Source organism: Amblyomma americanum, chromosome 6, assembly GCF_052857255.1.
Source record: "Amblyomma americanum isolate KBUSLIRL-KWMA chromosome 6, ASM5285725v1, whole genome shotgun sequence".
Classification (NCBI taxonomy): Eukaryota; Metazoa; Arthropoda; class Arachnida; order Ixodida; family Ixodidae; genus Amblyomma; species Amblyomma americanum.
Window position 1 is genome coordinate 53,307,074 of NC_135502.1, and position 144,179 is coordinate 53,451,252.

Consider the following 144,179-nt stretch of genomic DNA (forward strand, 5'->3'; position numbering starts at 1 on the left):
GCAGTTCAATGCCCCTGCGAGGTCCAGGAGCTGTGGCTTTAGCTGACCCACAGAAAAGAGAACGCAATTCTATTAGGGTGGGAGCGCCGCGTCGCTTGGCGAGCTATCTTATGGTTGTCGTACGATGCATACAACTCAGTACACAAGTAATTGCAGTAGCGCCACCTTTGGCGCCGGCGCCGCAGGCATAGATGGGAAAACACAAGAGCGAGTTGAGAATGTTCGAAGCCTTAGCTTTGGAAAGGACCTCCACATTATTATTTGTAGACTACATCAATCGTACGGGCGCGTTGGCATAAAAATGTGCACGGAACAGAGGCACGCTCTGAAACCTTATATTTAAACGCAGTGTTGACGTTATCTGGGTGGGAGCGGCGACAAAAGAAAAAAATCTTTCGCAGAACAGTAATGTGCATTGTTTCCTCTGGCTCCGGGACTACAGGGTACACAGCACACTTTACCTCATAATTGTGCCCTCCTGTTCATGTCAGCCTCGTGATTTGCCCAGTCAAGAAGTAATATTATTTTCTACCTATTGCAATCAAAAACATATTCATATAGATATCCGTTCACGTAACAAACTCTTCAGGTGCGAAAATTGAACATAAAACGATAATACGTTTTTTTTTCCAAAAGTGATACTTTTATACGAATTATGATTTTGGACACTTGGACGAAACCACAGTCAAAAGCTTTTTCACAAGTCATTGTTCGCTGCGAACTCAAAAACTTAATCTCTCAGAACTGCGGGAAAAGCGTGTATACGTGCTTTAAACGATGTGAAACGACGCTTTTCGTGCATCATTGTCTAGGATCTATGGGGAAATATGCAGCAAGTCTTCTAACGACAGGCTGAGCTTACGACCGCTGGGTCATCGACATTAAGGTCTCAAGCACAATGTTTAGAAAAGAAGCAAAGGATCGCACAGTCAATCCGAACTATTAAATAAACAACCAGAATTCCGTGCCTCTCTTCCTCCCGCCAACAGCTGAGTCGTCCGTCATTCGCAGCTCCAGTTCCACATATTGAGATTATGTCACACCCACTAACTCCAGAGAGCCCAAACGTAAGGGATAAAAAATAGGGTGAGCATATGACGTGCGAGGTGGGTGTAGACATGCACTCACGCGCACACGAATAGAAAAATTGCTTCGTACAGACGCCCGTGCGCCCGAGGGTCCGGGCGCAAGGTTGCTTTGTGTTTATATATATATATATATATATATATATATATATATATATATATATATATATATATATATATATATATATATATATATATATAATGTTGAAGAAGAAGAGGAGAGAGAGAGAGAGGAAGAACGGGCAGTGAGCGTTCTTCAAGCGGGTCGACACCCATAAGGTCATTGTGGGCGGCCAACGGAGCGAACCCTGCCACATCCGCCGCCAGCTCCGTGCGCACGTGGGTCGGGGTGCGGCAGAGGCACGGCGCCCGCGACCGTCGCGTGCGGAGTGGCCGATAAGGCAACCGCACCGCTTCTTGCGCTTGCAACACGGCGAGTTGCACAATGGCCATTCGTTTCGGGCGTAGTCAGGCTTAGGACGAGGGCATTATCCCTCGTCAACTCTCAGAAAAAAAAAAAGGAATCGAAGTCAAGGACATTAAAAGGACTACGAACTCACCTCCTAAGTGTTTCAATTTTTTTTTTCAGCGCAGCCCATGTCAGTTATTTTCTCGTCTGTGTGTTGTTCCCTTGGGCGCCAAATTGTGTCCAGCTTGCGTTTAAAAGTATAGCTAGACACAAGAGAATAGAGCGGAAAATTTTTGCGTTCCAGAGAACAGCTCAGACGCAAAATTGCGCCCAAGCTGTTCTCACGTTGGACACAAAATTTGCTGTATACTGAACGAATTCATATATACAGATGGAGGGGGGGGGGGGGGGTGAGGTGGGAAGGGGGAGTTGATGTTTTTAAAATTATGTCCTCTAGATGGAGATCGTGCTGAAAAGATGCCGCTAGCAGTCTTTTTCTGTAGACGCTGGGCCAGGACTGTTGTAGAATCTAGACAGCAGCCAAGACATGGATCTGCCCGACCTCTTTTCGCGCTGTGGTAATTTTTAATCGATGTCCCAGTAACGATGGAAGGAACTGGCACATTGCGCACCTCATTCGAGGTTGAGCCGAAAACCGGCAGCGCAAGTCGAGGTCTGGTCCTCCTTATGAAACATTAGACTTGTGGCAACCATGGGCTAGAAATGCCCGTGTTCAAACGATAGTCTTCTCTTGCGTATCGCTGCCTGTTATCTTAATGGAGACGCAGCTTAATCTGAGCCTGCGTGGCTATAAGTACTGCGACGGGTGAGGAGCTCATTGGTTCTTCCGATGTCACCACGTCCAAGCACCAGGCACCGTGTTACAGAGACATCGCGTACTTTTGAATGATGCGCATGCAGTTAGGAGATTACTCGGGCAGATCAGCAGCGTGAGCAAGCTAACTAATCAAAGAACAGAGTTGGAAATATAAGGAGTTGCTGCCGGAGTGAATTAAGATTCATATTAGGTAATAGGTTGGTTACCCCTGAAAATCCTTCGCTCCTCTACCACCGTGCCATAAGCCAGCCATCAGAGCTGAGCTAGTCGAGCTCATGAGGAACCTTTTTATGATACAATGAAGATCAAAAACGACCTCCACCAATTATTTTGTCTAAACTGAAGTCGTGGTCGTCGTTACAACGTTTTGTTTATACGTAGCTGGCATTTAATGAACGTAAGTACACTGTGCTGGTGATCAAAATACAGAATCAAGCTTAAACCAGGCGCTTCCTAAAACACGGCGCAGCGCAAACGGTAGTCCGAAAGCAAGAACCTCCCACAAGCGCGTCCAACTTGGCCTTTGACTCCACACGTCTGGGCTTCCCAGACATAAATCTCACAAACGGGCCGGCAGCACCTGCTGAACGTCAGCACACGCTATCGCGGAGGGTAAACTGCACTGCGTGCCGGCGCAACACTGCAGGTAGCGCTCGGCTCCTTCAGCGCGCTAACACATGCTCAGCGAAACCAAAAGGATCAACCTCTCCAGCCCGTTGGCGTGAAAGCCGAGGTCCGCCGCATTGGACACACGTGCACGCACGCGCAGTCCGTGAGCGTGCACGTATATACGTAAAGGGAAGCTCGGAAGACACCGATGGAGTGGAGGCACAGAAAAGGGAGGGGGGAGGCGCCTCCCAGCGTGCAGTCCCTGCCGCCGCGCAGCTTATGTACGTACGTACGCTTCTGTTGTGCCATGCATGTATATACATAAGCGAATGCACGCCTCGAAACAGTCAGGAGAGCGTTTTATCGCTGCGTGCTCCCCGGCAATTAGGGCGCGCTTCGCTCTTCGAGAATGCCCCCACTCACCCCCCCCCTCCCCTCCAGCTGTCCTGAAGCATCGGGAGTGCCCTCACTTTTGCCCTCCCCCCCCTCACTTTCATCTCTGCCCAACCCCCCTGTGCCCACCACCCGGGGAGGCACCTGTAGCTTGGCCGGGGCAGCCTAATCGCGGCTTCCTCTGGTGTAGAGGGGGCAGACGTGGGGGGATCCGATCCGCGACAGGTGCCCTAATTATGGCCTTGGACCCCCCTCCCCAACCTGACCCCTTCGCCCTCCCTTCGGGACCCCACCTTTTCGGACAGCGTGCAGCTTCCTTCCTGGCGCTTTAAGAAAACTGTCTGCTGACCTGAGTTCCTCGGAGCTCCGGCTGTCTGACAGCGGCACGACTGTTGATTTCGACGCTTCAGCTCTCCCTTCAGTCTTTGCGAAAATGTTATTTTGTTTTGGTAATTTTGTCACTCTTTTGTGTCGGGACGCAACACGAGAAGTGTGCCTCGTTTAAGCGGCTCATTTTGCCTGGTGTTACATTAAAAGGGATTGAGGGTCCTCCTTGCGTCATACAGCTTTGTGTAGTGGAGATCAGATCCACAGATTTCGACAGTGCAATTAAGTGCAGGCAGTATGCAAGCTCTCAAGGCCTTCTCTGCATTGTGACGTCACGACTGGAAGAGTCAACAGCCCAATTTTCGAAACCCTTTACTTGGTATCCCATTGGGCGACATTCAGATCACAATCTGCGGACATCACAAAAGTGCAGATCAAGAAGACGGGTTTCTTGTTTCAGAAGCCACAACGGAAGGAAGTTTCCTCAAATCAAAATTTCAGAAAATATGCCCCGCACTTTAGCAAGCCTTTTTTTTTACTTGCCGCCGCCTAATGATCAAAGTAAGTAAATAATTAGGTAAAGGCAACAAAGAAAGACAATGCGTCCAGTCGAGAACTGAACGAAGACAACACAACGGCTATCCCTGCGTCTTCTATGGCGTCTAGCGTTAAACTCGCAACTTTAAAACACGTACTTAAGAATCAAAGGCTATACCTAGCATGATTTATACGATGCCTTGCTTTAAACAGCACCTCCTTAAAAACATCTCCGACGGTCTGCTGCGCACAAGCACCCACGAGACTCGTTAGGAGTCCATCTTCTCTCTCTCTTTCTTTTTCTGCCCCCTTCCTGTTCTACAATGGAAATGAAGTCGTCGTAACCTCCGTGGCATCCTTAATTCCGACGCTTTTCCTTTCGTTGGTTGCTTCACTTCCTGCCCTGCTTCATCAACGACCCCTTCGTTTGCCTTGCATACAGAACCACAATTAGGAAGAAAAAAAAACACTTTCGTTCATACAGCTCTCAGGAACCATAAATAGCCAAACATCCGTGAACCGGCGGACGAAAAAAGAAGAGAGAACAACAGCAGCAGGAGTGTGGAAGTCTGGTCTTCGCTGGCCAGAGCCGACATGGAAACTCGCATACGAACTCCACGGCCTGAAGAGAGAGAGAGAGAGAAAAGAAAAAGGAAAACCAGATGGTGCTAATGAACAGATAGAAAGGGATTCTCGTAAAATGGTAGAAAGAAAAATGAGAAGGCGAGATTTCCTGGAGCAGACAGTCAGCAGCAACAGCAACACCAGCAGGTGTACGCAGCCACGCGAAGGACAGGCTGAGCGAGAAGGAAGGAGAGGAGGCGAGCAACAAAAGAGCGGCCGACGACGCGATGCGTGCGGGTGGCGCAGCGCCGAGGAGTGGACACGACGCCCCGCTGCTGCTGGCGTCGCCGCTGCCGCTGGCGCACCGTCATCATCCTCCGCCACCCCGAAGAAACAGAAGAGGACGGCTAGTAGCCGCGAGAGAGCGCGTCTTCCCCCTCTCCCGCTCCGGTACAGCCTCCTCTCTCCCCTTCCGATGAAGAGGAGAGGGGCGTCTCTTCGGGGGACGGCTCGTTGGCTGCCTGCCCCTCAAAGGAAGCGCCACGGGAATCACGTGCAAATCGTGAGAACGGCGGACCAGGACGACGGCCGCTGGTGTGCTCCGCCGGCAGCGCTTGGACGTCGCCCCGAGCAGCGCCGAAGACAGTGACCGATATAGACGCCGCCGACGCAGAACCACGGGGAGTGCGCCGGAGGACCTCTCCTGGGAAGAGGCACAGCGTGTCAGTGAGGACAGCGCTCGAATCGCTTGCAGTGTGACGTCGTGAGGACATCTTACTAGACATGTACAGGAGTGGGTGATTGTTATTTGCGTCGTGTTGTGCGTCCGCTTTAAGCATTGACTTTTTCTACGCTGCGCGTACCGAAGTGGACGGCAATGATTCTTTGAAAGCGGCTGCCATCAGTGGGGACCTATCCGACGGAAACCGGTAAAACTGACAGCATCTTAGCCTTCAAGTAGTCAGATCCAACGGTGCCATTGATCATCACTGACCTACTCACCTACAGTTTCATTCTGTGGTGGAGCTATTGAAATGTATGCCCGCCGGCTTTCTCACGCTGATACTCAAACCGCGAGCGAGGTGTGTGCTCTAAAGCTCAGTTTTTGTCGCCACTTCTCCCGCTATTTTTCCTCGCTCACTGCAGTGACGCATCGGTGCTTCTGACGTCGAGCACGGGAAAAAACGTCTTTCACCTGTTCACCGAAGCAATTTTGCGAGTGAAGGCAAACTCGCTTGCGGGGGCACAAAGAATAGAAGCTCATTGTCTTTGGTTCATTTCCTTAACCGAGGTTTTTGTCGAGACTAAATGCTCGAGCACAGCTACTTGTTTCTGCGAGATCACCGGTTGCGAGTTTGTCGCCTTGTGAACTGTGTACAGCTAGCCCTCTTTGAAGCCTAGGCTGAAGGACTGTGTCGGTCGTTTATTGTACCCTGAAGAAGGTCTCGGCGGCACCTGATTGACACACCGAGAGAAGCAAGTCGTGCCGCTTTTGTGCAGTGACGGCATGTGAAACAATGGGTCTCGACGTGCTTTCCGCCAATAAGGGTAAGTTCTTACTATTTTTCCTGGGTACAAACAATTTACGGATAAAGCGGAGGTTCTGCGTAGTCAGGCAGCGCGTCTTTTCATCTGTACACTGTTGAGTTATGCGTGAGATGTTCTTTGAAAAAAAAAAACACAACTAGCTTTGTTCCAGCAGAATTGTTACCTCGAATATTATTGAGTCTCCTCGTTTCATTCAACGGCTCCTGAGGTCTACGATATGCGGAGAACTATTTGTGCGACTTTTTCATGATTTATCGAGCGGCACCTTTTGCTTACCGGAAGGAGTAATAATCTCCACATCTGAAATGACACCTTACAACAGTGTTCAATCAGGCGCATGTAATTGATAACTCATCACAACTGCATATTGAAGGTCTGCGTTAATATGAAACTGCTTTGAGAGCAGCTGAAAATGAAAATAGCTATGCGCATTAAGATAGTTTCAAATTGGGCTAGTTGGTTATTATCGCGGTCTTGCAGTGTTGGGCTTTTCAAATACTTTTTCAAAAGTGCAATAATGCAAGGCCTTGAATATTTATGACGAACGCACTAACGACATATATCTGAAGCTAGTCTGTTGTTTGTCGTCCTTACTATAATTAAAAACACTGCCACGATCCTGATCAATGCGCAAGCACGCAAATGGCGTCTAATGAACAAAAGAATACCTTCACGTTTTGGGTGATCGCAGATGCCGAGACAAATCCGCCACATCCTGTCTTCCTTGCTGCGTCGAATCCATTCTTTTTATTCCTTAAAACAAGGAATGCTGGGTAGTCCCGAATGGAATTTTGACTTATCTGCTTTTCGTAAGTCATAGTCAACGGTACCATTGGTTTAGTATTGGTTGAAAAAGATGTCATTTGTTCTTTTTTGCTGAAGGCTGTAGGATGTTTTGGGGAACGGCCGCTAAACAACGTAGGCGATGCCACTACAGCACACAGACGACGCCTTGAGAAATATACGTACAAAACAAATAGTCGGCCCCGAACCGGGGTGCTTTACGACCTTCCTATCTATAAAAGAAACGACCACGGGAACTGTTTGTTCAAACTTGTTGTCCGTCATGGCTGGTAGCCAGATGACGCCATATCTTTGCCGAAACGTCTCCGTGGTATATCCCCCCAACCCCGCTTCAAATTCTTTTCTGTTCTTTGCTCCGGATGCCAGAGAGCACGCGTCATAGTAGTTTCACCTGGCGGTGCGCGTGAAACATCTGCCGCGCTGTGATGGTAACAGATGCCTCCGTCGCCCAGCAGGAGGGAAGAAGCCACGCACACACCGTTCGAGCAGTTGCGTCGGCGCGCGCACTCACCTCCAAGGAACTACGTTTTCCTGGACAAACGTTGAATCACAGCACACAGAAAGCGTATGTGTACACGTACTGCTTAAGTAGAGATTTGGCAGCAGTGACCTTAATGGATGGAAGTGTCTCCAGTCTTTCTTTTGCAATGACGGCCACCATCGTAGCAAAGCAAAAATAAATAAGGGCGTTCGGGCTTCTCACGCGGGGTGAGGGTAGTCAAAGTAAACGAGGAAATAATACGTATCCTCGCGCCAGCCAAGGATGTAATGAGAGCTAAGCGAGTTCTGAGGACAAAGAGGCAACTGCGCAGCGCGTTCAGTGCGGTCTCCTAGAGAACCGATCATTCACCTTCCTGCTTTTAAAAGATATATTTTATGCTTGCTCTTTTATAGTAGAAAAAAAGGTTGCTCAACCGCTGCTTGGTCACACTGCGAGCTGTTATGAAATCGTCGACGTCATCTCAGCGGAGTCAAACACGTAGTCTAACGCGATTTGAAGGCGACCACTTCAGGCTTAGCCTATACTCCATTAAAGTCGAAAAGGTAAGTTGTTGGGCGAGTTGGTGACGATATTCCATGACTACAGCGCGACGAACGGGACATAGAAGAAGGACACATGCAGGGACACAATACAGCGCTGCAACGCGGTTTATTTTCACAAGAACGCTTCAACTAATACCTGAGCTATAGTTAGCCGAAAGATTCTTGTATCTCGCACCGTCATATTAGTAGCGGACTAAGTGACCGTCACAACAAGAAAAATTTCTTCGTCCATTACAGCCGGAACGAAAGCGATAACCTTCACATCGCGTTAGATTAGTTTAGAGCTCGATCTCCTCAAATGAAAGGGAAGTGTCCCTGCCGCTCTACAAACATGACTGAGCTTTCCTTCATTGACTCGCGACTTCTGCGATGGACTGATCCGAGACGGCTTTATGGTCGTGGCTTAAGTCAGGGCCATCGTATTTTCAGTCATCCCATTCAAACAGCTGCTCTTTGTTCTTTCTGTTTGCACCAGGTACTCATCTTCTCCTTAGTTGTTTGCTACGAGCCTCATGCGCGGCAGGTTCCCAGGCAACAGACACTGCTTCATTGCACGCGGCAAGAAGATTCATTTACTCCGGTCGGTCAGGAGTACGGAGATAGGCCGGCACCCCACGGTGAGGCGGTAGCACTACGCGTGCGAGGCATGGGAACAGAAGAGCAACGTGCTCTGCTCGCCAATCGGGGAGTCCCCGCCAAACCTTGTGAGATCCTCGCACGGGGCGAGCTCACTAAAATGCAGTGCACTACGCGTGTGTGCGCCGGTCTTGCGCGAGGCGTATGAAACGTGCAGCGAGAACCAGGAGATGATTAACGTTCCTTGACGGTTTCTCTTTCCTGTTTCCACAGAAACTGTATGCACGTGAAAGTTTAGGAGAAACCGAGCAGCTTTTGAAGATGTGAAAGTAGAGAAGACTATCAAAAATTCTAGACTCGTTGAAGTGCCATCCTCAATGACGCTGCACGCAGTTTGTGCCAAATATAGCCACTTTGTTGTACGTGGAAAAAAAATGGCTGGCATAACTATGTTGCTTCCTGCGATCCTGCTGTTGTACTACTGTTTGATCCTGAATGCTCTACCGTAAGCCTGACATCACGAAGAAGCCACTGATGGTACCAAGAAACCACTCATCACCACCACCAACAACAGAATGTCCGGACAAATTTTGGCCTTTGAAAAAAAAGACTGAAAGTGAGAATCAAGCGCCATCGCCCTCTGATGAGTGGTAACATAATTATGATCGAGATGGATCGCGATTGTGATGTCCTAGATGAACACCTACGACATTTCTGGGGAGCGAAGCCAAACGTTCACAGATATCCAGCAGAGTTCGTTTGCTTGGCTCAAGCAATCACGCATTTCTGGAGCATATATCCCTGAGCGTCATAATCACTTCGTGGCGTTATTGTTCAACTGTTAATGAATTTTTACGTGTTAGTGCAACACAGTGGTAAGAAGCATGTCATACACTATCATGTAGGCCTCGCCATTTTTACCGACGACCGGGGGTTCTTCACCGTTAACCGAAATTTCAGTCAACGGGTCTCTTCGCATTTCGCTTCCATTGAAATGCGGATGCCGCGGCCATGATCGCTCCCTCTAACTCGTACCAAAATGCCGAACGCCATAACCCGCCGAGCCACTGCTGCGGGTCAGAGTCGTTCGGCTTGTCAAACCGGCAGGTTTCGCCGTTCGCTCGTGAAGTCGTTATACCTCGTTTCGCGGGGAAACAGCGGCGCGGAAGGCGCCGAATGGAGTCCACATAACGTGAGTCAGGAGCGGGACACCTGGCAACAGCGCGACCGTTTCCGCGCCGTTATTACGCGTCCAGGGCGCATGCAGCGCCGCGTCGCTTCCTTCCGCGAGGCGTTCGGTCACGACTCGCGGCGACGGCGGGCGCGTTATGGAAATCATTTCCCCCAGACGAGAGCGAAAACCCCTCGCGTTCTTTTTTTACCGCACGCAATCGAGTCGTGCGCGGAGCTGCTCGAGTGTCCAACGCCACATTGGGTGCGCCTCGAATTTATGCGTGTATACCGGGCGCGTCACAGCGCCTTAACATTGGGCCGCAGACCACGCAAAGAGATCGCACTTACATGCTGATATAACGTACCTGCTAACCGCACGGTCACGGTACCGTGCCCAGCGATATGTTAAGAATGTCAGTGTGCTAATGACGAGGTATTTATATTTGCCAGCCCACCCAGGCAGCACTCTCGCAACACAAGGCACTATGGCCACTACACCCTGCAGGAGCCGCAAACTCACCTCGCTACGAGAGCTGCATTAGTAAACGTTTGCCTCCCGTGAGCCAATAGATGTAAAGAACAGAAAAGGGCAAAAGGGAAAGGGCAGTGCGCCAATCACGTCACATATATGACCTCTACAATTATCCTGACGCCTTGGAAGTAAAGAAACTCAAACGATCACTAACAGGCAGGAAGAAGACACGGTAATCAATCGGCAGTCGTAAAGCCCTGAACAACGGTAATGAAACGCAATACGGATGGAATGGAAACCACGATGTTCCTGGCAAGATGCTTCCAAAATAGAGGTTAAACTATTTAGGGCTTGCGGGCCTCACGGATAGGAGTCACAGGTCGCAAGTGGCCCGGGCAAGGTTGCAACTTATGATATCGCCTACCCAGCAAAACGCCGCCGCGGTGACTGAATGGTTATGGCGCTCGGCTGCTGGCCCGAAAGACGCGGGTTCGATCCCGGCCGCGGCGGTCAATTTTCGATGGAGGCGAAATTGTAGAGGCCCGTGTACTGTGCGATGTCAGTGCACGTTAAAGAGCCCCAGGTGGTAGAAATTTCTGGAGCCCTTCACTACGGCGTCTCTCATAACCTGAGTCGCTTTCGGACGTTAAACCCCAATAAACCAAACCAAACCAAACCATCCAGCAAAACACCATGCACAACAGTGAGATCAGGCGGTCTGCTGGATTAATATTGTAGATATCTAGAGCCATCTGAGTCAAAAAGAACTAAACATGCCACAGAGTAAGTCTTTGGGAACTACCTGCGTTGCCGTAACCAATAGTTCTTCAAAAGACTAACCGTTACTGCCTTAGTGATCAACCCCCCAGTGTACATTTGCCCCAGTGAGCCTTCCTCTGTACTAATCGTTCGTCGAGAGGCGTGGTGGGTGCAGGTAGTGCCATTTTATAAGGTATAGGCTCGCAGGAAATTGTTATCGCGGCTGCTGCAAAACAAGAAATCTGCTGCAAAACGTGGCGCTGTCTGGACAAGAATTAGAAGTCAGTCACAGCCGCATTTGTCTTGCAGTGGGTTCACACTGCTGACAATAATGATGTTGTTGTTAGTGACGATGGTAATGATAATGACGAAGACGTTGTAAATATCAGCAGGCATGAGCACAACAGCTACGGTGGCACCTATGCTGGCGCGGAGCTTTCTCTCAGCAACTATTTCCGATGACCAGCTTTCACATTGTCCTTGCACATGTGGTTTTCAAAAGCGGTCCCGATACGATATCAGTAAAAAGCTACGTTTCGTCAATGCCTTTGGTCGCTTGTGTTAAAATTCTTTGCTTGAAAAATTATTTGGCCACAAGGAAAACGGTGGAATCCACATTTTGATAATTTCTGATAATTAACTTTTTAACTGTCACAGCTAGGCAACTCGTTGCAACTAGAGGTTTGTAGCAGGTCGTTAGTAATAGTCATATCAATTTTTAGAATTTCGAAAACGCGATTCCCCTTGGCTCTGTGGCTTGACAAAGTTTGGCTTTTTTGACTAGTTACATGCACTGGAAAGGTTGCTTTGCCAGCATGCTTTTCGAAAGCGCAAGTATTTTGGCATGATATAGCCAAATTTTCTCGTGTCGCAGCGCCGAGGATAATGGCGTGTTAGAAATTCTAAAAACTGATATGGCTATTATTAACGTCCGGCAACAAATATCTAATTGCAACTAGGCGCTCAACTCTATGAGTTAAAAAGTTAATTATTAAAAATTAGTTAACCAGCTTACTAGTTAAGACGATTCACAGTTTTTTCAGTGTCCGCACGAACTGGTGATACTATGCTGAAAAAGCAATAATTTTACCCAAAAACCAATTTTTGAAAATTTCTGAGTCTTCCCTGAAACACCTATTCCGGTGTATATGCGATTTTATTCGAATGGCGTTTATATTGGGTAAATTAAAATAATAATTTCTATTAAGCTTCCTCGTTACCGGTTGTAAATTTTTGTCGAAGTGTAGCTACCCCCAAAGCACAGCAGAAACTTTGCGAATAAACCTCATCACATGCAAAGTGCTGATTTGCATATACATCAAGCAACAATTTAACCGATAATAAAAGCAAAAAAAACGCTCTTTTTTTCCTAATAAGAGAGCCGTAAATTTCTAAAGAAAGAAAAAACAGTGCAGAAATAAAAAGCAGGGTTGCCCATTGGCAGCGTCCCTTACTTGAAAGACAATGATTGCACTTTATAAACATGATGGTGATGAGTGCAAGCTACTTATTTCTTTCTTAATGAATATAACAATCAGCTTAACTCTCACGATAATGCTATAAGGTTTCTCTCTTTTTTTTTTATTCGTGTGACAAAGTCATATCGATGATGATACCGAGATCACAGCTGCGATGTATGTCCTCTGCGCGCCCCACGCACGACCGTTCCGAAGTGCGAAAGCATCCCTGTACTCCCATTCCAGTGCGCGTTAAACAACCCGCCATGGTGGTCCAATATGGCCGTGCTAATGGCACCTCGACCAGCACGAGACGGCGTGGCCCATAGAAATGTAACTACCATTGTGGCATCAAAAACAGCCTTAGAACTAAGCCGCCGTATGTAACGCATAGCGGGATCAGGCCGAAACAAAATAAATAGATACAAAACGGGCCGTCCGGCGTGAGTCGCACATAAAAAGCAACCGGCGGCCACCGTTCAGGGCGGTGTGAACCCCATTGGCACCGGTCGTTGGCTCTGTCGGTCAATTTCTGTACCCAGCGACATGGTCCGCCCCTGCTCCGGACTATTAAGCTTGAAATCGATAATGGTACCACTCGCCCGGGAACCGTATACAGTCTGCCACGTGCTCGTTCTCAAAGCCATGCAGGTCCGATGCGTGCTCGCGCGTACTTAGACGCACACTGCGTCTTCTTAAAACGGTGCAGCGTTTTCGAAGCCGCAGCTAGCCACAGCCAGTCATGGGCCAGGTGCACAAATCTGCTGGAGAGAGAATGGGGTTGTGATTGGTCGGTGCATTTACTAATGTGTTACTGGTTATCTCGACAGTGGCCAGCTCACTATAGCGCGGGTTAACCACGACTAGCCGTCAAGTGTGAACGTCTCTCTGAATTCGACGCCTGGTTAGTGAGGCCGGCTGTGGCTTCAACACCGCTGCACGGATTTGTTGAGGTGGTGGGCACAACTGCACTGGCGGAGAGTGGCGTCTTAGTGTGGGTAACGATGTCGCGCCCATTTTTAGTCCACCTTGCGTCGTGAATTACCGGTACATATACGAAACAAAGGACAGGGTGTGGGGTGTGGCGAATGACGACATGCTTCAGGTCAGTTTCTCACGACCTCTGGGGATCGGCAGGGGTGACTTCCTGAGGAACCTGCGCGCCGGTGTCACTACTGCAGTGGAAGAGTAGAAAGATGGTCAGCGCATACGTGTGCTCCAGGAAGACCTCTGCTCGACCTTTCTTTGCTCGCAAACCCTACCACTTGCCCAGTTGTACATATTTCTTCATTGCGTTATGTAGTAAGCTGCCTTACACATGCCTAGATGTCTCTGTTTATCTTCCTTGACCGTCCAATTAGTCTTCATGTGATAATTCGTATACACATAAGAAACGCTGATCAGAGACTCCTCGCACCATAATGGTCTGTGAGAGCGAGGCATGCTTTAAAATTCAAAAATGACTTTCGAACTGCTTACCTGGTCCCGGGTGATAAAGCGACATCCTACAAGAAAAAAAGGAAAAGGACAACAGAGGCCAGTCCCTGGTCGCAACGTTGAATAAATCCGTTCAGTTCCTCAATGCGACTTCCCCAACTTACTATATCTTTAATCAGTTGCCTTGCAGAACTTGATATATATCCTTTTTCGAGTGTACTGCAGCATTGAACACGTAGTTTTTCGTGTTACGTTTTTCGATTTCTGGTCCCTTTTACTAATTTTGATCAATCAGCTGCTAAGAAATCACGTTTGATTCTCGTTCCGTTCCACTTGCACTCATACCGAATCGCGCGTTACTAACGGACACTGACGGCGGTTCCTCAGGAGCGGCTGTGTACATACCCACTCAGCGGCCAGCCAGCGAGATCTGAATTCCAAGATTGCAGCGAGCGAGCCGCCGCATGCGTGTCACCTCACGCTACATATATATCCAAGAAGGGGAGGACGTCAGCCCGGGCGCCGCGCACAACAATGGCATATCTCGTACGCACGCCGCGCCGCTGCCACCGCCCCGCCCAACGGCCCGCATCCATGCGAGGAGCAGGCCTGCCTTTTATTCCGTACGGTGGCAGCCCGCGCGACGTTCGCGTCCCTTTTATTTCCTATCTCGCTTTGTTTCTTTCGTCTAAGCCTTATCTCGGCGGGCGTTGATGATCCGCGCACGCTGCCCCGCGTCGCCGTTTATAGACGGACGAGGCGGCGGCGTTTTCTGGATGCACGTTGAAGATTGTGCTGCGCGTCGAGAGCATTGTGTACGCCCTTCGTTCGTTCCCCCAAGTACGGCTCCGTTATATAGTCGGGACGGTGCAAGAAACGATGGACAGAGAAAGGGGTCGGTGCCAAGGACCGCCTCGTTTTTATTCGCTGGATTTCATTAATGGTGAACTCGATACTATGAAAGATACTACTGCGATCTCGGTGGTCCCTGAGGACAACAGCTTCGAGAAGACACAATCGTAGAGGCGGTGTTTACAGATGCAAAATTCGCTTGGTTCATGCCCAGGATCTTCACAGGAAGGAGGTGGGAGCCGTATGTTACGTTTTGCAGAGATTAAGAATCTTTTTGCTCAGCACGAACAATTCAACGAAAAGCTGTCCCCGTGTTGGCGTCCCCGCTGCTGTTCGACGCCTGCATAACGGCAGCGGCTTGCAAGAGCTGGCCAAAACCGGCTACCTTCTTCGCACAAGAAGAAATTCGAAGAGGAACGACGAATGACAGTGACCCCTACTGCATTCAGTGCTCCTTGTTTAAACGATGATCACGAGTCTTCATTACACCGACGGAGAACGGCTGTAGCACTAAACACTGTCGCAAGATCTAGCACAGCGTTGCCATGGTAACAGCGATGTTTTGGTGCCCAAATTAACAGGCGCTTTTTGCGCAGTCAGCTGCTCTTCAGCCTCACCCCACATCTTCCTGGGCAGCAGGCTCTAGGAACGTCCTCTTTGAAGCCGGCCAGCAGCGGCGTCGGCCAGTCGACCGCAAATGAGTCAGTAGCAGCCGCAGAGCAACGCGCGATGTTTCCTCTTGCTCGCCCAGACTGCCTTTTCTTCCCGAATTCGCCCCTTCGGGGATGCTGGGCAAGGAAGTAAGGAGGAGTGCTCCGAAAGAAGACACCGAATCATTTCCCGCGGGGGAGGATGGAGAGCGTGGGAGGAGGGAGGGGGATGGGGGCACGCCTGAAACGCAGATACGGAGACACGCCGGCCTTGCCGATCCTACGAATGCGGCTTATTTATGCCGAAAGACTGTGTCGTAATGTCGGTTACTGCGACGTCCATCCCTTCTCTTTCGCAATTGGCAGCTCGCGCCTAAGACGCACGGAATGGCAGGGGGGTGTGCACGCCTGTGATGGAACCTAACTTCCGGCCTGAGTAAGCTCCCTAAAACAGCTTTCACTGCAAATAGGTGTAAATAGAGACATGGGAGAGGCATTAACCCTGCAGCGGGCTAGTCAGGCTGATGACGATGAGGTGCCGAAGAAGGTCGAGGACATACCGTTCTCGCGTAGGTCGTTAGCTGGGACATTCAAAATAGGACATCGTTCCGACTGTTACCAGAACGCAAAAATATTTATACACGATGATGTCGTGAATGAAGTTACAAATGGAACGAATATATCTGGTGTCTATTTCGCCCCCAAGCGTAGATGTGCGCACGAAATGCTTTGTAGTACCGGCATTGCACTGCAACTGTCACTTTATTTCTGAATATGTCTCGGCCAGGCCGAATACGTGTTTAACAGCGTTTGCTAGGTTTTCCTCTGTTCTTCTGCATTTGTGGCGTGTTCGCCCGCCTTGACTGCCTTCGCATGCAGCCGCTTAAATCTTCAGTTGCGAATCAGTTGAATGGCTTTCTGCTCCGGTACCGAACGCATGCAGCCTTATAACCACTACTAGCGGGGCGCCATCTGTTATCAGTGTACCCACTTAGTTCCTATCTAGTGGCCTGCAGCTATGCGTTTCTTGTCTATTTGAAAATGGGAACTTATTCGAAAATGGGAAGGCGGTGAGAACAACGAACTAGCTGGTCTGCATAAAGTGGCTTGAAATGCCGGCAACGACAACGTTCGCAAAGTCATCATCATAATCATCATGAGCCTGACTACGCCCACTGCAGGGCAAAGGACGTTCGCAAAAAGGTAATTTAAAGCGTTTCTGGGTAGTACGCAGAAATTCCTGGGGAAGTCATGCCTTATTTCTGCAATTAATGGGTATACTGCTTTGACCTGCCGTCGCACTGACGATGTGAATGTCACAACTTACGATTTAGTTCCGTCAAAAAATAAGTAAATAAGTGCGCATGAACGTGACAGCATTTGAGAGCCAAGATGTAATACTGGACGGCTCAAGAGGGGTTAGTGGGCTAGTTCTTCAGGAAGACCAAATATAAAGGCTTCATCGGTGTCATTTAAGTTGCTCATGCATACTGTACAAAGCACGCCCTTTCCGAGCATGCTTGTAGAAACGGAACCGCCGATGCGATCGATGCACGCGAGTGACAAAAGCCGCAGAAGGAAGAATCTTTGAACTCTGTTTTGGACCCGCCGCGGTGGCTCAGTGGTTAGGGCGCTCGACTACTGATCCGGAGTTCCCGGGTTCGAACCCGACCGCGGCGGCTGCGTTTTTATGGAGGAAAAACGCTAAGTCGCCCGTGTGCTGTGCGATGTCAGTGCACGTTAAAGATCCCCAGGTGGTCGAAATTATTCCGGAGCCCTCCACTACGGCACCTCTCTCTTCTTTTATTCTTTCACTCCCTCCTTTACCTTTCCCTTACGGCGCGGTTCAGGTGTCCAACGATATATAGACAGATACTGCGCCATTTCCTTTCCCCTCAAAACCAATTATTATTATTATTAAAGAACAATGCCACTTGTGCATACTTTGAAATGCCACGTAGGACCGGCAAACCCGATTGACAACCCCATGGATATCCGTCACACAAGAAAACGGTACTTCGTGTACATGCTTTATAGACATTCAAAGTTACTTTTGTAGACTTTACACAGTGCTCCTGACTTGCAGATACACCTAATAATGTAGCTTGTTTGAAGCGTAGGCAAACAAGGCAAAGAAAGGGACAGCCAGCGGGTAAAGGGAGGAGAGAACAAGGCGCGTAACAAAAGGTCCGAAAGGTGAGGAGGTATTCTAAAATGTGTCGATACTAAAAGCGATAACCGGAGCACGAATGTAACAACACGAAAAGCGCTAGGAAAGCTCGGAGAAAGAAAGGAGCGACAAAGGTTCCCAGACACAATAAAGCCTGGCGTGAAAGAGAGCAAGAGAGAGGCGTGGCGGAGGTGTCTTTCTTTGAGGACGAAGGAAGGAGTGTCCCGGCTGGTCATGCGGCAACGGCGGCTCGCTGGGCGCGTGGGAAAACCTCCTCCCTGATGAACCTCGGCCACCACCGACGGCGCCATTTTCGCTCTCTTCGCAAGCGTGCGTGAGTATGCAGGCAAGCAGCACGCTCGCGCTTGGCAGCAGCAGCAGCCCGTTTTCTTTTATGGGGCGCAAAATCCACTGAGGCGCGAGCGACGTGAGAACAGAAAGAGAGCATACACGCGGAGGAGGAGGAGGGCTACACTTGGAGCTGCCGGACAAGACGTCCCTGTGGGCGCATCCTTTGTTTTACCTTTCTCCAAGAGCTGACCATTCACGAAGTTCAGCGGACTCCTGCCGACTCCTTTTTCTTATTTGCAACATTTATTTATTTTTTTACGAAGCCTCGGGAGAGCCTCGCACGCAGTCAGTCAGCCAGGTCTCAGCGTGGACGTTAACCCACATGTCAGACGCGGCGTGGCTGCCTCGCACCTGCCGCATTCGCGGGGCCGCTCAAGTGTCGGAAAAAAAAGGCGCCGAACAGGGTCTGTCGTTCAAACTAGAGCGCGTCGCTGTTGCCGGGTGAAGAGCCGGGGTTTGTGAGCCGTAGTGCAGTCTGCACGGATCGATCACGACGAGCTGGCTTCGTTGGAGGTTCTCCGTTGGTCGAACACCGGGCTTTGCCTTCGCAATGGTGAGTCTCTGGTACGTCGTTGTCCTGTCCGCGTATACGTGCCAATGGGTCTTTGAGCAGTATGTACGCTTCGTTGTCTGCCGGTCATCTTCGGCGGCGCTCAGAGGATAACGTTGTGTGAATTATGGCTCCTTGTATATCTGTCAGGGTGTTAGGGGATCGGGTGATGGAGGTTTCCGGGTTCTGGGGATCTAGGACGTCCAGATGGGTCATCGCGGTTTCCGGAAGGCGTGCAGGTTCTCACAGGCTCTGCTTCGTTGGGGTATTCTTCACTCACTTTGCTGCTGTTATTGAACATGATATTTTCATAAGGGGGGGGGGGGGGGGGGGGCTCTTTCGGACCTCCCTCGGGGTACCGTCTCCACTGTCTCTTCTATGTGCGAACGACAGCAGAGCCTTATACGTTTGCGCAAGTCTGCATGTTTGTGTTAAGATGCGATGGCTATAGCGTACTGCTGCGTTGCGTTCAGACAGAATGCTGCATGACGTCACCAGGTGGCGCATCCTGTATCGCTTGAAGGAAATACACTGCCTAGATGATGGAGGCATTCTGATAGCAGCGGCGAGCCCCGGCATTGAGTTAGTTATCATCCGCCGTCTTAGCGGAAAGCAGTTCCCACGTCGCGTCTCTTGGGAATCTGGGTCGAATTGTGTTTTCCTACTGAAAGGACTGGCGTGTGCTTCCCAGCTTTTTTTTTACCAGCCTGGTAAGCGATCCCACGCTATTTATAAGGCTGCTTCTCGTTTCCTCACTTTACATGCAAGCGTACGCAACTTCTGGTTAACTTGCACAAATGAAGCAGTACGTGATTTATGCTTATGGGCTAACATTGTGTTATTTAGTGCCAATAAATGGTTAAGGACTGAACGTATACGGTGACAATGGCAGAGATAAGCTAATAATAACGTTTTTGGCACTTTATGCGACTAATTGACATTATAGACGTCAGGAAATGCGGAAGGACGTACAAAGAGCATAAGCTTTTGCCTACATTCATACGATGTACAGTGCTAGCCACATTTTCAGAGACGCCAATACGCCTGTGACCGATGCAAAGTGATTGACGATAGGTGCAAGGGAGAGCGGAAGTCACAACGGCATCCAGGCGCACCAGTGAAACATAGTATATGTATAATAACCGCCTTATCGAGCACTGCTGAATGCATATGCACTCACGTTTGCGGAAAGCATGCATGCTCAGTAGCCGGGTTCGAAGTGAGCTCTTTTTTCTGCGCAGCTCGTACATTTCTGTGCGGCTGCACTCGCGAGCAAACATTGCCCCCGAGACCCAACAGCTGGAGTCTAAGTTTCCTTTGTAACCAGGAAACCATTCGAGCGCTCTGGGACAGGTGTGATTGGGTCCGTCCGTCGCGTGTGATATGTTTTGACACTCAGAATGCGTGCTGCGACCGGCTTTTCGATTGACTATTAATGCTCCATTGAACAATCTCACTTTGGAAATCCCCAGGTGGTCGGAATTATTCCGGAGCCCTCCACTACGGCACCTCTTTCTTCCTTCTTTCACTCCCTCCTTTATCCTTTCCCTTACGGCGCAGTTCAGGTGTCCAACGATATATGAGACAGATACTGCGCCATTTCTTTTCCCCAAAAAACCAATTATATTATCTCGGAAGCAATGACATGTGCATCAGGAATACGGCTGGATGAGTGCGCGCGATCCACTCCAATGCAGTTAAGATCTAAACTTCGTGCTAATAATCTCGAGATCAGACTCTGTTCGGCATGTTCTTTATTTTTTTAACCACAGTGCACCCAGCTTCATCAACTTCTTGCTCGATCCACACAAGAGAGCTGTTTGCTAATAGTAACTGTGTTGTGATTCCACCAACTCCGCACCGAAATTGACCGCCGCGGTGGCTCAGTGGTTAGGGCGCTCGACTACTGATCCGGAGTTCCCGGGTTCGAACCCGACCGCGGCGGCTGCGTTTTTATGGAGGCTAAGGCGCCCGTGTGCTGTGCGATGTCAGTGCACGTTGAAGATCCCCAGGTGGTCGAAATTATTCCGGAGCCCTCCACTACGGTGCCTATTACTTCCTTTCTTCTTTCACTCCCTCCTTTATCCCTTTCCTTACGGCGCGGTTCAGGTGTCCAACGATATATGAGACAGATACTGCGCCATTTCCTTTCCCCCCAAAAAACCAATTGTTATTATTATTCACCGAAATTCTACCCCAAGGCCGCGAGTTGGCATTATGAAAAATGCTGATTTGACACCTCTTGGTAAACGTAAAAAACACCTGGCTTTTTCTGTGAAGATTATTGTGTTGTTGGCCTTGGCGAGAGCGCTGACACTAGGGCGTGTTTTTTTTAAATTGGTTTTGGGGGAAAGGAAATGGCGCAGTATCTGTCTCCCATATCGGCGGACAACTGAACCGCGTCATAAGGGAAGGGATAAAGGAGGGAGTGAAAGAGGAAAGGAAGAAAGAAGTGCCGTAGTGGAGGGCTCCGGAATAGTTTCGACCACCTGGGGATCTAACGTGCACTGACATCGCACAGCACACGGGCGCCTTAGCGTTTTGCCTCCATAAAAACGCAGCCGCCGCGGTCGAGTTCGAGTCCGGGAACTCCGGATCAGTAGCCCAGCGCCCTAACCACTGAGCCACCGCGGCGAATGGTGTTTTACAAACTTTTTTCAGTTAAATTGGTTGCCTCTTTGCCATTTGTTAACAACGCCTTTGATACCGGAGCCGACGAACACCACTGATTAGCTGTCAATCCCAACTTCACAGATAGGAGCTCCCATTAGTAGAAGCTGCGAACTGGGCGAGTTGGTATTGATTCATATTTGAACAGCGCAATAAAACAACGGGACACAGCGCTTGTGGTGTCCTTTCTTCGTTGTGTCCCGTTGTTTTATTGCGCTCTTCAAATATGAATCATTAGTAGAAGGGAAGGGCAAAAAAGAAAAAAAAATCGGGGAGTGAATCTTTGCAAATCGTTGCCCCTGCAGCTTTTGTGAAAATTAAAGATCCCTAAGGAGTTCGCCTCTGCGCCTAAGCTGTGTTGTTCATTATGCATCGTCACAGTTTCAAATATCAATTACAGGTAAAATGAGCTATTTTCTTAACCTATCAAGAAGTTAGGATTTGCACGAATACTGCTAGAGCGCCACTACACGGCTTCAAAGCAAACCCTTTGGACTCAAAATTCGGACTCAAATTTTTGACAAAGGCTGAGCATTGATTTCCATGTCCGAGATTCATTGAAGACGAAAACACGTTGAACAAAGACCAGTGACGACAGAGACAACTGTGGAGTTGCGGAATTTGTTGGCTATGCTGACGTTTGTCCGGCAGAAATTGGCGAATTTATCGCCCAGAAAATCGAGTTTAAAAATATTCCCAACATTCTATTCATTCTCATGACGTCATTACCGGAAAGGATGGTTTGCCACCGTTCTGAAGTGAATTGCGGTTTAGCGTAGCCTCTGAGATCCGCGACTAAAAAGGTTTCCGCAGGCTTTTTACTTGAGAAATGGGTCGGTGGTGGCGACACCCGTATTTCGTTTTTTGTTCCTTTTTAGCTTATAAAAGCTCCGTTTTTAGAGAGGGTAGCCTATTTCGAATTAGAAGGCGCTAACGTATTCACACAGCCCAACTTCTATTTGTCCTCGGTGGCCTTTAATACATTTAATATCAATTTTAGGCGAAATATGTAGTACGTATTGTACCCTGAGCAGAAAGAATATTTTTCTACGCTCTCTTCGTATCAGGGATTGTCCCGTTAAGGGCGTTTTGCTTTGTTTATTCTGCTTCGCCAAATGTTTTCACTGTACCTTGCCTTCGCAGGTCTAATAGAATGAAGTCCGTCAAGCAGTTCCTGAACTCCTTCGGAGCCAACGGGAAGGGTCCGGAACGGCTCAAGTTTCCCGGAGAAGATGGCCCTGTCACCACGTTGGACGTGCGGCCAGACATCTTGGTGTCGACCAAGAAGGACTTTTCCATCAAGTTAGAATATTTACCACCCTACTTTTTCTCAGCGCATCAAAAATCGCGTTTAGTTGTTTACATGTTTCTTCCCGATAAAGATTCTCTTTAATCCGAGTTGATCGTTCCAGTAATGGACTTATTTACAAACAAGGCACAGAACCAGCGTTGCTTTGGATTAAAGAAGGAATGAAACAGCGTTTCTGCTAATCAAGACATGTTTGTAGAAACATCCGTTGGGTTCTGTGCGTCACTGCGAGATTTGAAGTCTAACTGCTTTTTGTCATGTCTCAAAGCAGAGCTTCACGCTATAAGTGTTTTAGCCATCGTGGAGGGCTCCGGGTTAGAGTATCGTATCTAGAGGGCCAGCCAGTGCACGAAACCACTCAACCACTCCGGAAAAAATTTTCAGAAACTTCAACTTTGCTTTTCTTTTGTTGAAATGCTAATCTCTGCCAAGAAAAAAAAAAGGATTAAGCGTTTTCCACTGGAGAATGCAGTTCGACATATATGTCCTGCATGTTGACTTCAGTGATTAAGATAGAGATTGTTTTGAGAAAAAGAACCACTGTGAATCTTTTTCTTCCAGAAAATTGAGATGTTAGCGCTACTTTGAGCCCTGAATTATCAAATGAGCAATTAATGAATAAATCTGTGAGTGAAACTGCTTTTACAGCGCGGTCCGTACCGAATAACACAACAGAAATTTTTCTGTCATCAGAGAAGATATTTGTATGGTATTCTGGGATAGGTCCGTGTAGTAGCAAAATAAATTCTTGTAGCAACAAAACAATTTCCTGTAAAGTATTGCGAGGTCACCCATTGTCGCGAATCCGTTCTGTCGCGACTGCAGGCGGCCTCGTAATACTACACAATCCTACAGAAAAATCTGTCGTGACGACAGTACGACAAAAAGCTCTGTCGCTTTTTCGACCGACGTATCTTTTAACCGGAATAGACACTAAGATAGACCAACACCGATTTGTGACGTAAGCAAGATGCAGCGGGTCTGCTGTCGCCGGCTGGGGGTAACAGTCAGGATTGCACCCCGTAGAAATACATCCAAACAAAAGATTCCAAAGCAGTTTTCTGATTTCAAGTTGCACCTATGATGTCTGCCCTTCGTGAAGAAAAACCGTACATCTTAGAACAGAGTGGGACAATTTGTAAGACACTGCGCAACGTGCATGCGATAGCCACCCTCGGCTGTTGGTACTGGGTGGGAGCGCATCCCACTGAAATACTTGTAAACAAAACTTGCCAAAATATTTTTCTCGCTTCGCAATATGCCCATCGAGGCGGCAGTTCGTTACCACAACTACTTTGAAGAGTATCACAAAGCGCGAAAAAAACATTTCGAAGCTGATATCTATTACAGCGTCACAATAAGTGCTTGTTATGGCACAGGTTATTCCCCATCAGGCGTTCTATTAACTGTGTGTTTCTCCGAATCGCTCAAGAATCTCGTAGGACCTGACATGCTGTCGCGTGCGCTACATTTGTTCACAAATACAGTCGTTCAAACTGGACAGCCTAGACAGCTCTATATAAAAAGCAGTTCTCAAAATGGCGTGGTAAGCAAACGATATTGAACCGCGCTCCGTAGCAGGAGACGGCGCAGACGATACCCCCGGCCGCCTCCGGGATCGCGAACGCCCCCTATGTTGCAAACGCTGTGCTCGTAGGTAGATAGTGATTTTTTCTTATTCATGCCTAGTTCTAAGCACGGATAAAATGTTACATAACAGCCGCTAAAACCGTCTCTTTTTGTTTGCTTTCCCCACGCCCTCCCCCCTTCTCTTTAGGAACGGTTGCCGACCAGATGCTCCCGACATCAGGATGGCCACAAACGCCAGCGGCAAGCCTTTCCCCGTCATCTGCAATGTACGCACCAAGGACCACAAGACTTCGAAGCCTGGAACCAGGAATGAAACCTCTCCCCCTCGATCTGGCGGCGTCAGGACTTTCAGGAAGTGCCCTTCAACCACAGACGCCGGTGCCGTGCCGAGCGACAGTCAAGACAGAGCGTGTGGCCAAGCGGCAAAGCGTCCACCGCTTACCCTGCGCGTGTCCTCTGTGCCTTCGAGAGCGGACGAGTTGGGTCCCACTCGTTCCATGCTTCCACCACCAACGGTAACCGCAGCGCTTACAAAAAGGCGCTCCGACGAACCCAGGCCCGATTCCGAAAAGAGGGAGCGACAGGATGGCTGCGTTAAGAGCCAAACCTCCTCCTCTGGATTACGGACGATGAAGAGGTCCATCACTGAGCGCACACCCCTTAACGAGGGCGTAACACGGGGGGACCACAATGTTAATGGCCTGCCCCAGTTGGACGGGCATGCCCTGACGAGGATACCGCGGTTCACCGCTGCTCCAGTGCCAGCTGTACCACCTCGTGTGCAAAAGCCAGTGGCCCAAAAGCCAAGTACTCTGCGCCGTAGCACCAGCGACATCTCTCAAAACGGCTGCACCCCGAGCGGTGGCGCCCACGGCAGTGACCGAGTGAACGGGAGACCTCCAGCCCCCGGTGCAGCGGTTAAGGGTCTCCTGAAGCCAGCTGCAAGTTTCAGCGCTTCGCAGACAAATGAGAGAGCGGCGGCGGCATCTGCGGGGCAGACAGCGGTAACGTCCGAAGACGGAAGCGGTGAAGCAGCCAACTCTCATTCGGGGGCGGGGAACGCGGCAGAACTGGAAGAAGCGCCGGCGGCCGCGAAAACTGGAGGGAACAAGGGCAAGTCGAAAAGTCGCTGCCAACGGCGCATCTGGAGCTTCAGCCTTCCGCGCTTCATGCGCTCCCATTCTTCGCCCAAGCTCAACACGGAGTCTGTTCCGGGCGAAGAATCACGAAGCTCCACTCTTCCACGACTCAAGTCGGCCGAAGACGCCGACCTCTCGGCAGCAAACGGCGGCGAAGGACACCTCTTCAAAATCACGTCCCTCACCTCTCTGCACGACTTGCCGGCTCAGGGGCCTCCGAAGACGTGCTTCAGTCAGGGCGATCTCAACCAGGCGACCACGAAGACGACTCAGTGCCAACGCATTGTGATTCGGGAACCACCCGATGTAAGCTGCCGGTCTGGCCAGCTGGCGAGAGACGCGGACGGGAATGTGACTGAAACCAAGACGTCCAGCTCGCTGACTGAGAGTCACTCCAGCTCCGACAACGGAACAGATCACAGTGGCACAGAAAGGCCCTACGTGATGCCTCCGAGAGCACTCCGGAAGTACATCAAAACAAATTTTCGCAGGTTGAACATGCAAGAAGCGGCCGAAGCCGACGTGGAAAAAAAGGATGGTGGGGATGTTTTAAAGGTGGTTGTCAAGGCAGAGCCACTTGAACAAGAAGCTTTGTCGACGACGTCAGACAAAAGTGCCGAATCCGTCGCTCCCAGCAGTTCTTTGCTGTCCTCTTCCAGCAGTATTACGAAGGAATGGAACGGCAGTCCAAAGTCACAGCATTACCTCAAGGAACCGGAAGTTTCTCTAGAGACTCTCTCCGAATTTACAGAAAAGGTCGTCACGGACCGCACTCATACGGCTAGTTACACCAAAGAAGCAGAAAACGACGTGGGCTGCGCTTCAAAGGCGCAGCAGTCATCGTCGCCCAATATCCAAAGACTCTCACCGCCGATGACCTGTTTCGACGTGGACGCAGAGCTCTTCTCAGAACACGCGGGCATTCACAGAGCCATACCGGCGACGGTTAGTATAATAGGCGCCGTAAGCAGGTTATCCATCTCGGAGACTCCAGGGCCACGCGCCACGCCCGCGGCGCAGGAAATGGACACCGAAATTCCCGGCACACTCAGCGAGACTCCCGTGAGAGTTCTCGGCACCTCCGCGGCAGGAGCTCCGTCCGTGCAATCGCTTGACGTGAGTGAAGGCAGCACGCAAGGGTCCTCTGAAAAAACAGTTACGGGTAACGACGGAGGCGGCTGCCCGTGCACGGAGATTGCGCCGCCGGCAAAAGACGAGAACGTGCCCGAGGAATTGGACAGGCAGGTGGACGGTGCCAGCTGCACCGAAAGCCTCTCATCTTTCGAGTCGGAGGTGACGCTTCCCGAAAAGCAGGAGAGGCGGACGCACGCTGGCATCTCCAGGAAGCTCAGGGTGCTGGACAGGCCTTCGTACGGCGCAGGTAGGCGTCCGTTTTTTGTCTTCTTGCTTGTGTATTGTCTTTACGATGCGCGTAATATGACAGTCGGCGTGACTTGACGGTATCCTTAGAAAAACGCGTCTGAAGTTGTCTTCCAAATTTAGGCACTAGCTCTACTTGTCTACAGCAACAAAGCCCATGGGTTCTCGTGTTTCTTGCTGCTTTTAAAGAAGCGGCATGCCCTTATACCATTTTTCTACAATTCAGTCTAATGTCAGCTTTGTGAGATGTTTCCATGACACACGTGAACTTTTTGAAGCACAGCTGCATGGTCGCAGAATTCACCTACGCTTCAATTTGAGATAGCTATACTCCGTTTCATACATCAGGTGCAACGCTCTGAAAGGTACGGAAGTAGCCCGCATGAAAAAACAGAGAGGTGTTACTCCGCGCTTATTTTGTGTCCGATTGATCTACGGCACGATAAGGCGGCAGCTTGTCGTCAGCAATAAAAGCGCATTTACTCAAGCTCGTGACTCATGCATGATGTAATAAGTCGACAGGCAAAGCATGTACTGCTTTTCGCTCAACAAGGAGAACGCACTACTTTTTGATCGCGGATGTAGACAACGCAAACAAGGGCACTAGCTTTGGCAGAGTTGCGGAGTATACAGAGCATAGGCTCAACCGAATTATCCAGGTTGGTCTCGCTAGCTAGCTCACTCTTTCACTCACTCACTGAGCCGCTCGCTCAGCCGCCCACTCAGCCACTCACTCATGTAGTCACATTGCCAGATAATTGCAAACACCTAAGCGAAAGAAAATAGTTGGTTGTGTGAACCTGTTCACATTAAGAAGAGCTTCACTAAGAAGAGCAGTTCACACTGCCAGTCTTGCATACTAACCCGGAACGGCGTTCCTTCGCCATCTTGAGCGTTCCTTCTCATCGGGTCTCGTCACCACCGGACGGTGGACGATAAAGGGACAACCGCACGCGGCGAGACGAATGACTTCCGCCCAGCTCGTACAAAATGAGTGGCGGGGGCATCTTTCACGCTCGCGGCGTCCACTCCGCGTACAACACCACGCTCTCGTGCGGCCGCCGTGCCATTAGCGCGGCGTCGGACCGTGAACTCCCCTCTCTCGCAGGCGCTGCCGCGACTCGCAAGCCCGGAGCGGGCACGGGCCCGGGCTGCTGCTCGGCCGGCGCGGGTGCATCGGCCTGCTGCCGCCGGACGACGGCCAACAGCAAGAGGCAGTCGTGCGGCGACCGCGTCCGTCAGCTGGAGAACGAGGTGTGGCAGACCGAGCGGGAACTGCTGCTGCTCAAGGAGAAGGTGCGTGCACTATAATACTACGCGCGGAACACACTGCTTCCACAGGGGCAAGGCGCTGACGCCAGGGAATGCGCGAACCTTTCCGGTTCCATCCGCGGTCATTTGGGAGGTTCATCACGTTTCGCTCAGGTCTACGTATCTCTTCGTTTTGGCGCAGCCACACGGTGTTGGACGTTGATGATGCATCCAAGTTGAGTGGCGATTTACTTTGTTGGCGTTCTTTTTCTTACACGCTGTTTTCGCGAGGACGTGATTGCGGGGCTGGATGTGAATGAAAGAAGCGATATAGGAGGTTTCGTTTCTTGAAGCATCATGCGCAGTACACACTGGGGATGTCTACCAGGCTCCGTAGTGATGTGATCATTCGCATGCTGTGGGTGTGCCATAAACAACGCTGAGCGTTGGTAGCGTGATATGAGAATCAAGACAGGAAATGTCAACACCAAGTCCCACTCTGTGCTAAACCATACGTGGTGGCGCGCAATTGTTTAAACAAACAATGCTCACCCGCTCGGGATGAATGCAGGCGAAGCTCAGAGCACCAGATGGCTGAGTTTTTTAAGTATACTATATACGTGGCTTACTAATGCAAGAGCGATAAAAACTATAAAGCAGCGCGCCCATCGCAGAAGGGCTGTTCTTGCGTGATAACTGCTGTCATGCCTCCTAGAATCTACTTGCTTCGACAACCAAACTTCCTGTTCCTCAAGATGAGCAAATTGGTTCATTTCAAGTGCGTCAGAAAGGAATGTACACCGTTGAGCTAAGTTCAGGATGTCGGATGTCCTGAGTCGCTTAGGTGGGTTAGGCTGGAACGAAAATGCCCCGGCTTTGAGTGGAAGCCGAAGCGAATACATCTACGCGTTCGCGTGTTGACTTTCCGGGCGGCATGCGAGATATTCAAGGTACAAAAAGCGCGTCTTGAAGCCGCGAAAGTAATTATATTTGTTTATAGCGTAAGATTTTCACTTTAATCCCACCCCGTGGACGTAACCTTCCAGGTGGTCTGACTCGCCGCGAGGGGTTGGCGCTGCGGAGAATTAGAGCAGGTGCTGTGCTGAGTCCTGCGGTCACGATGTCCTGGACATTGCAGACCCTTCCATCCACATGTCCTTTCTGCCGCGCTCCCGCCACGAGGACAACTCTGAGGCGCTTTTTGGGAACTTGCCCTCCGACATGTAGGCAGCCAGGACCTCAACCAAAGTCGTCCGCCAGACACACTCATGTGGGCACACGGACCTTAGCATCGAGAACTGTCAGGTTTCGTTACCGGAGCCAGCCTTTACCATTTCCTTGAATTTATGCCAAAGGACAAATTTGAGTAAATATAAAAAAGACTCCTCCTTACCATTCTTTAAAAGAGCCTGTCGACAGGCATTCAGTTTCTGTTTACAGTGGCAAACGCGCCATCTACGATAGACTCAACTCTTGGACCGATGAAAGAAAGAGGCTTCAAAGCGCCCAGCCTTATGGCCCATTCACACTTGCAGATCACGAAAGACGTGCGACCGGCTGTCGCTATTGACCAGGGAGCGGCTCGACTGTGTCGATGTTCACACGTGAGACGCGCAGGTCGCATTCCCGAATTGGTCTTGTTCGGGACGAGAGTTGTCGATCTTGGCTGTTACCAGCAGCGAGAAGCATCCGTTCTCTTCCTCAGCGCCGCACATTAATTAGCGTTTAGTGACTCGCAAATGCAAACCTAGAAGATCGAGCAGCGTGCAACTGACCTGTGACTGTCGCTTTTCGACCTATGCGACCATTTGCGACTGTCACTTTTGGGCACAGGCAGGAGCTTATTGGTTTACGTTTTTTTTTATGGCAGCTCCACCATACTTTTTGTCACTTTTGGGAATGGAAATAAATCCGCGGGTTCCCTGGCTCGTTCCCGTGGAGGCGGTGGAGCTGGATAGTAGAACCCCCCCCCTTTTTTTTTTCTCCCCCCTTTTTTTTTCTTTTTCTGCAATGCAAACTTCTTAATTGGAGCAATCCCTCATCATTTATCTTACATTGGGTTAATCCTGTTATACGTAGTGGCACAGGCAGGGGCCTATTGGTTTACATTATTTTTCTGGCTGCCCCACCATACTTTTTGTCACTTTTGGGATACCCGCGGTACATTAGTGGAGCGGGGAGTCCTTCCTTCTTTCGGAGTCACCTACTTTATGTCACTTTTGGGCCATCCGCGGTACACTATTGAAGCGGGAGAGGTTGTTCTCAACAACCTCACACTATATTCTGTCGCTTTTGTGCACTTATTTTTCTTTCTTTTTCTTGCCCATTCTAACATACGTCGCTTTTGGGTAAGCCTGTTGTGCTCATGCGGTGCAAGGCAGGATAATGTTCTTATTTCTTTTTTTCTTGCCCACTCTAGCCAATGTTGCCTTTAGGTCCAAAACAGTCGCACAACCTCTGCGACGCGCAGGTATGAATGGGCTCTTAGTCAGCATCGGTGCGCAGAATCCTAGACTGTGGGCGTTGCCGTGCACTATGCCAATGCGTGTTTCTATTCTTCAGTGCGGTAATGTAGATGGCGTCCAGGATTGAGCAGTCCCCCGAATTTCTGCCCTCCTTAACATGTTTGTCCTACCTGAGTAACCTGCTAATGGTAGCCAAATGATGTGAACCTCCAACGGCTGCTGCAGAATTAACAAGGTAGCATTAAAGGCCCCGTGTCTCAGAAAAGCCAACGCCGTCGACGGCGTCGTTGGGCGTCGGAGAAAAATCCGCGAAAATTCCCCAGAAGAGAAAACCAGGGGGCAGATGGGCCACCTAGATTATGTGACCTTGTGACGTAATCACCGCCTGCCCACGGGATTGTGAGCAAACTGACCACCGTGGCAGGTGGCAGTTCAGTTAACGATTGGTCGTGAGGGGTTGCTCGCGAAGAGCAACCTAGGTCTACAAGCCCCTTTTGCCACGATCTTGTTCCAAACTTGTAGATGGGCTGGATGGTGCATAACTTTTTTGGAATGAAATAACAGCGCAGAAAGAGACACTCACGAAAAGGTCGGCGGTGTGTCTCAGTGGCTGTTTTCCGCTTCGAAGAAGCTCGCCCAACTTTGCTCACGAATTTCGGGTGCTGGAAAAAATAAGGGTGCATGCATGAAGAAGCATGTTAAGCGGAGTCGTTTACGAAATTCTGTTTACCCCTGTTAAGGCCTACATGGGCCAGACTTTGCACTACTTAATTGATCGTGCAGGGGAGCATTTGCGGGCGTTAAGGGGTGGAGGCCCAAATTTGACAGAACATTGTGCGAACTGCAGAGCGTGTGAGCCGCTATAAGGATGAATGAGATAAGAATTTTGGGCAGAGGTCGCGATAAATTGGCATGAGAACTCCTTGAAGCTTTTCACATTGGGAAGAAGAGAGATAGTATTATTAGCGATAACTCTTTCAAGCTCTTGAAGGCGGAAATCAAGTTCTTGAACGGTTTTCGTGATTTTTTTTTGTTTTCGACCCTTGTCATTGTTATGCAATACTGGGCATGCTTTGGTATTCATTTTTTGCGTATGTATTTTATAGCCTGGCAGCAAATAAAGACGAGAGATGAGAGTTAACGCGTGTCCTTATGTTTCTCAGCCGTTTCATGGGTGCCTCTTTCTACGATATTATTTTATTAAACAAAATTGTTTCAAACCGTTGCCTTTACCTCTTGAAGCATGTGTCATAAAACTTGGCAGTTGGCACGGTTTCAGTTGCGTCATTCGCTACCTGAACTGTTTTATTTAGTGTCACCATTTCTTTCAGCAACCGCACTAACGCACAAAACCTAGCATAGTACTCCAGTGATGCCTGAGCGACCTCCGAAAGCCGTTTCAGCGCCAAATTTCTTTGTCACAATTGGTTAATTCCCTTCTTTACCCATGTTCGAATGTCGCTACCATTAAACTTCTTGCCTGCACCCGTTGACACAGTTATCAACAGCACCCGGTGAGCAACACGGATGCACTGTGTACATTATAAGCCAAAGAGCCTAAATTTATTGCTTAAGTTTGCAGAAAAAGAATATTTCCGCACATATAATTTGGATGGCATTCCCCAGCGAAGCCCTAATTGCGGCAGTGCGTTTCAGCACTGTACGCATGTTTACTGTTGTGATGCCAATTCGATAGGTATTTACATGCATCTTTTACTTTTGTAGCTATTGGCGTGTATGGCACTATGCTTGAAAGAAACAGTGGCACGGTCCTGTATCAAAAGCGAAAATGGTCGTGCTATCCGCTCGCTAATTATAATGCTATCCGCGTGGACTTTAACTACAGCGAACTAGAATGACAGTGTATAGGGCGGGGTCGCCGCATGACCCCAGCGGAGTGGCCAGTAGCGGCCCGTTTTCAAGGGTCTCCGATCGAAACGCCGCCAGAAACGGGTTCGAGTGCTTTCGAGTGGTCGAATTTTTAATTCAAAAGCGTTAGGAGGGCCATGACGGCGAAAACTGTCTGGCGTCAAGCGTCAGGTTTGGCGTTTGTGTGAAGCCTCACCTGCTAACCATGGCAGGTGGCGTTTCGGGGGAGTTCTTGCTCTCCACCTACCGCCTGCCATCTGCCCTCTTGTCATCTGCTAAACACTGTCTATAGAATGAAGCACCGGATATAATAACCCACTGGATAGAACGAAACACCGGCTATAATAAAGCTCCAGCTCTAATGACACATCGGTGGCAGCAACCTGGTAAGGGCACTTCAATGACAGGTGATAGTGAATGGATTCTAGTGATGATAGTCACTTAGTGCAGTAGCAAGTAGCGGTAGTGGTCGTAATGGTACAGTTCGTGCAACAGGCTTCAGAACGCTAGCACAAAGGAAGAGAAGGCCGGGAAGCATGCTGTCGCATTCCCTCCGCATCGATCCAAATGAATGTCCCTCTGTTTTTCTTGTGCTTAAGCACCATCGAAGTACTAGCTCCGCTACCAAAAAGAAATATTTTGTCGTTTTATGCACCAGGAACGCTGCGCAATAAAAGTTACCAATTCTGCTTGGAGACGAACTCAGCAGCATTCAAGAGTGGCCGATTGCAGCGCCGCCGTTTCATACGCCAGTTGCGGGGTCAGGCGCCCAAAGCGTTACCTCGGCCACGCGTTACATTGCCTCTTCTAGTACAATACTTGTGCAAAAAAAAAGTTATGTCGACTTGCGAGTGATTGCTCTAAAGAGCTTTCCACCCGTGGTCATGCATACCATCATCTCTCCTGACGATGGCAGATAAGTCTATTCAGTTTCTTGAGCGCGCAGTTTGGCATCATTCTTGATGTTTACTATTTCAGGTTGTCCTGGCTAGAGAACTAGCGTGGGTGACCGTGGAAATTAATGCTCTCGGGGAGAATAGGGGGCGCCTTAGAGATAATGTCACCACTGTTGATTGCTCGCAGTGTGTGGCGGCTTTAAGTGTGGAAGTTTTTTGTCTCGACTATCACGCACGTCATAGTCGCATCGCTTGGAACAAGCAGGCAGTCTTCTTTGAATGCGGTAGCATTAAAAGGGTGATGAAGACGAAAACTGTCGGGCAGCGTGGGCGGCGGCGGCGGCGGCGGCGGCGTCTGTGTTAAGCCACCGCCTGCCAACCGTGGTAGGTGATGTATAGGGGGGAGTTCATCTCTCCACTTGCCACCTGCCAACCGTCAGCTGGCAGTCGTTTCCACTTGCCACCTGCCAACTTTGTATTTAAAAAGGTGACATATTTAGATTTCGTACGAGGAACACTCGATCCCTTTAAAAATACGAGACAATGCAGCTGCCCAACCTCTTTCCCACAGAAGCATATCTGTAACAGCTCAAGCTAGATGTTAAGTGCCTCTGTGCAGCTGTTTTCACCTCGCTCACTCTTGAGGACGTTTTGTTCTTTTCTTAAAATAAATAGTGTTCCTCCTCCTTCTTGACGGAGGCAAATGTCTGTCTTTCAAGTGTGTTTTTTTTTTCGAGGGGGGGGGGGGGGGGAGGCGAGAATAAAAAGGGATCACTGGGTGCGAGATCCTGTGAATGAGGAAAGGGTTGGGATAGGGGACGACAGTTTATTCCGGAAAAGCCAAATACCGGGCCACAGACAAAGCTTAGCGAGCTGGGGATTGTCGTGATGGAAAAACCAGTTATCCGATCTCGTCATTTCTGGGCGTTTTCTTGGCATGTTAAATTTCACTCTTCTCAAAGGCTTATTGTAAAATTTCCGGTTCACTCTCTGTTCACGAAGAAAAGATACCCTGCGCCTGATTTCTTTCACGTCTAGAAAAAACAATGAGCACCACTTTCATATTTGACTTCACTTGTCGTGCTTTGTTTTCGAATAGGGTGTCTTCCACTGGCAGGAAGCTTGTTCGCTGTCGGGGTCGTACCCATAGCATTAGCTTTCGTCGCGTGTGATGACCTGAGAAAGTAAGCTTGGGTCACTTACAATCTGATTTGTCAATTCTTGGCGCCCCGCCACGGTGGCTCAGTGGTTAGGGCGCTCGACTACTGATCCGGAGTTCCTGGGTTCGAACCCGACCGCGGCGGCTGCGTTTTTATGGAGGAAAAACGCTAAGGCGCCCGTGTGCTGTGCGATGTCAGTGCACGTTAAAGATCCCCAGGTGGTCGAAATTATTCCGGAGTCCTCCACTACGGCACCTCATTCTTCCTTTCTTCTTTCACCCCCTCCCTTATCCCTTCCCTTACGGTGCGGTTCAGGTGTCCAACGATATATGAGACAGATACTGCGCCATTTCCTTTCCCCCAAAAAACCAATTATTATTATTATTATTATTATTATTATTATTATTATTATTATTCTTGGCGCAAATTAAAGGTAGTGCTTTTTCTCTTCCTTTTGAGCAGGTGAGGAACCTACAACGCAGCAGTGCCTGTCATGTTGAAATCGACGGTCAAAGTTCGCAGAGAGGAGCGCCAAACCCCATCTGTAGCTTCTAAAACCTTGTCAAGCTGTGTACCGACGATCTTCTTAAACTTTTTCTCAAACTTTTTCGATACTCTTATCAGTACGACTTCTTGTTGAGCGCCCAGAATGAGGATGACCCTGAGCGCTAATTTCTCCTTTTGATCCACGCTAACCATTCGAAAACTTGCGTGCAACTCACTGATTGTTTCCTAACGGCATTTTGGAGCATTTCATATGCTTCTGTGGCAGTTTTTTTTTCAAGGCGTAAACAAAATTTCAAGCAGATGATTCACTGTTCTGTACGGTCTGACATCATGGCTTCGCAAGAGAATTTTAACAGCGTTGGGAACAATTCATAATGCAAGCCCGTACAATCTGCCTACGATGATGCCCGCCTGGCTCCTACCTCGTGTCATATTCAACTACATTCATCTAGCTTGGGAACACTCAACAACAATTAGCAAGAGCTCTCCAAATTACAAAGTCAGTAATAATAATAATTGGTTTTTTTGGGGGGAAAGGAAATGGCGCAGTATCTGTCTCATATATAGTTGGACACCTGAACCGCGCCGTAAGGCAAGGGATAAAGGAGGGAGCGAAAGATGGGGATCTTTAACGTGCACTGACATTGCACTGTTTCGTTTTTTTTTTGGGGTGGGGGGGGGGGGGGGAGGGGGTCCTCTTCCAGTCGGTCTCGCAGCCATGCAGATCCATATTGTGGGGGTCAATAAATCACGCTCACTCACTCACTCAATCAATCAATCAATCAATCAATCAATCAATCAATCAATCAATCAACTAAACAATTGTTCGATCGATCGATCAATCAATTTTGCTCCATTCACTCTGCTATACTGTACCAATAAGATACAAGCTTTGGTTATGCAGAAAAATCTTGCGAACACACTTCAGACATAACAGTGTATCCTTCTGTAGAAAGGTGCGTGATCAGAGCTGCCTAAATAGCCTGGGCGTTTCTTTAGGCGATAGAAAAAAAGGTATTAAAAAATTTAGGGCTGCTGTCCCTGCGAAAATTTCTTACGCATTCATGAGCCTAAGCGTGGAGCTAAAAAACTACATTTTCTGGATGCTCACAGAGCAGTAGATCACGGTAGCCGTTTTCGCTCGGCTATCAGACAGGATGAATAACGTTATTCATTGCTGCGGTCTACTCCGCTGAAGAACTCTAACAACTGAGGGTCAACGAAAAATAAATATCGGGCTCCCATCGAAGAAAGCATGCCCACCAAATCCTCCGTGAAATTGCGGGTATATTTTCTGCTGCAGGGTATATTTTCTGCTGCACACACACAACAACTCGGCATAATGAAAAGAAGGGTGACAAGTCCTAAACTGAAAGAAGGATCCTGCGAACGACGCGCGCTTACGACAGGTCATAAACAACATGCTTCCCACTGCACGCACTTCTCCTAAAGCGGCCGTAACAGCGTGGGAACAGGAAAGGATCGAACGGCTCTCAGCGCTGATACAACACGAAATAGGAAGCCTGCCCGAACACTTTCCACCTTTGCTATACTTGGCCCTGTACGTGAGCGCTTTGGCAAAGCTGTACACCGCGCAGAGGTCCAAGCGATCGCTTATCTTTTATTTTTAGGGGGCCACGCAAACCTTTTAACTCTCAATACACGAGTGGCGGGCGGCGCTGGCTTTTGGCAATTACCGAGCGCTGGCTCCGTTTTTTTTTTTTATTCAGCGTTTTTTCCAGACCGCAAAGTGACTCGCGCCGGCGCCTCGAAACAGCACTCCCGACATCGTCGCGAATGCTGATTTCGAGAGCCCTTCTAATAGAGGTTTTCGATATGGAGAGCGTATATAAAGGCGCGAGGAAGATGCGATCTTAAAAGAGGGGAGCCGGCGGCTGTGGGTTAAAGTGCGCGGGAACGGCCGGGCTCTGCGGTGTGGGTACATACCGGAAGGGGAAATGTAGCGAGCTGCGCCGAAGAGGAGGCAATAAAAACCGAGTCGTGATTTCCTCGCGAGGAATCTCGTGCCGCCCATTAAAGTATACCAACGAGGAAATACGCAGGCGACGTGCTCCAGATAGGGGTGCCCAGTACTAGAGCAAAATTGAATACCTCCAGGCGATATGTACAAATGTGGCGCATTACGGCTCCAGTCGTGCTTGTGAGAATGTACGTGTGCTGAAGATGTGCAGGATGTTTGTTATATACTTCGATCGTTAAACAGCATCGCAATACGCATCGATGGCGTCGAAGCACGAAGGCTGGGCTACTCATGGCAGTGGGTATACATGATATGCGCGAAGTAAGATGGACTTCTATAAACTGCGGAGGATGGCCGAACATGACGGCACAACCATGTCGCGGTTTTATTTGCAGTACACTCAATGGCTTCCCGAACCAATAACCGATTGAGAGAAATTAATTAAAATGGAAAATTAGATATATTTCGCTAATTGTCTATTCCATTGGAAGTGCCATCAATTTTATGTTCACTGCTGTGATTTCTTACGCTCAGTTTTTCGAAGCGAAAATAAACACACAATTACTCGCAATCTCTGAATCGCACGTGACGCTTACATCAGGCGGGTAAGCTAAACTCAAAAGTACTCAGGCCACTTAGCTGTAGTGATCTAACCAGGGAAAGTGCTGTGCGGTGGAGCTCCTGTGCCGCTTTTTTTTATCTCCGAAGCACAAGGAGCCCCGTGTGCATCAGCTCTCACACCTTAGAAGATCCAGCAGATCCGCGCCAGCCTTGCAAGACAGTTGTCGAATGCGTTGACAGCGTGAAAAGCGACCTACCTGCGTCCTCCGGAAACAAAGGGCATATGTATCTCATGTTGATTATAGCCACACGAATTAAGTTCACTGCTACTAAATGGTAAGTCGAATAAATGGATACAAAATGCACAAAAAATGTACATCAGAAAGCCGCTACTGCTATACTATTGTAGTAACCACTGCGAAGCAGTGTCATTGCTATAGTTATGAATCCCGCCACTTAAATGGGCTAATTTCCGATGGGTAGTCATTGGTCCAACTACTAGAGCTTGTGCCATGTGCCATTAAGTTCTGAAAAACTATAGAAACTTTTATGTCATGCTATTCTTCCTATTTTTGTTGCAAGCAGGGATGCAGTCTTATTAACTCCGCCTGCGTAACGCCTCTTTTTAAGTATTCTTCTTTTCCTTGAACAGTAACTGATTGGAGTTCTTAATTACTAATAACAAAGTTTGATATCATTGTCAATGTTTTTCTTTTTGGTCATAATTTCAGTGCGCGCGTGCGTGCGCGCACCAAGGGTTATTCTCGCATATTATCGAGGTTACGTCTTCATTGTTACCGGCGCCGCTATAACGATGATTGTGGCCGAGCTATCCGCATCATCACTAATGCCCTCGCAGAATTTAAGTGACAGTGTAGGACGTACGACATAGGGCGGCAATTGTACTCTCGTACACCAAGCAGCCACTTCACTATGTAGTTTTTTTTTCATTTATTACTTTTTCATTCCTTGCGTTTAAATAGTCCGGATAATTAACGTATAGTTCTGTACACCTGGCCTAAAACAAAGCACGATAGCCCGTTGATACGTTAAGCTTATAACATATCATCATGCTCCGTCACACAACGTCGCATTCGCCACAGAAGTTATATTTCTGGTTGATTGCTTGAAAGTTGCGCTCTCACTGTCAGCAGTGGGGCAGCGCTTTAGCGTAGATGCGAAAACGTAATAGGGCCATTTTAATGGCTCCTGAACGGAATTGAAAAGACAGGAGAAGGTTTAGTAGAAATAAATAAGCGGAGAATGGCGTCACTTTGTAGATAACGACGTACTGTACGCACCTTCACTGCTTCCATCGGCATTCTTTATAACGCAATAAAATGTGAATATTAAGCACCTACGCTTTAACGCTATACTGGTTATTTTCTTTAAATGCCATTAATAATGAACTTCCCGGCATCCATGCAAAACTTTCAGGTAGAGGGTTGAAACGCTCATCAGCCAGTGAAATAACCCTAATGTTGCGCAACCAGCACAAGTCCCGACCGCATTATGAGCCAGTTGTGATTGTGTCATACCTGTTCCGCTGTAAGCAGGAAATAATAATAATAATAATAATAATAATAATAATAATAATAATAATAATAATAATAATAATAATAATAATAATAATAATAATAATAATAATAATAATAATAATAATAATAATAATAATAATAATTGGTTTTGGGGGAAAGGAAATGGTGCAATATCTGTCTCATATATCGTTGGACACCTGAACCGCGCCGTAAGGGAAGGGATAAAGGAAGGAGTGAGAGACAAAAGGAAGAAAGAGGTGCCGTAGTGGAGGGTTCCGGAATAATTTCGACCACCTGTGGATCTTTAACGTGCACTGATATCGCACAGCACACGGGCGCCTTAGCGTTTTGCCTCCATAAAAACGCAGCCGCCGCGGTCGGGTTCGAACCCGGGTACTCCGGATTAGTAGCCGAGCGCTCTAACCACTTAGCCACCGCTGCGGGTCCGGAAATGGCACGAAATCATGCGAGGTAGATATCTGGTTGGTGCAAGTTTTTGCTGCGGACGGCCCCGCGTAATCTGGCTCGTTTGGGAAACCGTTACAGACGCGCACCGTGTAGGGATCGACATGGAATCGCGTAGGGCTGGTGTTACGGGAACTGGTCAAGTCGATTTAAAAGATTCGTATTCTACGTAGCTCCAGACGACAGCTACAAATCGACCACTAGAAGCTAGCGAAAATACAAGTAAGTCTGCTACTCTCAGTGTGCCCCGCCGCGGTGGCTCAGTGGTTAGGGCGCTCGACTGCTGATCCGGAGTTCCCGGGTTCGAACCCGACCGCGGCGGCTGCGTTTTTATGGAGGAAAAACGCTAAGGCGCCCGTGTGCTGTGCGATGTCAGTGCACGTTAAAGATCCCCAGGTGGTCGAAATTATTCCGGAGCCCTCCACTACGGCACCTCTCTCTTCCTTTCTTCTTTCACTCCCTCCTTTATCCCTTCCCTTACGGTGCGGTATAGGTGTCCAACGATATATGAGACAGATACTGCGCCATTTCCTTTCGCCCCAAAACCAATTATTATTATTATTATTATTATTATTATTATTATTATTATTATTATTATTATTATTATTATTATTATTCTGAGCGTTAACTGTTCGAACACAAGCTAAAAGCGTGCGCAGGGACTCTTTCCCGCAAGGCGCATGCTCGGCGACACTTTCACACACTTCATTCTCCATAGAATTCACTCCGTGTCGTCTCAAAACTCCAGAGCCCAGGATGTGCAGCTGCGTTACCTGCGCAGTCACGCCGCTTGAGTAGGGTTCGTGGGCGTCGTTCCCGAATCGCGCGCTATATGCTGCAATCGTCCTTATGCCCTTATAAGACTTTTGCATATCATAGGGGCTGCCCCCTGTTCGCCCAGGCTGGAACCGTGCATGATTAAGGCTCCTCGCTCCGCTAACCTCACTATTCTTTTTACCTCCTCTACCACCGCCTACGCAGGGTGATTTTTTGACTCGCTGCTCCTGATCTTCAGGAAAAGGCATCTTTTCTAATGTGTCGCTACGAGAGCTTAGTGGGAAACTGAACAGGCTTTAGAATTGAACAACTTTAGAGAGATCGAACCTAAGAAACCGGATGGTAAAGCACGCCATTTTTTTTTTTTTGCGCTAGCTTTTGAAATAGCGACGCAATAGCCGGTCAAAGCTGCCGTCTACGGTTGCAGTGCATTTACAACGCACAAACCTTTTGCTGGAAAGGTTAAATCGAACGCCGCTGAAGTTGAAGCTCGCACTGCGTTGCTTGGCGGCATTCGACGACCGCGGCAGGGCGCGTGCCGAAGCAGCGGAAATCTGACCACATAATGCGTCACTAGTGTGCTTCTCCGCATAGCACAAAGCTGTGAGGAGAAGCATCCTGTCGGTGCGGCTTCAATCGGCGATTAAGCCACCTATTTAAATGTCAACACAGAAAAACCAAGAAAACTTAGCATGCTTTATCTACAACCTTGATACATTCGGCCCCTTGAAGGAAGTGTAACTTTCAAACAAGAACAAAAAAACAGTTCAGTTTTCTTTTAAACATTGCCGACTTCACACTTTCGATCGTTTATTTCTCCCCTTATTTTTCTGTTCATTACAGAATAAAATAAACGCTTTGAACAAATGCGGCACGCAGTGCAGAACGCTACGGTTTTGTCCAGTCGGATCTAATGGCGACAAGAAGTAGCAACCTGAACTGTACGGTCTTGGAGGCGGCGTTGCCCTTGCCACGCCAGGCAATAGCGGGAATGAAAAAAAAAAAAGAAAGTCGCGGGAGAACCGTGCCCTCGTTTTTACCGGCAGCCTTTTAACGTGCTTCTTCTGCACCCCGAGAGATGGCGTCGGTGCGGCTTTACAGGGCGCGGATAACGGCGCGCTCAGGGCAGGCGCGTGACCGGTCCTACGCCCAGCTCGCAGGTACTCAACCGTAGCAGTTGATGGCACTATATGAACATATTTTAAAAATAAAAGATACGGCACAGGGTTAAGATGCGGGGGTAGAGGGGGGGGGGGGGGGGGCAAAATTTTGATGCGACAACCGCCGTGACAATTTTTTAATGAATGAAGAAGTGGACAGCACTCACCGTCCGCTCTGGCAGCGGAACACCAATTGACAGTTGACACCAATAATGCTTTTAGTGCAGTTGCTCTACTAGGTGCATTTTTTGATTTGGGGCATACGTACGTGCATACGTCCCTCAAGCCTGCTTTGTGCCAGGCAGCCCACCTTTCCGCTGTGGCAGGCCTTCACCTGAGTGAAGGCCTTTATGCCTTTACCAAGGTCTTTACCCAAAGGCCTTTAGGGTAAAGACATGGTGGCAAAGGCCTTTAGGGTGGAGGCCTTCATGGTAAATGCCTTACGGGTAATTGCCTTTACGTTAGATGCCTTTTCACGTACAGACCTTGAATGACCACCTGACTAGTGCTACTGCATGATATTCCGCGCTTAGTCATGCTAAACTGTCTGCTATTTTTTACTGAACCACATATCTGCCCTTGCGACATCTTGAGGCTACCTCTGGTGTGCAAAATTATAGGCTGCCGCCTGGGGTACGGAGCCACGAAATACTGCTTTATGAGTGAGGCATCTCAGTGACGAACACAAAATAGCATGTGAGGTTTAACGTCCTGAAGCTGCATTTAGGAATATGGTAGACACCTTATAGCGGAGGCTACCGGTTTAACTTCGACCACCTGGGGTTATTTCATGCGCACTGACATCGCACAGCTCTCAGACATTGCTGCATGTCGTCTACTCCATAATACGCAGCGCCGCAGTGGCCAGGATTCGTTCCTACGATATCGTGTTCTAAGGCCGCAAATAATAAAAATAGAATCGCTGTAGCTGATAAACGGTTGAAATAGATCGAGGCGCAGATGCAGTTTGAGACGGGCGGGTTTCTATTACAAGCTTTGTTGAGCTTTTCAGACCGTTGGGTGCTTTCGGTTAATTAGGCCGAAAGTTGGTTTGATTTTTAGTTTAGGGAAATTGCTCGAAACGCGTGCTTTCTTTGAGTTTTAAGAAACGCCTCTTCATATTTGCGATGTAAGCGTTTGTCCTTAAGCTAATGATCAAATGTTCAAGACCGTACCTAACGTGGTATTTAATGCCTACACAGCCCTATAAATTAGCGCAATACAGATTATAGCTGCGTATAGGCATCATAGCTCTTTAAATGTAGTTTTGTAAACTTAATCTGTTAACACACGTTGTATTTACGTGCACGTTGGTCGCATTCTGCTTAATAAAAAAAAGTGCTGCCTGCAACTCCGCAACTTTTGCACAAGGTAAATTACCTACACTTTTTCTGTTAAATGTTGTTCTGTGCGTATGCACAGGAGTCGTATTTCATAGCATTGCTTGGAAATTTTATACTTTAGTTTCTCTCTGTCTCGGTATGCCAGTCACTCCAGCTTTTTCGTCTTGAATTAGATCCCTTTTTACTTTCTTACTCAGCCTGCACCAATTTCCCTCACTCTTAAGCTGCGCTTCTAGTGTTTACGCACGTACTTACTTTTAGCAGATGGCGAAGATTAGCTTTCTCCACGCAAGGGAAAGCATGCTGGCTCCCCGGGGCCGCAGAGAGATTACGTTAATGGTGGTTAAGTTACCGGCGGCTTCTATATATTTTTTTCCGTCTCCACCCTTCCTTCGCGTGTTTTCTCTGCGGCCGTACACAGCAGCCTTCGTCGCGGTGTTTTTGTATAACGTCTGGCAAGTTTTCCTCTTGTACTGACGCCAGCCGGCGTAACGTCGCCCTTGCGTGAACGTTGCTTCCGTTCGCGCCGCAGTTAACGCTCGGAAGCCCTTGCAAGCTCCGTGATAATCACCCGGGGCAGCGGCCTCCACTTGGGGGCTGAGCTGGGCTCCTAGCTTCCCGCCGCCCCTCTCTGGCCGCTCCCGTGCGAGCAGGTGGAGCGGCCTCGGAGTCATTCTCGTTTTCTGCCTGCCTCATCTTCCCGACATAGCTTTCCTCTCCGCTGCAGGATTAAGAGTCGCTTCCTTCTCGGCTGCTTTGCATTCGTGGAGAAAAACAGGCCCACCCTATCGAAGAACACAACAGAAAATTTTCTGTTGACGACAACCAACAGGAATATCTGTTGGAATATCACGACAGATATTCCTGTAGCATTTTCTATGATCAGGTCCCTAAATACTACAGAAATACCTGTTGCAATATCACAACAGATACTCCTTTAGTTTTTTGGTAAGTGACAACAGGAATTCTTGTAGCAACAACAGGATGTTCTGTAGTATTGAGCAGTCTTCTGTCGTAACGACAGAGCCAGTTCTGTCGCAACAACAGACAACTTAACAATACTACAGGAAAATCTGTCGTAACGACAGGACAACCGAATTTTCTGTTGTATTTTGAGACCGGCTCTGTCGTATTTTTAGACTCACTGTGCACACATGTTGTCACAATATCAAGATTAGCGTAACAATAGGGACGCTTTGGGCATGCAGCCTTGCAGTACAGGAATTCCTGTACCTCGCGCGCTCTTTTTATAAGCTCTGTTTTTCGAATGATGCAGTACACTCGAAAAAGGCTGGTCCTCCAGCCGAAACGTCGTGAATTAAATCCTATTATGTTTTCCAGCTTCTGGTGACTTTTCATACATTGATCAATCAGATGCCAAGAAATCACCTTTGATCTATATATATACATATTATATAATTTTTCAGCCCCGCCCGCGCTGTAGCAGCGAAGTGGCAAGACGCGGGAGCCCTGCAGCACGGGTGGGGCTGAGATTGTCGCGTGGTACGTGCGTTACAGAGTGTCGTGAATTGATTGACGTCGCTTTGCGCCCTCCCGCAAGCGCGCGGTTTTTGAATGGCGCGAGAAATGGCCTAAGTTACTCGAGCCATGGCAATTACTAATTTCTAACGGCCGGCTACAAATCTCTAATCGCAATCACATGCCTATCAGTAATAGTTGAAAAGTTAACTATTAGAATCTAGTTAATCAGTGAATATATCTCGTAATCTCTCTCACCCTATCTTTATATTTCGGTAACCCCTTATCTCTGCCTCTCTTTCTTGCTGGCGAGAAGGGTCCGGGGTGAACCGCCGCCAGGCGGCGCGGTGAAAAGGAGGCCCGTCTCTCGCGCCCCAGCGAGCGCGGGTCTAGCAAGTGTCGGGCCTAGCAAGTGTACGCGTCTCATCAGCGTCAGGACCACGCCGACGAGTGAGCGAAACAGAGCAGCCGTCAGCGCCGCGCGCTTGTCGGCGGCTGCGACCACGGGGCATTACCTCGGGTCGCGACGCCTCTTCCACCAAAAATAAGTCGCGCGCGCGCGCTGCTCTATCGAGAAGAGGGCGGCTGGGCTGCCAGCACGTGATTCCTCTGCCCGGATGAGGGCAACGTCCTGCGCTTCCAAGCAAGCGTTTCCTGTCTTTTTTTTTTTTCAAACTGTTCTCTTCTGAAACCGAGAGACACCAGAATACATCCACTAGAAGGATGCCGGTTTTTAAGTCGCTCAGAACGAGACGAGGCACTTTTGAAGGTTATAGATGGCCTTAAGGAACGAAGGATTGTTGATGAAGAGGACAACGAAGGAAGAAATACGCGCTTTTGGCGGGTCCCAACGCTAGAGAAGAGGAGGAAGGCCTCTTCTTCACGGTCGATGTCAGGAAAACTTCTGTCTTCATCGCACTCCATTCTCAACGGTACTCGAGAGAGCTGCTAAGGAAGAAGGTTCTGCTCAATGCCCTTGTTAACAGATGCTCTGTGCGCACCGACTTTTCATTCCTGCCTTCGACCGTCTCGGATGATGAACCCACGCAGCGCAGCAGGGGTGGCGCCGTGAAACTCTGCCGTGACTCGAACGAGTGAGTCTAACTGTCTGGGTTGAGTCGGTCGCAGGGCGCAATAGCCTCTCTCTGTGATGGGTAGTGTCGAGCTTCTTATTTCTGTTTTTTTTTTCAGCTCTCCCGTGCCATTACCAGCGCCGTTCCACCCAAATGCCTTTGATATTTCATTACACTTTCCTCCGTTCGTGTCCGCGCGTATATAAACTACTACTTCGACTAGTTGCGGTGACAGTTCAACATTATTTCACTAGATCCAACTGGAAATTGTACTTTATCGCATGGCTTAAGCCGACTTAAAACAAAAATTCGACGTTTTTCTTATTATTGTGATGATGTTTGATTATGAATTTCTATGGCGCAAGGGCAGGTTTGGCCAAAGAACACCATGGCACAAGGTATTTTCATTATACAAGGTGAGATCAAAGACCCATTTTCAAGCATTTAGAAGAGCGTGTTGTCGGGCAAGTTGGCTTTGCATGATAAATAAGAAGTTAGCGCAAAACTTAGACGAAGACAGAGAAGAAACACACAAGACGACAGACGAGCGCTCGTCTGTCGTCTTGTGTGTTTCTTCTCTGTCTTCGTCTAAGTTTTGCGCTAACTTCTTATTTATCAAGCATTTAGTTTCGTAAGAACCACGGGAAAGCTCGTACCCTTCGTACCACCGGTGGGTACCCGGTAGCACTGGGGATCGAACCCTGCACCTCTCGCATACGAGGCAGATGCTCGAATCACTAGGTCACCGCTGTGGTGCTTATTTGAAACCGAGCTGGACAGCAATGGCTAGCACGTGACTCGCACTTACGTACGTTGTTTGTTTGTGCGTTTGGAGAAATGCTGAAGTACGTTCATGATGAAAAAATAGCGCAGAAGGAGCACGAGGGACGGAAAGAAAACGACGCAGACAAGCGCTAACTCGCAACTGGGGTTTATTGCTGAAACGCGCAATTTATTGAAGTCGCTTCGTAAAAAAAAAAACATAAAACAAGTAGCCCCGCATTCTCGGAAGCCCAAGTCAAAGGAAAAAAAAAAGGAATTGTAAGCAGCACGTGCGACTCATCGCTAGGGAAGAATCAATTCAGCAAAAGGACCCGTTATCGAAAAGGGTATCGATGCAATACGCAGACTAAATATTCAATTTCACAGTCTGCCATCATCAGTTTTTTTACATTATGAGCGTTATCTGACTCGCCCAACTTTCGCCTTTACTTGCGTACGTGTCCAGTTCCTAGGCAGAATAAGATGAAGGCATTGTGACCAACTATAATAGTACTGTCTCACAACAACCACGCTCTTTGAATTAGTACGCACAGAGGCAGCACGAGAAAAGAAAATTCTCGCTCCACACTTCTGTTAGCTGAGGTTTTACAAGCAAGATATACCCCTCAGTTTGTGTCACCGTGGTTCCTTCTTTCTTTTTGTCTTTCTTTACGCGCCTCGTCCGCAGTGACTAATTTGTGGAGAGCATCCGGAATGCTGCCGGATCCGGAAAGACGCACAAGATAAAAATAAAGAAAATAAGACACCTGTATGCATACCGCGTGAACACTTACTACCCATCAGGAGAGTTGCGAGCAGCACAGCTGGTGCTATGGTATACTGGTTAGACCAGTTAGGAGAGGCAGCAGCCTCGAAGGCAAGGCGTTACTTTGTGCCCTTGCATATTTTGTCTCGGTTTCTTCGGGTACTCGTTCTTTTGCATTGCGTTACTTCGCATTTTGTTTCCATTTTCGCGAAATCGAGGAAGCTGAGGTAAAACCTGCAGTAAGCAGTTAGAGGGCCCTCAACCTTCTCCCCGGTGCCCCCTCCTGTTATTGCGCCGGGACGAGGGGTGTGCGTGAAACTGTACACGTGCAGTTTAACGTCCAGCATGACGCAAAAAAAGAAAGAAAAAACTCATCATGTGCTTCCAAACTGCTGCCATTCTGACTTATTGCACAGAACGGAGAAATCAAAGCATCAAACCGTGCGGTAGCTCGATGTGAACATCCCCGGAGCGCGTATATGGGCGTGCAAACGTGCCAGGACTTTTCACACAACCTGAGCGTCTGCAGTGCTGCACAGAACTAAAGAAGGTGCACTGCAGCGCTGCAACAACCTGTCGATGATGATTTCCTGCCCCCGTAGTTTTCAGCTTTCCTCTACTTCATTTATTTCCTTAGCTTTACTTCGTAGTGGCTCCCGTACGCCGTGCTGAGGACACGAAAAACTCTACGCGTAAGAAAAATAAAAAAAAGGCGTCAAGAGGCGAATAGAACAGAACAAAGAACAAAGTGCGCGCGACGCTCCGCGAAGATGAATCAGGTGCCCCGAGCGCGCATAACCCGGCCACCCGACCACGTTCATTAACTGGTGGGTGTGGAATTGGGGTCCTCTGCAGGGGTAGCCTTAGTGCCGGGCGCTTCCGCGTAGGCAGTTCTTCCACGGACGCCGCGGTGTTAGTCGCTTTTGCGAGCCTGCAACGCTCTTCGTGCACGCATCACGCCCCGCGGTGTGCGTGTGTTTGTAAGCAGTGCCCGCCGCCGTTCGTCGTGACGTGAGGAGCCGGTGCCGAGTTTTATGACTCTGTCCGACGCTCGCGCCATTTCTGTTGGTCGCTTGCAACGCGAGATCGCCGTTCACCGATCCGCTAGCCGGCATGTATACCGCGCAAGAACGATAGCATCGTCTTTGTGACCAAGTTTTATACGAGATGCATGGAGTATGGGTTGGCGGAAGTGTTTAAATGATCCTTCGGTTGTGGGGTCGTAAATGACGTACAGCTCCGAACGACTGCATCCGCTTGAGTGGAGTGTTGATCGGTGATGCGATATCGGATGCCTGGTTTGCGGCCTCGATTGATGCATGTATACCGTCCGGTTTTTGCCACGTCCATGTTGTGTGAAGCCACGTCCGCGCGCGAAACGTTACTTTATGTGACAGTCATTCGTGGCATGGAGCTGATAACAGTGTTCGCTTGGAGCTGTTGTGGAGCGCAAACTCTAAGCCTGCGCAATAATCTAGCCAGGGCGAAACTCGTCTGAAAAGAAGCGCTTGTCTGTTCTCTCATAGAAGCGATGCAAACAACGACTTCAAAATTAGCGAAGTCATGTAAATTAACTGTTCCTTGGTACGTCCATATACTATGAACAAGGTGAAAACGAGACTTTTTTTTTTTTTTGCAGTCAGGTGCTTACGAACACAAGGACAATCAGGCAGTTACGCGTCACGCATGGCGCTGCGCTAACTGCGCTCCGCTGTCGATGACAATAGGAATCGATTAATGAATCGTTTATAGCGCTAATTTTCGACATGGCCCTGGATATCGCCACTGCCTTTTGCTTTTTCCATGCCAGACCAATAAGCAGCTCGGAAACATTAAAGCTTTATCCATTCATGAAGGAAGTAGCTTATTACGATGCGATGGTATTAATCACTGCAACATCATTTTGCAGCCTAATTACATCATCTACAATATGACGGGCTAATAACTTCGAAGCCTCCAGTTGAGATGTCTGCTATGGCGACGTAATATAGGTGTACCAAGGTCAAACAGATGAATACCGGATGAATTCATCTGTTTCGAAATATAGGATCTCGGTCGTATCATGTTTCCCGCAGTACGCCGCAGCACTGCAACCATTCGTTTCTCCTCATCCTCCAGCTGAATTATTTTCCGACACTCTGTAATAGGGTGCTCTTGCTATGCGTTAATGTCTAACGCATGGCTTGGCTCCTTTGCATTGTCAGACTTGCAACAAACCGGGCACTGATATTTGCTGGATTCTTTGCGTGTTTTTTTTTTTTCATCGCGAACATGATCTAGCTATGTTTTCCAATTCTGTTCTCGCAGAAATCACTTTCCTGGGGTAAAGGGTATACTGTTGGCTTCAGGGTAGTATATTGATGATGATGATGATGAGGATCGTGATGGCGACCTGTCCCTCTAAAACGGGTGGTCACATTCAACGCGTTCTCGCCAAAATAGGGGAAACAATAAAAATCCGAGAAAGTGTAAGGATGAAAAAGGAAATGAGGAAAAAAGGAAGAGGGGATGGTTGTATCGTGTGTATATCGTAACCTAAAACTGCCTCCTGCCGGCCAAATCGAGTGCTATGGCACATGTGAGCTGCGGTCGAGTGGTCATGTGATCCAATCCAATCCAATCCGATCCAAACCAGAAGGGGTGTTCCATTCGGGGAACTTTCCCGTTTACAGGTAATTTGCGGGGTAAAAATTGACGAAAAGGACATTTTCGCGTAGTTTAAAGGAATCTTAAGAGCCGAAATTGACTCAATTTTTTTTTTCAATTGACCGAGTGTTCAAGCCGCTGCAGGAGGAAATAGCCTAAAAAGGAATTTTGTGTCAAATTCAGGGAATTTTAGGTTTCGGGTTATGGAACATCACTGCAATCCAGTATATTTTATACGCTTCACGAAGACAAAGTTTACCACAGAGGTCCAGCTGTGTCAGGGAATGGCCGCAGTAAGTACGATAAGAGGTGTGTGCAGAAGCTCAGAAGCTCACTATCCCCGTCCCTATCGTTGTTATATACTGCTTCACCCTTCCCACAAAGCCCTGTCGAATTCAAAACGAGTCGTGTTCTGCCTTCTGTGTCCGTTTTAATCACAGTAGTCTCGCTTGCCCAACATGAGGGAGAATGTTAGCGTAGGTATACGACTCAGGTCGATAATCATCAACATTAGCAGCAGCAGCCTGACTACGCTCACTGCAGGACAAAGGCCTATCCCATGTCTCTCCAATTAACACTCTCCTTTGCAAGCTGCGCCCACCTTATCCCCGCAAACTTCTTAACCTCATCCGCCCACCTAACCTTCTGCCGCCCCCTGCTCCGCTTACTTTCTCTTGGAATCCACTCCGTTACCATTAAGTACCAGCGGTTATCTTGCCTTCGCATTACATGCCCTGCCCAAGCCCATTTCTTCCTCTTGATTTCAACTAGGATGTCATTAACCCGCGTTTGTTCCCTCACCCACTCCGCCCGCTTCCGGTCTCTTAACGTTACACCTATAATTCTTCCTTCCATAGCTCGTTGTGTTGTTTCTTAACTGGAGCTGAACCCTTTTCGTTAGCCTCCACGTTTCTGCCCCGTAGGTGAGTACCGGCAAGACACAGCTGTTGTACACTTTTTCTCTCAGGTAGCTAACACCTTATAGAAACAGCGCACGAAAACAAAACAGCCGCAGCTCTTGTACGGCCTTGTCCTTTCGCATTCACTTTTTTTTTCACAGTTATTGTCCGACGCGCGTCGTCTGGCTCGTTGCAGGAGTTCCCTTTGAGTCTTCGACCTCATGCATTCCCAACATCGACACCAGGAATACTACAACCACCTACCCTTAACGAACAGGCAGGCTGCCAAGCTCCTCTCTCTCGAAATGACTGATTGGACAGCCGCTCAGCGAAGCCGGCAAGCAAACAGCTTGTATACACTTCACTTCGCTTATAGCCCGCTTCTGTGACTCAGGAAATGAGTGTCAGGAGTTAAATGAGTACCTAAACATAGAACAGACTCAGGCAGCAACGGCTGCTGTGGCTTGTAGGGGCTCGCGACCTCCCACCCCTATACGACCTACGTGTGACATCGCCTGTTGTGAGTGAACTGGTTGAAAGAAAAAAAAATTATTGGCATATTTCCCAGAGGAGACGTCTGTTATTGACACTGGCTGCTTGAACTAACACAAGAGCTGAAAAACGCTCAAGAACTGAGATATAGTAAAACACCCAATGCTGCACGGACAACAAATTACAGGCACAAAACGATATCAAACGTTAGTAGTGCTATAAAGCGATTATTATTTTAGCGGAAGCTACTGCTACGTTCACACCGCCTGAGCGCAACATAAGCCACATGACTCAAGCCATTATATATCCGCAAAGCCTTACAAGTGGTGCACCCTGTTCGGCTAGTCGATAGAATGCATTAGGTCATACAAAGGCAACCGCAACGAAGTGCACATAGCGTAGCTAAACTCCGCACCAAAATGTATCGGTTCAGGGAGGCATTTAAATGCATGCGTGGTTGTTCGTGCGGACCTGTGTTTATCTTTGCTGTAGAATACAGATCCTTTCACATCTCCGCACTATACTACCCCCGATACGCTAACCCAAATATTTAGTAACACAGAGGTGCGCGCAGACCAGTTACGCGCGGCAAGATAGCACAGAACAAAAAATAGGAAGGTAAAGAAAGAGCAGGCGACCCGGCAACTGGATTCAGCGTATTCGCGCCAAAAAGATAGAAAGACAGCTTCGCGCGCCCCGAAACGTGACCTGTCCCGGGCGCCCCCGACGCTTAGCAAAAGCCGCGCGGTACAGAGGCTATCGCTGTGGTGACAAAGGCAGCACCGTGCGCGAGCTGCGGGAGTGTAACAACCGCACGCAGGCGCGCGTAACTATCCGAACGGCCGAACAACACGCGCGCGCCTATCTGCGGACAAAACGGCTCTCCGCACAGACGCCAGAATGGCAACCAAAAAGAGACGCGAAGGGGGCACGCGTTGCTTGTGGTGTAGCCGGAGTCTGTCGGGCGGCAAAGAAGTCTTCTCGAGAGCAGCTGGCGCGACGCGGCGACGCGTTCAACTTGTGGCAGGGCTGCTGCTCCCCTCTGTCCTGTCCTGCCGCCGTCGCGGCAACACAACGTCGGCGACCCTTTCTTTCTTCTCGCGCGTGGAGGAGAAGAGCGGAGGGAGAGATGGGTGTAAACTTCTCCTCGCCTATCCTCCCCCCCCCCCCCCCTCGTCCCTCCGTCGTAGCCCTTGCCGGCGCCGCCAAAGCCGAGCGGCGGCTGGCGCGCGCGGCAACGACGACGAGTCCCGCGTCGCCAGCGGGCCGCTAAGGAAGCTCTCTCCTTCTCCGGCAGTCTCTTAGCGCGTGTCTCTTCTGCGTGCACCCCCCTTTCGGTTCGTCGAGGCGGCTGGGCAGCGCGATTGGAATACCGGCGGCGAGGCATGTTCTTTAAGGTAGGTGTGCGCAGCAGCTAGGCGCTTTCCGTACAGCTGGTTGCCCCACCGCGTTTCTCGCTAGGTGAGCTGCGTGCATGCGACCGACGAGAGCGCGTGGCTGCTGCTTCGGTTTTGCGCGGTTCGGTGGGGAGCCGCTATAGGTCTGTTTTGTCTGTGTAATTAGAGTTCAGAAGCTTGACAAAGGGATCTTTTGGCGTTAAGTACAGTGAGTTTCAGCTTAGCAAACTTTTTCTGCTTGCCATGATTGCAGCTGACGATCGCCTCCTTCGGAACTATAGCACCCTAACATCCCTTACACCTATGGGCTGAGCGATGACATTAGGAACATTTGGATCAGGCTCGTCGCCATGGCTTTCACTTTATAGCAACCGGCGTGGGCTCCTGTTTTAGGACTGTAATTTCCAGTGGCAGTGAATGTTTTGCTGTATACTTTTGACGATTACGTAATGACTGAAAGAGTGTTACTGCCCGTCAAGACGTTGACACAGCGCGACAAGAACAGGACATTGGAACTGCGCGCAAAAAAGTACAGCAACATGCTTTCAGTGATGAGCCATCACCGTCCAGACCCAACTTGCTGCTTTATTACCGCGAGTGTTTGTTTCACCGATTCGCTCACTGAATGTTCGCGTATTGTGGAATAGGATTGCGGTGGAAAAGGGAATGCACACCTTAGTCCGGGGAACACAAGTTGATCGTTTGCTCTTTTACGGAACGCATTTCCTCTTGGCACCAGAATAATCTTCCTAAGTATGCAACAAGTAGCCTCAACATAGCCCTCTTACGTTTACTTAAGCATAGGCCCTGTGCCCTATAATACCACAAAGCAGTTCCGACGATGACGGGAAAACTGCTGCTTCCTGCGCGGCTTTAGTTCTAACGACGCACTAATTAAGTTTATTTTTAAGTGACACTTGTATTTTCTCTTTTCTTATTGCGATTTGGGACTTTCAGAAATAATTTCGTGTGGACTTGCGTCAAGGTTTGGCCAGTACCTTCTTATGCGAACCTGCCATTCTATTTGAGACAAAAAAAAAATTCGCGCCAGAGATTGCTACTTCATGGATTGTTTTCCAGGTGGAGGGGAATCGAAACTGTTTCACATAAGCGAGCGAAGCACTCTTTTCGGGCTTCTATGAAGGTGAACGCAAAGCCGTCAGTTGAAGAAATTGTACACATTTGCTTTCTGCTGTTTTTGAAAGAAGCAAGGGTACAAAAACTCAATTCGACTGCGCTTCTATTCTTTCATTTATACCCGCGTTCTTTCTATCGGAAGAATACATGTCTCTATTCAACTCGCTCCCTTGCTTTCGGTCTCTTGTGCTGTGTCTGTGAGTGTAAGAATGCCAAAAATCGTATTATGAAAGTAGCGGCAGTTATCGGAAAGCAGAAGTTATAGCTTGTGATTTTTGTAATGCGGAAAGGACAAAAATACGGAGCAAGAAGACTAACGAAACGAGACAACAAAAAACAGGAGAAGTATACGGCTTAACTTGTGCAATTAATCCTTTTTTTTTGGAAAAAAAAACGTTATGTATCAATTATTAGCTAACGGCGCACACTGTGTCAATCCTGAGTTTTCATCAAGCTGCGAACGGCTGTGGGTATGACCGATCTTAAACATACGAGGAAATAATAACTATGCAGGGCAAAACATAAACAGCATAAAAGAATGGGAGCTCAAAGCTTACGCTCGTTACAGTTGCAAATGTATTCGCAGTTTCTCCTGCCCTGCTGAAACGAGCCGATCCGCGTGAATTTGACGTCCACATTCGATAAGGCTGTTTGCAGAATTTATTCCCTGTAAATCCACGAACTCGTCGCCGCGGCGACAAAAGATTACACAGTGTTGTGTGCGGCGGGTCTCGCGTCAGCCCCGATCCGCGACCGTCGCGTCTTGAGCGGAGAGAAAAAAAAAAGCGTCTCGCAGACCAGCTGTCTGCCGACCGCGGCCTCAGTGATGGCCGGAGAAGCGTGTCGGTGACGCCAGCCTCAGCGAAGCAAACAGGGCAAGGAGAAAAGGAAGAAAAAAAGGAACACAAGTAAATAAGAGTCATGGTGGGGTGAAACGAGGCGAGGACGTAAACGCAATGTGTAGCCAGGTGGAACCGAGGAGCGGAAGCGTTGCGTCACGCGGCCCTAGTCTCCTCTTCTTCTTCTTCTACGCTGACTCTCTCTCTCTCTCAGTGCGTACTTCGGACTCAATGCGTACTCCGCTCGAGATTACCGCCTTCGTGTACGCAGCCTTTCCTCCCGATGTGGCAGTCAGCACGCGTGTGTGTGCGATTTTTGTGTACACACACATATAGGTGCCTGTGCCGAGCGTTTCGGATCGGAAGGGCTGGGCCCAAGGCACACGCCCCCTTCGACCCGGAGTGTCTTCTGCTATAAGGAACGGTCGTTAAAAGCAGTTTTACGCCTCGCGTTTTCTCTTCCGCTCTCTCTTTTACATTTGCTTCTTATTTTCGTTTGAAGAGGCCCTCGGAGTGGTGCTGCTTTTTATAGTCGTTGCAGTGGATGAGAGTCTCTTGTCGTAAACAGGAAAAGGCGGGGGGGGGGGGGGGGGGGGATATAGCTCCGTTTTTGTTTTTGTCCGTATTGCAGTGGTTTTGCTCCTGAAGTATTTTCTCGTTTCTCACTTAGACACTCTCGTTCTTCCTGTGCAAATGCTGATGGTAGCTCAGCAAATAGTTCAGGGGACAGAGAATTCTGGCTGATTAAAGCAAAGTACGTCAAGGAAGAGAGCGGGTAGTGCATAGAACAATTTTCGTTCAGCGCGTTCATTTCGCTTTTCATCCTTAAAGAAGTCCGGTTGAATGAATTGCTGCATTGTCCAGCAATTAAGGACAGTGCAGGAAGACGTGAAGCTGCTTTGTGTCGTGCCAGTCTTCATCAGCCTGTAAACAGGCGTTACTGCCTGGTGTGTGCGAGGCGTTATTCTCCGTTATTATCTCGACATTTGTGACGCAGGCAACGCGTGCACACAGAGCTCTGACGAAAAGAATATTTCTTTGGAAACAGACCTCCCGCAGCGAGAGAATTCGTAGCAACGCTAACTGCATCGTTAACTACCGTAATTTACGTAGTATACACGAGCGTTCAGTCGAACCTCGTTATAACGAAATAATGGATATAACGAACGAGGGACGATTCCCCATGGAAGCTCGGTCAACGCGGGCAATAACGAAGCTACGGCTATAACGAAGTAATCGCCGGGCCCCTTCAGCTCTGTTATAAAGAGGTTCAACTGTATTACGAAACGGCTGGCAATATTTTTCTTGAATTTGGGTCGCCGTGGTTCACCACAGATAGAGGAGGGGGTCACAATATCCTTGCCCCAGAAGCGGGCAAAAATAAATAACCAGCATATTAAATGAGAAAACAGAGAATAACACAAGGCCGCGAGAGTGCCAAAAGGCTAAATCTGCGTAATTGCTAAAATACAATAATTTAACTTCCTGTTTAAACGTGTGCTACTTATATTTGATGTATTTTATGTGCTTGTTATTGTTTTTTACAGTTTTATTTTCTGTTCACGTTTGCTGTCTGTACAAGATGTATGGTATACGCTTGCAAGTTTTGTTTTAAATTGCACCTTATTGTCTGTCGTTACTGCTCGATAGAGCAGGAGCCCCTGTCAGGCTACGCCTTTAGCTCCTGCTTTATTGCACGTTTGCTAGCTGTTATCAATGAATAAACTTCAAACTTCAAACTACCTCGAGTACGACCGCCTGTTCCTTAGGCAGCCTGCAAAAGAACAGCCTTTGTCATGTGGCGAACGCTCTCTGGGCCTCTGGCCGAGAGCCAGGGGGGTTGCTAATGTAGTAAAGACTGGTCGAGAGCCAGGGGGTTGCTAATGTAGTAAAGGCACGCTGAGGGGCGTTTAAACTTCACTCGTCGTCTCGTGTACCTTCAGGTGCTAACGACTATGACTCGACGAGAAACGCGAGCCACGCATGCAAGGGCAGTCGCCGTTCAAGGAAGCCGGCTCTCAGCCGTTCTTCGCCTCGCGCGCTCTCGGAGACCAGCCGGACTGGAACAAAGACCCGCTACTGATTGCCCTCTACGCGCTGAATGGCTAATTATCCGCCGAGATCAAATACGGCCCTGAGTGGACGGGTCGTCAACTCTTCCTGCAAAGATTCCCATGGCGGCGCACGTCGCGCGCTCTGCCCCCATACATGTAACTCGACGTTCGCAGAACCAGTTCCTATTCGTCTCTCGCGTGCGCTGCCTACAAATGCGAGATAAAGCGCGAGCCAGCGAGTGCGCACTGCTGCGGCGGGCCCGAAAACGTACATAACCGCGCTGCGGGCAGCCTACGAGCAGAAAAAGATATTGGCCGGTAATCTCTCTCTGTCCATCCACTGGCGGAGTAGGGGGTGATAGCCTTTGCCGGAGACCACACGCAAGCAGCCACGACAAGTCGAAAGTACGGTATCAGCAAAAGAAGGACGACCAGAAAAGGACAACATGCCTTTACCCAGGAGGAAAAAGAAAAAAGAAGTAGGAATGAGATTCCGCGCTCACCTACAACGGTTATATATCTCGTTTATACATCGCCGAGCCAAGGTTAATCGCGATGCGAAAACAGTTTTCCATGGCTGTTGTACAAGTGGTCGTCATCGTCGTCCGGTGACTTAATTCACGGACGCGCGCCAAGGTTTCGGCGGACGGACCGCGGTTAATGTCTTCATTGCATTCCGGCTGGACTACAGAAGGCCGTGTGTGTAGCGCATGCTGATAAGAAACGTCCGCATTGGAGGAAGTGCGCGAGGATGAACTTAAAAGCGCGCTACTCGCGACGTGCGGGTATTTACTGCGACGCACGACTAGTAGTTTTCATATATACCGCTATACCCAGGTCGAGCGGAAGATGGCTTGTCGGGTTCGCTTCCGAACTCAGCAAACACGCAAAACCACTCGAGCACGGAGCAGTGGCGCCCAAATATAGCGGAGCATTATCGCCGGTCACACGTGATGCTGGGCGCGCTGAAGAGCTCACGGCTCGTAAACTCGAATCTAACTTCGTAAACTCGAATCTAACTTCGGGTCATGGCTACCGGATAGATGAACTGTTGCCGTGTGGTTCCCTGCTGTAAAAATTCGGATTTGGATCGTGCTGTAGACCTCTTCACATTTGCCGTTTGGAGCGAAGCCATATTTTCACCGGGGCTTTGCCAGCAACGTTCTGAATGACGCATTTCAAAGAGGCATCTATCTGCGCATGCGCAGCGCTGTGCAACACGCACGTGCGCTCAGTCAAGCTGTAAACAGTGAAAATTTCTATACATCGACCGGCAGTGTTAGGGGACCAGGTCACCGCAAACGCAACGGGCGGCCACTTATGCGTGATGCTGCTTCGATCGGTATACAGCCAAGTCTTGTCTGTCCAATGGATTTTCACAGCACTAAAAAGCGCGAGAACGACAAATTAAGTCCACCTTTCCAAGGAAAAGGAGGAAGCGGGTAAAATGGCACAGTTTTCTTCCTGTGTAGCTACGTGATAGCTGAACATTATGCTTAATATCGGAACGCCATAGTCTGAATGTTTGAGCTAACCGCAGAACGAGAATAGCGCGCTGTGTTGCTCAAGGAAAACCGCGGCCGTAAATCAAGCTGATCGATTATTGCCTGTCAACACATGTTGGAGCAATACTACGCCTCAGGAGGAGGAATAAGGGTGCGAAAAAGACGTAGTAACATCGAGTGCAAAAAGAACTAAATATACTTTGAACAGTGTTTACCGAAGCCTTGAGAGAGTCGGTCGAACGCCTCAATCTCGTCACCCTGCTTTGCGGGCACCCATTAGGAGCGCTTAGATCTCTCAAGGATATTTCGCTGAATCTTGGGGCGCTTGATAACAAGGCGCGGCACGAGCTTTTTCTGGAGGCGTTTGCATCTGCGCGCTTTGAATACGCTATGCTGCAACCCGGCTATCCTCTCCATGAGGCTGCGTAGTTGTAAACACCTAGCCGTGTTAGAAAGGGCGGATATCTTCGCTGGCTTGCTTTGCGCACTTAAGTACTAAAGCAGCCCTTTACCACTTTTTATTCGCCTTCTGCCTGATCGCTGTTCGCCAAGCCTGTCTTTATATCGGAGCCAGCGAGTGCTATTGCTTGTTAGTGCCAGTCGTGCTATCATAGACCGTAGCCGCAATTGGTAGGATTAAAAAATTGGCGGTCGTTTAGCTCTGGTTAAACTTGGAGTGACGCGATAGCTACAGCTGGCCGAGTGGAACTTGCTCAGCAGCTGCTCCGCATCACGTGACCAGCCACGGCGCCACGCGAAACACGTGACCAACCACGTGACAGCGTGGCAGAGCAGCCGCGGGGTGGCGGCGCCGCCACGGTGAAGGCTCGAAATGCTACCGCAATGTAGCTATCGCTACAAAAAATTGATCGCCATAAGAACCATTATACTCACTGCGCTTCCAATAATGAGCAGAATCGTCCTATTTCTTACAGGGCATGGAGCCCAACTGTGCGGCTACCGTGTCCGTACAATTCGCGACGATATCGAAAAAAGAGGAAACAACGTGAAATACGCCGATCGCACCTTGTCAGGATGCTGTTTTCCTTCGTGAACGTCCGTGCCTGATAAAGAACGTAAAATCTACTAGCACGCCACCTGATGGGACATATACCTTTACTAGTTGATTACTGGATTCCTTCTCTTACGAATAGCACGTATCACGTGGAGAATTTGGCGTTCTAATGCGCATACAGTCTAAGGGGCGTGGCATTCGACGACTTCCTCGCCCCAACATTCCGTCTTGTTTTCTTTTGTTATTATTTTGTTTTCCTTGCCTTTGCGAGCGTTCGCACGCCAGCGGTATTGATTGAGGCCTCGCACCGTCCTTGCGTGGAGTGCAGGAAATTTACTGCCATCCTTCCCACTTCCTGGGGCGGAATCGCAATTGCACATTTCATTGGTGGGAGGTATTAATTGTTCCGAGGGGCGTATTCCCCGACCAAAACACTTGGGGGAGGGAGGGGGGGGGCGAATGCAAAGAGATATAAAGCGGCAGCAGGAAAACCGCGACGCAGGGAGGAAACGGTGAAGAGTGTATACACCGCTCGAGTTGAGTGCGGCATGGCGCGGCAACAAGATGCCCGAGTGTGAAGGAACCGCCTATTCTCGCGGCGGTACGAGTCCGTACACACGCGTCCGCCCTCCTCTTTGCGAAGGCAGCGCAGTCCCTCGGGGATAGCGCAGCTGGGCGTCCGCTCTGTACAAAAGCGCCCGCGCGTTGTGCGCCACTGACGGTTGCGGCGGCGCCCTCCCCTGTTAATCAAGGCGCCTTTCATTAGGCACGGGATGGGCTGCCGTCGAGGGGTCCCTGTGCCCCGTGTTTTCCGGTCTATAATGCGTCCCCCCCTTGGCTAGGAGTGCCTAGGGTCAAGCACGATTCAGCCAATGGATAAGAGAAAATGTGTGTAAAGTTTTATCCAAAGATTATATCGGAATCGATTGGTTGTTGATTGGTTATAGATTGATGTATCGGTGGATTGATTGATCGTCACTTGCTGAAGCAACTTGAGCCGCGCCGTGACGGAGGCTGCAGAGGGGTAATTTAGACAAGCTAATCTCCTTTGACGAGTTGGCGTTGTTCGAGTGGTTTTGTCTTTCGTCTCAAAATGCAAGTTTCTTCTATATTCGAATTTGCTTACAGTTTGATGCTCTTCGATATTTGCCATCGTCGATTTCGTCGAAACGGCTGCACTGCGGTCATAATCGAACCCGCGTTCTTGTGATCAGCATGCAAAGGTTATGGCAGCTCAGCCACGTCGACAGTTTATTTTGTTCGGATATTCCTCTAGTCTTATACACTTGACCTTTTGTCGTCGAGTCGAACGCCGCTTTAATTGGCCACTCGGCTCGGTAGACCGCAGAAACAGGACAAAACTAAATTAGATGGATCATTGTGCAAAGCCAACACAGGCTCAAAACAAAGAGTCATGATGTGGCCTTTGTTCCGTCTCATATGGACCGTTGACAGCTTTCACATTGTAACAGGAGTAATGCCCGAGTGACAGTGTACTGAACGACCGACAGGTTGAAGAGCTTTGTGGCCTCTAGCTCCACTGAAGTACGTTCGATTACAACAGCGAGAAATATATTGAGATAAGGAAGAATGTAAGTGTGTAAGTCGCAATTGTTTCAGTGAAAAAATATTTTTGAAAAATTTTCTCACAAATAATTGAGGCAAGTAGAATGCTAAGTAGTTGAAAAGTAAAAGCGTATCGATGGCTCTAAATCGCTTGCGGAAAAAGGTAAAAAAAAAAGGTACACAGGAGGCCATGTTGCAAGACAGCCGAAAGTGGCAAGGAGAATCACCACGGGAAAGAGATCAAACACATCGACATCATCGAAAGCAGGGCAGTCAGACAAAGCACATGGCGATGACACTGTGCTGAATGTGATTTACCGTTTCTTTGACACCTCTGTAGCCAGGGGCGACTAAGTAAAAAAAAATCATGCGATTCTCGTTGCAAGGTGAAAAACACGGCTGTTCGCCCACGAGCGCCCCCTTGGGGCAACAACTTACGTCTCGATCCGTGAGACAAACCGCACGCCGGGAATACGAAGAACCTGTCTTCGGTCGTAAAGTATACCGCTTGAAGGACACGGTAAACGGTAGCGAGAGGAAGGGGGGGGGGGGGTGTTCTGCAGGGTGTGGCATGCGTCATGTCGCACGGTATAAAAAAAAGAAAGCTGCTCGGTGTAGGGCTCCACAGTGGCGCAGCACACTCACACACACGCGCACCGCACACGTTCATGAACCTCAGCTTGGTGGGTCTGCACAAGTTCCCTGCAGTGCACGGTCGCTAACAGCTCGGAAACCCCGCGTCGGTGCGAAGCGACAGGGCTCAAGAGATATGAGCGCCATCCGTCTGTTTACACCGACGCCAAGAAGACAGGTTCTCCTGCAAGGCCCCCGCCGTCGCCCTTCTTTCACCTCCGCAGCTTCGTCCATGTGTGTCTGTAGCAGCGGGGCATCCATTCAAGGTCCCCTTTCGCTTGCGACTCACGCCTCGTCCGCGGGGGCCTTGCTGCGCCTACTTTTGCATACCATCTGGTGCTCCTTCCGACCTCTGTGTTTGCTGGCCTTCGTCCCCGCAGACACGCATTCATGGCTACAAGCTTCGTCAGGTATTAGAAGCACGTGTCGGAAGACATTAATGGACTGATACAGCGTGCATCATGTCGTCGCTTAACAACGTTTCGGGGTTCTGGTGAAGAAGCGAGGAGGAATAAAACACGTACAACGCGGAATGTGCCGTATGGGCGTCATGAGTTCCATGCCTTGCTCAGGTAGAATACGTTAACAGCCATGTAAGAACTTTTCATACATAACCGCCACCACGTAAGTGTGTTCGTTGTTGATGCGATCGGTTTCTTTGCGACAACAATAATTTTATGTATGAGCCACGAGTTTGATCAGGCTTGCAGCTAATGAATTGTTAGTTTATTCATTAGCGTCAAAAGATGATTCGTATGTGCCAGTGAAAGATGGATGGGAGGTGTGTTGTACGAGGTACCTGCGTTATTTACGGAGCCGATTTGTTTGAGAGAAAACGCCGACTAAAGGGCAGAGTTTAACTCACACTTGAGGGAAATAATTTTTCGGTCTGTGACGGGAAGACGCGAAAGTTAGCCGCAAAGCAGCTGAGCTCACTGATGTTTCAACAGCTGTAAAAAAAGGGAGGACGGCCACTTTCAATAAAAATTTAATGGGACTGTGAGAGCGATGCATCGAACAGCACGGATATGTAATGACATAGCGTCCAGTGGTGTCTGTGAGTGTTTGCGTATTTTCTAGAAAACAACACTTGCAAGCTATAGCCGTTTGTTGTTAAATGAGGCCGACAGATACATGTACAGACGTGAGCATGTTTCTCTGCAACGCTCAAGTTGTGGTCTGCGGAGCAAAAGATGCGAGATTTTAAAACAGATGGCGCTTTTCACAGGTAACCCTCGTGCTCAAGGATTGCCGCAGGGTTACACAAAGCATAAAATCACAGCGCAGCGCCCGCAGCACACCGCTCTAGGGGTCTAGACAAACTTGCCCAGCTCTGTACAAGCTAGGGCGAGCGTAGGCTACTGCAATTTTCTTTATACAGGACGAGAATTTCGCCGCCAACAGTAAAAATATCTAAGGGAAAGTGTGGAGAGGTGAAAAGAAAGTTACAGCAAGCTCTGTTCATAGCCGGAATGTTGGATGGCACTCTACACAGATACCATAGCACCAGCGTTTAAGAAATTAGGGCATTGCAGGAAAGGCCTTAATTATAACAGCACACCATGCCCCCTCCCCCTTTCGATGTAAGCGACAGACCGATCGTGAGAACTGAGCGTGCTTATCGACATTCAACAGCACCGTTATCTGAAACGTCGGAACATTAATTGCTGCAATGAACGATTGTCGTCGAAGCTGCAGGAACAAGCCGTTTAGCGCTCAGGCGGACTGTAGGTGAGGGCGCACCCTGGCTTTAGATAAGAACGCAAGAGTCGCCTCGCTGTGTCGCTAAGCGAACGGCGACAGGGCACAATGGGGCACACACCAAACCGTGAGAAAGGCAGCACGAGCTGCAGCAGCCACTGGCAGTCGGGGGAAAACTGGTCTCCACGGTCCGGGCGTGTCCGCATGCGAGAGCTCTGTCGTTTCTTTCCGTGGCGTTCGGGGTTATGTGTACAGCCTGCTGCGTTCTTTTTTTTTTCTTGTTCTGTTTTTCATCTCGTGTCAGCTCCTCTCGTTTCCTCCAAGGCCCCACGCACAGCCCTGTTGTGGCCAGCGTGAGACAAAAAGAGGAGTTCACGTTGAGCCGTGTGATTACCGGTGGCCTGCCGAACACAGGACACCTATACTCGGGGACAGCTTTCTGTGGATGTGCAGTGGAAGCTACGAGGGCGAGGCTCGAGGCTTCCACAAGTGCGCTCTTATCACGCGCTCACGAGGGAGAGAGATAGGCGTTTAAGCTGGCGACGCGCGCTCGTAGCTTCCACTGCAGAGCCACAGAAAGCTGTCCCCGAGTATAGCTGTGACCGTGTTATTGCCGAGGCGGCAGCATTTCGACATAAAGACGAAATACTAAAACACCCCTGGACTGAGATTTCGGAGCACGTTAAAGAGCATCCGAGGGTCAAAATTGGCCCCAAGCCTCCACTATACTGCAGTGGCCATAGCCATTGCGTTGCCGTGCCGCGTCAAAATAAATAAGCAAACATCGCGTATTACCTCTTGGGAGCTAGTGAGCGCGCCCGTCCGACATCATGCCGGAATAGCGCAGAACCATTTCGCGAGCCCGAAAATGTGATTGAGTGATTGATTGATTGATTGATTGATTGATTGATTGATTGATATATCTGAGTATTTGGTAAAGAATGTCCTTTAATAACGTTTTCCATCTGCTAATACGCCTTATATTCGCAGAGAGTGCTCTTCAGTACGTGTGCCTTCCTAATCAAACGGCTCACGACGCCTGCGCTGTGCGCAGGCAGTACCGTACATCTCGCCTCTTGTATATGCACCGTGAACGGAGAAAAACTGATTCAGGTGGCTGTTATAGCCCGTTCCTAAACAACTCGCCCTCCGCCCGAGATTGCCTCCTCCGACACTGCAACGCCCGGCGAACGTGATCCGCGCGCCGTGCACGATGGCAGGTATAGACCCCGGCACTGCCGCACCATTTCTACGATCGCTGCCGGTCCTATCGGCCCCGAAAACGCTGCGTTCTTCTTTCTCGCGGATAGAAAGCATGCCCCGCGGCACCGGGGGCCAAGCGCGCCCTCTTCCTCTTTCTTCTCTCTATTGCCTTTCTGCCCATGGCGCACCAATCGCCAAGTGCTCGTCCGGAGCGGGGAATTTCATTAGGAGCCGGCTTCGGCGGGGCCGTCAGCTCGGCGGCGAGCATTGTCTTTCTGAGCACGTATGCCTGCTCGGTTGCAGTAACGTCAGCCTACATTCCTGACTGCTCTTGGGCTCTCCTTCGACGCGTTGAAAGATACCGGAGAGAAAGTGTCCGAGATGTAGGTCGAATGATCCGGGGAAAAAAAAAAAACTCATCAGCGTCCGCTAAGTGGTGCAGATATAGGCACTGTGCATGCAGCCTGTGGGGGCCGTGAGACGCTAATTGACCCTGAAATTGGGTTCTGAGGTACTAGGCATATGCATTGTAATGACTGCGATGCATAATTAAGTGTGAATGATCGGCACAGATCGGCAGGCGAAGTCCTAAAGATAACGGTGAGATCCAGCGCTGCTTTTGCATTGACGTGTGCTATCGCGGGCAGACCATAGCTGGTAACTTTCCGGTAAGCGCCGTTCAAAGCTTTTTATGGCTACGTGAGGTCGACGAGGTTCTACTTCATGGAACCACCTGACGGAATCGGACCAACTTTCTTGCCGATAGCTATTCCAGTCTACACTAGCGTCCGTTTCCATTCTTCAATAGAGTATACTGTTTTGGGACGATATGGTAGTAGCTTAGAAACAGCGTCCAAAAATCGGAATAGTGCGCGCCAATGCGAGGACTACGCATTCACAATAATTGGCACAAAAACGAAAAAAATCCTGCCTTATTTCAGCATTACCTTTACAGAAATGGTCTATAGACAGTCTATAAACTTCTTATAGACTCTACTGCCTTCCTATAGATATTTCTTTTTGTCTATTCATAGTCTATAAATCTATAGATTGTCTATAGACTGTCTACATGATTTGTATTGCCTATAGACTGTTCTCTAGAGTTTATCTATAGAGAGTCTATAGATTTATAGACAGCGATCTATGTACAGTATATAGACTGTATAAAGAAATTTTTGTGAGGGTAGACTGTCCATTTAGGTCCTCAGAAGTCCACAGAGGCCTTTTTAAGAAGCACAACCGAGTTTCTAAACTTTGCTCCATGGAAGGGAAGAGCGGGAAAGCAGACGGGCCCATCGACGTCTTGTCTGCTTTTGCTAGATCTTAAAGTCCGCTAAGACGTCCCCGCTCTGTTGGCACAGCTTTCCACCATCGCCACTTCGACGTCGCTCGTGTCACCGCCTGCACTTTGCGGCTTTGTTTGAGCCAGCTGCTTTATCCCATGCCGACCTCCTTCTAGAATCAAACATTTCAGCCGCTAACTGGCTTGAGTTCAAGTCAAACGATTCCCTCCGAGACGCGCTCGGTTGTCTCGGCGCGCCACTGACCTATAAGCCCGGACCGAGGACCCTTTCGTCAAACTCTTCAAGAACCACGCGATCCGAAGCACGCACACGAACGTTTAGTGAAGAGGCCTGAAACCGGGCAGGGAAGCCCCCAGGGGGGAATGTATAACGGGGCAGCAGCAGCAGCATGATAAAGAAGAGAACGTGCCTGTGCCCGCAGAACGAGGGTCGACACGGATAAATTGCCGTTAATAGCGGCCGAGTCTCGATGCATGCATGACCCGAGGCGCGCCTAATCGAGTTTTCGAGTGTGTTCGCAGCGATTGAGTGGCGCCGCCACGTGGTCGTGTGTGTCCCCTCCCCCGTGGGAGCGCAAGTGGTGAGCTGACCAGAGTGCTGAGAAGGTGCTGTGTGTGTGTGTGTGTGTGTGTGTGTGTGTGTGTGTGTGTGTGTGTGTGTGTGTGTGTGTGTGTGTGTGTGTGTGTGTGTGTGTGTGTGTGCGTGTGTGCGTGCGTGCGTGTGTGTGTGTGTGTGTGTGTGTGTGTGTGTGTGTGTGTGTGTGTGTGTGTGTGTGTGTGTGTGTGTGCGCGTGCGTGTGTGTGTGTGTGTGTGCGCGTGCGTGTGTGTGTGTGTGTGTGTGTGTGTGTGTGTGTGTGTGTGTGTGTGTGTGTGTGTGTGTGTGTGTGTGTGTGTGTGTGTGTGTGTGTGTCCGGATTTGCTCGATGGTTCTAAAAACTGTACAGACGAGGTCGAGCAGCCTGTGTGTGCCGCTGGGCAAGGCCGGTTTTTGGGAATATTTGAGAGCAGTCCACAGTGTACACTGCTGTGCACAGCAGGTCGAAGCGATCTCTTTTTCAGCACACTGACAGCGAACCCCCGGCACCGTTTTTTTTCTTCTAAAAAAGCATAAAATAGGAAGGCAGAAAAGGCTTACTCAGCTGCTTATATCCTTTCGCGCCCATACGTGGTCCGAAATACAGCTTATGTTTGTAAGACCCTATAATCAACAGCGGAGAAATAAATGCACGTCATTTCCTTGACTACTGCCAGACTAACGGAGTTTATCGGTGTAAGTGCCGTTAAGTGTGCAAAGTGTGCATATTTGGATCATAAATATGTGACGTAGGTCCGCGGCTTAAGCTTGGCAGTCCTCTATATTTGGCAGAACACGTACCAAACCGTAGCATACGCATTCAAATACAATGTGAGAAGCCGCACTGTCTGGTATAGTTCACGACAAGAAAAAACAAAACTGAGCCTAGACGATCATCCGGCACTGAAGTGGCACTGATCATTGGCACATTCACGTGCGCGTCACATTTACAGCGATCTATTCTCATAACGAGGCCACACGCCGATAATAGGATTTCGTGAGTGACGAAGGCAGTGCTCGGCTGGAGGTGGTGCGTCGCCCAGGCGTATACTTGTGGTGGTCGCGCCGCAGAAAAGTCGGCGTGAGTGAAGATGGAATATACGCCTAGATTTCAGCACAACCCATGCCCTCTCCTCCATTTTCTTCTTCCCCTTGCTATAATATGAGCGGTAATAGCGTGAGCGCATAATATGAGCTCTACTTCCCGCTCATGCTATACTCAGCGCAGCAGCCTAATGTATATAGGTGAGAGCTAGGTATACCTCTCCGTACTTTCCCGCGTGCCACGTCGCTCTCCTCTTCTCTCGCTTTCTTCCATTTACGGGACCACCGCGTTGCGTCAAGCTCAAACACCTTCCACGCTACGTGTCACACACGTAGTGCGAGACAGCCCGGAGCTGCAAGCGTAGATAACATCTACTTGTCCGCGAAGCGATCAGCATCAATTACCGCTGCTCCTTCGCGCGTGGTCCACACCTTTCCTTCACTCCGCGGGCGAACCGCTTAGCACGTTCCCGCAAAGGACTTAACAGCCGCAGGTTAGAAATGTAACGTTCGCCACGCCATGTATACGTGCTTGTCTGTCCCGCAATCGTGTCGTGGTCCTGGAATAATAATAACAGTACTGAAAAAAAAAAGAAATCGTGGCCAGTAGCGATCAGACACATTCTCGGTTCCTCAAAGGGCAGAGCTGTGCACGCTCTGGTGGTGGTATCACCCCGTGCCCGAAGCGCATTCACGAGAGATGACCGGGAAGAGGGAGGGAGGGCAGAGTTCTCGCGCGAGTAATAGCCCCTGGCGAGTCGTGAATGCCGTGGTCATCTCGAACGCTAACAGGCGTCGGCTATCCATAATTTGCCTCCGCGTGCCGCAGACGAGCCGACAGGCACAGTAGCCAGTAGCCGTGTTTTGGCTTCGGCCGCTGGATTGGCTTGCATCCTCCCACAGATGCATGAGCTGTGGTGAAGCGCAGGTTAACGCCTCGGTGTTTCTATTTAGTTGGATGCCGCGGGAACGTTGGCGCTGGCTGTTTGTTTCTGCGCTCAAGGAACAAGCCGAGGCGAGAACGTGTCCTTACGATGGGAGGCCCTCGGGGTCATAATCCCGAAACGAATGCGTAATTGCTGTATCGGGGTCGCCTGCAGTGCGTGTTTGCGGAGTTTCTTCTGACCGTTAAACACGGTTACGTCATAAGAAATGCTCGTGGCGTGACTGTTTTACCAATTTCAGCGCTGGTTATTTTCGCCTTCGAGTAGAGACAACACGGCTAAAGAATTGTCTTTGTACTTTTCTTTAACCGTGTCAGTCGTGAGGTTACTTATAGGGCCCGTGATTCGAAATCAGGGCCGTTAATTTCTCCAAAATTTCAGGGTTACCCGAGTGTAGCGTTGTTTACGACGTATAAATCAACTGCTCACTCGGCCCGCTCGAACATGGAAGAAGGGAATCTGCAGGGTGGCACCGAAAGCCGCCTGCAAAACTCATAGGTGGCGCGTCAGTCTCTTTTAGAAGTTTGTTGTACTCAGTTGTATTCAGGGGCCTTACCTATTTCCGGAAAAAGGCCGTAAACGACGCGCAGAATTTGATTACCAGTTTCTTTGGTCTGTAAGAAAGTGCGCTATTTTGGTTGTCTTCCATGTTCTTTGAAGTAGACAGACCAGAGGCCAAGCTCCTAAACCTTCTGTTTACTATACTTCGAGCGCTACTCGATGTGTGAGCTCCGACCAGTCGCGACAGCCGAAGAGAAGGAAGTCGACTAGTGACGCACCTCACTTTCTTAAGAAAATCATCCGAATATCATCGCCGGCTGAACAAAGCTTTTCTTCTTTTCTATAGCGTACAGGCTGAAAAAAAAAATATCCACCACTTACACAACAGTTAAAATAAGCAAGCAAAGGAACAAAGCAGTTTTGCTCATGCGGACGAACCGACTAAAGGAATGACGACATTCAGAGAAGCGGCGCATTACAAAAACAAAAAACAAAACGAACGCAAAAAGCAGTCGGCTCGAGAACTCCGCGGCCGCAATGTGTGCGTAGCGAAATGAAAATGTTTGCCGTTCCGCTCAGCGCTAACACTCCGGGACGGCGTGACGACCCACATACGCTGTCCACGCGCAGGTGATGCACAGAATCATTACGCAGTTCGAAATGCCAGTAATCATGCGCGAATGAGCCATTCGTCGTCCGCTGCCAAGCACAATTGCGTTGCAGGGGGCCGATGACGCCAAGGGATAAGGAATGAACCAAAAAAAGGTAAAAAAAAGAACTAAACAAGCTGACACTACGATGTGCCGCTCAGAGCAGGCACGTCTGAACCGCGTAATGCCGCACAAAAAGTGCACTCTAAACGAGCTGCGGACAAAACGACTCTGCAGGTCGTACTCGCAGCAGCGGCCAAGACGACGCAGACAGTAGGGAAGTGAGGGTGTGATGGGAAGGAAAAATTATTAAGTTGTAGACAAAGGGCAACGGCAAGGTCGTGTTGACGGCAGCGGAGTGTAATGACAGTGATTCGGAGATGCTCCTCTGCAGCCGCGCGCATCAAGAGCGCATCTGTCGTTGTCTAGCTTTGTCTTTCCCAACAACCGCCACAGGGCGCTGCTGCTGCTTTCGCAGTCTTTTTCGATATGAAACTTTGTGTTTGCGTTTCACGGGGAACACGGCGATTTTGGACGCCGTCAACGCAGTCGTGTGGCGGTGGTCCGTGTGTACTAAACTCGCATTCGTGCGCGGGCAAAGAGTTCTATACGCAAGTACGCAGTATAAACAGAGGCTGCTCTACATAGCCAGCGTGGAAGTTGGCGTTCCTGCACGAGACCCGGCCATCTGGATGCGAGTTTGGTCACAGTGGATGGTGTGGATGAGCTGCCTTAAGTGCCTTCTGAGGAGTTTGTCTTCGCTCCCGCAGCGAAACATTTTTATCCATCCGGCAAAAGAAAAAAAAAATAAGAGAAATGGAATGCGTAAGGGGAAGCTGATTACTTGGCGATTAGGTAACTTAATCAAATTTAGAGCATGGCTAGGAGGGTGACCTTGCATACTTCACCCATTCCCTGATAACAAACAACTTACGTTTGGGGGAATGCAACAAGATGGACCAGTTCTCGCGGTCACCATTCGCCTGGGCTCTTACGATGCGCTCAGAGACCCTTCCTTGTATCGACTCTCTCTGTCTCTCCCCAAATAGCGTGAAGCAGTTTGCCCATTCTGGAAAAAGACAAAACCTAAACTAGTTTGGGTTTATGGGGGTTTAACGTCCCAAAGCGACTCAGGCTATGAGAGACGCCGTAGTGGAGGGCTCCGGAAATTTCGACCACCTGGGGTTCTTTAACGTGCACTGACATCGCACAGCACACGGGCCTCTAGAATTTCGCCTCCATCGAAATTCGACCGCCGCGGCCGGGATCGAACTCGCGTATTTCGGGCCAGCAGCCGAGCGCCATAACCACTCAGCCACCGCGGCGGCAAAACCTGAACTAGTGTAGAACTGCTACACCTGCTATAGCGTTTTCTCGCTGGAAACTACTCTTTTCTCAACTGCGATGTTTTAGGGTTGCCTTCCAAGGTAGTCGCAGCAACTTCGCTTCCGCGTGGAACATCTGCATGGAGATTCCTGAAGAAAGCCTCCCAAGGTCACCTGTGTGTCGCATGAAAGTGAAAGCCTCAGCTCGAAGCGAGGAGCGAAATTGCACCACCTCACGGCCGCGCGCTGTTTCCACGTAGAACCGTCGCCCGGTACGTTTTCTAGAAAAGATTCCATCCGAATCCGTTAGCGCTCTCGTCGCTTGCTTTTAAGCCGCCAACTAATTCGCCTCAACTGGGCGCATCTGGTTTGGTTTGTAGGGGTTTAACGTCCCAAAGCGACTCAGGCTATGAGAGACGCCGTAGTGAAGGGCTCCGGAAATTTCGACCACCTGGGGTTCTTTAACGTGCACTGACATCGCACAGCGCACGGGCCTCTAGAATTTCGCCTCCATCGAAATTCGACCGCCGCGGCCGGGATCGAACCCGCGTCTTTCGGGCTGGCAGCCGAGCGCCATAACCACTCAGCCACCGCGGCGGCTCAACTGGGCGCATCTATGCGCACTTCCTGTCCTTTTCGAAGTACACGTTATCCTAAATTACGCTGCGTGAGCTGACTCCACGGGGTTGCTGACTTACATGAAACTGCAATATTCGTCGTTTATTATTTTAGCCGCATCATTGCGCTCTAGGGATTTTCCTGATCCCAGTGTACGTGTGTACGTCTGAAAAGGCGTTTTCTTTCTTTTTTTTATTTTTTCTTATTTATTTATTTATTTATTTCTCACTGAGAGGGCATTTCATTACTCGCGATTAATTACAACCCGCCTTGCAGATAGCCAGCCGTGCCACAAGGCCAGCTTTCCGCGACCGGCAATGCCTTCAGTACAGGCGACCCCAGTTCATCGCGTTATCCCTGAAACCGCACTCGTCTCCGTTCACCGCTGCGCGACTCCAGTGCTGTTGTCCGTCCCCTTCGCTATACGGGGGCAACCAGTTCACGTAGCGGCGCAGGCAACAACGGTCGCCACCGGGCAGTGTAGAATGAGCGACCGCGAAGCTAAGGTAAAAAGAAGAAGCGAGCGAGTCAGCGGCGAGGCTTCCAAAGCTTCGCGGACGTCGTGGGCGTCACTGCAGCTCGCTCTTCCTGCGCGGCGTCCTTGCGGCCTTCGGGCGAGGGTGAGGCGGAGGGAAAGAGGGGGGGGGGGGGACGGCATTCCCCAGTGCTAACGTCGTCGGCCGACCGGAATCACCCTTGCGCAAGCCGCCGCCGCCGCGTTGAATTCCAGTTCTCGCTGCCGAGCTTTCCCCGGCGAGAATGAATAGGAGCATTCACGCTCAGCCTCGGCAGTACCGTGCAGCACTGTGGAAGCGACAGAGTTAGCGTCATCTAAGCAAAGGCCGTATATGGGAGCCGGATATGGGGGTCAGCTATGGGGGGGGATGCAGGGGCAGGTTATAGTATTGCTGGCACACCAGACTGACCACGGCAGGTGTGTGTTCTGGTTACTGGCCCAAACAGCTTAGCGAACGATAAACTGGAACCAGTTCTGGGAACCGCAATACTGCACTGTTCTACTGAGACGCAACACACAGCGGCTGCGCCAACGGCAGCACGCTCTGATATTAGCGAGGCCGACAAGGGGCCTCGGCTTCTACCTATTCTCTCCCTTTGAGTCTCAAATGCAATGCTTTATAACGCGCGTGCGCGCGTTCATATATGGATGTGCGTACGTGCGCGCGCTGGCCATGCTTGCCACTGTGCTGCAGCCGCCATAGCGTTGCTGCTCTTTCTGCTTTTGTGCTGTCTGTACGGCATCGTGATATTACGGGCTCAATGGGCGGCTGACGATTACGCATTAATGGGGGCTTCATTAAAAGCTGAATGCGAGATACATTAGCTGCCTGCCGGTACCGTATCCCCGCGTGCCTCGTGGAAACTCTGCCAGCTGTGATATGTTGGCTCGATGATAATGTTGACGGCCAGCGTTCGACAGCACACGCGTGCGTTGTCTAATGGTCCCAGCAGCGCAACCTCGATGCACGCTTGGATGTAGGTTTTCAGATGGAGCGAGTCATGTGACTTCTAGGGGAATGTTTATTATTATTTTTTATGTGTAGTGCTAGTCACTGGGTTAATAATACTTAGATTAATCTATCGCTTAAAGAAAATTACTTATAAAGCAGCAGAAAAAACAACCATGCCGCCGGTGGGATCCGAACCCACGACCTCCGAATATCGCGTCCGGTGCTCTTACCAACTGAGCTACGGCGACGGCTGTCCAATCTGCTGCTCTCGTGGGTATTTATGTTTAATGGGTGTAAGTGAACCTTGAGACTGTTCACCAGCGCCACCCTCGACCATATATATATATATATATATATATATATATATATATATATATATATATATATATATATATATATATATATATATATATATATATATATATATATATCTGTAGGGTTCCAATGCGCCCGTTTACACGTGTAAGTACAGTATTACGACAAACGCGACTGTTCGTTTTAAAGGTTTACTGTACCAACAGCTTCGGGAATGGTATTCCCTTCGTTAGGGCAGGCTTACAATGAAACAGTCTTGGCAATATAAGAACACAGAGCGAGCGAGGATGTATAATCTCCGCCCTCAAAGCAAACTTGAGAGTAGGGCAAGGGGCCGTATGTATATATATATATATATATATATATATATATATATATATATATATATATATATATATATATGTGTGTGTGTGTGTGTGTGTGTGTGTGTGTGTGTGTGTGTGTGTGTGTGTGTGTGTGTCTGTCTAGTTTACACGAGGAACAAAAAAACGGTTTCATGTAGAGTATACTTCTTTATAAAAACTTGAAATTCGGTATCTCGAGTCAATTTTCAGTGTACTATGCGCAACCCTAAGCATATTTCTTTTTAGCGCTTCCAGGTGTGTCGTTTGTAATTCCTCCCCTCCTCCCCCCTTCTCGAAGCAATCGACGGCGTCATTTTTGAAATCGTCAAGAAACGCGTCAAAAATCGCGTCAAGCATCGAAACCTAAGCTACAAGAGAAGGTGACGCCGCTTTTTTTTTTTTTTACAAGCAAAATCTCTCTGAAATGACATATATACGCATGCAAATAACAGCATAATAATTTTGGGAATAACATTGCGCAAACTGCCATAATGATGCCAACCGCCATGCGTGATAAACCTCGGGTTTTTTTTTTTATGTCACTGACATGATCGAGAGATGACACACGTCACGTGAATTAATCACGCGAAGCCTGTATTGGCTCGCCAGGCTTGCCAGGCTTCTTTTATGTATCTGCGTTTTATAAATACATAACGACTGCCGAGCCGACATAAAAGACAGAACAGTGACCTACAGATCTTACTCTGCCATTTTTCTTGTTTTGTTCATCATTATTCATTTGTTCATCATTTCTTGTTTACTATTAGTAGCTGTACACGCTTGGTGTAGACTTCATGCAAAACTGCAAATGGGTTACGAGGGAAGGTGCAGTAGTTGCCGCTTTCTTGGTGCACACCTCAAGAGGTAGGAAGGAATAAAGTAGGCCGTCAAAGGGGACGAAACGAAAGAGGCGCCGTAGTGGACTGCTCCGGATTAATTCCAGCAGCCTGGAGTTCCTTGGCATGCGCTACGATCGCGCAGCGCACGGACGTCTTTGAGTCTGGGCTCCATCAAAACGCGAGCACTGCTCCGGGATTCGATCCTGCGACCTCGTGCTCCGTAGCCGGACTCCGTAACCGCTGAGTCAGCGAGGCGGGTTTACAATCACTGAGGGGACAAGCGGCCCCGTTCACGGAAGAAGAGCCTCTTGAGCAAATATACGCGTCTACGATCACAGCGCCCTTGCCATCAATCACGGCGCCCGACCATGCGGCGCCCTCAGCCGCTCTGTCAACTTCCGGCAATTGTCCGGTTCAGTTTCAGTCTCGCGCTTAACGATCTAGCAGAGCCGGTGCGGTGTTTTCGCGCGCGCTGGTAATTACGGAATGCAATTATACGGCTATGGGCGTCGGTCTCATGACCCATAAAGACCGAACTGAGGACACTGAGCTTTGCAAACTGCCTGCTTGCTTTCTTGCTTCGCGAGCTGCAGGCACGTCGAACAATGCTTCATTAACGAACCAATGAAATAGCCGTTGGGGAGCGAGGGCCTTGTAACAAGCGAGTGATAAGAAAATACCGAGATCGCCTAGTTTATCACATCCAGTTTGGTGTAATTATACTGCGGAAAATAGTCTATCCGTTTCAATTAGCAAACAGCGGAGAAAGAGAGATTGAACACTGAGAAAAGCCGGCGGGAAGTTACAGTGAGGGATAGGCTTATTGCAGTGCTCTGGGGTGCTTCGTGCAGTCCACTTAAACATAATACGCTTTGAAACGCCATTTTATGTTGTTTAAAAGAATCAATTATGGGTGCTTTATTTTAGTAGCCCATTTACGTGGTCTAAATCAAGATAAAGCGAAAACTCTTGGTGAAGAGGAAATGAAAGGGTTAGCGAAAACTAGGCATGGACAAAAATCAGATGTATGCATTAAGAGACAAAGGAGGCAATGTTATTAGCAATATAGATAAGATAGTTAAAACAGCCGAGACTTCTACATAAATCTATACAGTAGACAATGTAACCAGCACGTTAATGAGAGGATCAGTCATGCACAGCAATGGGACATCCCGCCAGTAACGAAAGAGGAAGTAAAGAAAGCCTTAGGAGTGAATCAAAGGGCGAAAGCACTTGGTGAGTGTTAGGTAACGGCAGGTCTGTTGAAGGAAGGTAGGGAGATTGCGCTAGAAAAATTAGCCGCCCTATATACGCAGTGCTTTATGACCTCGAGCGTACCAGAAGCTTGGAAGAACGTTATAGCATTGTCTTAATCCATAAGAAAGGAGACGTCAAGGTCTTTTAAAAATTACAGACCAGTCACCTTACTGTTCGTTGCCTTTAAGGTATTTACCAAGCTAATCTCTAATACAGTCAGGGCAACCTTAAACTTCAATCAACCAAGTTACCAGGCAGGCTTTCGTAAAGGATATTCCACCATAGACCATATTCACACTATCAATCAGGCGATAGAGAAATGCGCACAGTATAACCGCCTTCATTCATTACGAGAAAGCATTTCCCTCAGCGGATACCTCAGCAGTCGTGTAGGCATTGCGGAATAAGGGTGTAGAAGATCCTTTTGTAAAAGTACTGGAGGATATCTGTAACGGCTGCACAACTGCTATAGTCCTCCATGAAGACAGCAATAAAATTCCAAATAATGAATGGTATCATGCAAGAAGACACGATTTCGCCAATGCTATTCACCGCCTGTTTACAGGAGGTATTCAGAGGCCTCAATTGAGAACAGTTGGGGATAACAGTTAATCGAGAATACCTTAATTACTAATCTGCGATTCGCTGATGACATTGCCTTGCTAAGTCAATGAGGAGATGAACTGCAAAGCATGATCAAAGAGCTAGGCAGAGCAGTACTGTGGGTATAAAAATTAATATGCAGAAAACCAAAGTAATGTTCAACAGTCCCGGAAGGGAACAGCAGCCTACAGTTAGTAGCGAGGTGCTGGAAGTGGTAAAGGAATACGTCTCCTTAGGGAAGGTAGTGACCACAGATCCGAAGCACGACAGCGAAATAAATAGAAGAATAAAAATGGGTGGGGGGAGGGAGGGAGTGCATTTGGAAGGTTCTCTCGAACTATGAATGGCAGTTTACTAATGTCCCTCAAGAGTAAAGTATACAAACTGGAAAAATTGCAGCGCAGCAGTAACAAATACGAGACGAGAAGGACGCAAACACAAGCGCTTGTGTTTGCGTCCTTCTCGTCTCGTATTTGTTACTGCTGCGCTGCAATTTTTCCAGTATGCAGAACCAACTAGCCAGTCACTATGTTTAAAGTATGCAACATTGGTATCTTACCACTACTCACCTATGGGGCAAAAACGTGGAGGATAACGAAAAGTGCTCAACTTAAATTGAGGACCACGCAGCGAGCTATGAAAAGGAAAATAGGCTGATAGATTGATAAATTGTAAATGAAGTTGTAATAGATAGAGTGAGAGACAGGAAGAGGGCAGAGTGGGTCAGGGAACAAACGCGAGTTAATGACATATAGTCGAAATTAAAAGGGAGAAATGGGCTTGCGCAGCGAGTGTAATGCGAAGGCAAGATAACAGATGGCCCTTAAGGGTAACGTACTAAATTACAAGAGAAGGTAAGCATAGCAGGGGGCGACAGGAAGTTTGGTGGGTAGATAAGATTAAGAAATTTGCGGGGATAGGGTGGCCGCAGCTGGCACAGTACGGGGTTAATTTGGAACGATACGTGAGTGACCTTCGCTCTGCAGTGGGCATAGTCAGGCTGCTGCTGCTGCTGATGATAATCGTTTTAATATACGTTAAACAGCGCATTCGTGCGGTTCTACATGTTTTTTTCGGATTTTGCATGATATTTTACCGGGCTTGGAAAAGGCTCTTACCTGCCCCAGAAGTTTGCTTTGTTTTGTCAGTGCCAACGCACACTCTTGTTGTTACGGTTGTAAAATTAAATGTAACCAATAATTTGGACGCTTCGACCTGTGTGGTACCTCGTAGCAGAATGGCTGATTAATTAATTGGCTTTACACCAAAATAAGGCCTTTCGAACAGCAGCAGCATAGCGAAGCGGCTACTTCAGACGAATAACAATATGAACGCATCTTTAGAACTTATAGCTAAACGGTGAAGATTGGGGGTGTCTCCCGATAATCTCTAGCCACCAGGAGTCCGTTACAGTGATCCGAAATCGCAAGACGAAGCTTGCGTTTTGCACGGCCTCTTGCCTCGGTTCGAGGATAGAATAGAGGATATCTATAGCCTGCAGCTCTCTGGCCCGCAGCTACCTGTCCCTCAGCTATCTAGTCCACATCTGCCTACTCCGCAGATATCTAGCCCGGAGATATCTTGCCTGCAGCTATACTGTCCCGCAGCTATCTAGCTCGAAAGACCTCTGCGTAAGGATAACAGTGCATGCGCTCGGATTCACAAGCACCCGGGGTGAAGATTTACGGTGCCTTCACCGTCCCGTGTACGTGTTCAACGACGACATCATCGCGGGGTCACGTACTATTTGTTTCTGCGGCTGTGCACCGGTTTCGAGGAGCAGGCCGTTATGTATGGGCTCGAGTCGAGCGAACCTTGTAGATGGGCAAAGAGATACACGCACCGAACGCAACAAGCAGGCATACATGAGTGCAACAGCCAGCCGCGTGCGAAACTCCTAACTGCACGAGCGTTCCTCCAGTTTTACAACCAATAACTTTTTTGTATTTTTATTTCCCTTTCTAATAACCCCCAGCATGAGTCACGACCTTAGCGAAGCGGAAGATTGCTATGACCGGCATTCACCTGTAGCTCACTTATCCCGGATCCGCAAGAGTTTGCGTGGTGAAATACAGGCTGTTGAGTACACACTAAACAAATTCTCACCCTTAAGGGTATAAATCAGGTGTCCCCAGACGAACACCCATTCCCAAATGTTGGGTGCTAAAAAAAGTGTGCAGAGATCGGCACCCTTAAGGAAGGGTGCACTTAATGATACTTTAGAGAATGTAATGGTTGCACCCTCATTAAAGGGTACTATTTTTCCGTAACACCTCTACGAATGCATGCTGGAAGGGTGCTCCACATTGATTCACCCATGAAGAAAAAGCCTTAATTGGATTGATGCGCGCCCTCTAAACTTTCATGCTGTGCACCCTTCCTGAAGGATGCTGATCTTTTCACCCTTTCTAGTACCCAAAAGGGCGTTCATCTGGGGACAGCTGATTTGCACCCTTATGGTGAGAAATTGTTTAGCGTGTAGTAGGTAACTGTCCAGAATGGATAAAATGGCTTTGTGACGTCACCGTGTTCTCAGTTGGTGCGTTAAGCCAGACATAAGAGGTGAAATGACGATGGAGCCATGGTACCTGTAGATTAATATACGATAACTGTTATTTAAGCTCACACCGGCCTCGATACGCGTCATGTGGCTTCGCCGTGATGCAGTGGCTTTCGTGAGATGCGACATTGTTGCAATATCCTATTCGGGCTTGATGGAACGGACAAGCTGAGCAAACAATGACAGCTAAACGATGTAGCAAGTTGCGTGTTTTATTGCAACGGCGTAGGAAAATACTCGCTCCTGTACGTAGCGTCTCCTATGCCCACACTGTGTACGCAAAAGGTGTACCGCAAAGCTTGCAGTTTTGGACTCACATCCACCAATCTCTACAAAGCTAAACAGAATTAGTTTCGTCGCAGAAGGTTGGAAACTACTTTCAGACTTCGACACTCAAGTGTAGTTAACTGAGAAGCTGTGGGAGCTGTGAGAGGTTACCCTATGAAAACAGTTATATTGTTTTCTTGCCGCGGAGTCTAATGTCAGACCAAAGCAGCTGCTTGCCTCACTTCCTTGTGAAAAAAAAAAAAAAAGATGTTCGCAACATCGGCTGAGCAACATTACTGAGCACAAAAAAGGCAAAAATGAATCCACTCCCCTGAAAGAAAAAAATTACTTTTCGGCCGTCCAGTTTACAGCAATCGCTGCGCGCTCCATCTACTCGCGCACAGCTCACTGCAAGGCGTGCGCTGTGCCAGAACTTTCGCCTAACGACATTACCACTGCCGACAATTTTAACCTGGCTCGTTCTGGCTAATATCAGCGAGCGTTTTTTCTATGGTGGGCGGTTCATTCATTGTTGGCTGTTCATGGCATAAGGATTGCGAAACCAAGCTGCACAATCTGTAGAGAACACGCTTTCTCTATTCGTTACATAAATAAAAAAAGTTATCGGTTTTCGCGTGACCAGACTTCGTCCACGACCGCTGCGCCGCTATATTTGTCTTCGTGTTATCGCCACAGGGGGGCAGGGGCGAATGCTCTGGGGGGGGGGGGGGGGGGGGGGGGGGGGGTCTTAATTCAGAGAATAAACGAAACACAAAGAGAAGAGAGTGGTCTAAATTAAGTAAAGAAAAGAAAGAAATGGAAGGAATGTCCGCAGGAAAACGAACCGGAGAAGAATAACGGGACCGGAGAAGCACTTCCCACACCTTTCCGCGGCGATAAATTTCGGGGACACCGGCCCGCGTGCGATATCGGCAGGAAATCAGGGCGGTGCGCGCTCTAAGGGCCTTCGCGACCCGGAAAGCAACAAGATGAGCACCGTAGAGGAGGAGGAAGAAAAGGAGGAGGAGGAGGAGGAGGAGGAGGAGGAGGAGGAGGAGGAGGAGAAAGCGAGCAGAGTTATCGAATTGATTACGGAGACGTGCGCGCTAGAGCAGCTGTGCCGCGCGGCGAGGTCGCTGGTTCGAATTGGAGAGGAGTAAAGTATATAAATACCCGTTGTTGTGAGTACACCCACGATAGATATCGATGCATATTACTAAACTCCGCGCGCAGCGCTGGGCTGTACTTGCTCTCGTTAATACAGTGCAGCATTGGACATCGTGTACTCCGCCTCACAGTTCGTTGGCTGCGCGTTGTAAGCTAAGGCGGGCGTCCGCAAACCGGGCGCCGCATTCTCAAACCTGTTAGACCGTTATCAAGATTGGTCGGCATTTTATTATCGCTCACCGCACTATCATGATTTCTGCAGTTCTAGGCTCGAGCTAGTGAGAAGGCATTCTTGAGTGCGAGTCGCTTCGGGTATTGGGCCGCCGATTTGCTGCCACCGGTTTTAGCAGCCACTCCAGTGGGAGCAATTTGTTGGTGTCAGCTGTAATCACGGGCCAGATGACAAAAGCCTTCTTGCATGCGTCTTTGTGTGGGCCTTTGATTGGCCTGGGGCCCGTGGGCAGCACCTGTGAAAATGGACTCCATATGCAGCTGAGCTCTTACCTTCGCAAAAAGTTCGGTCATAATCTGCTGTACGTGTACATGTAACTTGTGTAAGCAGGGAGAGCGAGCGAGAGAGAGAGAGAGAGAGAGAGAGAGAGAGAGAGAGAGAGAGAGAGAGAGAGAAAGAGTGAGAGAGAGAGATATGTTTAATGCCAAGAACGGTGGAGAGGTCACGCAGAGGGACGTGTCTATATCCTACTTCTCGGCATTAGGGAAGGCAAACATGAAGTACAGAAGGAGGGAGATAGTTCAGATGGGAGGCGATGATGTAATAATGCACTCGGCTGCACAGATGTCCGACAGATAATGTATATATGCACGCACATTCGAACTAATACACACGCCACACAAAGCCTTAACACTTGCTGCACGGGCGGCCACGGCAGGTTACCATGACTCAATGCACTGTCCCGCTCAAACTCGGGCTGTAGTAGAAAACTGTTTTCAAAAATTTCCAAGTGTTCTCGCTATGATGGTGCCAATCTTTTCGAAATCCCTAAGAGGTACACTAAAATCTAAGACGCGCAGACTTGGTGTCCACCTGGGCTATCACATTCATCACAACGGGATCATGGTCCCGTGCCTGGCACAGATTACGTGATAGCATGTGACCGTGGATTTATGACGGCGACGTGGATGGATGGCGATGGTCTGCGCATAGACCATCAACATCACTCGGGGAGGGATCCTTATTTAACAGTTTTCGCTATAAAAACAACCGTTGACAACAGCCATTCGTGGCTTGCAGTGCCCTCTAATTAGTCCGCTAATCTATCACAGCAATAAACGAAATTAACATATTAATGTTTCACTCTAATAAACAAGTCACAGTCATCTAAAATTCTCCAACTCATAATTTCATCTCGTGACTAGCTTTCTCTTGAAGCAACAGGAATAGCTTTAACAACCGACTGCATGCGCATCGCGGAGGGACACTGGACGACGGTCACGGATGTGGGCGGAATTTCAGCGGAGACCTAAGCTGTGCCCGGCTATAACATTTCCTTCAAATATATATATATATATATATATATATATATATATATATATATATATATATATATATATATATATATATATATATATATATATATATAACATAAACTTCCTATTAAGCTTCTATCCTTGAAAGTATTCACCTACGTCTCAGGAAGAGCTGACCAGGCTTGTCTAGCATGCGGAGTTTAAAGCACGTGCTGCCAGACTCCACGGAATTCTCCGAGCTTCCACTTTCGCAGCATTCGTTCGCCGTTATGTTCCCCGCAGCACCTGAAGCGGCATTGGGCGCGACTATACGATGATGTCGTCCAGCGTCGATTGCAAGGGCCTACCCGCATCGCAGTCATGCTGAGGGCTGCATTCCTGAATACAACGAGCGACACTGGGCGTCCAATTCGCTTCGCAACCTAAATTCCAGCTGACCCTAACAAGCGTCTCATTCGATCGCCGCCTCTGCAGGGGCGCATACGCACGCCCACGGCATCGGCGGCGCTCTATGCGTGCTACCGCTAAGGACCTGTCACGCAGCGGCGGCCCTGTTTGACGCCCCGAGAAAGTGGAGGTCGCAAATATTCCCCCTCCCTCCCCCTCCCTTCGTCCCCCTCCCTCACTGCCATCTCCCCCACGCGGTTCGCGTGACCCGCTGCGGCCAGGTACTAAGGTGTCCACAAGGGCTCCCAGGATTTTCGTTGCCCGTCACAGGAAGAAGTGGTAGTAATATAGATGCACCGAATTATTAATGTTGAAGCATTAGGTGGCTAGGTTGACGCCGGAAGTGCCTGCGAAATGTGTCGCCGGAAGTTGGTTCCCTGTGGCGCCACTGGGGTCCTCGTTCATCAATTTTGATAGTGATTGTTGGTGATAGCGATGATGATGATAGTGCTGATGATGATAGCACTAGTGATGCTAGTGATGGTCGGTGATAGCGATGATGATAGCAATAGTGATGGTCGGTGATAGCGATAACGATGAGAGTGGTGATGGTAGTAATGATGATGATCGCGATAGAAAAAAGGTCGTGGTTTCGACCCCGTGTAGGTCATGGATTCGAGTCCCGCAAAGGTCGTGGGTTCGAGTCCGGCAAAGGTCGTGGGTTCGAGACCCGTGACGTTCGTGGTAAATGAAGAAGGGAGGGAGAAAGAGAGGTAAGGGAAGGCTTTCGCATATCTGCTCTTAAGCAGGCCTAAGTGCAACCCTGCAATTCTTTTTTCCGATCACCTGGTGTTCCTTAACACGTGCATAAATCTCAGTACAGTAGGTCCATTGTTTATGCGAGTACCCCAAGGTGAGATAGAGCACAGCCCCGGGCAGGCAGTGGTCTCGGATTCGAACCCCAGACAAGGAAGGACTTTTATGCAACGATGAAATTTCAGTGAAAGCTGTATAGGTACCTTTCCTTTGTAGCCGTATGGCTGCTACTGAGTGGATACTAATGAGTAACTACTCCCTCATTGCAAATCTTAGTACATGGCCAGTTTTATATAATACGGAATATTTACACCCAATAAATGTACGGAACGTAGGAGGAGAGCAGATAAAGGACTCGTAGCGGAAGCACGACCATGCCGCAATGCCCCGGACAGCGATTTCAGCTTCAGAGTTGTGGTGCAGAACAAAGAACGAAATGCCTCCTCTTAAATCTACGCTAAGAAACGCACGAATTTGCAGCAAACAACACACTGTGGTAAAGGAATGAGATGCTTCATAAAAGCAGAAAAAAAAAATGAACGCAAAAAGATGTTATTAATGAACCAGTCCCAAAAGTCTAGGGAAGAATTTAAAGGACGCATATCTTTAACGTAAAAAAAAAAAATCTTAACAGACAGCACCCGCCGCGGCTCAGACTAAACCCGCGACCTTCGTCTCAGCGGCCAGACGCCATGCTCACTGAGCCATCGGTGTGGGCGGTCAAGAGAATTGAAAAACAACAACAACAACAACAAACAAACGAAGCAGGAATTAACAAAAATAGGAGCACCTTGTTAATCATCATGAGAAAGTTACCAGGGTTGCGTTGTGGACAACACGGAGGACATTAGGAATAACCTGTATCGATGAGAAAAAATATAAAAAATGCATTGACTTGCATGTTCTACCCGAAGGGTGCTAGTGAAGAAAAGCACGACTTTATTTTTCTTTAACGAGTAAGTTTTGCTCAGCTATGTTGCTTTGTGCGGGGTCAAAGGCTAACGACTTTTCGTGTCTCTCTTTTTTCCCCTCTCTTAGGCACGGTTAACGGGACAATGGGCGGCAACTTGTTATTTCTGGTCGTATATATATACCAGTCTGGGGCGCGTGCAGGTTATGTCTGATCTGTTGACCTTCACGTATGCGGCATAGTCTGTCGTCGTGTGCCTCCTACACGCGTGCTTCGCCCGTTGTTCGGCCGAGAAGTTCTTGAACGACGCGCGCGGACAGCGGTCAGTAAGAACGAGGCATTGTTTTCTGCGTATTGATAGCGAACAACGCGTGCATGCGTGTATAGTCAACCACGGAGAAAGCTCCGGCGTGCCCGTTGCGGTGTTGTTACTCGCCGTTCTTTTTGCAAGGAGAGCGGCGGTCACGAAGAAGTGACCCAGCCTCGGCAAGGTCAGTCGTGACTCGGCTCGACGCGTGTCGTTATAATGAGCTTTTTGCCGGCTGCTTCGCTGCATCTGCGCGTATAAGAGCCGGATCCATATAGGGGCGAGCTAATGAAGTGTGAAGAAGCGCTAACTTATCGATGATGCTGCCGGTGTCGTTTTCGACAAGCATTTCTGCTATGCAAAAAAAAAAAACCTTGTTATTTCTCGAGTGAAACGAGGTTTTGGGCAAGTTGGTAACTTTCTTGAGACATAACTACAGCGTGTGGTTTTCGCGCTGCTCTTATGTCCTGTTGTTTTTTTTTTTGTTCTGTTCCCTCTGTACTATCGGCCACTGATAAAACGCGAAAGCGCAAACTCAAGCGCGGACCGAAGAAAATGGTGACTTCATTTCAAGAAGATTAATTGCTTACGCGATGTATGATCCCTTCCAAATTGCGATTATCGCTCCTATAGAAAGCGAGAGCAAACGCAGTTTATATTTGTTTATCTTGAGTTATTTTTCGTGTGTCCTTAAAATAGTCCTCGTTTGAGTTTTACCGTACATCCAAGACTCGCAGTTCGCTTTATGACTTGAGTGGGTGCGTTCTGTAAGTAATAAAGTTAGTGCTTACTAACTGAGGAAAGTGCTTACTTACTAGTGGGCGAACAAAAAGAGCTATGCTTGAACATTCAGATATAGTGGTGTCTACTGGCATTGCAGCCTAGAGAAAGTTGCGAAGTATAGTTCATTTCGGCGGTTCTATGAAGATTATCCCTGCCCGTAATATGTGTGCCATATAAGTGCACCCCTACTGAAGCGTTCCATATGAGCCGCGCGCATTGCATTATGAGAATATGGAGTCCTTAAAGTATGGAAAGATATATGGAAATCCATATATTTTTCGTACGAAGTCCATAAGCATTCCGCATAGTTCCATACAATTTCCATACAGTTTGCTTGACGTCATACAGAGTCCTTAAGATTTTATACGTGCTTTCTATATAGTCTATATATCGACTCTCTATACTGGACTCCATATAATCTATATTGCAGCATATGGACTTATGGGACTCGTCATATGGAAACTTTCATTCATGTTTGTACCACAGAGTTCGCGTGGTCGGCTATAGACCTCTCGAAACTGAAGCAAATGCTACGCGATTTAAAGGTAAACAAAACAACCTACGCGTACATACAGTTCCCGGTAACAAGTGTTCAGGAATGCTAGCGTGCAGCGGTTAATGCGCTGCGAACTTCTTAGGGCAATGCACGCAGCTAGTAGATCACGGGCGTTCTGATATGGGAACGCATGCTGGGTGAAGCCGCTATAAGTGACCCAACCACAACGGTGATTGCGGTATACCAAGCCCAACGTTTTCTGCCCTAAATCTGCGACCACGGCCCCGATCTACTTTTGATCTCCATATAGATACAACGGCGGATATAATGCGCGATTATCCGGAGTAAATAATAATAATGAAAAACGCGTTGTTGTGGTCAGTTTAAGAGTCCCCGCCCCCAATTTCGTCTCTAGGCCAGCTTTGTATCTCACGCTTCGCATGCTCAAGAACGACGAGCCGCTCATCTCTTCTTAGCGCGTCTAAAAAAAAAAAATGATGACTTCATACAGCCCTGCGAGCGTTTTTCAATCATTTGCATTCCGCGGCTCGATCAAGTGCTGCCCTCTGCTGACCTCGTTCGCAGCCCATACGTCATAATTTCACCCGTCAAGAAAGAACGAGAGATTGCGCGGGCGGCCCAAAGAGGGCGCCGCTAGCTTGCTTACGCTTTGAGAACAAAAGCAGGAAGCTTATCCCACGGCGGAGGAGCCGAAATATAAACAGAAAACAAAAAAAATAATGAGAAAATAGAGACGCAGGCTTTTATGACGGACCGTCCAGAAATCAGGAGAAGAAAAGAAGAAAGCAGCGGCCCGGATAAGTCTTTCAATTACTACTTTCTTCCTTCTTTCTCTCTTCTATCAACTCTTGGTGGCGTGACCTTCACGCCGTATAGCTTCCAGGGCAGTCACAGAAGTGGGCGGGGCACAACCACATCACGGTATACCGCCACTTGACCCATCGTGAGGCGAGAGGCTTCACATCGTGGCCTGAGCTCGAGCAGCGGTGCAGCGCTTGAAAACAACGCCGGGAAAAGCCTACTTCGCCACCACTGCTCCTACACTGGCGCTGTTGCGAGGGCGCCTTGCAACGATGGCCTCACTGTACTATACTGTAGTGTGGCAACAAAACCGTGCGCGTCACTGCCTTCGCGTACCTCTGTGTACCAAATCCTTCACGGCGGTCCCCTGCCTCCTCGAGTGGTATCCCACCCCCGCCGCGTTCATTCCCTTGTTCTTCCTCCCACCGTATTTATAGCCCTACGCCTGTATCAGCGGTGGCGGCATCAACAGCGCATCGCGATCGCGTGCGACCGTCCGTGGCACGTCGTGTGACCCGGGCAAGAGGTGCAAGCCCCCTCTCCCCCTCACCTCGCCCCCTTTTTTATAGGGGAACTCGATCTCGGGCCGAGACAATGGGAGAGCGTGTGAGAGGTCTAGCCCGTATCGTGTATGAGGAGGTGCGCCTTGCACACCGCCCGCGGCTATGGCGCTGCTGTTGCATACGGGCCGCAAACGGAGACAGCCGAGATCTCCAGCGTGTATGTATGCTTGCTACGCAGAAAAAAACAAAAAACACACGCGAGTGGAATGCGAACAAGTCACTATACGTGCCTTCTATTTGTCGCCAACGTAAGGAGCACAGTATGGGGGCTGGGTCGATTTGGACCCCTTATTATGTATATAAATACTGTCAGCGTTGCACGTGTAAGTGGGTCTATGGGGAAGAAGCTCTCGGGGAGTATGCGGGCCACGATGAGGCAGCCTAAGCGTGACGCAGCTCTCGGTTTATGCGAATGCTAGACAAGTGGCGCATGCCTCTAGACTTAAAACAAGTTGGGCTGTGATACAACGTGAAATGCTGTCGACGCCTATTTGTAAAGAGGTCCCATCAGCAGATTTATCGGTTTGCTATACGCCAGAGAAGTGAGCTTCATGCTATAGGAACTGAAGCGGCTTCCGCTTCAGTTTCTAACCGGTTTCTTCATCCCTCCTGAAAACTGCGGCACGTGTCAAGTAGAACAGGTGTGTAGAGCAAGCTGCGTTGTACTGATATACCGTGTACAAATAAAAAATTCGTTGGACATTACAGCACTGTAAGCTCGGACATGTTTCCTCAAAGCGAAGCTTGCCCAAACAGGAAGAACGCGGCCAAGTATGGGAGATACTTGAATAAAAGGCAGTCATCTGTACCAAAACCTTTCGTGTAATAAAGTTTGAGGAAGCGCGTTGCATGACCATTTATGCTTGCTCTTCACCGGTACATGCACGAACCCCTCGAGTGTTCTTTTCTTTATTGAAATGTCTGAGTTACGGCACCGAACTAGTCTTTCTATTTTCTAATTATTTTCTCTTTTTGCCCACGTTATGACGTCACGCACAAGGCATTAAATGCCTAAATCGTTTGTTCAAAAAGCGCTTGCCCTTCACAAACCTCATCAAGACTCTCGGGCGTACACATGCAGTGTCCGCATTACGACGAGACACGCAAGCGGAGAATACCGAGAACGGGTGTAACGCTTAGGCATAATGAAGCCCACAAGACCTCGCCGCACCGTTTCTGCACCATTGGAGCGTCGTGTCTTCGGAAGCGTGCACTTGATGTCTCGGGGGAGGGGGGGCGGTGCCGGGCATCTCGCGAAGCCCCGTGAGCGAGGCCGCCTTGCCAAGCGTTTGGAGACGATTATTGGCGCGGCGCGCGGCTTGAAGATGAGCGTTGTTAGCTTCGGGGGCATTGCGAAATAAAGTGGTGGCGCCGTCGCCTGTCGAACCCCTACCAGAGGCCCCCTTTTCCTTGGCGTGTTTTATGACCAGTTCGCATCCTTACGACGCTGTACCACGTGGGATGCCATTACGTGCCGGTGGTACGCAACGTAAAAATTCCGCTTGTGCCTCGTGGCGTCGAGGCGCCGTTGCTCCGCCCGTGTACGGCTGTGTAAGCGAGCTCTTCCAGCGTCCAGTTTGTTAGAACTAAGGGCTTGATGTCTTTCACGTTGTCGCATCCTATAGCCTGGTATCTGTCATTGTACCTAAGAAATCGTACTTAATTACTATTCGCAGCTAGATGCTGGCAATGACATCCTTGATGTGACGAACATGACGGATTTGGTGAGCTGTCGGTAGTACGATATGACTGCGATAGAACGGCGGGAAAAAAAAAATGAAAATGTCCCGACCCGTGCCGCAAAGTATACCGGGCTAACGTGATTAGACAGGCACTGTGGTAGGACGACCAACAAATTAAAAAATAGTGGTGGCTCAGTTGAAGCCATGTACTTAAGTGTGTTTGGACAGGTGGACTTTCTGGTGTTCTGGGCGTCGTCCCGTAAAGTTTCCCGCGTAACTGCGTAGGAGCGTACTTGTGTTTAGATCGCCTACCCAGTGTAAGACAATTCAATACTCTAGAATTCATTAGGATTATGAAATTGTGAGGTTTGCAGCTGGTTCTGTTTCGTTTAGGGTTTACGAGTTTACGGATGTTTAACGTTCCAAAGCGACTCGGGCTATGAGGGACGCCGTAGCGAAGGGCTCCGGAAATTTCGACCACCTGTGGTTCTTTAACGTGCACTGACATCGTACAATACACGGGCCTCTAGGAATTCGTATTCATCAAAATTCGACCGCCGCGACCGGGATCGCACCTGCGTCTTCCGGGTCAGCCGCCGAGCGCCGTAACCACTGAGCCACCGCGGCGACACGGGTCTGTTTCGTGTTTCGTTAGTTAGTGCCGGTATCAAAACTGCGGGCCTCAAAAGTGATGCAACGGGTTTTTATTCTGGTCCTATTCACTGCATGTTTTCCTTTTTCTCGAGTTCATTTCACTGCAGCAGTACATAAAACGAGATGCGACACGAAAAAATTGAATTTAAGTTATTCTAAACGATTCTTTCTTGCACTAAGGCTAACAGTAATCTTTAGATTACTACCATTTCCTGTCGCTCTCTTTCTGGTGTCATATTCATTTATTTATCTGTACTACAGTTCCTTGGCTTCGGATTTATAGCAGGGTGGGAATAAATAAGCAGTTTCACATAAACGACAAAATATTGGGGTACACTTAAGCTCCACCTTTATGGGTATGACGCTACAGCGGTACCTCTTTCCCACGCAGACGTGGACCCTGTTTCTTCTTTCGCGATCACAATAATTGTGCGAAATATCACACGACATACATATAAAGCCCCGCTTTAACCATGCCGTACACGAACTTGTAAGCGTGGCGTAGGGGTAACGTGTCTGACTCGCAACCCGAGGGTCAGGGGTTTCCGATGCGCCGCTGGTGTGGCTGGCGCCATCTATGAGGGCCTCTTGTAATCGACTAGCCCTAACTTTTCGGTCACGCCGACGGCAACGCCGACACCGGATTTTCTGCGACATGGGGCCTTCACGCTTTCGCGCAAGTAAGCAACAGAGTAAGAGCGGAAGTAGACGCTTCAGTTTCAAGATTTTACTCTACACGCAGAATCATCAGCGCCTCCTGTTACCAGTTTCGAGCGCGAGTAAAAAAAAAACTGCATCAAACTTTTGCTGTGCGTCTTGTTTGATCGTGTTCGTCACTAAGTGTTCACAGTGAGTGAGCAAGTTCGAGTTCTAGTTCGGAGCGAGAGTTGAAGTTCGCACTGAGTAAGCAAGAATCACGTTTAACGCGGGCAATGGCCGTCGCGCGTGCGTGATTACCGAATGACCCTTATTTCCGTTGACTGAGACAGAAACATGCAAGCCAACCGTTTCGAACAGCACCAACAAAACCACTGTTCCGCTGTTCGAGAAACCGTCTCGGCAATTGGTTCCGGCCACGGCGTTCTTACTGCCGCACGCCATCACACTGCGTTCACAGAGCTTCCGCAAAGCTTGTGGCAGGGATGTCTGTCCCACTCTCGCGTGGTCGGTCGCAGCTGCATGGAGCGTATACGCACAGTCACTGCCCGCCCGAACAGACTCTGAGCAGAGTACTATCGGTGCCGCGGGGTTATTGTTCGCTTCACACACAAAGGTAGGGCAGGTGTCAGGTGGTACGCAGCTCACGCTTTATGTAACATTCGAGTTGAGACACGCAACGGGAGCTGCGAACTAGACCACTAGATCAAACATCACCCGTTGGGCACACCATACCCAATAATTCTGGACAAAAGCATTTTTGAACGGGAAATACAGTTTATAAACGAAATTTTTCATGTAAGGTAAGATTTCAGTATAAAAATCAATATACCCGCAGAACACCCGACGGCGGTCTTGCATTTTTTTGCTATTGACGTTTTTTGCTATCGTCAAAAACGTTCCTCATTGGTTTCTTATGGCAGTCTTAACTGCTCGATACGATCGATGGAAACACGTTAAAAGAAAGGTTTTGCTACACACCAGAAGAATGGACCATTACCTTGAATATTTCCATAAAAGTATCTTACAAATTTTCAATATTCTAAATTTTTGTACGAGAATGTTGGACATGAACGCTCCCAAAGATAACCAGTCAAAGGTGTAATAGTTTGCTAGTCCAATCACTTCTTCACCCTGTACTGGCCCGAGACCAGTTGCGCCGAAAAAAAAATAGGATTGTTATCTCAGTAAGCTCTGCATCAGATATAGTAAGGATAATAATACAGTAGAACCTCGTCATAACGGAACGAATTATAACGAAATAACGGATATAACGAAGGAGCGACGATTACCCTTGGAAGCTTGTTCAACATGGGCTATAACGGAGCTATACGGTTATAACCAAGTAATCTTCGAGCCCCTTCAGCTTCGTTATGACAAGGTTCAATGTAGTTGTAAATATTTGATCGCCTTATGTCCGTGATGACTTCGTTAGGTGCGGGCTCCGTCCGCTTTTATCTTTCCCTTTTATTTTCTTCTCGGAGGGCCCCAAGAAAGCGGGGAAATATAGGCGACATAATGTTACGGGGTGCTGAAGTTTCCTCCATTTTTTTCCTCTTGGCTCGCTGAGCTTTTAAGGCAGGAAACGGATGTTCTAAACCTCCATGAATATTGAACGAACACGTAGCAGCGCGGGTGGGGCTGACTTCGTACTTCGGAAGTTGTCGTTTTACTTGTGTACGCACTCGCCTGGAGTTCGAACGTCATTTGGCATTGGGTACGCGGCAGGGCCGAGGCAAATGCCCTGTAGTGACGCAGATCGATAACACGGCCCTGCGCGTTGGACCCTTCCCCACGAACGCTATATAGTGTACGCTTCGAGAGATACAAATCTGCATGAGTGCAGAGGTACGCATAATGACGAGGCGTGACGACAGCACTTCCTTACTCAGATCCGATGACGCCAAGGACCTTTCCCTGAAAATAAAAAAAAAGATATACGTGTTTGTCGACTTTAACGTCCTCACTTACACAGCTCACCAAAGGACATCGGCCGCTTCGGGACTTGTATAAGTACATAACGCTGCTCGAAAGGAGCGCGTAGAAAACAAAGCTTGCCACCCCTAAAATACCTGCCTTGAATACAGAGATCTCAAGCGGCATTCACTCAGCCCCACGGCAGGATCTCAGGCAGAGTTGACAGCGTGTGCCTCAATGCATCAGCAATTTTAGCCTTTTTCGTTCAGCCTCTCTTCTTTGAAGGCACTATATTCGACCCACAGCCACGGTGCGCCAACGCCTTTCGAGGGTCACAATGACGGCAAGAACGTGGGCTGGGCTCCGCCAGGAACAGTGCATCCGGTCTGCAGCACAGCGAGCCTTTCTCCGCCAAAGTTTTCTCTCTTATCGCTGTTACCCGTGGCGTGTGGCGGCCTCCCAGTGACAGCCGGAAGTTCGGCCCCGCTCGCCGCTAATACAGACGTATAGTCGAACAACAATCGTGCACCGTGTGGTCGTTTATTTGACGCCCCCTCTCCGAGACTATCCCCCTCAATGCACACACAGACACACACATATATACCCAGTCTGCCTCTGGCCCACTGACTGATCTGCGCTGGCGCCCCGTAATCACGATCATTTAGGAGGCCCTCCTAGTCAGCGGCGAGGCTGGCCGGCGTGCCGGGATGCAAGTGCATGCAACAGCGCTCTAAAGAAATAGTTTCTTCGGCTCTCGCTTTCGGACGCGCGCTTGCCGCCGCTCCCTATACGAGCTGACCCCCGTTGGAAACGCAAGGGAGTGCGCGGAGTGCTGGCTCCCTCATCAAGGCTGCTCCTGCTGCCCGCAATGTTCCGGGCCACATTCTCCATTGCTCCCCCCCCCCCCCCCCTCCTCCCTTCCACCTCTGCTCCTAATACACACACATATACTACACGCTTGCTGAAGTCAACCGCCGCTTTTCCCAAACCTGGACCACCCAGGTTGAACGCTTTTACGCACTAAGTTTCTGCAGCTTCTTCGCTTTTCTGTACAGCTGAAGGTGTGTGCGCGCGCCACGGGACCCCGCAACTCCGCGGAGCTCGCTGCCGCTGCGGTGTTCGTGCTAGCGCTGTCGGCGTCTGTGCTACGCCTCCGACAGCAGCGAACTTTGGAAGGCAGATACATAAAGCGGGATTGTTCCTTTTCCTTTCTTTTCTGGCATGAACGTGAGGGCGGGCTCTCGGCGCCTTTTAATTTGTACGTTGTGAGGCAAGTATTAGCAAGGAATGTCCCGAGGTCGAAGTTGGGAGGCTGTGGTGATCGGAAGGGGAGGCAATCTTGCGGGGCCATGAATTCCCTTTGAACGCACTGTGGGGGACCTGCAGGGAGGATGAAACACTAACGCGTGCTTTTTGTGGTATGTGTTTGAAACAAAGTAATGATCGTGTAGGCACTCGTTTTTTGCAAGTTAATCTGCACTAGGGTGATTTTGTGGAGGCTCCCTTCAATTACTTTGAATCGCTTTATATCCAGTCGGTCTTGGATCATCCAGGTTCTCAACTTGTGTCTCCGTCCTTTGAGCTAGTTTTATTTCTGCAATCATGTACCGACACGCCCAGCTCTCCACTCTACTGAATCAGGTTATCAACCGTTGATCAGTTATACTAGAGAAGGAACTGCGATCGTTCGATATCGTGCCGATATATAATTGCGGGTCAGTTAGGTACCTTTTGCCATTAAAAAAAAATTTCTTCTTTGTGAGTTCTTTTGCGCTATCATGTTTTTCTCCACCCAAGCACACATCGATAGCTTGTTTCAGTATCTTCTCGCTGGGGTCCTTTAGAAACTGAGGGGCAAGCATAGTAACTATTAATGCGCATTAACCATCAAAATAAGGCAAGGAACGAACTTGTCAGAAGATGGCGCATTATTTAGCGTTCACTAAGATAATCTCCGCCTCCTGTGTGTGCAAGTTTACTCCATTGCCAGTCACTTCTTCCACGGTAATTTTGTAGCCAGGACCCACTCAGCATGCGCCCTAATGGTATGCCCTGGATGTATGTAGTCACAAGAGGCGCATGCATACCTCGCGTAGTGGTAATTGCGGATCATCATGCGCGTTTTCTTATTGCCTATAGGGCAGAAAATTGACCAAGTTCATTGTGGAAAACTTCAAGCGCTTGGAAACAATGACACAGAATGGAACACTGCTCAAGAGAAAGCGCTGTGTCCCCTTCTATGTCATTGCTTGTTAGCGCTTGAACTATTATTGGCTCAAGCTCATGCATTAGCTATAACTAAAGAAAACTAATGCGGTTATACGATTACGACGACAGTATCGGCACGCCCTTAGTAACCGTGTTGGCACTGTGGTGATACGTTTAGGTACAGTACTGACACTGTTTAGATACTGTGCCGATACGTGTTGATGACGAAGCGGAGCCGCTGCGACTGCAGAATGTGGTGCATGTTCTTATTGTTTAACCAATGTAACTTTACTTGCCAAAGCTCCACTTCACTCAATCAGGCGCGCCGCAGTACAGGGTCGCTGATTTGTTTCTACCCGACTTCTTAACGCGCACCGTCGGACACAAGCACGGAGCGGCAAATACCCCTTCAAATTAGGTCCTCCAGCCAATGGCGTGGACTGATATTTTTCACGTAGCGATTAAATCGTGGTTTATCTTCTGTCACCCTAGCATGGCAGGGGATTAACCTAGCGTGACTCAAGACTGACCACGTATTAACCTCGGCGTTATGAAAATCGCTCGACGCCATTTGCGGGAGGGCCTCCTTTGAGGGGCGTTTGCCGCTTCGTTCTTGAGTTGTATACGCCTATGACTCTAAACAGAAAGGAGTAAAAAGGGTGCAAGCAGTCCTCTAACGCACTCCTTTTTATCAATGGGAGTGCCGCTTCGTTCTTGAGTTGTATGCGCCTATGACCCTATAAAACAGAAATGAGTGAAAGGGAGTAAGCTGTCTTCTAGCGCACTCTCCTTCGTTAAAGAGAGTGCGTTAGAGGACACCTTACTCCCTTTTTACAACAAAAGAGAGTGCGCTGGAGGACAGCTTACTCCCTTTCACTCATTTCTGTTTTATAGGGTCATAGGCGCATACAACTCAAGAACGAAGCGGCACTCCCTTTGATAAAAAGGAGTGCGTTAGAGGACTGCTTACACCCTTTTTACACTCATATACGCGCATTCGTGTTTAGAGTGTACAGCTAGCCCCAGTCGTACCTTAGCTTCTTGCAAAGCTGTGCACAGTTCGGTTAACCACGCTATTTCGCTCGTACCAGCAGCGGAAGCCACGACGTTTGGAGAAGAACGAGGTCCTCAAGTCAAAGGCGGAAAGAGAGAGAGAGAGCGGGCGCGTGCAGAGGAGGACGCGTGGCGCGAGGAACACAGGGCGTCCGTGTGCGGGGACACAAAGCGGGCTCGTTGATCGGCGGCCACGTCGTCCCGAGAGGAGGCGGACCGTTCCCACGCGCCGCACACAAAGGAACGACCGCTCGCACAATGCCGCCTCCGCAACGCTGCTGCCCCCGCGTCGCATCCACGGCGGCGACAAAGCGGCCGTGGTTGTACGCCTCCGCCACGCCACTCGGGAGGCAATTAAACGGGACGCCGAGACTGTGCTCGCTCGAATGAGCTCAGTCGAGCTTCGGAGAGGGCGGTGGGCATAAGCGTCAATGGCTCCGTCAGCTATTCGGGTTGAACTCACACGGGCACATCCGCTGGTGTATCATGGCAAATAGTCCCTCGTGGGGGCACAACAAAAGGTACAGGGAACTGGCGCTCCGGTCCAAGTGAAGACGCACATCTCCTTGGATATGGGAAGCGAAGTGTATGGCTGCCTGCTCTCGCGCGATGACGTACAAGTCAAGGATGAGTGAGGGCGTATTCGTTTTAATCTTTCCCGATCACCGTATTCATCTCCACCACCACTATATCAGCGTTTGTACCGTGTGCAGTTCTCTGGTCCATGCACAACCCAGAGTATACGGAATTGGTGCTTTGGCCGATGTTTATAAGTGCACATCTTTTAATAGTAGCATCTACTGATGTGATGACGCACAAATTAAGGTGCGTCTCTAATTCTTCGTCCTCCCGTCTTGGTGCACGAACATCGGTTGAGCTTGTAGCATTCCCTTATAAATATGGCTCACCAACTAGTCCATAGTGCCACCTTAAGAATATCACAACCGCGCCTCCTTGGTGTTGAGGCCCATAGATGTAGCGTGCGATCCTATTCTGCACGCTAAATTCAAAGGTACATCGGAAGTTCCTCGCTATATTCCTTTTTGTTGGCCCAAATAATACGGCCATTATTGCCAGTTCACTGTTATAAATTGCTCTATGAACAGCCGCATTTCCCATAGATGGCGCCATTTAGAAGCGATGCATGCGGTTTTGGTGGTAATGTGCGCATAGCGCTCATTACGCACTTAAAACGCAAAGTTGTGAATTAAGGAAAGCGTGAAAGCGCGCAAAATTGCATTCTGATGATTCTGATGAAACTAAGCGCTAAGATGCCTGTTATGGAAAAAATCAGCGCACTACCGTGCATATTACGCATGTATACTTGTGGCTGAAAGCATTTCGGGAGTATATCAAACTAGCGAGCCTTCGTAGTGTTCGGCGTGTCGGAAAGGGGGAACCTTTTTAGGACTTTTTAAACTCGGCTTTAAGCCATCACCGCGCAATAAAATGCGCATGCAGAACCTTTATACAATGTTCGAACAAACAACGCAACAAAACTGAAATGAAGGAACACCACATTGAAATTTAGGGCCAGCAATAGTCGGAGCAAAGAGCATCAGCTATTGCGCTCCGATTACACAGAGTCAAGGTAACAGGCAGGCGCGACAGCTCTAATGCGGAAGCGTAAGACGCCGCAGACGACTTTTTCAAGAGCAGCCGAAGAAAGAAACAGTGTAATTGGTTGCTTCTCCTTTCTCACACAACCCATGTTTAAAGAAGATGAAACGATTTCACAAGCGTGGCTTTACATTTCGTTTCTGAGGTCTCAATATCGATTGTATAGCTCCCGTTTCGTACCTCACTTTCGCCGAGATAAGAATCGAGGGGAGGGGGGGGGGGGGGCGGTCACTCCCAGGAGGAAGCCTAATTATAGGCGCCGTACGCAGGGAAGCATACACTTTTTATATACGAATTGAGCAGGCACAACTAAATGGCTTGCTGGTCTGCTACGTGTAAACGCCGACCAGCGCTCACGTTGATCACTAGTAGCGCACGTGAATATGCGAGAGAGAGAGAGAGAGAGAGAGAGAAGTGTAACCGATTAAATGGCTTACACGAGATGAGGAACAGACAGCCCCGGCGCAGTGTTGCTTGAGCGTGAAGTTTAACGCATGAAAATCGATGCCAACAGCCTACATACGTTTCAGGACAAATGCACGTGCTTTCCGACGGCAGGAAATGAGTTGATGGGGCCCGATAACGTCGCAACGATTTATGGCCGAACCTACGCGGCGCTTACGCTGTTGTGCTCGTGGAAATAAATGATAAAGGCAAGAAAAAAAAGGGGGCATTGATGGAGCGAACTTGTTTCTTCGAGGGAAAGTACTGTTATTGAGCTTGGACCTCGCGTACGTAACATGCTCCGACTTTGTAGGGTGAGATAAGATCAAACTGGTTTTGGCCTCGGCGTCGTGGCCTCCTAAACGAAATATGAAAACGGGGCGCAGCTTTCTCGATGTGTTTCTCGGCGCTTACTGATATACGTTGCAGTTTTGCAATATCGAACGCGGTATAGTCATATATCTTGCTAGCGAAGTATACCAGTATCGACGACAAGAGCACTTGGGAAATAAGTCAATTTTTTGTTTGAGCTGGCCGCTCGCTTTTCGTCAACTTTAGTCGCACCTTAGCAGTATAATAAATTCAAAGGAATAAGAAACAGCGAGTCGGTAGGAACATGCTTTGCACGTAGTCTATGTTGGCAGGACGATTAACTACAAGTTTATTTTTATTTTACATCCTGAATATAGACGCTGTTATTCATTGCTTTCAAAAGTATACAAGTCTGATATGAGATTCTTTTTGAATGAAGCAATCCACGTGGCACCCAACGTCTTAACATGTTGGCATATGCGTGTCTGTGTGCGTGCGCGCATGCCTGCGTGCGCCCACCGCTTAGCTGCTTGTATCTCGTTCACCATAGTTACAGCGAGATTGTGTACACAGCAGCCCCTTTTTGGAGACTTTTTTCAGAGAATTTTGTAACCCTGCCTCGTGCGAATTGTCGAACTGCAAACTAAAAAATTTTGCGCTCATTGAGCCGAAGGCAGAGCTTAGATTCTTTTTTTTTTCTCTCAAATAGTGATGCTCAAATATAGCCTCGAGTAAGCTTAGTTTCTCGAAAGCGGACACGAATCTCCGAGGGAGGAACGGTGTACGCCAAAGGCGTTACCTTTACCGCGTCTCTCGCTACTCCGTATAAGAAAAACGCCCCTCTCTCATCGCGGACGAAGAGCAAAGCGCTAGGTACGACGCAATGAGTCTTCCGCTGAACGTCTCTCTAAAAAGTGACATCTACATCGACTTCGTCGTTCTCTTGTTTGCCAAGTCGCTGCTCTTGATATCCCCCGCGTTATTTTTTTCTCCCCCAGTTTATTCTTTTTCTCTCGCATATAATACACTCACGCGGAGAATGCCTACGCCTGTATACTCAAAGCTAAGCACATTCCTTTCCCAAAACATTTTTGTTCCTTTTTTGTTTCGCATTTCTGGAACGTTTCACACGCGTACACACTCGAAAGACATTTCCTCTCCGACGCCTCGCCTCATCACGGGCTGCTGCCGCTGCATTCTGCGCTCGGCTCGGCCGCATACATTAATACGCGTAACCTACATTACGGGCGAGAAAGCGCGCACGTTTCGGAGTCCGCGCCATCGCGGGAGCGAAGCCGCGTGGCCGGCAAGCGGGCAGGCGGGGTGCTTCCTTCTCGTGACTAGGGAGTTAGCGGTTCGTTTGCACAGCGCTCGCTTTCTTTATTTTCTTTTTTTCGCACAGCGCGAGTGCTTTGTATACACGGATAGAGAACGGCGTGCTCCTCGGCGAAGCGAATCCGGAATTTCAAGAGTGCTTGGGAAAAAGAGAAAGACCTATGGCTTCGCTCTCTGAATTTGCGGGTCGCGTTCGTTGGGTTTCGCAGCTGGCTTGGGCCGCTGCGCTTGTGGGGCGCCGTGTTGAAACTGCCTTGGCTAGAAACTGCGTACAAAACAAGTTCGCTGTGGGGGAAGGGTGTCCGCTGCAAGGCAGATAAATGTACACAACGGGTCTATACAGTATTCCTTGTTTCTTCTGCCTCATCTCATACTCCTCCATCCCCCTCCCTCCTTGCCACTGCCGTTCCAGGCACACATTTCAAGACGTAGTTACAAGAGTCAAATTCATAACCGAAATCTTAGTTTCTTCCTTCTCCACTCACTCTCAATCAATCGATCGATCAATCAATCAATCAATCAATCAATCAATCAATCAAGCGATCAACTGATTGCGTCTATTATGGTTCAATTTTTACCATATTTAGGCGTTCCCTACGACTACGACAGCAAGCTGTGCTTTTGAATACAGACGTTAAATGCCAAGGCTATACAGCGCGCTTTCCACGCGGAGAGTTTCATTCGGCGATAAATGGTTGAGACAACCGAATGTCGAAGATTCGGAGCAAAACTGCAGTTTCGCATTCATCATCAACCAGATCAGTTGACGAGCGGAGCGAGCAAACCAGCTAGTCGAGTGAAGAAGCCAACAAGGTCACCCTGCCGCGTCCTCGCCTTCTTGCGCGCCGACGCCCCCAGTAGAAAGCGGACTGTGCTCGCAAACGCACACCTGTCGCCGCACGCACCACGCTCGGAGTCTGCGTCGGCGCGCCACTTTCAGCGGCCGCTGGTGCACACGCAGCCCGCCCGCGACACGCAACTTCCCACGGTGGCAGCGGCCTCTCGTTTCCCTGCCTCTGCCGTTCTGTGAAGCCTCTCCCGGCACTTACGCGCAGCGTTGTTCTTCGCTGCCGTGTCACCATGCCTCGAGATTGTCTTGACGGCACGCTACCTAAGAAAAGTATTCGTTGAAAGAAATTACCACCGCGGAGATCAAAGAAACATCGAATTTCCGCGCGGGCTCGCCACCGACCCCGTCTTCCTATGATGTTACTTATGAATGTGGCAGTTAAGCGTAGAGCCACCAATGATATTCGCCGCGTCTCTGAGAGTCGGTCACTGAACGAACACGCAGAACAGAAATGGCTGGCTCAAACGAAAACGTTCGACAGTATAGTCTATCTGGTTGGGAATTCAAGTTTACGTGAGAAATGAAATGAACGTTCACAAACTTCTTGTACGAAAACACGACGTTTCTAAACCTACACGATTTCTTCATTAAGGTGTGAATGCAGGCGAGCTGAAGCTTGGTTTTTATAGTCCACCATCGGGGTCACACGTTCATTTCATTTCTCATTTAAAGAAAGGATTAGGCGTCGAACGGATGCTCAAACGACCCAGTGGCACCATCGTGGCTCGCCTGTCTCTTGCATCCGACGGTTTCGGCTGGGCGGGCGTCAACTTCCTGGTCCTGACGCCGTTGTCTCAACGTCTCGGCACCGCCTGCTCGCGCGTCAGCATCCTCTCGCTGTTAACGCCCTCGCTACGCTGGCACGGGCCGCAACTTCGGATCTTCGCGTAGTCGTCGACAGGGCTCGCGTTCGTGGAGACGTTCGCAATGCTCATTCCAGTACTGCTTCTGACGACCCAGCTTCTCTGCCACTCATGCAACTGTAGCCTTCTAAACAGAAATGAGTAAAGAGGGGGCAATCTCTCCTCTATCACACCCCCTTTCATAAAAGGAAGTGCGCTAGAGGGCAGCTTACTTCCTTTTTACTCACATATGAAGAAGATTAAGAAGGAACGCCCGGTGAAACGGAGCGGCGAAAGACTGACTTTGCAATTCAACTGAGCAAGTTCCACTCGGCCAGCTGCAGCTATCGCGTCGCTTCAGGTTTAACCAGAGCTAAACCACCGCAAATTTTTCACACCAACACTTTGAAGACTCCGTCAATTAAAAAAAAAGGTCATTTCGGATAGTAAAACGTCATGAAACTGTATTTCGTCCAAATTTTGCTCCTCAGGCTCGCCGAAAAGTGAAAATTCCCCTGGGAACATACTTGACAGTTTAGTAAGCGACCGCGCAAAGACTTGAGGGCGCTCGCTTATTTTTTATGATAACTAGATGCATTCAGCTTCTTGTATCCGTAGTCGTCGTTTGGCTATAGATGCACTTTTAATTTTTTCTTATTTTATTTTCTGGTGGACTAATATTATACACAGTAGTCGAAAAATTAAGGGAAATAGAGGGGGGGGGGGAGGGAGTTCGCACATATGGATCTTCTCACTAGCTAGCCCCCGGCTACATAGAATGCTGCGTTTTCATGTGCCGCCGCTTACTAAGATGTCCTTCCTGTTACAAAACAATGATTGCTCCAGGAACTACAATAGCTTTTCGTCGAACTTTTTGCGTCGCACGAGCATAAATAGGGTGAATGTGGGAATGTACCACTGAATAATTTGGTAATGTCCTGTACTCGTCGACATCCATGCTACTCTCAGTTAAGCACAGCTCAGGCAGTGAAGTGTGGCAGCAGTTCTGATGTATCAGGTCTTGGCTACAGTGGCATTCTGATCGAATCGAAATGGCTTGACAGCAGCGGGATTTAAAGCCGAAAGTCAAGCCAAGTCGTTTATTCATACCATAGATGTAAAGCAGCTAGTCGGGCAGTACGAGCCTGAATAGTGTAAGACAACTGACTAACCAGTTTCGACTGTCTACAGTTAGTGAACGTGCATCCGAATTCCGTTGCAGGACGTTTCCATTTCACCCCGTTAGTTAAGCCACCATTCTGAACGAGGATCGAAGGCCCTGTCTGAGGCATGTCAGCAAAGAGACTGATAAGCACCGCCTGTTGTAGCCTGGGGCATACAATGAAGCAGCGCCGCAGTTACGGATTGGGTCATAATAATAATAATAATTGGTTTTTGGGGGAAAGGAAATGGCGCAGTATCTGTCTCATATATCTTTGGACACCTGAACCGCGCCGTAAGGGAAGGGTAAAGGAGGGAGTGAAAGAAGAAAGGAAGAGAGAGGTAGGGAAGGGTAAAGGAGGGAGTGAAAGAAGAAAGGAAGAGAGAGGTGCCGTAGTGGAGGGCTCCGGAATAATTTCGACCACCTGGGGATCTTTAACGTGCACTGACATCGCACAGCACACGGGCGCCTTAGCGTTTTTCCTCCATAAAAACGCAGCCGCCGCGGTCGGGTTCGAACCCGGGAACTCCGGATCAGAGGTCGAGCGCCCTAACCACTGAGCCACCGCGGCGGGGCACGGATTGGGTCGCAAATTTTGTTTTTCGGACAGGGTAACAAAAAAAAGGGGGGGGGGGGGGGCTATAGGTTTCTTGCTGTTCTCCACATCAGCGTTTCCTAGAGCGTTTCTTTTCCTTGAGGAACTTAAAGCCCCGGACATTAGGACGTCGGCTACTGGCTACGAGGCCTCCGGCACCAACTTTCGCCAGCGGGCAAAGTGACGCTATTGTACAATAGCGCCTGGACCTTCTTCCTTGAGGCTCTCACCTTCCACCGCACTGCACTCAATAACTCCGGGACGCGACGGCCTCTGACGCAACGCAAGAAACGCCCCGCGTGTCGCGCTCCACTGCCCAAATTGCGGCCGTCACAACGTATAGGACACGCCGCTTTCTCCGGTCGGCCGACGGAAGGCAGCGCCGAAGAAGACCCCGCTTAACAAGGCGGCCCCGCGAAACGCGTTGGTTCAGCTGTCGCGGGCTACTTCACTTACGCGGGCAGAACAAAAGCAAAAAAAAAAATGAGTAGAAAGTGGTCTCAGACATGCTGGGTGGAAATGCTATAGGAAAAAAAAAAAGAAGTCTGCGGCGATGGCGACGGCTGGTGTGTATGTACGTGTCTATCTGCCCGGTCGACGTCCACCTGGGTACGGAACGAAGCCAAGTCATTAAAGGAGAGGAGCTCTTTAAATGCGTCTCCGGCGGCGTCCGCTCCGCCGTGAGGCGGTGCCTGCTTCTGTTGTTACTGGTGCTGCGCTGGAGCGTCTTTTAGCTTATATTTTGACATTTGCAGCACTTTTTTTGTTCTTCTTCCTCATTCGTTGCAACGAGAGAAAGGTACTTTTGATTACGGGATAAGAGACAGGAAGCACGCCGGATAAAGAGAGTTTTTTTTTGTTATTACTACTTACTCTTCTTCCCAAGTCTAAGCGAAGAAAGAGGGGTGCGCTTGAACGCGGAATAAGAGGCAGGAAGGACGGTGGGAAAAGTGAATTGTACTCTCTCGCTGCACTTACCGCTTCTTTATTTCGGTTTCTTGTCTTGTTTTCGAAGCGGCTACACAGATATCCTCTTTTATTTCTTTTTTGGTCATGAAAGAGGTCGAAGCCCTCTCCTTAATGCGGTGTCTCGGCGGCATAATATCAAACGACGGTCATTTTTCAAGCGCGGGAAGCCTTAACAAGATGCTCGCGGCCTAATTTATAAGGCCACGTCTGGCGACCAGCGTCTTTTGAATGCATATACTCTAGTATATAAAATGTGTTTAAAATCTAAAGAGCAATAAAGACAAAATCTGTAGATTCGGGACAATGAAGCATTGAAATAACTCTGTCCGAAAAACCTGTTGATGCTTTGAAGCGTGGGCTGAGCAGCCGAGGATAGAAACGTCAACGCAGCATTTTTTCGTTCCTTTCCAGCTACTCAGGGGCCATGGCCGACACAGTTCGAGGCCCCCGGACAAGTCGAAGAACGAACGCGACAAAGGCGGTGGCGGTCATCGTGCGAATGTAAGGATGTGCTGACAGGCCTCGACCCTTGCATGCTCACTAATCTTAGCGTGAAATTGTTCAAGTGAGAAATGGAGTTTGACGTCTGTCGAGTCGTCGTGTCCCAGCAGCTACCGCATAGCATGGTTACTGACGAAGCCACAGGTAATGTTAGGGCTGGAGGCTGCATTGGCGCGGAGCTCCACTGTACGGGGTAGCCAGTTCGACAGAGGGACAGCGGACGAATTGCTCACCCGTTGCAGGAATCGTGTGAGCAACTGTGACATGCTCGTGATATTGATGGAAACTGATGTAAGCACCGAAGGGCCGCTAAAAGGGCCGTCAGACTTGAGATTTTATCGAGTGATACATTATATTCCCTGTCAATCGCTACAAATAAATATATACTTTTGTTACAACTCATTTTCTTAATTTACGCTGTCTGGACTTCTTTGCCTTTCCGATACATCAAAGTGCGCTGTTATGCTTTGTGCGCTGCTGGCTCAAAGAATAGGATGGTCATGAACACTATCGACAGCTCTTTGCATAGTTTCGTGCAACTTGGCAGGAAAGTACCACTGAGAAATGAAGCTTATCTTCATAGGCTATCACAATAAATCAGTAATTTTCGTCGGAGTGAACTACGGTCCGGTGTAGCCCTTCAGCGCGCAGCACGCTTGTAAGCTTTTTTTTTTTTTTGAGATCCCCTTCCTCCCTTCCTTTCTAAATAAGTATTCATCATCTTCATGGGCTGCAGTGTTATGAATTTTCCCATTTAATCTTTTTTTTTTGTTTTGTTCTTTAACCAACACAGGGTACTGCGAAAGTTACAACAGAGTCAACAGAGGTCCAATGTGACGCAACTTCAAACCCAGAATCTGTAAGTGACTCCAACACTGATTTCAGCATGGTAATGATTATTTTCGCTCGGCAGGTACAATGCATACCGCGTTCGACGAAGTAGAAAAGACACGCAGATGGGTACCGGTAATTTACGATGTCGAAAATCGGAATTTCGATGTGAGCTTTGCAACTGAATGCTAAAATTGGGAGTCTTATTAGATGATCACAAATGACATCCCAGATTAGTAAGTAGTGCAAAATATAGGCTGCAAGATGAAGCACTGTTTGTTTGTTTATTTTTTGCACTCGGAATTAGTAAGCCTGTCTTACGTCCGCATTCTTTTTACGTAAATGTAAACCTCCAGTTTAAAAACCGCTCGCTTTCGTACATCCTTCGGTGGAGAGCACTCTTTTTCGTAGCTCATTTTTCTTTACTTAGTATAGTTATGGGTCCGCGCATTCCTACGTCATTGTTTGCAAGTCTACCTCCTCGTTTTCAGCCAAATTATGTGCCAGGTCGGTGCGTTTTAGAGTTAGTTCAGATTTCTTTCGCAGACACGCTATTTACAAGAGTGAATATAAAACCGCCACAAATTCTTATTTCGTCATGCAGAGGCGACAGCTTGACAATATTGCCTTGAAATTTTGGGCTAAAACCTGTGGTTCCAATTCTCGCTCCTTGTTTTACAGAGTCTCTATCTTCAGGATGAAGTGCTCTCAAAAGTTTCAGGGGCCGAATGCGACACGACGAGGCGGGTCCATGAAGAAAACGTAAGCACCCTTAGGAAGTCTTGCTCTGAGCTTCTCTTCCAAGTGATTAAACTCAAAATGCGAGGTTATTGACCTTAAATCGAAAATTTCATACGTACCAGCTGCTCGCGAAACATTCCCTTACTACCCGCGAAATGTGTATTGGTTGCACGTTTAGGACACGCAGTCTCTTTTGCGAAGCATTTATTGCGACGCACTAATTTGGCAAAGCCACCTTCAAAAGCGCAAGACAAATGTGTTCAGACAGACGTCAAAATTTGCAGATGCAGTAAACGGTTATTTTTTTAGCCTAACCGGAGCTTTTGCACATATGATCATCGCTCTGTGTACGGGATTTTTGCCGACCAGCTATAAAATATTTGGTTTAAATAGACTGTACACCTACTGTTACGTTGACTCATGTTGGAAACACGGTTAAGGTTTACCCGGGTCCACTTCTGTCCAGATGTGCGCGCAAGTGCGCTTTATTATTATATTTTTTCACTGCGCGCTTTCAGTTGCTGCTTCAGCAAGAGCTCAAGGAGAAATGCGACTTGCTCTCTAAACTTGAGGTAAGTGAAGCCAACAGTCCAATTTCGTTTGCTGGCAAAAATAAGAACCACTTAATAAAATAAAATATAATCCATTAGAATCGAGCAGCTTACGTGTGGAAGCAAGGGCGGGGAGGGGATGTAGAGAGAGCAAATTTTATTCTTTTAGATCTTTGTCGGGGGCTTTTAGTAGTGGCGAGTGAACTCAGGCTCTGAAGCTGAAGAAATGGTAATGGTGACGGTAACGGTAACAGCAAGGCTGACCTTTGCCAAGTCAGCAAGAAACAAATCTTGCGGAAACACTACACGATTTTCTTTTCATTATTCAAAACATCGCAGTGACACGATATGCACTTATGTACAAGGAAAGGAACGCCGACCAAAGGTAGTTGTCAATACGAAGACGTTTCGGCTTCCGTACGGAAGCATCAGTCATCGCAAGAGAAAAGATTTGTCTGACACGTCGATAGCTGGAATCCCTGATAATTCAAACAACAGAAAGAACCGCTAACCACCACGCAGGCAATCTACCGCCTACGTACGCAAGATGCATGGGGCGATTACTGTGACGCACTTGAGCTTTGTGCTTTGGGCTTTCCGCCGAGTGATCAAGGCTTCCGTATGGAAGCCGAAACTTCTTCGTATTGACAACTACCTTTGGTCGGCGTTCCTTTCTTTATACACGAATCTTTTACCCGACCAGACGAGTTTTCGTCAAACTTTAGATTTCGATGTGCAGTTATCCAATGTGATACGCCAGAAAATGCTTCCTGCCTGTTTCCTTTCCCCTTCTCCGCCATTCCAATCTTCGTTAGCCTCTCCTATACTTTCCTAGCGCGTATAGTTGACAACGAACAGGAAGTGGCCGTTGCGTGGCCAGTATCATAATCGGGCCCGCACAGGGTCAATCTCGTGTAAACATTCTACGCGGACACACCCTCACTGGAAACCTGGGTCGCAGCCACCCAGAGACCAAACCGGCCGCCCGCCTCGCTAACCCTATCTCTCGTCATCGAGCCCGCTATCTTCGCCACGAGCTACGCCGCTGGCGGTCGCTCAGACGTTCCAACGTGGGAGGATAATTGCGCAATAAGTTGCGCCGTCGCGACAGCGAGCAGAGCGGCGGAAATTACGCGCCCGCCGCGGTGCCGCCAGCCGCGCGCGCGGAAGCCTGCGTGTGTGTGTGTGATATTGTAATTAATGACCGCAGGAGGAACTGGACCATCGCGACGACGCGACCGCGCTGGAGCCACTGGACCGGACGACGCCCCTGCCGCTCAACCACCGTCCGCAGGTGCGTGCCCCGTATATACGGTACCGCCTCAGCCCCCTTTTCTTCGTTATGGGTCAAGCTGTGACTCGCAGGGGTACAAAAATTAACATTCCTGTATGTTCGCAAACCTGTATGTCCTGATAAAAGGGGTCTGTAGACTGTCCGTAGACTTCTTATAGACTCTGTTGCCTTCCTGTAGATATTTCCTTTTGCCTATTCGCATAGTCAACATCAGCACAGTTGATGTTGAAAATTGATTGATTGATTGATTGATTGAATGGTTGGTTGGTTGATTGATTTATGGGGGTTTAACGCCCCAAAGCGACTCAGGCAATGAGGGATGCCGTAGTGAAAGGATCCGGAAATTTCGTCCACCTGGGGTTCTTTAACGTGCACTGACATAGCACAGTACACGGGCCTCTAGAATTCCGCCTCCATCGAAATTCGACCGCCGCGGTCGGGATCGAACCTGCGTCTTTCGGGCCAGCAGCCGAGCGCCATAACCACTCAGCCACCGCGGCGGCACTTGATTGATTGATTGATTGATTGATTGATTGATTGATTGATTGATTGATTGATTGATTGATTGATTGATTGATTGATTGATTGATTGATTGATTTAGACTGTCTATAGACAAAAGTCGACTAAATGTGTATGGCTATAAATCTATAGATCGGCTATACTGTATGTAAGGTTTGTATTGTTTATAGACTCGTGTGACCCTTTCATGATATATTTTGGAGTCTTGTGGTGAAGCTGCGTGTTCAAGCATTTCTCTATCTGCTTGCGTTGTAGAGCCACCATCAACGCCTTGATGCGGTGCTGACGCGTTGGCTGCCAATGTACTGTAGGCCGTTTTTAGGCTACGCCACTTTGTGCGGATTTGAGCTCTATCCACAATAATGCATTATAAAAAAAAAGAAAACCGTAGGCTCTCGGAGGGCACGCGCTCGCATTTAGGGGATAACACCTGAATAAAGGTACTGCATACTAGACGCCAAAGTAAGGAAAGACAGACAAAGTGTAACTTGCGTGATCGTTTATAAGTGGTGATCCCACAGAGCGTAGCCTAAAAAGAAAAAGAATGTAGTCGTGGTGAGGCATGCTGAGTAAATAAATTGCATGCGCAGAATACGGCATCCTCCAGTGTCAGATGCAACTGCAACACTTGGTTCGTTCACGTGACCCTTCTCACATAAAGATCAGTAGGGCAGGGACACTTGTTTGGATTCAAGTACGAAGCAGGCGCTTACCACTAAGTTGGCGTACGCTTTAAGTTTTTCTTGGAGGACTGGACCGCTCGACGCTTTGCTCCGGGAGGATGTGAAACTGGTTATGTTGATCTCGAGCAAAACTGATAACGGCTACGCTCGCATAAAATGAACCCGCACCCATTTTTCCTACATCTCGGACAACTTTATTTGCTACTATTTTATTTTAATGCAGTCACTCACTATAGCATGTCATGAATCACTATACGAAGACCGTGAAGCCCGCCTTGATAGAATGTCCGCGTGTGGCTTTAGATATAGACAGTCCGTGTTGTCTCCACGATCGTAATGCATTTGATCTGAGCATATCTTTCTTGAATCGCGCACTCGTGTGTAGACATTCGCTTTGCCGCGGCGGGAAGCCTCCTGGGAGGACCATTATTTTGGGTACGAAGTTGTTGGCGACCAGGCATGCTTGGACATTGTTCCTGCTGGGTGACTAACGATTCGACGATGCGCCGTTCGCGTGACTCGGCGTCTTCCCCGAAGCCTCTCGATGCAGTCGTGAGCCGACCTCCCAGCATTCGGGTTCGTGCACAAAAAAAAAAAAGAATTGGTTTGAAATACAGACCAGAACGATGTGCATAGATAGAAAAAAAGAAAATCGGGTCGGTACAGATGGCTGGGATCTCTTTTTTCTTGTTCGTACAGTCGTACAATCGTACAATCGTATTGTACTGGTGATGAGTAATTGCTGTCGTTGTTTCTCTGTACGGTGGCATCTTCAGGCGGCTAAAATTTTGCACGTAACTTCGCGAGGTATTGTGTAAGGATTCATTCATTCATTTGTCTGTTCGTTTTTCGGCTCTTTTCATCAATGACAGTTGTTGCCTGTGACGTTTGTGTTGATATTCTGGAAGCATTGCAGTTCAGTGGCTCTAGCATGACAGGCGTACACACCAGTCTAAAAGGGCGAAGTAACGATTCGGGAAGAGAGAGAGAGAAGAAATTAAATAAAGAGATTTTACCCAGGTTAGCTACCCTGCAAATAATGATGAGGTGATAGATGGAGCGAACGACAAGAAAGAAAGAAACTCAGTTCAGTTCGTGGTATATAATATATATATCACCTTGTCCTTTCTTGTTCGGTTCTTTGTTGTCTTTTTGGTCTGTAAGGACAAACAGCACCCACAGTTCGTCTGCAGTCTGGCGTTAAAACCATGGCTTTTAAATAATTTGAGTGCCTCTATGTCTTTCCTTGTTTAATCGGGAAAATAATCCTGGAAAAACACTGCACCTGAAATCGTTGATTTTCGTGCCAGAACATCCTTCAGGTCAGTACACGTCAAATTGAGACACTGGTTTTGAATGACTCGGATACCCAGCATTTCCACCAACAAGGTTGCTGGCAAGAAGCTTGAACAAAAACACTGTTCTTCGAATGAGCGCTAAATGTTTCAAGTATATTTTTACTCTAGTCATACTGAGCAATGTAGCTGATACATTTTTCGAGCTTTCGTGACACCGGTGAATACCTTTGGGCAGCCAGAATAAAGTATTCCAAATTAACTCCATACTTTTCGGTAATGAAAACGTGTTTTTCTGCCATAGAAAGTGCGACTTAAAAAGCAGCCTGGCTCTTCGGTGTTACTGTAAGAACGAAGGCCTGGTGGGATTATCCTCATTGTCCATTTAACTTAGTTACAAACTTAAGTGTAACAAAGTTCTCCTTAAGCAGAATTCGTTGTAACGTGTGTACACTCTCTGTTGCGTGCAGCAGCGGGAGGAGCTGCGCGTGACGCAGGAGGCCCTGAGCAGTCTGCGCCAGTGCTTCCGGCTGGACGACCCGTACCAGCACACGCTGGACACCATCGAACAGTCGCTGTGCACGCTTCTGGAGCGCGTCACCTGCATGGAGAAGATGGCCGCCGCCGCTGGCTGCTCCTCCACGGTACGCGAAAGCGAATCGATCGTTCACGTGACGTCTCTGTCGATTGAGCTACACCTGATGACATCACTGTGCGTTCTGTAGTGCTGTAGTATGGATTTCTTCACACACTCAATCAGCGTGTGCTCCGATAGGGCACGGCGCGCTAGCGTAGTTGAGCGCGTAATCTATTGATGCAGTCGATCCTGAACATATTAAAGCGCATATACCAAAATATTGCTTATATAAAAAAGTCACAATACCTCTTTGAAAAGCACATGCAAATATTTATCACCGTTCTTATCTTTTTTCGGACCTCGATTCATGGTAGAATTCCATACATCTCGAACGACGCGCCGTTCACCTGAAAGTGGGCTTCTCCTGAAGGTTTCCGTAATCATTTGTAGCGTATGGGGCCATGTAAGTTACATGGCCTTGGACACCAGTTGGCAAAGAAAGCTAGCCGCGCGAAGACTCTATAAAAATGTGCGACGAGAAGAACTTGGGGGGCACAGGGTATGGGTGCCGGTACCCTTCGGTCTGGCGTACTCATTTTTCACGTGGCATTGCTGTCAGGCAAAGAAGCCAGCTTGCGGTACATTGCTTGTATTGCAGCGAAGCCAACCAAACTGACTGAACGCTGCCGGCGGCTTTCGCCCGGCCTGGTTCGCTGCTGAATGCCTCGGAGAAACAACGGGTAGATTAATTCTAATGAGATATTACCCTATATGTTGTGTACTTGCAATAGGATTAAACCTGTGATTACAGGCGATGCGCTGATAGTTCTAAGTCACATCCCGCTCCGTCTTCGGCACGAAGTAGGTTATAGGCCTCGCCACACCCACCGAGCGGCGCTCTATAAGTGCGCCAGCCGACGGCACGCTGCTACGGTAAGCACGCCGTCAGCGTATGTGCCCCACGTTCCTGCTACTCTGTTACACATTCACGAACGCTCTATTGCTATGTTTCATATTTCGAACTATCAACGTATTGAACTATTTCTCGATCTCCTTCGTGTTCTATTTATCCGGAGTCAACTGTAATGGCAAAATTCTGTCGCTAAGACAGGGTCTGCCCCTAAATACACCAGAAACGCCTGTTTATAGACGTTAGATATCACTGCGACCGTTTTTTTTTTTTACTGTGTGGCAGCAATGCGTAGAGAGCAAGCATTTTCTGAACACTACGCCATGAAACAGTTGGATTTCTCCGTTGCTTGGGGCCGTTCGATATCGTTGAGCGGTGCGCGCGCTGTGCAGGTCCCGCAAAGAACTACAACGCACATCAATCGATTCGTGGCTACATGCGTAGCCTGTTAAACAGTTAAGGCGGCCGCATTTCAATGGATGCGGGATGCAAAAGACTTCTGGTTGGTGTGCGATGTGAGTGCGCGTTAAAGAACACCTGTTGATTAAAATTGGAGACCTTCACTCCATGACGTCTCTCATTGCTCATGTGCATGCTTTGAACTTCAAACCTAGATGCCAAAGCCAGTTAGCTTTTCAGAACAGGCACGAACTTTCGAATATGACGTTTAACCAAGTACCTGTTACTTTCAAGGGCCAACTAAGACATATGTTGAGCCCTCTTCCTTCGTCCTGTAGAGTTTGGCTTGATTTTCTTACTGACTTTGCTGGAGCAACATTGGCGTGTAACTGGTTCTAGCCCTCACTTTGCTTATTTTTTCCTTTCCTTTCCTTACAGGGATCTTTGAGGGACGGTGCCGCACGCCGGCTCAACTTCGACTCGACGGGTGACCCCCGGCGGCTACCAATCACAACGTTAGAAGGTTCTTAGAAGTCTATGCATGTCTTCCTGCTATGCGCGCCCCCTGTGGGACGCACCGAGTACCGTCATGCGTCAGCATGCGTTGGGTGCACATACTGCCTGCACGAGTTAGCAGCATGGCAATAATAGAACGAATTTCGGCACACGCACTACGTGCCACGTTTGGCCGCATGCATTCCGCACCTCAAAAAAAAAAAAAGTGCCTGCTTGTTTCGACGCAGGCATGCGAAGTTTTCTGAGAAAGTGTTAACGTTATACCAGAAAGATATTTCCACTCCTGTGAGTGGCAAGAGTAGACACTAGCATGCATTCTGAGGCCTTGCGTCTGACAGAGGTAGTTGAATTATAGCAGCCCTGCTTGTGCGTACACTTGCTCAGTTTTTCTGCTTTAAGAGTAAATAAAGCTGATCACATGAATTGAAACCGATTAATGTTCTTTTTTTTGGCGAAGAAGTAGTATTCCGAAAAAAAGCAATGTAGCATGTTGTAGCTGTTTGTGCGCCTGTTTTGAGCCGGTCCATGTACAGTCATCAGCGCGTCTGTCTAGAGTGCTCGAACGACGCAGTGTAGAGCAACAGAAGGGAAATTTTGTAAGCAGATGCACAGTTGTAGAGACGATGCTTGCGCTGGAGCGAAGCAGCATAGGCACACAATTTACCCTTGCAATTGGACGCATGCTATGAACTTCTTAGTTGCGCACTTAAAAGAAATTGGACATCTCGACAAGCTCTAATTTCATCTAGTATGTTGATCTCGTGCATTTTTCTCGGAGAACTTTGTTAGGCCATTTATCAGACTTTGGACCTCGCCATTTCATGTTACATCGTTTCTCGTCGATGCCGCTTAGTAGGCACTTCATGGCCGCATTTTATGCTTTGCCCCCCCCCCCTTTTTTTTCTTACTCTAATTTGATCTTTTGCACACTCCTCTCTTTCCGTGTTTACCTCCCAAATTCCCTTCCCCACGCAGAGTAGCATGCCAGCGATTTTTAAACGGCGGCTAAATTCTCTGCTTTTTCATTAAAGGGTTTCTCTCTCTGTCTCTCACTGTATCGCTAACAGATGAGCTGAGTCAAGATTTCAGTTTGTTCCGCAGCACATCAGTCCAGTGCTCCAGACAGTCATGCTGACGACTGTACCCGCAGAAATGTTGTAGATGCGCCTATGAGTTGAGGGAAGAATTTAGGAGGCGCGACATTTAGGATACCGATAACCGGATATCCTATAGACTACAAAAGTTTACAGGGTGCGGGTGGTGGAGAAAAAAAAATTATTTCGAAGGTGTGCAGGAACGAGCATGCTACTTCAGCTGGTAACCTTACCAGACGACTGGGTCGCGAGGGTGTGCAATAGTTTTTTTCCCCCATTACACGGACCACGTAAGCTTTTGTGGCTGATAGTTCCTTGCCCTACAAGCGCCACTGTTTCATTTTTTTCCCTCCTTGCTGACGCGTACCGTGTCGTGATCGTTGACGGATCGTCGCCCCTGTCTTTCGTTATCACGCATGCGCAGAGTATCCCGGCTACCGCATCGAGTCTCCAGCATCCCTCGGCCACTGCTCCCAACCGGCGAGCACCAAGGTGATCTACTACACCGAGCGGTCGGTCACTCCGTTCCTGTCGTCCATACCCAAAAGGCAAGTATCCGCGCCATGCTGCTGTGCCTCATTAATTGCAATAATTACGTCGTCTGAATTCCACTCCATCCGGTAGTTCTCGCCTGAACTGTATGGGGTCCCTGTGTTGAGTAAATTGATTCATTCTCTCCCTTAGCTCGTAGATAAACGCAAGGTTTAGGGAAGCACCAGGAGACCGATATCTACAGGTGTGCAAACAACAATAACAGAACCAATAAAACTATGACACTAGCTGATAAAATTAGTGGTCATCAGTAGAGTGCACTGGAATTCAAAAAGAACAAAAATAAAGTGGTGGAGGTTTGCAACATGCCTCATTTCTAGTTTTGTCGCCATGTTGGCCGAAGTTGTTTGCCGCATTGAAGTAGAACGATCACTAACAAAATGGCCTGGAAGAGTTGGTTGTCAACTCTAAAGAAATTCCAGAAATTAGGTTCTGAACATTATTTTTTTCATTTGTAGTAAGTGTTCAAAGGAACAACCTAGTTTTGTAGCAGTTGTTTCCCTATTCATTTTTTATCGGCTGCACTGATAACGGAATCGGGGGTGACATATCTTGCTAGGCGTTACAAGCGATAGCAACCAGCGTGGTATAAGGAGGAAAAAAAATGACTTGAAAGATAAATCTTTAGAAAATTTTATCATAGCATCATCATCATCGCCGTCGTCATCGTCACTGTCGTATTCGTCTTCATCAGCCGAGTGGAGTCCTCCGCAAGATAAAGGTCTCTTCCAATGACCACCAATTATTCATGCGTTGCGCTAGCCACCGCCACGTTATGTCGCAGCAAATTTTGCAGTTTCCTCACTCCGTCTGGCTCATGGCCGCCTGGACCACGTTTAGCTTCCATTGGCATCCACTGGACGACTAACAAACCATCGGTTGTAAAGTTGTGCGCATTACATGATCTGCCCACGTGGATTTTCGTATTTAAATGTCAACTAGCCTATCCTCAACGTGCCTTCGGCACTGCTGCAAGCGATGGAAAGGAAAGCAATAGTTTAGCATCTAGAGACAAAATGAAAGCACCATGGATCAGAGAACATCGTTCTTTATTCTTTCTTTCTCTTTCTTTCTCTTTCTTTGTCTTATTGTTACATGTTCTTTTCTATCCGCCCCTGAGCTGTTTTTAGTCAGACTTCCAGCCTAGAAACTGCATCCCTGCTTTTGTGCCTTAAGGAAGTTTTGCTTAGGTTCATAGCATCATCGTCGTACCACATTGTAAATCTCATGGCCACCTGGTGCCGTAGAGCAATGTTGGCCAGTTCAACCTCAATCGTAGGGAACATGTGGGCATAGGAGTGGGGGCTTCGAGGATGTGACGTCTTAATCACATGATACAAACGTGGTCTGCAAGTGAGTGTTGTCCTGTGGTACAGGGGGTCTGCAACTGAGTGCGCTCATGAAACGAGGTTGTCCTGTGGTACAGATATATCGCTGTTAATTCGTTGTGAAAACTGAGTTTGATATTTTTCTACGGCTAGTGACTAAGTCTTTCCCCTGCGTCTTGCTCTCTCTGCCTTTCTCACTGCCATCAGGCTCAGCGACATCCGACTTCGAGACTTCAAAGTAGTGTTTGACCGTCCCGGCCAGTACAGGTTTCACTTCAAAACACTCGATCCCGAGTTTGGAATGGTCAAAGAGGAGGTGAGTGCAAAAGCCTCCACCAGGAAATGTATAGGGATTCTGGTTTATGTGTGTTTACCGTCCCAAAGCGACTCAGACTATGAGGGACGCCGTTGTGAAGGGCTCCGGAAATTTCAACCGCCTGGGGTTCTTTAACGTGCACTGACATCGCACAGTACACGGGCCTCTAGAATTTCGCCTCCATCGAAATTCGACCGCCGCGGCCGAGATCGAACCAGCGTCTTTCGGGTCAGCAGCCGAGCGCCATAACCACTGAACCACCGCGGCGGCTATATATAAAGATTCTATTTCTCATCTATCCAATGTCAATTGAAGTTGCCCTTTGTAAATGGCTCAAATGAGGCTATCTATACTCAGGCCACCCTGCCTTAGCATAAAAAGAACACAGTTAAAAAGGGCAATGAAAAAAAAAAATCCACATGAAATGGCATGATGTGCAAACAGTTCTGGAACTTTACCATCCCCTTTTTTCTCCTCGTCAGGTCCTTCACGATGACGACCATGTGCCTGGATGGGACGGCAAGATCGTAGCTTGGATAGAGGAGGACATATGAGGAACTCGACTATTGCCGCTTTCCTCCTACGCTCAGGCATCACGTCCATTCACCTGTACATAATCGCATCATTGTGTTCCAAGTGTGTGCCTACCGAGTCCCGCCATTGATATGCCTGACTTGCACAGTTTTGATAACTTATTTGAAGTGCGAGCCCACTTGTTAACCAATTTGAGTCATATGAGTACAGTCCGAGTGGCTTCTTTTGTTTTTTTGTTTTTGTCGTTGCGGTTTGAGACCCATGTTGAGACACTGCCCCGAGTTCAAACGAGAGCCGAGATAGCGGGTAGTGGTGCAAAGGCGAGAGGCTAAGCCGACTTTAGTATGCGTTCCAAACTCCTCGGCTGTGGTGAACGTGTAAAGCAGTACGGTTCATCATTTTTAACGAAATTAATTATTTCTCACACGAATTGTCTTGAACATTAGGTCGTAAAGCCAATGTACTCAGTCGATGGTAAAACTGTTTTGTGACACGTAAATTTAAGCATAGAGAATTTAGTGACATTTGGTTACAGTAAAAGCAGTAAGTAATGCGTACGCTGACAATGATGTATTGAAAAGGGACAGCATCCAGCGGAAACAATCCCATAAACAAGAAAAATTATGAAAAGAAGCATTGTGCTGATAAAGCCAGTAATGAATAAGTATGTCATCTCTTATTTTTCTGCTGATGTCACCGCGAAGACGGGTTCTCGTGTCAGAAGTGTGATTATGCAGCTTTCTTGAAGTGCTTGCTTCAAACAAAGTATGCCAACCACACACGACTCCTACGACAACTGCCGGTTTTCAGTCCACATTCTCTTGGCGCCGGTACAAAGCGAGAATTGTCTACGTGTTATTTCATGCGGTATTTGGTCGAGAATAAGATTGTGGTTCCCGTTCAGAACGTAAACGCATCTACATCGAGAAAAACTGTGTTCATGGCAGCTTCAAAATAGCGTCACTGAATTATGAAACCATACTTTTTTGGGTCATCTATTATCCTCCTAACTCTTGCGCCATAACTTAAGAAATTCCTTTCAACATTTCAAAATGTGGCGCTCAGTTTCATCAGAACTGTTTTATTTATCGCCAACGAAGACGTGCTTTTAACGAAATCAAGTGCAATTCACTGATGTTACTGAATGAATGGATAATAAAACTGTTCATCTACAGATGCGAAAGTGCTCTTTTTATTCTAGGCTACAAATATTTCTTGAGGTATTGACGGTTGCTTGCAGCAAACTCCTTCAAGTTCATTGTTGTGTATCACTGAGAATGGCTTAGGAAGCTCTGTGGGCCTCATCAGAAAGATTCTGGTATTCTCACGCACATTCAAAGGTGAGACGAATGATTGTTCTGATTCTGCATGCATTTATATTTATTGTATTTACAAATACTGCTGTCTCTTCTCTTTGAGATATAGCTGGGGTGGGCTACAGGGCATTGGAATGCAACAAAACCAAGTGAGGCGATTAAACAGTTTTTTCTGAAATTTATTAGTCAGCTGTGAACGCTGAGAATTATCTAAGCTATGCCAAAATACAACAGCCTGTAAAAAATTGTGAAAGGTCATCCATAAGGAGAAGACTACAGGAAAGCCCATGTGTGAACGAAGCTCATAGCAAAATCTACGCCAGATGTGTTGTGGTATTTCCTCTGATTTTTTTTTACTTTACGCCCATCTGAACTGGAGAAGCATAACATCAGTTTTGTTGTTGTAAGGTGCTATGACCTTGCAAAGACAGATGTGGTTGAAGTGAAGGAGGGCAAGGCAAGGAAGAGGCTGCAAATGATGAAGAGAAGGTGTTTAGGTAAAATACCTGGAGAAAGGAAAAGCGAGTAGGCAGCGTAGAGTGATTTTCTTCTTAATTGTGGAAGGTAGGAGTACAAATGTCAAGTGAGAACAAAAAACTTTGCGCAGCGCGTTATCACATCGTTCGAGTGGTAGTCACGTCTCGATTTCTGTTCCAGAACGGTATAAATCACAGAATCTTCTAAATTTTCTCCTTTCATGAAGGCCGTCATTTGCCTGTTTAATACGCTAAATAATCGGCGCGTCAATGTCTACATTTATCAAGAGGTTACTTGTTTTTCCAACTAACGTGACCTATGCTCGCTTAAAAGTTTTTCTCATGCACATCCATCACCTGGATAACAATATGATCATTGTGTGCTCACAATTTCGAAATAGCGTCTGTTCCCTCGCAAATAATCCATTCAACAAACATAGCAAGAGGCAAAATATAGCGTGTTTAAGGGAAGCTCACCAATAAGTTTAAAAAGTAAGTTTTTTAAGGTAACAATATGGTTTTTTCGGCATAGTAATATCAGTGTTGGCAGACTAGTAAACTTAGCTAATTTCTACTAGTCCACTTTTTATCAAGCGTTAAACGCCTGGTTTCTATTAGAGATTTCTAGCTGGCTGCTGGTATTAGCCATATAACTTTATAGATAAATTAGATTAGATAAATTAGATTAGATAAATACATAGAGATACACACAGGGACGGACGGACGGACGGACGGGGACGGACGGACGGACGGACGGACGGACGGACGGACCGACAGAAAGAAAAGGATACACGAAATTATGATGATATAAATGATGATACACGAAAATAATAATACAGAAAATTATCACAAATAAAAATAATAAAGAAAAAAGCATAATAAACTGAACAATGAAAACAGCAAATAAGGCAAATATATCTTTGTCGTAAAAGGTTGAATTATATGTTATCTGCAAACGAGTCATTGGTGAAATGGCATGCATGTCAGGATAAAATGTATCGCAGCATTTCGTGGTTTTTCCCTGAGGCATGTTGAAATCGCAGTGACATCAATAACTGATCACAGTCAATAGAGCCGAGCACAACTTTATGTAGAAAATGCATGTCACGCGCGAGTCGCCTGTCATAAAGAGTAGACATACTAAGGTCTGCTAGAAGAGAATCGTAGTCGTAGAAACAACGGCGCCCAATATATCTGTCATAAAGGATGCGTACAAACTTCCGCTGAACATTTTCGATTTCATTGCCAGAAGTAACGGATACACTATTCCAAGCTACTGATGAAAACTCGAGACGTGGCCTCACGAGAGCACAATAAAGGTAGTTTAGTTTATAGGGGTTTAACGTCCCAAAGCGACTCAGGCTATGAGGGACGCCGTAGTGAAGGGCTCCGGAAATTTCGACCACCTGGGTTTCTTTAACGTGCGCTGACATCGCACAGTACACGGGCCTCTAGAATTTCGCCTCCATCGAAATTCGACCGCCGCGGCCGGAATCGAACCCGCGTCTTCTGGGCCAGCAGCTGAGCGCCATAACCACTCAGCCACCGCGGCGGCTGCACAATAAAGAGTGCGCAGACATTCGTGTCGACGAAATTTTCTTGTTAAACGAGAAATAACACCAATATGTCTCAATGAGTGAGAGACAATCGACAAGACACGTAACCGAAAGTCGAGCCTTCAGCCAACAACACCGAGGTCACGTACATGGGCAGCACGAGGTATTTGTTCGCCAAGAAGAGTATAATTAAATATATTTGTGTTGCGTTTTCGAGTAAGAGACAAAACGAAAGTTTTTTTAATGTTCACTTTAAGCCTCAGAAGAGTGGAGAGTTGGGCTTTTTGGTTTACGATAATTTTGGGAACAGGCGCAGGAAGGAGCGAGAACACAACACAGGCGCCTGTGTTGTGTTCTCGCTCCGTCCTGCGTTAGCGCTGTTCCCAAAATGATCAGATTAAGCCTATTCACCAAGCACCATTTCTCGATGTTGCTAATGTCAGCTTGCAAACCGCGACAGTCTTCCAAGGTCACAATCTTACGGAATAATTTTAAATCATCAGCAGATAACAAAACCCTTGAGTTGACGTGTAGCGGCAAATCATTAATAAATACTAAAACAACCGCGGTCCCAAGTTGGAACCCTACATGAGGCACTCCTGACGTTGAAACAAACTCGTCAGACACACAGCCGGAAAATCTTACCACATTACGGCGGCTGCCAAGGTAGCTTTTGAGCCATTTGCAGTACATGGGACAAAGTCCGTATTTTTTCATCTTTGTCAGAAGTATCTCATAAGAAACAGTGTCAAACGCTCTAGTCATTGCAAAGTAGATTGTGTCCACTTGACTGCGATTAAACAGGTGAGGCCCACTATACCCGAGAATGTTGCATAGATTCGACTCAACAGATCGTCCTTTTAAAAAACCGTGCTGCAGAGGTGTTATCTTTTGTTTAAAATATGAGCTCATGCGTTCGTGCATTACCATTTCAAGAACTTTTGAAAAACAACAAATAATTGACACTGGCCGAAAATTATTCACATCACAAGCATCGCCAGGCTTATATTACAAGAACCACTATTGGCTTCAGCTTCTGAATCGCCGATAAAACTTCATACTCAGCGACACTTTCAAGAGCTAAGCAGTCAGGGCTGTCATCAAGGGTGACAACACCGGTTGTGTTGTCAGGGCCCACAAAGCAAGAGCTAAAGTTCTCAGCGAAAGCTTGGCGTACATCTTGCAGCTTGAAACAGATACTTTCACTATCTTTAGCACAGCAGCACTAACTTTCTCTTTACTTTGCTTGCGCACAGAAGACCAAAAAGAGTTTGGTTCTTTCTTAAAATTTTCTTCGAGATGCTTGTGGTATAGAGCTTCATCGCGTGCAATAAGCTTTTTCAAAATTTGTCCGCATAGTGAATAACTTTGGTACCAATACTAAGTTTCTGATTTAACGTGCCGTTTGTGATACCGCTGTTTTTACTTTAAATAGTGTTTCAAATCACAAGAAAACGAGCAAGGGAATCTAGACCCTCTCGGACGACACCGCGGAATAAATTTTTTCATTGTTCCCTGTACAACTGATTTCAATAACTCAACAAATAAGTCAACGTTCCCGATATCAAAGAATCGAGACCAGTAGTGGCTGTAAAGCTCTTTGTACAGCCCCAGATAATCGCCGTAAGCGTACCTGAAATTTTCTGGTTTCATTTCACGTGCTGGACAAAAATACAAAGAATGACAGAGTAAATGGACAGTGAAACTTATCTACTAAGACAAGAGCATCGCGCGCCGCTTGCACACCAGAAACAGGCACGTTCGATATAACTAGATCTAAAATATTACCAGCGCAGTTCTTGATCACATTATATTGACGTAACTCATGGAAGCCAATAAAGTTAAAGAAACATCGGGCTTTTTCTCGTACAGCTGCTCAGTCACTGCTGACCAAACCAGTTGCCCATTCAATTTTAGGAAGATTAAAATGCCCGTAAATACGAACCTTGCACTTCGAAAAGTCAATTTTTTTCCCCAATATCCAAAAAGTGATTCGTGAAAACGTTAAGATCTGATTTTGGTGGAAAGTAATGACAGCCAACGAGACAGTGAGATTTGTCACGCGCTGGAATTTCCAACCACACACACATTCTTCGTAGGTTTCCAGGTCTTCTAAATCAACCTAACACAGTCCTAGACGCTATCAGAACTCCGCCGCCGTATATTTAACCCGGTCAGAGTAATTTCTGTCGGCTCTGCAGACAGCATACTCATCTGAGAAATAAGAGTTACTAGCACATGATGAGTTTAGCCATGTTTCGGTCAAGCATACAATATCATACCCACATTGGTATGCATTCGCGAAGAGCACTTCCCTTTTAGTTCGAAGCCCTCTCGTGCTTTGATAATATAACCTAATTTCCAGAGCCATTTTATGAAGGGGTTAGAGCACTGTTAGGATTATCAAATTGTCTGGAGGACCACAGGTTTCCATAGAAGGGGCGATACACGCAACCGTCAGGCCACGCTTCAGGTTTGTTAACAAGATCTAACGAATGCTCTTCGAGCGAAACATGGAAGGAGCAATACGTGTCGTACCTCGTTTTGAGTCTTGTGCACGTAATCACCTTGTCACCCACTATATCTCCTAGGAGTTCCTGTATATCAGACGCTGTTGTAGTCGGGTCCAGGCGAGAAACAAATAGTCCCGTCTTTGCCGGCAGTTTGGGCGCTACTTTAAGCACAGACTGTTTAGCTGCGCCAGACGTCGCTCGATGCCGTGATGGCTGGCTCACCGCTTTAGACGGCCGTGGCAGATGACTATGTTGGTGCTGAGGAAGAGGCTGCGAAGGGACGCCAGAATTTGGGGCAGCGATGTTTGTGGCCACAGCAGACGCGTATTCCCGAGGTTCCGAACAGTCGGAGAGCAGTCATCCTGTTTGGCGGTATGCACCAGAACGGATGCACTCAAGCCATTCGCAGCCTCACGCAGGAGCACATTTCCCGCTCGAAGCTGTCGCACTTCAGCCGCAAACGCATCCATTCGACTGGCATTTGTCTGCATCAGCTGAACAACGCTCGACGAGGCACTTGTACCAGCCGCGCTATGAAGATCCGAGGGAAAACGCAGGTTCCTCGTAGGGCGTGTCTGGGCGGCCAGTGCTGCAGATAAGCTCTGCCGACGAGGGGTCGTGCCGCTTCACACACTTAACACATTTGTACTTGCTGGTCCCGGATTCCGTGAGGATATTATATTCCTCGGCCTGTATGCTGAGGCATTTGCAATGAAAACGCTGCCGGCAAGAAGCACACGGCAAAAACTGCTGCCTACCACGAATGGGCTGGGAGCAGCGCGCACATACGCCTGCTTCTCGCCTCGTAACCCGAAAACGTGATTACCGTCAGTGGTGTGGCTGAAAAAAAAAATTATCGCCTCCCGACCATCGCGCCAGAGCGTCCGTCGCGTTAACACAGGATCCATCTCAATGAAGCGCGCACTGACGCAACTCGAACCTTCAACGCGAGCAGACTTGGTCGAAAGTTCCCGGGCCACTGTACAAGGCGTCTGCTAGTATCGTAACCCCGAGCCCTGCAGGTATCTAGCAGGAAGTGGGCCAATTAGTGCGCAATTCGCAAGTCGCGCGCTAGTGGGCAACGCTCAACGACACCCACCAATTAACGTCACTCTGGCGCGCGTGTCACGTGACCTTCCCTACTCTGCTCGTGCTGCCGTACTCGCGGCTCTTCGCTGTACCACATTAAAAAAATGTCCGGATAGATTTCTCGCACCGCCCTCTACTGGTGCATGCATAGAAACTCAATGACATTTCCAAAAACTTACGGTGGGAACTTAAGGTCCTTAAGTGCTGTGAATGCGAGAGCATCCTGTGGCATAAAGGCCTTCACCATAAAGGCATGTGACCTAAATGCCTTTTCTCTGCTGAAGGCTTTCGCCCTAAACGCTTTTGACTTAAAGGCATTAGCCATAGAAGCCGTCAACCTAAATGCCTTTATCATTGCCATTGTCATTAACGACCCTAATCATTATCTAGTAACGTCCTTTAGCATTCCCAAACTACCAATATCAGTAACTACTAATGTCTGCTTCATTGCCTATGATCACCCATTACTATCTTATGGTCTACTGCTGACATCACGCGAGGCAACGGCGACGTCATTGGGGTTTTCGGACCACTGCTGCTGGACAGCAGCGTCGGGTTTCGTTGCCGATGAGCCATCTAGTGCTTTCGCATTAATTCGAGATGTCGGAAGATACGCCCGACAAGCGCCGCCGCCACTCGCCTCGGTTTCACGCAAGCAGAGGCGTCTGACGACGCGACGTTCTCCAGAAGAGATACGCTCGGTGCCTTCGCTTCGCACTAAGTAAGCAGACTCGTATAGTTTGTCACCTCGATCCGGTCGTATATTAAGCATGGTGTCACTGGCATTCGCGCCGTCCCTGATTGCCCGTACCCGGCAGAACACTCGTCGCATCATGCAGAATACGTACTGAAGTTATATAATACGTGTTAATACGTAAGAAATTCTATGCTAAATCTACTTTTGCAGAAATAAAAAAAAACAGAGAAAATAGGATGTACACCATTCAAATGTTTATATCCTACCTTAAATCCATCCCATAACAAGTCATGTCGAATATATTCAAGTCCTACGCTCGTATAGTGGAGATGACCAGACATCCGAGCCCGCTGGGAAGAGACGTGCTTCTCCGCAATGCACAAAGGAGCATCCGGAAAGCCGGAAGCGTGAACGATCCGATGGATAGATGCAAGATAGGAGCGTCCCCTTGGAACCGGGGTGGTGACCGTGGCCACCATACTCGGTTTTTAGTGCGGAAACGCTACTTCACTCGCAAAGCTGAAAAACCCGAGGTACGCGCGAAGCCTCAACAACCACTGACTTTTGACGGAGCGCAGTGGCACTCCCTACGCCTACGTGCGAGCGTGCCCATTGGAAACGTAGAGTAGGTTCTGCGCTAAAGATTATGCACCAAGCGCAGAGAGCTAAGAGACGGCCATGAAGAGGGGAACACCATTGAAGTGCAGATTTCGAATCTGTCAGGATGACAACAGGTCGAGCCGGACGAATTTAGCCTCCGTAAGGCAGTCTCAGCGGCGACGGTTTAAGCCGTTGTGGAAGACACGATTCGAATAAGGCGGGAAGACCAAGAAATATGCAAAGTTGAATTGCGAAACAGGCTAAAACAGAAACTTGGGTAAGTTGGTAATCCAATGAGTAGAAGCAGCGCGATTTGAAACGGGGACGAAGGAAGACACACATGGACGAGTGCTGACTTTCAACTGAATTTGATTGCTTGGCCCGTGGAAATATGCACGACAGGCTCAACCAGCAAAAAAAATCGACAAATAGGGAAAGATACGTATAAACAACTGCTCATGGCGATAACAGTGATGCCATTCGGTTGTGGTGATCTTATAGTTCACCTGCTGTTATTGCCACAGAGGGACTGCCGACACGTGGTTCCTTTACCCTTGATATTTCTCCAGCTTTAATAGTTTCGCGAATTAGCTGATTGTTATGTTTATTTACCACTTCTGTTTACGCGAAGTATAGCCTGCATGTTTTGCTGTCACAGCCCCTGCAATGTATCCTAAGGTTTCATTTCACCGTTTCATGTGCAGCTCCTGTCAAAAGTAAATCGAACGCAATATTAGCAATAAGATTTAAATTTCATCGCTCACACTTGATGCATCTTTGGACAGATGTATGCAGCATAATTGTGATTGTGCGAATTACACATTGCACCAATAAATTTCGAATAAATCTCGCTTCTAATTGGAAGACATAATTTTTTTTTTTAAAGGAGTCGCATTCCGTTTACTTTTGACTGCGGGAGTACATTTTTATGATGCCCCTTCAGGCTTTCATTGAGGCATCTGCTAGTCTGCTCTACATATTGTTTACCGCACGATAGCAGGATGGAGTACAGTACCGCTACGGTTTTTAGACACACGTTTTCTCGAATTATTACGTGGCTGAACTAGGAATGCGTGCAATGGTGCAGCGGTTCAGCGATGCGCCACTCCCCTGAGATGGCAGGTGCTCCCCGGGGGTGGACCTTGTGCAGCCCAGGTTTCTCTTCGTGAGCGACCAATCATTAAATCAACTGACACCTGCCACGGTGGGCAGTTTGATCACTATTCGGTGGGCACGTTGTGACTAAGCCCTAAGGTCACTTGACCTTTGTAGCCCACCTGCCTCCTAGGTTGCTCTCTGTGCACCACCTGCCAGATTTTTCGCTCAAAACGCCGACGCCAACGCCTACGACGCCGACAGGAGATTTTGTGGACAAGGGGCCTTTAACTCCATCTCGTTAAAAAGTGAATTACGGTCGCTGAAACACGACGACCAGGCTTTTCTTGGTCCGTTTTATCAGACGTCGCCATATATTCAACGAATAAGTGGCGAGTACCCCTAACGCCTCCACAGCGATGGGCGCTCGACTGTTCATATTACGCACACCTCTCGCAGGAGCAAGGCAAATCTGTTAACACAGAGCCCGTAGTGGCAGGCGCAGTCACATAAATCTACCACTCTCATGTCTCTGTCGCCCCTATCAATAAGTTAATCGCGCCAAATTTTCTCGAAACACGAGTGCCGTTGTCTAATATATCTGTGTAGGGCTGGCGTCACTGTCCAGTGTTATCACGTTGGTTCCGCTTAACGTATTGGAAAAATCGAAAGCAAACGTTTGGTCCACGCCACACTATACTATAGTATACCCATAACAACGCCATATATGTACACTTTACATACAACCTTTAGTACAACCTTTCGTAAAAACTTTTCTCGTAGCAAGAAACTTTCCATAGAGCAAAGTGAAACTAAGGAGAGGCAAAAATTCAGCGGCTACAGCCTCTCTTCACCCTCCACCTCACACCCGGAGAGGTCCGGCACAGTCTGGCATTTGTCGAGCAAGAGGCCTCCAAACATGGCCGCCACGGAATCGACTCGTCGGCGGCGAAGCGAGCTGCCTTCATCGGAACCATGTCGATTTGAAGCTGCTTTGCCGACTGATCCACTTCTACCCCTTCCGTTGGCTTCAGGCGTGACATGATCGATACGGCAGTTGTCGAACGCATAGTAGAGGAGGAAAAGAGAGTCGCTGTTGAGGACGGTACCGGGAATTACCACGGCTTCGCCTACGCGGGCACGGTATGCCTGCAGCGACACGTAGAACGAGGTCAGCTCTTCCAAATCAAGGCGGAAGTCGATGTATCTGAATCCGTCGGTTGAATTTGAAGGTGAGCGCAGCATGGCGCCGAGATTCGATGAGCGGTGGCCCCCAAGTCGAAACGAAGACTTCGCTTGACTCGAGACGCATCGAAGAAAGCGGGTTTGGTTGAGATCTCGAGAGAGAGGACTGAGGCTGAGAAGGGTCCTGAGTACTCTAGGACCGGTTCTCGCTAGGCTGAGTTCGTGGAGCCAACGGTCACGGCCTGCAGATAGTGTAAACACGCCGGCAGGAACTTCCATAGTCCGTGAATGCATGAAAAATGTCGGCGTGGTCGACAGGGATGGAATTTTGAATATAAACTGCCCGGTCCAGCGCTTCCAAGTTGCGGCCTCGAGGAATGCTCTCAGTCTGGAGACATTATTTGTCGGAGTCTTCTCGTAGATATCTTCCAAGCGCCTGTAGGACGAAGCATTTGCCAAGAAAGATAGTGTTATCGTGGCAGCGCTCGGTATGCTTTTTTCTAAGAGCGCTTTTAGATGCTTCAGTGAGTTACGGGCATCAGCCTCGACCCATGGAGCAAGGTATGTGGTGATTAGGTATGGTATTAAGTCCGGGTCGTACCTGTCTATAAACCGAATACATTTGGCGGATTGCTCCTCTTCGAGTGGATGAGTCAGGCGCAGGGAAGAAAACATTTCGATGGCTTTCTTAACCTCCTTGAGGTACGCCGGTAGGTCATCGAACATCGTCGCGTTGTCGACTGCTAAGTGCGCGGCAGAAACGGAACGAAGCTGCCGGTTTGCCCATGGTAAAGATTCGTGAGATACCAGGCTGAAGACGCACGACATGTTGTGGCTGGACATCTTGGCGACGTAGTGGCACACGCGGCGTTCCAGGCTTAGAAGGAATGCGGTGTTGTCGAAGTCTTCGCCGGTGAACAAACCAGCAAAAGAGTCTGTCGTGCTTTCAGTGGATTGGTCGGCCGATTTTTCGTCGCTGCCATGAACGAACAGCTCGTTCTGCTCCGCAGTGTCGGTAGCAACGAATGCCACGTAGACTGTGCCGTTCACAGCTCGGACTGAGACTTGGAATGATGGCGACAGTCCTATCCGAGCCATCTGGATGACGGCCTGGGCTAAGGAATCCGGCGTCCATCCTCCGTCCGGAGTAACGAGATTCATTGTGATGTCCTCAAGGTCTTCCTCGCTCAGTAGGCTTCCAGAGACGCAGTCGGCGTACAAGGCACGCTGTCCCGGCAGTGGTACATCTGGGCTGGTCAGGAGGCGAGCCAGTTGGCGCTCATAGGCCCCCAGAACAGCGTGGTCGGCGTCGTAGCGTGCTTGAAACTCTGTCGGTCGATCGCTGCTGCGAGCCCACGAAGAGCATACGCGGTCGTACAGACTCCCGCACGCATCGTGACTGGCACCGAAGAGTCCTTCCAGGAAGTATACCATATCCTTGCAGGCCTTCGTTCCACAGAATAAGCTCGTACTGTCGTCGGATAGACTTTGGAATTCTACTGAGCCTCGCGGTTCGTATTGATTCCAGACGTCTCCTTGTTCTCGAGCGAAAGGCACTGTGGTCTCGTTGTGGTCTCCTTCCGTTCCATTTTCGCTTTCCCCGTGATCCAGTACTGGGGTGAACGTGTTGTGTATGACCTGAGTGAACGGAAAGTCCGGGTCGGGCGAGAAGAGCAGCCATCCCGCCATAAACACCAACAGGCAGGTGACAGTGAGGAGGAGTATGCCGCAGACCACGGAACCCCAAAGGTCGTCCTGTCTCGAAGCGGGCTGCACTCTGATCATTCGCGAGAGCTCCATGACCTTATTGTCAACGTCCATGGGCCCTACGGCGCTGGCAGCAGAGCGCCTAGGCTGGACGGGACGAACTGGCGGTTGCAGTGCTGGCTCGTCTTCCAGGTCTTCGTCCTCGTACGCAGGGGGTGCGGCATTGGCCATGGTGAACGGAGTTGCTTTTTTTCGCCAGGGAAAAACAGCTTGCACCCCGCAGACCTCCGCTCCTTCTTCGTCTTCTTTTCTTCATGGTACTCGAGGTATCTGCAATGTTCAACCCCACAATTCCATACGGTCTCGAGCCATCCGCCATAAAACATATTTGAATTTAGGTGTCGAACAAAAATGACTTCGGTTACTGATTTTTTTAAATGTTGCAATGGAATATATACGTGCGCAAATTTTTCTGATCAGTGAGCAGCGTTATTACTCGCATCATTTTCTATGGCATATGCGACCGTAGCAAAGATATTTCTCGCTGTCTGTCAACAATAGGGAAGTAAGAGAGTAATCTAAAAATTCCAGCGAAGCAACAAGATAGGAGGAATCTACCAATGGAAATCAGAGCCCAACTGATAGTCCGATCTCCGATATTTATGAAAACGTACACTTATAGCCAAAAAGTTTGTGGAACACAGAGTCGGTGGAAAAAACTTAACTTCCTTGCCTTAATTTTGCATATAGTGTGGAATAAATACATGAAACCTTATTGTGAATGTGGAAATTACACGGCGGAACATTAAATATTAATCATGAAATGCGCACTGGATGCAAAGTAATTAAATTTCTTCCCGAAAGGCTCGCTCCGCGGACTTTTTACCGCAGGTGTATACTGCAACAGGCACAGGAAAGGGTAATTTGTAGAGATATGGGAGAGGCCTTTGCCCTGCAGTGGGCGCAGTCAGGCTGACGATGATGATAGTTTACACAATCGCAAGAAATTTAGACAAACGCCCCTATGGACCGCAGTGCTGGAACCATGAGCCGCGTGGCCTGAATACTAATTTCGAATCAAAATTAGGATGAGGAAGAGTCAATCTCGATAATCATTATGTTTAGCGCAGTATATCTCGGGATACTCCAGTTTTTTCAACTTTGCAAATTTAAAATGTCCGCTTTGAGTTGCGCGAGGTGCACTAAAGGCGGCCAACAGATGGCGCTAGTTGCTGAACGTCTAAGAAATATGGACATGTGTTACAGAAGCTAGAATATGGATATTATAAACCTCTGCAATAAGCTACAATGTAGGTAAGGTGAATAACATATTGAGGCAACCGAACTTGCTCCGCATCTCTTGAAGACAAGATACAAGGCGTTCTACCTGACAGATTACTGCCGTTGTGGCAGGTTTGCGACTGTCTGGACCCAGAACGATCGCTGCTGACGGAGCGCGCACCTTGACTGCAGGAAATAAATGTCGTATAGCCGGGGGTAACACAGGTGTGTTTTGAGCATTTTTCCAGGTCGAACAGGTTACGCTTGGTGCGGAGCTGTGTCTTTAAAGAGCATCGAATGCCGGCCTGACTACAAGATCGTGCTTTGCCTACTTCTTCCCACGTGGAGTGCCATTGCCACGCAGACTGGGCTGCCACAGAGGGCGGATGAAAATGTATTTTGTAGCGATAGCTACACAGCGCCAGCCACTTCGCGAGGTCAGTGTGGCTGCGCGCTGAGCCGTGGCATCACCGCTCGGCCAGCTGTGCGCATGCGCGGAGTGACGTCATAGACCGCAGCTGGTGTGTGCGCCGCGCGCCTCGCCGCTGCGCCGACGACGGAGCCATACAGTTTCTTACTATTAACTAGAGGGAAAACTGGCGGCGCTGCACCTGAGTCACCATGGGCGCTCAAAGCATCATGGGGCGATGAACTACTTGGGGAGGGACAGTCGGTGTTTTTCAGGAACACAAAGTGGCGCTACTCAGATATCCCGTCCCATCCACGGCGCAGATGACGTCGAAGCAAACGTAGTGCACAAAATCCATAGTAGCGAAAACGCAACAGCACACGACGCAAATAAATGGTTTCTGTTTTTTTAAATGTCATTAAAAGACATTTTAAACCGTTGAAGCGACAAATTTTTTTCAGAAAACATATTTCTTGAAAAAAATTGCCTGTTAAGCACGAAATGTCGGCTTTTTTTCGTCGGCAATACTTGGCCAATAGGAGAGCAAGCCACCGCTTATTTAGGGCAAACTTTATATTTACACGCTTTTCTGCTCATTTGTTGCAATTTATAGACGGGATATTGAATGCTAAGACATTCTTGATTATCGAACAACGTTTGTCTTTTCATTATTTTTTGGCCAAATTTTGTGGTTCTGCAGTCGGTAGCTCTCCGCCCCATGATGCTTAGAGCGCCCATGGTGGTTCAGGTGGTCTCAAGAAAGCTCCATGCAAACTCCCACAGGCGAGGCGCCAGCTTTCCCTTTAGTTAATAGTAAGGAACTCTATGGGCGGAGCAGACGCCGCCCGTCTCGTCAGTTGTGCGCATGCGCGCAGTGACGTCAGAGCACGCAGCTGGTGTGCGCGCCACGCGCCTACATTACGCTAGCATTTCGAGCCTTCAGCGTGGCGGCGCCAGTGGCCACCGTGGCAGCTGCCGGCGGCGCGGCGCGCCGGAGAAACCGAGTGGGGGACGAGTAGAAAGGGGGAGAGACGGGGAGAGAGTGAATCCGCGTCCAGGGACGAAGATGAAAAAGGAACGCCCCGCGAAACGCAGCGGCGACAGACTGACTTAGCAATTCGACTGAGCGAGTTCCACTCGGCCAGCTGTAGATATCGCGTCACTCCAGGTTTAACCAGAGCTAAACCACAGGCATTTTTTTTATTGTTATAAAGGCAGCCGCGAGGAACACGAGAAGACAAGACTGGCAATTGACACAATCACTCGGAACATGGGAGTCAGGAAAGTTCCAGCGTATATACACGAGCGAGCGGTGGGTAGCAGGAACGGTCTCGCAGGAGTGGAAACACGAGGAGATCGTGTTCATCGCCAAGCTTGTGAAGAAGACTGACCTATAAAATCACAGTCCATATCGGTCACGTCCTGCCTGGGCAAGCTCTACGAGCGGGTCGTCCTGACTCGGCTCCAAAGATATTTTGAAGGGAACAATCTCTTCCCCAAGACCATGCTAGGTCTCGGACCACGCCTGTCGACGCAAAACATCCTTCTGCTCATGGAGGAAGTATTGAGAAAAATCGCAAACTTCGGCGAAAACAGTCGTGGCTCTCGACCTCGGAGGTGCTTTCGACAACGTGAGCCACGACTCTGTCCTCGAAGACCTGAGTCGGCTGGGCTGCGGCAGGAAGATGCATTCTTACGTCAAGGCCTTCCTGGCGGACCGCACAGCTGTGATCGGCATGAGCGAGCTGAGGTCGGACTTCAAGATGCCGAATAAGGGTACCCTTCAAGACTGTGTGATCTCACCGATCACCGAGGGGGTCCCTCCCTGGGGCGCAAAAATGATCGTCTCCAGGAAGCGGCGGACAGCGTCGACCAGTACGCGAATGAGTGTGGCTTCCCCTGTTCACCGAAGAAGCCGGAGGTTACCCGCGTACGCAGCAGACGGTACAACGTCACTCAAACTTGAAATCCGACTCGACGGAAAACTGGTACCCGAAGTCCAAACGTTCAGTATAGTGGGCATGTGACTACAGTCCAGTCACAGGGCTGACCACGCGCTGAGGCTTCTCTCCCCCAGCTCCCCGTCACCTGGTCCATGCTGGGACACGGTCCGCTGCGTGGAGTCAGTTCTTTGCGTCGGTGCCCGTCAGCACCAAAGCTGGTTTAGTTGCAGCGTGCGAACTGTAAAATTACTCCTGCTATTTCCATGCCAACATACGTACTTTTCTGTCGTGTGGCGAAATCCGCTTCAACTTGGAAGCTTTTTCCTTGCGGCAAGACTGCAATCGAAGTTGAGTGCACGCAGCATCGCTGCTCCAAATACACGTGCACATTTGTGGTGGCGGCTGAGCAGTGGCCTTTCGGTTCGTACTAAGTTCGCATCCGGGAGGGTTTAAACTCCATGTGCGGGGATAAGCTGCTAGAAGGGCGCTCGTCTTCCTCGCGAAAACGTCGCTGCTTGCCCGGAAGTGGCTCATACAAGCTTCCCGCCTTACGGTTCCTTTTCCCCCCGGTATTGCGTTGGAGCACGCCTTCGCCTCGGCAGGAGCGTTTCATTTCTTTATTCCAGTTTTTCGCGCAATACAGAAACGGGACGGCGAGAAAAAAGCAGTGTTCCCCCACTGCTTGGCAAGCCTCACCGCCCGTGAATATTGGCAGCAGCAGATAATGCACAAAAAAATACATGGAAATTGACTGACGTATGAGCATTCAGTAGTAGAAAACTGAAACAACACTCGGTACAAAATAACTCGGCATGGCGGCAACATAAAGACGAACGCGTCATGTATTGATAATACCAGGTGCTGCTGTAAGAATAGAAAAAAATAGAGAGTACATTCTTATACTATCACAAACAGCACTTCGAGCATCATGCGTTCCAGAAAAACAATGTTGTAGTTAACAGTGCAGTTAGATATAGAGGTTGCGAATTGAAGACAGTGACATGGTACTAAGTTAACCAAAGATGTGTTTAGAAACCGAGGAAAGATAGACCCGAGCATCATGAAACCATAGTTGGTTATGATTTGTGGGGTTGCAGATGAACCCCACCTTCTAATGTCATAAGAAAATTGGCGAGGTGTAAGGGTAACAAGATTAGAAAAGTAGGTGTCATCTTTGGATATTGTTCGCCTATAAAAGCATGCAAACCTGTAATCAAACAAGTGTCTCACGGACACAATCCTATTCTTGCGGAAAATTGGCGTTATTAGTGAATCATAAGGTAAATTGGCAACAGCACGCCACATTCTTTTTTGGAGACTAGAAAGTTTGTTAATATTCGTCACAGTCGCATTCGTCAAGGCCGGTAGTTTTCAGATGAGAGAAAAGAAAGCTCGCGCTCGAAACTATCAAAGAGATTGGCTGCATTTCCCTGCGGCGGGCTATGCACGACAGAGAATGTCAGGCAACCTGACCGCGGAGTAAGCATTTCTATATCACTGTTCGAAATGCTACGGCTGGACAGTTCTTCACACATGTAGCTGGTGCTTATCGAAATAGCGATATCACCGACATGTTTTTCGCTGCGATTTAGAAAATATGAACTATATCAAGATATAGTTATACTGTCAATGCCCGACTGATACCATGTTTCAGACAGGAAAACAACATCAAAAGTAGGTGACAGATTCTGCAAAAACCAGATAAGTTCGTCCGCCTTCTTCACTGCTGATTGCATGTTGAAGTGTATTATTTTAAGGAACTTTGCTTCATCAAGCCTTAGAAAACAGTGTAACTGGGCGTTCAGTAATTTTGGTGCAACAAAAAATGTACTATGCATGTCGAAATCATGGCACAGCCCATGGAATTTTTGAAATGTCATCTCGAGAACGAATTCGAAGAACAGTGGAGACATCTGTCTTACGGGCAAGGACGTTGCCATTTTTGGTCCACACATACTTCCACTGAACTTCTTTATTTTTCTCAACTGCAGCCCCGAGCAAGCGTTTCGTTTCTGGTGTGAGATGCTCGTTCACGTAGATATTTTCTTCGGGTCCAGTGAATCCAAGATCTGTAGTAGCGATAGTCTTTTTCTTTGCAGCACCCAGATAGGCGTCACGCTTGGCTCGAGAGCAAAATCGGATGATCATGTTGGCCTCATTGCCCTCTTTTGTCGGGACACTGCGCGCAATGTCGATGTCAGATTCGTTTAGTGTGACGTTAGGCACGTGCGCAGCCTTCATGCCCATCTCAACTGCAGTCCCTTGATATCGACATTGTTTAATCGGCTGCACCGTTACAGGTCCGCGATCCGGTCCTCTCCATTACTCAGTTGAGCGCTTACATTCTTATTTTCTCGTTTTGGTGCAATACCTTCCTTCGCTTTCTATAGTTCAGAGGTGATATCATGTAGCCTAGTAAGGGCCTGCTTGAGGTCGTCTGCAGAATCTGAACAGTCATTGACGCTTTGATTTACTGTTCGCAATTCGACTCGCATTTCGCGTTTAAAGTCCTGCAAAGCCTTCATAACATCCGATATATCTGAACCCATAGCAATACAAGGACAACAAAGCACAAAATAAGCGGCGTATGGCAGCAGCGACAGTGGAATACTAAAACAGTTTGGTTTATGGTTTATGGGGGTTTAACGTCCCAAAGCGACTAAGCTATGAGAGACGCGGTAGTGAAGGGCTGCGGGAATTTCGACCACCTGGGGTTCTTTAACGTGCACTGACATCGCACAGCACACGGGCCTCTAGAACTTCGCCTCCATCGAAATTCGACCGCCGCGGCCGGGATCGAACCCGCGTCTTTCGGGCCGGCAGCCGAGCGCCATTACCACTCAGCCACCGCGGCGGCTACTGAAACAGTGTTCGACAATACAAGACTAACCTGCGATGACAGAAGAACAGAGTTTGAGCGTTGCTGCTTCGCTGCCGCTTGCTGCCAATTCGTCATTTCCTTTGTGCCAGTTGGCTGCATGCTGTGGGGCAGATTCTTGAAACATTGAAGATGAACACTCTCTTTGCGCGTAAAGACTGAAGAGCTAGCATATGACATTTCTTACCTATTACTTTCGGGTGCTCTGCGGGGTAAGATGCATGCTGTTCCGGGGGCTCGATCCCTGGCAAATATGCAGCTTCGCTTCAGAGGTAGGTGAAAATTTTTCCTGGTGGTAACCTGGCTAAATTATGAGCAGAACGAAGTGAGAGATTACGAGACTCTACTGAGCCGAATTGCGGAGGCGCCGAGCGAACACTACGCTGGCCGATGAGTAGCTATCTGGCCGCCGCCGCCGCTGGTACAGGTGACGGCGCGCCGTGCACGAGCGGTCGTGAAGAAGCCGATGTGTGCGATTTTGTAGAGCACTGCGAGTGTTTCACTGCGTCATAACATAATCGTGTGCATTCGTTATCGCGGACTCTTCGTGCATGTCACTGGTCTTAGTCGCGACGAGCGGAAGAGATGCCGGATATATGGCACACCGTGCAATCTGCAAAGTTACTCCTGGATATCTCTATGCATACGTGTGAGGAACATGGGATCTTCTGCCGTGTGCCAAAATCGCTTCATAAATGCTGAGGCTTGCCTTGCGGCCAGCCTTATCCTCCAGCCGAAGTTGATGCGCGCGCCGCATCTCTGCTCGTGTATGACGAAGGCTGAGCGGGGTCCGTTCAGCTTGCACTGACTTCGAACCCGAGGGGATTCCAACTCCACCTACGCGAACTTTCGCGAGAACACAAAGCTGCGAGCTCGGCGCTTGTCTAGTCTTTCCAAACTACCGAAATAACGTAGCTGTTTACCTAGAAGCGGGTAATTCACGCTGCTGGCTTTCTGGTCGTTCCCCCGTGCATTACGGTGGAGCGCGTTTTCACCTTGGCAGGCCGCGCCGGCCTATTCATCGCCGCTGTACCAGCGTAGGCCTCAAATAGTTTCGACGTGCCTTTTCCCATTTTCACATCGCTGTGAGCTCCATCTACGCGCAGCAAGCGGCATGACAGGCATACTTTAGACGGGGCTTAGCCATGGGCCTACAGCACGGTGGCCTACAGCGACGTCCGCCGTACCTTTAACCGGAATCGACTAGAAACGTCGACGCATCTTTAGACACTTCGTATAATCATCCGTTAATTCATTCAAGGTGTGGTGTTTGCGAAGGCTCACTACCTGGAGGCGTACTCCCTCCTTAGATTTCTGTCTTCCATGGAACTGCAGCTGTAGCACAGCTATGCACAGTCCGTGCGGTGAAGGCCCCTCGAGGAGGCAAACAGAATGAGCGGCAAGCGGTGCATGACCGGACTGGAGAGGAGCGCGCCGCCGCCGCTACTCGGAGCCCGGCCGTAAAGCCGCGCAACTGAGTTTCGCCTGCCGCCACGAGGTGGCGGCACTCATCTAGTATACGCTCGTGAAAGTTCTTGTTCGTTGTAGTTCTGGTGCTTTAAGCGCGTTAAGCACGCAAGAACTGATACGTGGCGGAAAAAGCGCAGCTTATTCAGGGCAAGCCTTGTGGACGAGGCACTTCTCATGCGTGTTGGACTAATCGCTTGTAGGAACCAGGTAGTCAGGATGTATAAAATGTCGCTCATGCTCAATATTCACTTGTTTCGCATGATATCGTTTCACCCAGGACCATGTTTGGTGGCGATGTTCACATGCGTAGTTCAGAATCAATGAACATTCGCTTTAGCCTTGCCCATAGGTCAAAACGCATTTCCCGTAGCATACGTCGTCACCTGCCGCGAGTCAAAGATTCTTTCGCCCGCCGAACGATGAGACAAGGAGTGGCTGAATCCTGAGTGGCGGTGTGGCCGCTCCTGTCGCTTAGTGTTCCTGTATATGCTCCCTGCTCCCTGCGGGAGCATATACAGGAGCACTACTGTCGCTCTCTCTTCCACGATGATGATGATGATGATGATGATGATGATGGTGGTGGTGGTGGTGACGATATGGCTCTTCCCTTTGGAACGGGAAGTAACATTTACCGTGCTCTTTCCTGATTGTTACATTAATTCAAACAAGAAACAAGGAAGCTGGTGTTTCAGTCACCTCGGGACAGGACAACACAGCAAGGCGCCGTGGCGCCATCTCTCGTTAGATAACTATGAACTCGACTCCTAGCAATTTCTCTTCTGTAGTGCTGCTGAGTAATTGGACATTTTGGAGTAATCGGGGAATTTTTCTGGGTGGAGAAAGGTGTCTACATAACCAGGCAGTTAAAAAACACTTATTTCTCGCGCCAAGGGGTAAGTACCATATGGCGTCATGCATGACGCCGAGCCAGGAGGAAGAAACAGAAGGGAGCAGGGCAGCTCGGGAAGTTGGCGCAGCGGCCGAAATAACTCGAGCTGCTGTCTTGTCCGCGTCAGGCTGTTCTCAACAGTCGTGCTTTCGATTGCCCTACGAGGCAGGGGCGTAGCCAGGGGAGATGTTTCGGTGTCAGAACACCCCCCCCCCCCCCCCCCTAAGTTTTCTTGCACTCCTTTTAATTGTAGGCACAGTTCGTCCCAATTAAACATACCTTTTCACGTCAGCCTACTTTTTCATCATTTGCATTGTCTCCTCAAATGACCAAAACTATCGCGAAAATAAAGTGCCCCCCCCCCCCCCCCCCCTCCTTATTTAAGGGCCTCTGCGGCCGGGCGCAGCTTCACATAGATGGTGTAGAAGTCTTGACAAATGCCATTCGTTCCCAGTTGCTGACTTTATTGTAGAGCAGAAGCTTTTGCGTTTTTGTATATTACGTGAAAATATTGTAAATACCCGCGATTTTTCGTACGAGTGTTTTTTTTTTGTTAGAAAATAAATTGTTTACTAATCATGTCCTTGGAGTCCTGCGTGCACTCCTATATTTACGTAGACATTACAGGGAACGAAACAACTAACCCTTCGGCTTTATTAAAGCAGGAAAATGACTAAGATGTTGCTTGGGCGCAGGTTTTCTTTCTATTTTTTTTACCCACGGCATATAACACCTCCTGAAAAATATTTCTGGCTACACCACTGCTATGAGGGGTACGTGTTCAGTAATTTTTGCCTTATGTTCTAAGTTTTAATTAATTGAAGACAATGAGAGACGCCATTGTCAAGCTAAATTGTGAAATGTGCTCTTCTCAGGAGTTAATTTGGGGATAAAAGTCTCCGGGCCACGTGCTCCGTAAACGTATCCGATAGCTCTGTTATTAACCGCCGGCTGGAGACCAAACTTGTGGAGGTTAAAGAACAAGATTTTGCATTTCACTTCCACAAGTGTAGTGTCCAGCCGACGGGTAATAACAGAGTTTTCGGCTTCGTTTAAACAGCACGCGGTTCAAAGACTTTTGTCCCCGACTGTAGATCACTTTCGAAGTGTTGATATAGGGTACTCTTCTCGCCAGCATTCCTTCACACAACTTGGCGAACAACGACAGCTTGATATAGCTTGAAAGAGCGGGAGACATCACTTTCAGAAACAGCGCCAGACATTTTCTTTCCAATTTTAACCTTCGGCCTTCAATACTGATCTACAGAAGCCTTTATTTAAAAAAACATTCTTCTAGTAACCTCTCTCTGCATCCGTGACTCTACGTTTAGCACCCTTTCTCACAATATATAGATATTGCTCAAGTATGAAGAATTATTGTTTACTGAAGTTTCTGTGCATATTAATTAATCGCAGGTGTTTTCTCGCACGACGCTGCAGAAAAGTGATCCCCTACAAGTCCAGTGTAGTTTCTAACTATCGTGGAAGTCCCCGAAACGTGCAAAATTCAACGCCCAGACAGAACTCTTGCTAGCACGCCTTTGCATGGCTACGTTTCTCTGGTCCTAATTCAGTCATCATCACACGACGTTTGAAAATAAACCTGCATCTCTTCGCTATGACTTCCCACATAGGCCCTTGTTTTTGCTTTAAGCCCCCCCCCCCCCCCCCCCCCCCCCCCCCCCCCTGAAACGTGCCTGCATACTGTACGTTAACTGCTCCCACATGCTCCACAGGTATATTTGTGGCCAACCCCTGGCGATGTCAGTGCACGTTAAAGAACCCCAGGTGGTCGAAATTTCCGGAGCCCTTCACTACGGCGTCCCTCATAGCCTGAGTCGCTTTGGGGCGTTAAACCCCATAAACCAAACCAAACCAAACCCCTGGAGGGGGCTTTTGGGATGGCTGTTTATTTTATTTTTTGGCAGTGTGGGGGTGCGAAAGGAGCTCACTCCATTTTTGTAGGTTTCTTCGAAAAAAAAAAAAACCTCACCGTGGTTCCGAAACCCAAAATTTCACGCTCAGCTTAGGTGGTCGGTTGCCCAAATGCGAGTGAAAGTTATATTTTTCCTCCTCTCATATTAGTAAACAGGGCCCACCGACAATCGCTTAGTTTAACCTTCGCCAAGCTTCTCCCCGAGGCTCGCTTCGCATGCGCCTCATTAGGGAGAACCCGGAGCTCCGAACCAACTCGTTCGTTGTTCACATTTCACCTGGTTACGTACTCCCCGTTCTGAATGCGCCGACGCGCCATGCTCGACCGGGCGTGTAAATTTCTCCCTCACGCCGGATGCCGGGAGGAAGCGAGCGAATGAAGAAAACAGCGGCAGCAGGGCAGCGTAACCACCACGGCGTGCCCTGTCTCGCCGCTGTGTACAAAACGACGACGCAGCGTGGGGCTCCCAGGTGCGACTGCGCTGTGTATCCCTCGTCGGAGACATTACGCGGTTTATAGACACACATACGAACACCACTAGTTGATCGTCGTCCCCCAGGCGGCTCCCACGTGACAAGCCGGTCGTGGTCGGCGTGCAGCGTAGATCCCGGCATCTGCCGGCAGCAGAGGTGCGGATGGCAGAGGAGGCAGGGATGTAAGTGCGTGCTCGTAAATAACGCCAACGGCAGCGGGAGAAGCGAAAGTGCGCGAGTGAAGGACCTGGGCACGAATCGGTGAACCGTGAAAACGATCGCTGCGAGCGATGGGCGCTCGCGCGCCATGCCAGCGGGTGAAAGCGATAAGCACGACGTTTTCTCTTAATGCGAGTTTGTTTACAGATGCACGTGTAGCTGCTCGCTTCTAAATTTTCAGATTTTTATTTTCCTCTCTTTTTTTTTCGTCGATTTTTGTACGACCGGTTCATCAAAAGAATGTGAAGTCGAGGACTTGCACTGTTTCCTGCAACGTTTTCCTCATTGATAGAGCACCGAAATTGGGGTCCACGAGAAAAAAGAAACGATACGCATAACAGCAACAACTCGACCACTGATCCGGAGTTCCCGGGTTCGAAGCCGACCACGGCGGCTGCGTTTTTATGGAGGAAAAACGCTAAGGCGCCCGTGTGCTGTGCGATGTCAGTGCACGTTAAAGATCCCCAGGTGGTCGAAATTATTCCGGAGCCCTCCACTACGGCACCTCTTTCTTCCTTTCTTCTTTCACTCCTCCTTTATCCCTTCCCTTACGGCGCGGTTCAGGTGTCCAAAGATATATGAGACAGATACTGTGCCATTTCCTTTCCCCAAAAACCAATTATTATTATTGTTAACAAATGCGATAATTCTGAAACCAAGCTTGTTACCTGCTGGTTTTGGTCCCAAAAATTCACAGGGCGAGCTAACTACCCTATGCTTTGGCAATGCGTTAGCGTTGGAAGGTGTTGGTGCCTTTACCGGAAGTGACAACAACAACAACAACAACTGTCCGTTCTGATGAGGTTCCTACCCTCCAGTCAATAAAATTATCCGGTGAGGTGACGCCAGTTTTCTTCACCCAATGGGCTAATTTTATGACCAACGACACATCTTTTTTCCTGTTGAGGCTTTTAATACAATCGCATTAAAACAATGTGCGTGGCGCGCTCTTAGTGTTATATTCTTGCCCCGCGTGCTTAAGCTGTCATTTCACATTGAGTGAATGTAGCGAATATTGCATTGCGCGCATGAGATGATGTCATCACATAACAAACTCACTTGACCATTGTCGTTGGTCACGTGACCGGTGGGTCACATATGAACCAGTTAAATGGGGTCACAGCAATGGTTGGTGAGGTCCGAACATGATTCTCCTGACCGCGGAGGCCGTATTTGGATGGAAGCGATATACCAAAACGCCTGTGTGCCGGGCGATTTCATCGCTCGTTAAATAGCCCCAGGTGGTTTAAATTAAACCGAAGCCCTCCAGTACCGCTTTCCTCCTACAACCCACATGCCGCTTCGTGGCATTAAGGCCCACAATTTATAATTTTCCATCCTCCAGACGTGTAATTTATTCAGCATCCTCCTTACACATACAGCTGACGCTGAAGCCCGTGTCACATTAAGTGAATGCCCCTTTAATTTTGTTCAAGTAATAAGAGCCGTAATTGCAAAATGTAATGAAGACTGGATTCCACCGCCAGTTTAAACTTAACTTCGACATGGGCTAGTCTAGAGCTAAACTTCCGAAGAATGCGACGTACGCGAACGACGTGCAAGCCGTTGTAAAAAACGAACTGAGTGAACTGAACAACGCATGCGTCTTCCGCCAACGTACCCTACGTTCTCCTAAAAAGAACAAAGTGAGCCGACCCACTGACGTTTTCAAAAAATTGAATCGCGTTCGGTCAGTGCTTTGCAAACTAAAAAATTGTTCGCTGAGCCAGGATTTTACGGGTTGGGTACGTGTCAGTAATGCAGCACGCAGGTAGGCGAAATGAAAGCGAGTAAGGGTACTAGCAATAAAAGGAGTGCGCTGCAGAATGCCGCATCCTGTTTACGCGTGACAACGAAGCAAGCTCTATAACAAAACAAAGAAGAGAAAGGGGAGAAATACTCGCAAGCGCTATTTCCGCTTCCCAGGATCTGTTATTTTCCTGATTCCACGTGTTAGAAAGCTGCCGGTTTGTACGATGCCAGCAGCTGGTGATCTGCGTGAAACTCTCAGCACTAAAACGCCGCACTGCCTTTCATGAGTTATTTCCGTGATTGGCTGGAAATAAGTAGTATGCCGTATTGCTGGAAGCCCTCAAGAGCGCAAGATGAGCAACAAGGTTCTTGAACCACAGTTAAGAATATAAGAACATATTGTGCACCTCCTGGAATACAAAGAAAAACTCGCCTTTCCGGGCTACGTCCTGCTCAGCACCATTTCCTTCTCTTGCCTCTCACACTTTCCTTACTTGCCGACAGGACGTCCTGTGACGTCAATAATAATAATAATTGGTTCTGGGGGGAAAGGAAATGGCGCAGTGTCTGTCTCATATATCGTTGGACACCTGAACCGCGCCGTAAGGGAAGGGACAAAGGAGGGAGTGAAAGAAGAAAGGAAGAAAGAGGTGCCGTAGTGGAGGGCCCTGGAATAATTTCGACCACCTGGGGATCTTTAACATGCACTGGCATCGCACAGCACACGGGCGCCTTAGCGTTTTGCCTACATAAGAACGCAGCCGCCGCGGTCGGGTTCGGACCCGGGAACTCCGGATCAGTAGCCGCGCGCCCTAATCACCGAGCCACCGCGGCGGGTGTGACGTCAACGCCAAACCAGTACTTTTTCCACTCCCTGATTTACTAATATCCCTGCTTTTTCCTTAATCCTCCAGAGTGTTGAGACGAGAAATTCGCCCTCTTTCATGTTATCGGATAATGACACGCCATCTTTACAGTTTAATTAACCTATTTCTAACGACACCCCCCCCCCCCCCCCCTTCATGAGACCATGCGGGAAAAACGACTGAGAGACAGCACGGCTACTAGATAGCCACGGCTGGTGCGGTGAGCCGAGGTGAAGGCCGCCACACATGGAGCCCCGGATTGGGGCTACCAGCCGAGGGCTAACTACTTCCAACTTTCATAAAAAAAAGTTATCGGGAGTAATACAACAGACTGCCGTGAGTAAAGAAGACGAAAGAAGGAAAAAAAGAAGGAAAAGAAGAAAGGGAAGCCCATTCGAAAAAACAAAAAAAGAACTAAAGATTTCAAGCTAGTTCAGGCACGGTTATTAGCACTTGCTAGCTGCTGTCCATTTAAATACATGAATTCCCTGTACATCAGGGGGACCGACGACATGCTGACAAATGCACCTTCTCCGGCTTGGATGCCACAGGTTTCATAAATGTCACGGTACCACTGCTTTCTGTAGGTGTGCGATCTGATGCTTTGCAGTGCTTATCTTAAATGAGTTAGTGCTCTGTCAGCTTTGTTTTACTCCTTTTTTGATCGTATTTCCTTTTTATATTTCACGTTATTCTTCCATCTGCGTCTATTTTACTTATCAATTATGGCAGTGCATTCCAGCACGTGCACAATATATTCTCACCTCTGCGCCTGTGTTCCCTGCCGTGTGCACCTGCGTCCCATTACATTCGCGCTGTTAGCCGTCAGTAATGTACCACTCGAGCTCTCTGCCTCAGCAGCGTCATCAGGTGTTATGGCCACGCCTACAATGCCAGCGTTTGATTGTAGCATCTGACAAAAGGTAAAAAACAATTCTTATATGCTCTATAATCAAGCTCTTTTCCTAGAAGTCAATTCAAACAATTTAAACATCAAACATCGCGTGACGAGCCGCACGAGTAAACAGAAAAAAACTTAGAGCGACACACCAATATATTAAACATTACCAGAAGTATAAGAAGTACCAGCGCGACTTTCAACCATTGTTTAACGTTTCTACCATTTAAACTGCCATCCAGCTCATTAAATTGGCAGTTTCTTTCATTCTCCCCCAAAGGTGCTAAACCTGGCCTGTTGGGCCCGAGGCAAACCTTTTTGAGAGCGAAGTAAGTGTTCATTTGGTAAGGTAAACGTTCATTTGGTATTTGTCATGTTGAATGCCTTGTATAGCCACTCCTGCATGGGCCAATGTATTGGCCTGCAGTATTCTGAAATAATAAATAAAATAAAAATATGCATTTTTTTTTCTGGTACGGTGAATTATGTAGAGTATCTCTAGGCGAGGTATCTAGCGGTGGTCTTTACATTACGCCACTGGCAGAAAAAAATATAAATGAACCATGTAAACGTAGTCCTTGAAACCCGGTATTGCAGCAATGTCCCCGCTATCGGAAGATGCCCAGTACTGCCGATCACGCTCATTCCAGCGTCATTTTCCGACGGCCTCTTGAAGCTGTACTGCAAAAGTAACACGCAAAGTCAATTTAGTTTTTCTGCCGATAATGCGCACAATATCGAGGTTGCCATATATCTAGTCGGCATTTCTTATAGTGCAAGGAGCCTCTGTGCACACGTTTAACCCAGAAAATGTAAATGTAGTAATTTTAAAAGGAAGAGCTCTGTGCTTCTCTGGGTTAAGAACAGGGGACTTATGGGCTGCTCTAATACGCGTGTGTGCATGTACTGGTTTCTTTAGACATATAACAGTCTTTAGAAGAAAAAAAATTAGCAGAGGATTTTAGCATGACTAAGCGCGGAATATCGTGCAGTAGCAATAGTTACGGTGGGCACTTAAGTTCCTTACGTGATAAAGGCATCTGACATAAGGCATTTAGCATAAAGGCCTTCTACCTAAAGGCCTTTACACAGAAGGCATTTACCATGAAGGCCTTCACCCTAAAGTCCTTTCCCCTGAAGGCATTTCTTTTTAAGGCCTTCAGCTAGATGTACCCACGCACGCCTTCACCTAGTTAAAGGCGTGCCAGGTGTACACACATGGCAGCTAGCCCACAACCCTGGGCAGGCAGGTGGGCCGCCTACCACAAAGCAGGATGCAGGAACGTATACGGAAATATGCCCTAAATTGCAAAATGCGCCCAGTATTGCTACAACACTAAAAAAAAACCCACATTTCACCCTGTTAATTCCGGTACGAAGAAATGACGACAAAACTCTAGCACCCCCCCCCCCCTCCCATCCCCTATCCATTTAGTGCCCACTATAAGGCATTCGTGGGTAAGGACAGCAGATTATATGATAGAATCACATGATAATATCAAAAGCACCCGCTCCCCAGACGACGTTGACGACAACTCCTTCCGCCAGGAGGTGAGCACTGGAGTATACTACACACAACACCGACGCCATGTGACTCTGAGAAACCCCTATACACAGTTATCGCTATTTATATAAAAAAATAAAAAAAGCAGTCACAAACGAAGGGAGTGCGCCCGCTTCGCCCCTTCGACCTTGTACAGAGTCGAGTGATAAGCGCTCAGCCTGAAATACTAAAGCAACATGCACCAGCAGGTGTTCTCACGGGAAGTCAGGAAGTGACGTGCACAAATGCACCGATTTATT

At 48.5% G+C, this 144,179-nt stretch overlaps 2 protein-coding genes across 5 annotated transcripts; both read left to right on the plus strand.

Annotated features, from left to right (window-relative positions):
* Nucleotides 1-5,055: 5,055 nt before the first annotated feature.
* Nucleotides 5,056-28,999, plus strand: LOC144095260 (uncharacterized). Its single transcript, XM_077629040.1, has 5 exons — nt 5,056-6,310; nt 22,419-22,577; nt 24,362-26,694; nt 27,802-27,989; nt 28,991-28,999. Exons 2-5 carry the CDS (start codon nt 22,429-22,431, stop codon nt 28,997-28,999), a joined length of 2,679 nt encoding a protein of 892 aa, XP_077485166.1. The 5' UTR covers nt 5,056-6,310; nt 22,419-22,428.
* A 22,983-nt stretch (nt 29,000-51,982) lies between these two features.
* Nucleotides 51,983-116,311, plus strand: LOC144093456 (dixin-A-like). Of its 4 annotated transcripts, none has more exons than XM_077626853.1 (11): nt 51,983-52,180; nt 102,898-102,987; nt 103,781-103,846; nt 104,500-104,580; nt 105,078-105,131; nt 106,321-106,404; nt 109,373-109,546; nt 111,227-111,311; nt 112,823-112,946; nt 114,486-114,594; nt 115,077-116,311. In XM_077626853.1, the coding sequence occupies exons 1-11, from the start codon at nt 52,169-52,171 to the stop codon at nt 115,146-115,148; spliced, it is 951 nt and encodes a 316-aa protein (XP_077482979.1). In that variant the 5' UTR covers nt 51,983-52,168; the 3' UTR covers nt 115,149-116,311. The 4 variants fall into 4 exon arrangements, 2 of the variants coding, with proteins under 2 accessions (XP_077482979.1, XP_077482977.1); XR_013306279.1 differs by having other exon boundaries at nt 51,997-52,180; nt 111,227-111,303; XR_013306280.1 differs by having other exon boundaries at nt 52,037-52,180; nt 109,376-109,546; nt 111,227-111,303.
* Nucleotides 116,312-144,179: the final 27,868 nt, after the last annotated feature.

Coding starts and splice junctions, on each gene's coding strand:
- LOC144095260 (XM_077629040.1), top strand. CDS start 22,429: ATGAAGTCCGTCAAGCAGTTCCTGAACTCCTTCGGAGCCAACGGGAAG. Junction 22,578..24,361: donor AAGAAGGACTTTTCCATCAA/GTTAGAATATTT, acceptor CCTTCTCTTTAG/GAACGGTTGCCGACCAGATG. Junction 26,695..27,801: donor CAGGCCTTCGTACGGCGCAG/GTAGGCGTCCGT, acceptor CCTCTCTCGCAG/GCGCTGCCGCGACTCGCAAG.
- LOC144093456 (XM_077626853.1), top strand. Junction 103,847..104,499: donor CAACTTCAAACCCAGAATCT/GTAAGTGACTCC, acceptor CTTGTTTTACAG/AGTCTCTATCTTCAGGATGA. Junction 112,947..114,485: donor CTGTCGTCCATACCCAAAAG/GCAAGTATCCGC, acceptor CACTGCCATCAG/GCTCAGCGACATCCGACTTC.